A 111,224-nucleotide genomic window follows, 5' to 3' on the forward strand; every position below is an offset into this window, starting at 1 on the left:
TACCTGGAAGCTGGGTTTTTTCGACCAATGCCTCAGTGCTGGCCTTTACCAACGGCATGACCAAGACAAGAAAGTTGTTGCCTATGCCAGCAAGACACCGCTTCCACCAGAGTGTAAGTTCTCAGACTGTGAAAAAGCTCTGCTCTGCACTGTATGGGCCATTCAGCGATTCTCCAATTACATTGGGGCACAGAAAGTTATCATAGAGACTTGCCACCAGCCAGTAATGTTCCTCAACAGCCAGCGAATCCGAGATGGCGTGGTCACCAACTCACGCATAGCCACATGGTTAATGGCTCTCCAAGGACGCAATGTTGAGGCACGGTATGCACAGAATCACAAGTCTGCACTGGGCAATGGCCTGGCCGCATCCCAAAACTGCTCTGATAACACATCTGCGGAAGACATGGGTGTACAAGAACCCCAACAGCAACAACCAACCTGTCACAGGTACTTTGAAGAGGATGCGCTTCAAGGCATGCTGACAGCCTACGTCGATGGATGCTCCTACAACCACGACGGCATCCTTAAGGCAGGTGCAGGAGTGCTGTGGGTCAACGACCAGCCATGGCCCCCACAACACTTCAAATTAGGTCCCCAGTCATCACAATATGCAGAGATAGCAGCCATTCTCATAACTCTGCAGATCGCAGCAGCCCATGACATCAGAGAAATCCTCCTCTGTACAGACTCTAACTATGCCAGACTCAGTTTTGTGTGCCACCTTCCAGGCTGGAAACAGAATGGTTTCAAAACGGCAAACAACAAGCCAGTCAAACACCAACACCTGTTCCAGGAATGTGATAACATCACAAAAATGCACAATATGACAGTGTACTGGAAGAAGGTAAAAGGACACTCGAAGCTACCAGGGCTGGACAAAGACTTAAATGATCAAACCGACGCCCTCGCCAAAACAGGCGCACTACATGGGGAGGTGTGGTCACCCCCAGAACCCACACCCAGCCTCGATGTTGCAGTGTTAACCCGCAGCAAACGACCTTCACCTGTGGCAGTGCCCGCCTCACAGCCGCTATCGCTTACTCCGCAGATTTCCAACAATGACATTGCGGATATGCAAGCCTCTGACACTGCCATAAAGGAAATTCTTAACCACCTCTCTGACCCCTCCAACCACCCTATCACTGAGGTTGAGCTCAATGATGACTCGTGCATCCGACACCTATATAACACCAGACACATGTTGCGTGTCCAAGACGACATTCTGTGGTTTGCACCTGATGACAACACATCGCCACGGCTCGTGGTGCCACGATGCCAAAAGGGGGTAATGCTAATGTACGCCCACGACACACCATGTGCTGGACACCACGGTGCCAGAGCCACGTATGACACACTGAGACAGGTGGCATTTTGGCCCGGCATGCAGCAAGAGGTGGCAGAGTATGTCAGAGAATGTCTGGTGTGCTGCCAGTTCACACCAGCGAACCCAAACCACAGAGCCCCACTGCAACACAGAGGGATCACGTTCCCGTGGTCAGACCTCCAAATAGACTGGGTAGGACCCCTGCCCAGGTCAACAAGAGGCAACAAGTACTTTCTCACGGTGATGTGCCAGTTTACCAAGTGGGTAGAGTGTCCGCCAGCACCCAATGACACTGCTCAAACCACGGCATACCTCCTGATGAACCCTATCTTCTCCCGGTTCGGATTGCCACTGAGAGTCAACTCAGACAGAGGTACCCACTTCACGGCCGAGATCATGCAACAGATCTGGAAATGCCTAGGGGTACAAGCCAAACTACACATCAGCCACCATCCAATCGCGTCTGGCCAGGTAGAGAGATCGAACAGAGCTGTGGTCGCCATGCTGAAAAAGTATGTGTCTGCTAACCAGAAAGACTGGGATGTGAAACTACCCCTTGGGCTGATGGCCATCAGAGCCACCCCACAAGAATCAACACGGGTGTCCTCTTTTGAACTCATGACTGGGCGGCAGATGACCCTGCCACTACACTTGCTGTATCAACCAGGAGACTCCAACCTTGTCACAGCTTACACCACATTCCAGTATCTTGACGAGCTCCATAGACACTTGAAAACAACTTTTGCTTTTGCCCAGCAACACCTGCAAAAAAGCACCAGAAAGCATACTACGACCGGAAAGCGTCACACCAGGAACTGAATGTGGGCGGCAGGGTCTTGTATTACAGCTTCGCCCCGCCACCTCAGACAGGCCCCCAGCGGCTGTCAAAGAAATTCCTGCCACACTGGACGGGACCTCATGAGATTATGAACAAACTCTCCCCAGTTGCGTACCAAATCCAGCTAAGCCGGGGATCGAGAGAACCAGTTCTCAAATGGTTCCACCGTAACCAGATTAAGAGACATGTGGCCACTAGCAGAGAAAGACAGGGAGGGGCCAATGCAAGCTAAACTCAACCGCCGCCATCGAAGCAAAAAGACTGTCCCATCCAACCCGGGACAAACCTCACTGACCTGTTCCATCGCTCTCTTTTCTTCTCTATCTCTCTCTCTCTGGCCTGTAACAGGATGCTGCTGTGGATTGTCATCCTGTGCCTCCAGTCAACCAGAGGCCAGCCGGCATCAGACATCATCACACCGGGTCCGGCCTCGGGCATTGTATTGAGAGAACAACCAGGACTCCTGATCACGCATTGTCGGACGTACACCCAGAAAGTATACGTTCGTCTCGACCCCCGTAACGTCTACAGAGCATACTACCCCCGAGCAGTAGCCCAGTACAGCTGGGCCGGTGCCCGTTGGACAGAGGACTCCCTCCAGCACGCCAAGGCCGAATGTCAAGCACATGCTCAACCAACTTGAGAAGATGACTGTTACCCAGGCGGAATTAGGTGGACACAACCGCCGCTCCAAACGTTTCCTGGGAGCGTTGCTCGGAGCCACCGCTGCTGTAGGAACTCTGTTCAACATTGGTATGTCCAGTGTCAATGCAGTAAACATTGCCACTGTGAGACGGCATGTGGCTGAAATTCAGACTGAACTTCCACAGCTAAAAGAGCAACTCACTACACAGAGTGCATCCTTGCAAACCATTGGAAAGACTGTGAAAGGAACGGTGGTCATTCTCAACACTCACAGTGTGCTGTTGAACCAGACCGTGAACTCCATGAAACAGCTGTTCACTGTCTTCCAAAATGACTTTGCCCAAACGCAGCTGGTCACAGCATTAATGACTGACATGTTACGAGAAGTGAGTTCCTCCATCGACAGTCTAGCCATGGGAAGAATTCCACCATACCTGATACCCTTAAGCCTGGTGCAAAATGTGCTGGCTTCCGCCATCACCACACCCACTGATCCTATGCAAATCCACCTTGCCTACTCTCTGGGTAGCGCTATTCCCCTGTACGTGGATCCTGAGCAGAAGGAGATGAGTTTCCTACTGAACTTACCCATCATAGAGTCGAGCCGAATCTACAGACTCAAAGACATTGTTAATGTGGGGTTCTGGAAGGATAACACTCATATCAAGATACGTACCCCTAAGGTGGTGGCGTACCATGACAGCAACACCCAGCTGTACTTAGCCCCAAACCTGCACATGTGCACCCTGACTAAAGATATCCACTACCTCTGCGCCAGCAAACCGTTTCTCAGAGACAATACTGATGGAATCTGTGGGTTGCAACCCATGATCAGCAACACGCGTTGCCCTGCCGACGCCTAGCCTCGCAGCCAAGTCACAGAGACACAAGCTGAGATTGTAGGTGATAGATGGCTCGTTAACACCCCAGTACGTACCGCTACACTGACCTACGACCAGCATGACACAGCCACCCGTGTCAACCTGCTTGACCAGAGCATGTGGATTCAAGTCCCACGAGGGGCCATCCTCCACCTTGACGATCTTGCCTTATACCATCTTCCGAGTGAAGAGTACCAGTCAGAACTAGAAATCCCATCCTTCTTCAAGAACTACAACTTCACCCTAGGTCTAGAGTTAGAACTGTGGATTGAAAAAGGGGGGCCTCAGCTCATTGACATTGCTCCCGTCAACGCAGCCCTCCAAGCCTTGTCTCGATTGCCCATCCTGAACACCTCACCTGTTGTCCTAGCCTGGACTGCAGTTGACACAGCACTGTTTATCTCCATGGTCGTCGGCCACACCCTGACCCTTGGCGTGGCCTTAGTCCTATACAGGAAACTCAACGAGGTGTGAATCTCTGCAGCCAAACTCAAGACAGCCAGGATTGGAAGTCTCCAATGGAAACCTCGGAGGGAAGGTACCACACCAGAGACGGATAGGGACCTCATCGAGCTGAGTCCTCAGCCCTAACAAACACCTGCTATCTGACTGTCATGATTCACCTGCCATCCGGCCATTGTGATGGGTGTTGTCCGATAATGACCACAAGGCATTATCCAACAACAAAGGGGGAATGTAACCCCAATGAGCGGATGGTATTCAACCATCTGGTCCATATGAATGAATCCTGACTCTCTAACACATTCTGCACTCAAAGACCAGAATGCGAGTTAAAGAAAATACAACGGACTTTCGTTTTACGACATCTTCCAACATAACTCACCACCCGGGCGCCACCATGACGGCAACATCCTGGCGTGGATGAGAATTATAACGCCTCTGAGACTATCCAGAAGATACAAGATCGAACTTCGAAGGAAAGACAAACACCCGCCCTTTTCACTCACGGCGCGACCACACAGTCCACAGAACGGACACACACACATTCAGTAACAGGCACGAGCATTTTGGCCAGCCATGGGCCTGTTTCCATAAAACTACCTCTAAATGTATTTTTAATGTCTCCCTTTTTGTGCTCAAATGTATGTATGTGGCATAGTGGAATATATAAATGTTACTGTGTGTTTAATCAAACTTTATATGCATGTAGTTAGGAAAAACTCTGTATCTCTGTATACGTGATTTGCAAAATCATAGTTTTTGGTGTCTGGATAATCGTAAAAACATGACTGTAACGAATCTTGACAGCAAATTACAAAAAGATGCATTGTTTCAGAGGAACAATCTTGCTTAGGAAAAATTTTTAATTTTGTCATCGCCATAAATTAGACCAGTGGGCGGAAATCAGCAAACAAAGAAGATTTTTCCCGCCTCAGTTTCTTACACTTCATTGGTTTAGACGGAAAAATAGGTGTAAACCTACTTTTACATAAAAACAAAGGGAAGCCGGTGTTCTTGGCATTCCGCCAGAGAAAGAGGGGGTTCTCAGCTTCGCAACCGGACTTCAAGAAGTTTCTCCGTTTGTTCTTCTTTACTTTTCGTTTCATTTTAGTTTTCTTCGTTGTCTTCTGATATTTGACTTTGTTCAATTGTCTTCACGAGCCAAACGAACTAAAGTCTAATCATCTTTTGGCAAAGTTTACCTTCGTGTGAGCTCACGCATCATCTGCTCTGGAAAGAACGACGCTGAAGCCGCACCGACTGACAATTTGAACTCAGCTACACACAAGAGCCAGATCAAAGCAAGTACTTTCTTATATCGCAACTTCAAATTGCTGTTTAAGGTTGTCCAGGCTATTCCATGTTTGTGAAATTATTCAATGACTTGGGGTCTCTTGAAAAGTTAACTGTTTGAATAGTGTCACGCTGAGATTTCACTCTCTCTCTCTCTCCACTTTCTCTCTCTCATTTCTCATTACTATTCCTGTTCGTTTATCTTGTTTAAATTGTACTGTTTGTTTTGCTATATACTCATATTTACTCCGTGTGAAGTGTAGTTATTGACTCTTTAGTCTGTTTTTATTAAATACCATAATTTGCTTGAATTGAACTGTTTTATTGCTCATCGAGATTGAAGTCCCTGAATCGTGTGATCTAAGCTACAAGCTTTGTTTTCTATAGATTGATTTTAGTAATCTAAATAGTACAGACACAGAAAATATTGTTTTTCCTGATCAGAAGATTAATATTTCTTGGAGTTTGTAAGAAGGGTATTTTTATTGAATTTTGATAAGGAAGTCCAGCTTCCAGTTCGCGGGACGAACAGATTGTCTAGATTAACTTAAATTAATTCTAGTAAAGGTTACCTTCAAATGATTAAATATTATCTCTTTGGGTAATGTAATATTTGTAAGCAATAAGCACATATTCATAGACTCATGAATATTCACTTCATTTGAGTTAATTATTCCCCAGAAAGTGATTGTTGCTACACGTGTATGCATGTGTTTCATATTCAAAGGTCCAGTCTCTCAGGAGCCTTAGACAGCCTCCCTGACCTAGTCACCGTCATATCACCTGATGCTGGAGGCACTGGAACTTCCCTGAGGTGTGAACGGTTGAGTCGCAGCCGTCCTCCCTCCGGGTTCTCCACCTCGTATGAGCATGGTGTCTGTGCCTGACTAACAACAGTCCCTTTTGTGTGTGTGGGTTTGATCCACACATGCTGTCCAAGCTGGAGAGGTGGTAAGGTTTGAGTACAGTGTCTCCGATTGAACGTTTGTTGCTGTTGCAATTTCAACACTGTGTCCTTTTCTCTGAACCTCTCAAGATCAGGCCACCTTGGTTGTAACTGCTCCGATGATATGGGGACTGGTGTTTTAATTCTCCTCCCCATAAGCAGTTGTGCTGGGGAGCTCCCATGTGCCAATGGAGTGGCCCTGTAGGCCAGCAGAGCTTTGTGGAAATCTCCTTCTTTCACTAAGAGAGATTTCACTGTTCTAACGGCCCGTTCAGCCTCCCCATTGCTGCGGGGGTGACGGGGACTGCTTGTCACATGGGCAAAGTCATAATCCTGTGCAAACTGAGCGAAATCGTGGCAGGAGAATTGCGGACCATTGTCCGTGACAAGCACTTCTGGGCATCCATATCTGGCAAACACAGCTTTAAGTCTAGCAATAGTCTGTTTTGCTGATGTGCTGCCAGGTAGGGAACAAACTTGGATATAGCGAGAGAAGTAGTCTATCACAACTAAATAGTTCCCATTCTGCCATTGGAACAGATCAGCAGCAACCCTCTGCCATGGTCTGGGAGGTCATCTAGTCATACAGACACTGTCTGTTTTTGTGTCAGGACCCCTCCGAGTCCATATGACGAAGCATCTGCTGATACCATAGTTTCATGATTTGGGCTGTACTGGGCTAACACAGTCTCTGATCCCAATCATCTGCCACATCTTTTGGCTCTGGCATCTCCAGGATTGCCTTTATTTTTCCTGGATCCATTTATGACATGACCCAGGAAACGGATCTCTGTCAGGGCAAACTGGCATTTCTCATTTAGAGTAAGCCCAGCCTCTCTGAATTTCTGTAGCACCCTGTGCAGTCTGTCATCGTGCTCTGCCCGGTCTTTTCCTATGACCAGGACATCATCAGCGCTCTCATTCAGACGGGTTAAATCCACGCAAATACGAATTTTCCCAGACGTTTTCACTATGTGGACAATGCCCGCACACCATTCAGTCGGTTCTTCTACCCGAGCTATGACCCCCATCTTCTCCATACGGTCTAGTTCCTCTTTGACTTTGGCCCGGAGAGGAATGGCCATGCGTCGCGGGGCCGAGAGGGCATAGGGTGCCGCGTTGTCTCTCAGCTTAATTTTATACTCCCCTTTAAGGTTACCCAGCCCTTTAAATACCTCGGGGTAAGTGGAGCGAAAGTGCTTTTCTGCACCGTCAATGCTATTGAGCTGAGGGATCATCTGTAGTCTGCAGATAGCTGGGAGGCCCAATAAGGGAATAGTCAGGTCCTTGACGATGAACACCTCCTCCTCAATCTTTCTGTCCCCTCTCTGAATGACCGCATGCACTTGCCCTTTTACGTCCAGAGGTTGGTTGGCGGGGCCCAGCAGGGGTCTGCACGGCGCTGAGTGTCTGCCATATCTATCCTGTTTGAATTCTGTTTCTGGGATAGCCGTCGCAGACGCACCTGTGTCTACTTTAAAGCGCAACGGGTGCCATTTATGGTGAGTTTTTCAGTCCATGTGGATGACTGTGGATAGTCAACCGCACCCAGATAAGCCGCCTCATCCAGTTCAATTGAATCCATCTTTTGAGCTGATCTGCACACTTCCGCAAAGTGTCCCCTCTTGTGACATTTTCTACACTCAACGACTTCCCACACTGTTTTGGCTTTGATGAGGTAGGCTGAGGCTGAGAATAGCTTCCGCGTTGGAAATATTGTTTCTATGAGCCAGACTTTTACTGTTATGAGACAGTGCATCCATTTGTCCTGGTGAATCAGCTGACCACAGAACAGCTTGTTGCTTTTTCACTTCCTCGTGCTGCCTCACTTGAACTATAGCTGTAGCTAAATCCAACTTTGGGTTGAGCTGAAGTTTTTCAGACAATTTAGCATCACGTATGCCGACAACAATTCTATCTCGAATCATTTCCTCACGTAAGACGCCATATCTACAATGTTCAGCTAACTTGTGCACTGCGGTGATAAAGTTTTCTGCAGATTCGCCGACGTCTTGACATTGTTTATTGAACTTGGCTCGTTCATAAATTACTTTATGTACTCCTACAAAATGTTCATCAAAGGCTTTTTTTACCTCGTCAAAGTCCTTTTCTTTCTCATCCGTCAACTGCAGCGAGCTCAGAATATCATCAGCCTTATCCCCCATTGTATAGTAGATGAGAGAATTCACCTGGTATGCGCCGTCTTTTTCTTTCAGTCCAGACGCCATTCTGAAGCGTTCAAACCTTTTGATCCATGCGGGCCACGAGCTTGGCTCAAAGTCGAATGATCCCGGTGGTGTGATATGTGAATATGTGGTCCATCCTGTGTGTTTTTAGCTTGCCGCTAGCTGTTATTGCTCTCGCCGACTCGCTCTTTCTCTTACTCTACAGGTCCCGCGTTTTCACTCTACACACCATTAAAGCTGCTCCGACTTCTTGTCTGTACCACTAGACTCTGTGTGTCGTGGGTTATCCCACTTCTGACACCATGTATTGTTCCTCTATAACTTTGTATTCAAGGACACAACTATCAGGATGTAAGCAGATAACTTTTATTCTTCTTCCCCGTCATAATCACTCTACACTTCAAACATCTTCAGTGCCCCACTGTGGCCATAACATGCCATTACACTGAGGACTGGGGCAAAGTCATATTCTCCGATGAAGCCCCTTTCCGATTGTTAAGGGCATCTGGAAAAAGGCTTGTCCGCAGAAGAAAATGTGAGTGCTACCATCAGTCCGGTGTCATGCCAACAGTAAATCATCCTGACACCATTCATGTGTGGGGTTGCTTCTCATCCAAGGGAGTGGGCTCACTCACAATTCTGCCCAAAAACACAGCCATGAATAAAGATTGGTACCAAAACACCCTCCAACAGCAACTTCTTCCAACAATCCAACAACAGTTTGGTAAAGAACAATGCATTTTCCAGCACGATGGAGCACCGTGCCATAAGGCAAAAGTGATAACTAAGTGGCTCAGGGACCAGAATGTTGAAATTTTGGGTCCATGGCCTGGAAACTCCCCAGATCTTAATCCCATTGAGAACTTGTGGTCAATCCTCAAGAGGCGGGTGGACAAACAAAAACGCACTAATTCTGACAAACTCCAAGAAGTTATTATGAAAGAATGGGTTGCTATCAGTCAGGATTTGGCCCAGAAGTTGATTGAGAGCATGCCCAGTCGAATTGCAGAGGTCCTGAAAAAGAAGGGCCAACAATGCAAATACTGACTCTTTGCATAAATGTCATGTAATTGTCGATAAAAGCCTTTGAAACGTATGAAGTGCTTGTAATTATATTTCAGTACATCACAGAAACAACTGAAACAAAGATCTAAAAGCAGTTTAGCAGCAAACTTTTTGAAAACTAATATTTACGTAATTCTCAAAACTTTTGGCCACGACTGTATTTACAGCACTGTTCCAGAACAGTTCAACCCAAATATTTAGTGTGCAGCACATTTTATGGAGGACTTTTTTCCGATCCTGGGAGAGAAGACTACAATGCTGGCTGTTCTGACTCACAGTCTGTAAGTACGTTTACATATGTACAGGATTCGCCACTAACAAATTAAACGCTAGTTTTGAGCAGTGTAGAGCAGCGGTTCTCAACTTCAGTCCTTGCGCCCCCCTGATGGTCTTGGCACTTGCTGCACACTCTGGGATGTCCTGAAGAACCTCTCTCCTTTAAGTTTTTGATGATCTGGTAAATGGTTCTTTCAGATGCTATATTCTTTGTAGCAGTTTCCTTGCATGTGAGGCCATTTTGATGCAAAACGATGATGGCTGTGCATGTTTCTTTGCAGGTAACCATTGCTAACAACGATTGGAAGCGCTTCTTCCCTCCTTTTATAACAATCAGTCTGCTCTTACAATATAATTAGTATGATAGTGATTAACCTGACTAGTGCTTATTCACACTTTCACATGTGTTGTTGATATGATTAATCAATTAATGTTAGCTGGTCATTTTGTGTCAGGATCAAAAAACAGTGAAATTTGTATTTATTATTATTTTATTTTTATTTTTAAAGTTTTTTTGGGGGGAGGGGGGGTTGTCCAATGAAGCTTTTAGCAATTATTTAAAATGCATCTGATCACTCTACACAATAATCTAGAAAAAATGTAAATGAACACCCCTACAGTTTAAGCAGCAAACTTTGTAAAAAAACACAAAATTTAGGTCACTGCCAAAAACTTTCGTGTCAGAAAATCACCACATGTCAGGGAGGGTTTCAAGAAAAAAATATCTCTGCTCATCCAAAAACAAACTCCAGCATATTCAGTTGTCAGACACGACTGGAACTTCTATGGTCACATAAAACAAAAAAAAAGAGCTTTTTGGCAGCAAACCCACCAGATGGTTTACAAACAGAGATAAAAGGGTAACCCATGTACCCCAGGTTAAATACAGGTGCTGGTCATATAATTAGAATATCATCAAAAAGTTGATTTATTTCAATAATTCCATTCAAAAAGTGAAACCTGTATATTATATTCATTCATTACATACAGACTGATATATTTCAAATGTTTATTTCTTTTAATTTTGATGATTATAACTGACAACTAAGGGAAATCCCAAATTCAGTATCTCAAAAAATATATATTGTGAAAAGGTTCAAAATTGAAGACACCTGGTGCCACACTCTAATCAGCTAATTAACTCTAAACACATGCAAAGGCTTTTAAATGGTCTCTCAATCTAGTCCTGTAGGCTACACAATCATGGGAAGACTGCTGACTTGACAGTTGTCCAAAAGATGACCATTGACACCTTGCTCAATGAGGGCAAGACACAAAAGGTCATTGCAAAAGAGGCTGGCTGTTCACAGAGCTCTTTGTCCAAGCACATTAATAGAGAGGCGAAGGGGAAGGAAATGATGTGGTAGAAAAAAAGTGTACAAGCAATAGGGATAACCACACCCTGGAGAGGATCGTGAAACAAAACCCATTCAAAAATGTGGAGATTCACAAAGAGTGGACTCCAGGTGGAGTTAGTGCTTCTAGAACCACTACGCACAGACTTATGCAAGACATGGGTTTCAGCTGTCGCATTCCTTGTGTCAAGCCACTCTTGAATAACAGACAGCATCAGAAGTGTCTAAAGACAAAAATGACTGGACTGGTAATGAGTGGTCCAAAGTTATGTTCTCTGATGAAAGTAAATTTAGCAATTCCTTTGAAAATCAGGGTCCCAGAGTCTGGAGGAAGAGAGAAGAGGCAAAATGTAAAGTTTCCACAGTCAGTGATGGTTTGGGGTGCCATGTCATCTGCTGGTTGTTGGTCCAGTGTGTTTTCTGAGGTCCAAGGTCAATGCAGCCGTATACCAGGAAGTTTTAGAGCACTTCATGCTTCCTGCTGCTGACCAACTTTATTGAGATGTAGATTTCATTTTCCAACAGGACTTGGCACCTGCACACAGTGCCAAAGCTACCAGTACCTGGTTTAAGGACCATGGTATCCCTGTTCTTAATTGGCCAGCAAAGTCGCCTGACCTTAGAAAATCTATGGGGTATTGTGAAGAGGAAGATGCGATATACCAGACCCAAGAATGCAGAAGAGCTGAAGGCCACTTTCACACCAACCTGGGCTCTCAAAACATCTGAGCAGTGCCACAGACTGATCGACTCCATGCCACGCCGTATTGCTGCAGTAATTCAGGCAAAAGGAGCCCCAACTAAGTATTGAGTGCTGTACATGCTTATACTTTTCATGGTTATACTTTTAAATTGGCCAAGATTTCTAAAAATCCTTTCTTTGTGTTGGTCTTAAGTAATATTCTAATTTTCTGAGATACTGAATTTGGGATTTTCCTTCGTTGTCAGCTATAATCATAAAAATTAAAATAAATAAACATTTGAAAGTCTGTGTGTAATGAATAAATATAATATAAAAGTTTCACTTTTTGAATGGAATTAGTGAAATAATTATATGACCAGCATTTGTATACGGCTGGATCTTTAATGTTGTGGACCTGTTTTTCTGCTGGAGGTCCTGGGTTTCTTGTTCAGATGCATGGCATCATGGATTGTATCAAATACCAACAGATAAAAACTCTAAACCTGACTGCCTCTGTTAGAAATCTTATAATGAGCTGGATCTTCCATCAAGACAATAATTTAAAACAAACATCAAAATAAACACATAAAATGGGTCACTGAACACAAAATGAAGCTTCTGCCATGGCCGTCCCAGTCCTCTGGCCTGAACCCTAGAAAAATGTGTGAAGTGAACTGAAGAGGAGACGCACCAACATGGAGCTGGTATTCTGAAGGATCTGGAGAGATTCTGGATGAAGGAAGGTGTCTCTGATCTCTAATCAGGTGTTCTCCAAACTCGTCAGGCATTATAGGAGAAAACTCCAAGCTGTTATCTTGGGGAAAGGACATAATTGGGTGCCAATAATTATGGCCAACATGAACTAGAGAAAGCATTTTTTTCACAATGAGATTTTCCCCCAACTTTCATTTGGTTGACTTAAATGATAGTGTAGCCGCACTGGGTTGTACATAATAATTAACTCAAATGATATATAGGGAATTTGAATAATTAATCAGGAATATGATTAATATATATATCTCATATGACAGTTACATTAAAATTATTGAAGATGAAAAATAGCTCAATTGCATATATCAATAACTCATTACAAGGCACTGTAATTTACTCATTAATATATCAATATTCCATTCTTCATATCAATTATAGTGATATCTCTTACTGTAAATTACCGCAAATCAAACAGTGGTTTGTCCAGCAAACGGCCGTAAGATTAACTTATCAATTTTCAATAAAGTTATCACTTCTTATAATTCAAGGAAAAATATTCTCTGGCCATGAAAACATTATCCTATCATTATGAAATGTAGGTTATTAAAAAGTAAAGAGTTGTAGCTAAAGATCAGACATTTCATTGACTCGTGAAGTGAGCGTTTCAGTCGGAGGCAATCATGAATATATATTGGTTTTTAATAATTGAACTAATAATACATCAAACTACAAATCACACAGGGTAAATACGCGTATGACAATAAAGACAGTAAACTTTGTACAAGACATAACAGAATCCAAATGAGGGAGAGGGAGAGAGAGAGAGAGAGAGAGAATGAGTGAGAGAGGCTGAATGAGAGAATAGGCGTGATCACAGAATCACGCGCTCAGTTATGCAAACTCACAGACAGTAACCCTTGAAAGACAACAACGAATCAAATCACCTTGAAAAGGTAATAGACAAACTTTAAGCAGCATTTAAATCTCCATAGAGAATGATACTTGCATGTGTCTCTTTGTGACTTGCCAGACAAGCGTGCGTGTAAGCTGGTCCTTTGTAGCTAGGCTTGTTCTCTCATGTCTTCCAGTGCTGCTGTGTCTCTTTGTCAACTGCCAGACCAGCGTGCGTGTGAGCAGCGTGAGCGTGGTCCTGTAGCTAGGCGTGTTCTTTCGTGTCTTCCAGTGCTGCTGCGGAATCGTGCGGTATATTTGAAAGGTTCAACAAAGCAATGTTTCAGTCTTTCTCGTGTGGAGAGGCGAATAGTTGAATAAACTTAGTAATGAAAAGAAACGAAAACAACGAGATGAAAACTCCCGAAGGAGCCATGAGAGTAAGAGCCAAGTAAGAGAGAGTAAGAGAGGGAAGAACTTCCTGGGTCAGTCCTTATAGCTCGACTGGTTCACGCCTCTGTTCGCGTGAACAACCAATGAACGTCCGCGAACTGAAGCAGGAAAAAGTTCCTTTGTCTCTGGGGAAACACCCACTCTAATAAGTTCTGGCTAATCAGATTTCAGCAGTGATATTCTAGCAAGTTCGTAATTCCAGATTAATACATTTTTGATAAATTTCCTTTATATAAGTGAGTCCATCAAAGCATGACGATTAAACTGATACCAAAAATAACATATATAACTGATAGAAACACGACGTTACATTCATGTGCAGAATTGCACACATTTAAAGTTTGATTAACACATGATAAATTTGCAGATACTACAATTTATATGGGGAATCCTGCACAATCATCTACTGCACAAAAAGGCAATACTCAATACATTTAGGATACATTGAGAAAACAAAAGGGTACTCTTCTCTTTTCTAAGAGTTAGCTTTCCTGTCCTGTTTGTTAGGTCATAAAGTTTTACGACCTGCTCAGGGGGTAGGGTTACAACTCATGATTCTATTTGAGAACATTAAAATTAGGAGAAACATTTCCAATTTATAAGTCAGCAATTTATAATCATCGCATAACAAGGATTAACCATTTTATGCAACACACAAACCGGTTCAAAATACATATTATTAAGGACTTACATAAAGAGCGTAAAGAAAAGTTCATTTGTGTGTGTGTGCTTAGGAATGTGGGTGTTTTGTTTCTTCTTTGAGGCTCGCATGGGTATCCCTGGACAGTCTCAATAGGTGTAATAACTTTCACCCACGCCAGGATGTTGCCCAAATGGTGAATTATGTTGGAAGATGTTGTAAAACGAAGGTCCTTGTTTACCCACATTCTGGTCTTTGAGTGCAGAATGTGTTAGAGAGTCAGAATACATTAATATGGAACAGATGGCTACAATACCATCAGCTCATTACGGTTACAATAGGTTACAATTTTGTTAATTTTTTAAAAGAAAGATCAGATAAGGATAAACAATGCAGACTTATTTTCACAGTTGCCTTTGCTCGTATTTACCAAGGGTGCCAATATTACTGAAGGGCACTGTATTATATGCCATGTATATTACATAAGCGTATGGTTATATTTATTTACAAATATATTTTATTAAACCAGAAGGATCAAAGAATCCTTAAATGCAAACTGTGTTTTGCTTCATGAGTGCAACCATACATTTGTGTTGTGTTTTACTTTCTTTCATTTATTCTTCATTAATTTATCTATAATAATTTATAATTAATTTTGTTATTCCATTAAAATAATCATGTATAATAATCATTAGAGCCATTTAAATGGAAATGCAAGGTTTATGGGAAGTTGTTGTGAAGCAGTTTGGTATAACACTACTAGATTTGTATTCATCAGAAACTTTAAAATCCAAATATGTGCAACCTAACTTTGCAGGTTCTTACAAATTAATGGTTTTTGTCAAGTAAAGTGAACATCAGTGAAAGAAAGTGAAAAGTGAAAGTCGTGACATTTGCCAAGTATGGTAATCCATACTCGAAATTGGTGCTCTGCATTTAACCAATCCAAGTGCACACACACACACACACACACCCTTGAGAAGTGAACACACACCCGGAGTAGTGGGCAGCTATATATTCAGTGCCCAGGGAGCAACTGGGGGTTCAGTGCCTTGTTCAAGGGCACTTCATTCATGGGTACTGAGGGTGGGAGAGAGCACTGTTCATTAACTCCCTCCCATCTACAACTCCTGCCGGCACCGAGACTCGAACCTGCAACCTTCGGGTTACAAGTCCAACTTTCTAACCATTAGGTTGCTCTAACCAAAGGGACCCTGTAGGGACTCAGAATGCAGCACTACTGTTTTTGTTGCTCTTGATGTTCAGAGATGTCTCAGATACAGAGTTTTAAATTATGTAGATTCTTAGTATGCAGGTATCTTGCTAAAGATATTTCAGATGGTTTGTGGTGTAAATGTGATGTGAATCAAATGAGTGAGTTATCACTTACTGTAAGTGCTTAATCAAATAAAAATTTGTCACTCCTGTAAATAACTGACCTCTGTAAATAGAACATGATGAAACATTCAGAGGAGTTTTTCTCATAGACTGAATATACTACAGTATATTTCAAAAACTATGAACAACTGTTGGCCAATGTAGGAGTGTTTCTCAAACACAGATATTTACCTCCCAAAATCTTTTTTCAGAACCAGAACCCAAATTTACATCTTGCAGCATTAGCTGTTTAAGGTCAGGTGCACATTACAAGACTGAAGTAACTTGCCCTTTCACTAACCCCTTTACACCCCTAAACGTGTGCTGAAATTTGTGTAAGAATGGATCTTCAGGTGAAGGGAGGAGAATAATGTTGTAACTAACACACAGATTAGTTAGTTAGTGTGCACACCAGCATAATAGAAAACGAAAAAGTGTGAACCTTTAAATGTGAGCAATGTAGTAGACTTTGACTTAAATTCTTGACCTGCTCAATTTACATTAGCAAGGTTTTTTTTTCTTCTTCTTTTTCTTTTTTTTAACAGTTCAATATTTCCAACATGTTGGGTAACTTGAGTGCACAGTCTGAGTGAAAAGACATTTTGAAATCTGAATTTGAAAATTAAAAGAAGAACTAGGAGATAAAAGGACAGTTTTTTATTTATTTTATTTATTTATTTTGCATTATTGACACACTGTTTTCCCAATTAATGTTGTTCAGTTGCTTTCGCACTGTATTTTGTTTAAATCACTATATAAATAAAGGTGACATGAATTGATGACTTATAATGAAAAAGATGCATTGGGATCAGCATTTATAGACATTCTGAACTCTATTGGGATTAGACAACACGTTTCAGGACTTACTCATTGTCGAAATCATACTCTAGATTTAATACTGTCACATGGAATTGATGGTGTTGAAATTATGCAGCCAAGTGATAATATCTCAGATCATTATTTAGTTTTGTGCAAATTTCATATAGCCAAAATTGTAAATTCTACTTCTTGTTACAAGTATGATAGAACCATCACTTCTACCACAAAAGACACTCTTTTCTAGCATTTTAAATACAGTTGCTCCTTTACGCTTAAGGAAGGTTAAGGAAACCAGTCTGACACCATGGTATAATGAGCATACTCGCACCATAAAGAGAGCAGCCCGAAAAATGGAGTGCAGCAAGAGGAAAACAAAACTAGAGGTATTTCGTATTGCTTGGCGGGAAAGTAACCTATCCTATAGAAAAGCATTAAAAACTGCTAGATCCAATTATTTCTCTTTCAGAAGAAAACAAACATAACCCCAGGTATTTATTCAATACAGTGGCTAAATTAATGAAAAATAAAGCCTCAACAAGTGTTGACATTTCCCAATACTATTAGAGATAAAATTGTAACCATTAAGCCGTCAGCTATAGTATCGCATCAGACCGTGCACTATAGACCCCCTGAGGAAGAATTGTCTAAACTTGTTAAATCATCTAAACCAATCAACATGTATGTTAGACCCTATACCATCTAAGCTCTTAAAAGAGGTGCTTTCAGAAGTCATAGATCCTCTTCTGACTATTATTAATTCCTCACTGTCATTAAGATATGTCCCCTAAACATTCAAACTGGCTGTTATTAAGCCTCTCATTAAAATAACACAACTTGACCCCAAAGAACTAGTTAATTATAGACACATCTCGAATCTCCCTTTTCTGTCCAAGATACTAGAAAATGTAGTATCCTCACAATTATGTTCCTTCTTAGAGAAAAATGATATCTGTGAGGATTTCCAGTCAGGATTTAGACCGTATCATAGTACTGAGACTGCTCTCCTTAGAGTTACAAATGACCTGCTCTTATCATCTGATCGTGGTTGTATCTCTCTATTAGTTCTATTGGATCTTAGTGCTGCGTTTGACAGTATTGACTACAACATTCTTTTGCATTGACTTGAACACTTTGTTGACATTAATGGAAGTGCATTAGCATGGTTTTTAAATCATACTTATATGATCGCCATCAATTCATAGCAGTGAATGAAGAGGTATCATATCGATCACAAGTGCAGTATGGAGTACCTCAAGACTCAGTACTAGGGCCGCTACTCTTCACGCTTTACATGTTACTCTTGGAAGATATCATCAGGAAACATGGTGTTAGCTTTCACTGTTATGCTGATGATACTCAGCTCTATATTTCTTCATGCCCCGGTGAAACACACCAATTTGAAAAACTAATGGAATGCATAGTCAATGTAAAAAACTGGATGACGAGTAATTTCTTACTGCTAAATTCTGAAAAAACAGAGGTGTTAATTATAGGACCTAAAAACTCATGCATGCATTAACATAGAACACTGTCTTAGACTTGATGGCTGCTCTGTCAATTCTTCGTCATCAGTTAGGAACCTAGGTGTGCTATTTGATAGCAATCTTTCCTTAGAAAGCCACATTTCTAGCATTTGTAAAACTGCATTTTCCATCTCAAAAATATATCTAAATTACGGCCTATGCTCTCAATGTCAAATGCAGAAATGTTAATCCATGCATTTATGACCTCAAGTTTAGATTATTGTAATGCTTTATTGGGTGGTTGTTCTGCACACTTAGTAAACAAGCTACAGCAAGTCCAAAATGCAGCAGCAAGAGTTCTTACTAGAACCAGGAGTATGACCATATTAGCCCGGTCCTGTCAACACTGCACTGGCTCCCTATCAAATATTGTATAGATTTTAAAATATTGCTTATTACTTATAAACCCTGAATGGTTTAGCACCTCAGTATTTACATGACCTCCTGTTACATTATAATCCTCCACGTCCGCTGCGTTCTCAAAACTCAGGCAATTTGATAATACCTAGAATATCAAAATCAACTGTGGGCGGCAGATCCTTTTCCTATTTGGCGCCTAAACTCTGGAATAACCATTGTTCGGGAGGCAGACACACTCTTGCAGTTTAAATCTAGATTAAAGACCTATCTCTTTAACCTGGCTTACACATAACATACTAATATGCTTCTACAACCCGAATTCCGGAAAAGTTGGGACGTTTTTTAAATTTTAATAAAATGAAAACTATAAGACTTTCAAATCACATGAGCCAATATTTTATTCACAATAGAACATAGATAACATAGCAAATGTTTAAACTGAGAAAGTTTACAATTTTATGCACAAAATGAGCTCATTTCAATTTTGATTTCTGCTACAGGTCTCAAAATAGTTGGGACGGGGCATGTTTACCATGGTGTAGCATCTCCCTTTCTTTTCAAAACAGTTTGAAGACGTCTGGGCATTGAGGCTATGAGTTGCTGGAGTTTTGCTGTTGGAATTTGGTCCCATTCTTGCCTTATATAGATTTCCAGCTGCTGAAGAGTTCGTGGTCGTCTTTGACGTATTTTTCGTTTAATGATGCACCAAATGTTCTCTATAGGTAAAAGATCTGGACTGCAGGCAGGCCAGGTTAGCACCCGGACTCTTCTACGACGAAGCCATGCTGTTGTTATAGCTGCAGTATGTGGTTTTGCATTGTCCTGCTGAAATAAACAAGGCCTTCCCTGAAATAGACATTGTTTGGAGGGAAGCATATGTTGCTCTAAAACCTTTATATACCTTTCAGCATTCACAGAGCCTTCCAAAACATGCAAGCTGCCCATACCGTATGCACTTATGCACCCCCATACCATCAGAGATGCTGGCTTTTGAACTGAACGCTGATAACATGCTGGAAGCTCTCCCTCCTCTTTAGCCCGGAGGACACGGCGTCCGGGATTTCCAACAAGAATGTCAAATTTGGAATCGTCTGACCATAAAACACTATTCCACTTTGAAATAGTCCATTTTAAATGAGCCTTGGCCCACAGGACATGACGGCGCTTCTGGACCATGTTCACATATGGCTTCCTTTTTGCATGATAGAGCTTTAGTTGGCATCTGCTGATGGCACGGCGGATTGTGTTTACCGACAGTGGTTTCAGAAAGTATTCCTGGGCCCATTTAGTAATGTCATTGACACAATCATGCCGATGAGTGATGCAGTGTCGTCTGAGAGCCCGAAGACCACAGGCATCCAATAAAGGTCTCCGGCCTTGTCCCTTACGCACAGAGATTTCTCCAGTTTCTCTGAATCTTTTGATGATGTTATGCATATGTAGATGATGAGATTTGTAAAGCCTTTGCAATTTGACCTTGAGGAACATTGTTTTTAAAGTTTTCCACAATTTTTTTACGCAGTCTTTCACAGATTGGAGAGCCTCTTCCCATCTTTACTTCTGAGAGACTCTGCCTCTCTAAGACAAAGCTTTTATAGCTAATCATGTTACAGACCTGATATCAATTAACTTAATTAATCACTAGATGTTCTCCCAGCTGAATCTTTTCAAAACTGCTTGCTTTTTTAGCCATTTGTTGCCCCCGTGCCAACTTTTTTGAGACCTGTAGCAGGCATTAAATTTTAAATGAGCTAATTAAGTGGATAAAAGTGTAAAATTTATCAGTTTAAACATTTGCTACATTATCTATGTTCTATTGTGAATAAAATATTGGCTCATGTGATTTGAAATTCCTTTAGTTTTCATTTTATTAAAATTTAAAAAACGTCCCAACTTTTCCGGAATTCGGGTTGTAATATCCAAATCCGTTAAAAGATTTTTAATCTGCATTACTTAGGTAAACCGGAACCGGGAACACTACAGGACCTCTACAGCCCTGAAAGACAGCGGAGACCAGGACAACTAGAGCCCCAGATACAGATCCCCTGTAAAGACCTTGTCTCAGACGACCACCAGGATAATACCACAGGAAACAGATGATTCTTCTGCAAAATCTGATTTCGCTGCAGCCTGGAATTGAACTACTGGTTTCGTCTGGTCAGAGGAGAACTGGCCCCCCAACTGAGCCTGGTTTCTCCCAAGGTTTCTTTCTCCATTCTGTCACCGATGGAGTTTTGGTTCCTTGCCGCTGTCACCTCTGGCTTGCTTAGTTGGGGTCACTTCATCTACAGCAATATCATTGACTTGATTGCAAATGAATGCACAGAGGCTACTAAAACCGAACAGAGATGACATAACTGAATTCAATGATGAACTGCCTTTAACTGTCATTTTGCATTATTGACACACTGTTATCTTAATGAATGTTGTTCAGTTGCTTTGACGCAATGTATTTTGTTTAAAGTGCTATATAAATAAAGGTGACTTGACTTGACTTGACTTGACATGTTCACATCACATTTGCATTAGCATTGCCTTACTGTTACTTATCCTCTTAATTCCTATGTTAACAGTACAGGTGTCTTAACTTTGTTACACTTGGCTTTACCATTTTAGCTTTATTTTTTTATCATAAACAATGATATGGTGCAATATGTCACATGGTGTTGTTCATTTGAGGTTTTATTTCCCAAATTCCTGTAATATTTTTATTTGTATGGTCATACTAGTTTTTGAGATTCATTAACTACCCTTTATGCACATTCACTGACAACTATATTTCCGGCTGCCCACGAATCCTCCTTACCTTCATGGAAGAGGAACCAGGTTGGAGCCATGAGCAAAGGCCTAAATTCACTGTGAGTGTGTGGATTGTAGTGTTTATGGTGGAGATTTACACGTGTGAAATTCTTGAAGTATCTTGCTGAATATATGAGTGTGGGGAGTGCAGAGTCCCGCCGTAGTTCGTGACTTCCACCCGATCTGCAGCCCATCCTGGGGGGGGGGGGCAACAGGTTTTACTAACCAGTGTTTGATTGTACTACACAGAGCTGTGAGCTATGCACCCCCTGCTTTCCTGACTGCCTGGAAGAGGAGTTATACCCGTATACTCACCATTATCTCGCCTGGAGCCAATTGTTGGAAATGTGAAGTTATCCCTCCTTTGCTGTTCTGGTCTGCCTGGAAAAGGAACCATACCCGCATACCATCACCTTGTCCAGCCTGGAGCTGCCCTGAGTTATTTTTCCCTTGTTTTTCTGACTTGTTTGGAAGAGAAGCCATACCTTTATACTTACCATTGTCTGGCCTGGAGCCGATCGTTGAAAACATGACACTGTCCTCCTTCGCTGTCGTGTCTGTCTGGAAAAGGAACCGTACTTGCATACTCATTATCCGGCCTGGAGTTGCCCTGTTAATGACTTAACTGTTGAACACGAGGAGTCATCCCTCCTTCGCTGCTCTGGTCTGCCTGGAAGAGGAACCATACCCGCATACGCACTTGTCCGGCCTGGAGATGTCTTGTCAATGACATGAGTTATTTCTCCCTTGTTTGTCTGACCTGTTTGGAAGAGAAGCTGTACTTGCATGCATACCATTATCTGGCCTGGAGCCAATTGTTGGAAATGTGAAGTCGTCCCTCCTTTGCTGTTCTGGTCTGCCTGGAAGAGGAGCCATACCCACATACTCGCCTTGTCCGGCCCGGAGCTGCCCTGTTAATGACATGAGTTATCTCTCCCTGGCTTTCCCTGAACTGTCTGGAAGAGGAACAATTATCTGTATACTCAACATTATCTGGCCTGGAGGCGATCTGTTGAAGTTGAGAGACACCTCCCCCACCCCTCTGTTCCTTGGCCTGCTGGAAGAAGAGCCACCCCCTGCCTTCCTAACATAGTCCGGTTGGGAGCTGATCCATTATCAAAGTGAGTTATTACCTCCTTGTTTACTTAGCCTTACTTGAAGAAGAGTATATATGTGTATCATCGGCTTAGAGCCGATTTAATAATAAAGTGAGCTGTTTGTTCCTTGTTCTGAACTTTTTTAAGGAGGACTTGTATTCATGTGTTTACCATTGTACAGTCTAAAAAGGGGATCTTACAGTTATCTACTTACCCCATGGTACATACCTCACCTGGAGAAGAGGAGCACCAGGATTCTGAGGAGAAGAAGAGGTTGACGAGTGATGTTTTATTTAGGAAATTACTTTTAATTAAATAAAGACAAACTTTGTACCTTCTTTGGACTTGTCTTGTCTCTGGTATACTTTAAATGGGTCATATGATGCTATTTCAAGTTTTCCTTTCACTTTGGAATGTTACACGCTCTTGGTGCATAAAGAAGATCTGTAAAGTTGCTAAGACTAAAGTCTCAAACCCAGGGAGATATTCTTTATAAAAGTTAGGAGTTAACCACACACCCCTAAAACAGCACGTTCTAATATTCCCCCACATGTCTAGGTCACGATATGGGAAGATTTGCATAACACCGCCCAATTTTTCAGGCAAAGAAAGAAGGCATAACTATGACTTTTAATTAATTGAGACATTAATTTAAATTGTACGTATTTACAGAGGTATATGATGTCACACTTGTCCTTGTGCGAAGACTCTGCGCAGTGCAAATCTGTGAATGAATGTTCCATAGTTAGGTAAACTTCAACAGATTTCCCCTGCTCAGGGAGTAGGGAGCAATGAACACTGTGTAGGGACCATGTTAATGGGAACACAGTTCATGTACGGATCTCAAAAAATTACTATAGTTATAATAATATAATAGGAGAAATAATAATGTACAGTATGTGGAAAATAATGTGTTTTTTGAACCTTAAACTGCATAAACACATTTAATTACACCAAATAAACAAAATAATGTTATTTTTAGCAACATCATATGACCCCTTTAATCCATAAAGCATTTGATCCATATCACTGCAAAATCAGTTAATTACAGCATCCCACACACTTATATTTTTTGACATACTTTTTTATATCATGAATAAGTCTACCTAAGACACCCTCATAATGGCGTAAGCTACACCTAACCATTTTATTTATATTTCATTATTTACACATTTATGAGCATGTAACCCTACCCCTGCCCCTTAACCTACCATTTGTCATGGAGCAGGATAATTTCAGCGTTTAAAACCTTATATTTTGCTCTCTTCTTTGCGTAAAGAAGATGGAGATGGGGTCAAGAAAAGTATTCATTACACTGTCATAAAACAATTTGACAGAGTATTAAAGGTCCCGTTTTTCGCGCTTTTTTGAAGCTTTGATTGTGTTTACAGTGTGCAATATAACATGTGTTCATGTTTCGCGTGTAAAAAAACTGTATTTTTCACACAATTCACCTATCTGTATACAGCTGTTTTCACTGTCATAAAAATGGGCTGATGACTTCCTTGTTCTACAAAGTCCCTCCTACAGAAATAGGTAACGAGTTCTGATTGGGCCAGTGGTTCATGTGTTGTGATTCGACACCAGCTGAGCACAGGCTGCCCTCCTGGAAACGCAATTGGAGAACGCAATTGGGCTAGTTTTGAGAAGCAAGTGGGCAGGAGCATGTGCTGGAGATGTACTTATAATCACAGGAGCGTTTTACTGACGAGATGCACATGAAAATCACATTTGATTTTTTTGTACTGCCCTAACATCTAGTTAACAAAGCTAAACAGCGTTGCCCTTTGTGTAATAAGTTACAGAAACTGTTAAACGCACCAACTTATAATAAAATACACTTACCGGTTGTGGTCCATAAACAACGCCTTCTTCTTCTTCTTAATTTTTTATTTAATTTAATTTAATATAATTTTTCTCCAGACAAAGAGGGAACTGCTCCATCTTTCAAGAATAATCTTTGTACGAATGCGGCATTAAACTGATTGAGATTGAGGAAGTTGTCCTTAGCAAGCTGTCCTCAGCAAAATGTGCTGCACATAGTTTTACATGTGGATTATAGTTTTCGGGAACCGAGTTAAACATAAATTGTAACCATTAATCTCCAAGTACAGCGTCCCTGGGAAGGCCAAACAAAGGTGATTGGACTCCGAGATGAAAATAACAGCGTTTCGACAACAAGCCGACAAACACAAACGCAGCTCTTCCTCTTCTCCGTCTGAGCGCAACAAGACCACGCCCCCCTTTTTGGTGTATTGATGTGGGCGGAGGTTAGTCAAAAAACTGTTTTAGTGACGTCATTACTGCAGGAACTAGAGGGATGTAGTCCAAATGGGTTGTTTTTTGAAGGCGAATTCTGTTCAATAAAATATCTCGCTTGGCATTGAACTTTGAGCTTTAGAATTTTACTGATATTATTTATACTCTAACAACAACATTACACACTAACTAAAGTTTAAAACATGGGATCTCGAAGTACGCTTTAACACTTAATGCCATTTTAATGACAAATTTGATTTGTATCACTGTAGTTGAGGTCAAGAAAATTATTCACGACACTGTTATAAAATTATTTGAAAAATAATGACAAATTCAATTTGTTTCACTGAATAAAAGTGGTCAGAAAAATATTCATGACTCAATTATAACAGCCTTATGACAGCCAATGTCAAAACCAACCACATGACAATTTAATGTAATGTTAACCCATAAAGCTAAGTAATTTCCTAAGTTTGATAATTAATTAGCTGTGTCATGTTCTTGATAGCCTTATGTAAGGGAAACAGGTACATTTTGCTCAAAGGGAATCATTTAAGATTTTAAAGGGAATTTGAACAGAATCACTGTTTCACGGCTGATCACTGAGACGGCCAGCGATTCTTTGAACAAGCAATATAACATCAACTCTGTAAAAGTATAGTGAAAACACTATTAATTAGCACAATAAAAAGATCGGCAGTGTAAGACATTGAATTGTAAGCACAAAACACAAGATACTTCTCTTTTCAATATGAATAAGGCTTTATTAGATACATCTAAGACATATAAACTAATCTAACACATAAGCACACGCACTCACACAAGTTGCAGGAAGATAGAAAGTTAGGAAAGGATGAGTGGAAATGTGGAATCCCAAGTTTACAGCAATACGTAAAATTGCATAGACATGAACAGCCATCAATCACTTAATTAACCCTCGTATTGAGTTCCTCAATGAGGTTAAAATGATATTAGACACACCAGTGCATCTCAGAGTCTGGAGGTTACTTGTGTTGCCTGTGTAAATGGGGTTCCCTGAGGTTGCTGATTGGCTGGAAGTTCAGTAGTCGTTGAAGTGACGTCTTGGGAAGCCCGTGGTTGGGCCTCGTCTGAGAATTGCGTAGTTGTGGGCTGGTTGAAGTTGAAAAGGCACTTGAGGTCAGACTCGGAGACAAAGCGTTACCAAACTTAACTCAGAACACAAAACTCTCAAGGGAAAAGAAAAGAAACTAAAGTAAAAGAACAGAAGTAAAGTTTGACGAGACTAGGTGATGTTTCTTCTCATTGTGGCTAAGTAGCAGCAGGCGTGCAGGCCGAAGCACGCTGGAACCGCGCTCAAAGAACGCTAAAAGTGATGACTAAAAGCATGACTAAAGGCAAAAGCTAGGAGCAAAAGCTAAAAAGTTAAAAGTAAGGCACGACTAATAGCAAAAGATAAGAAGCAAAAACTAAAAGCTAAATTTGATGGTGTCTTGAGTATTTAAACTGGCCCTTTGGCCACACCTCAAATGTTGTCTTTACTAATTAGATATTGTCTTTGCTCAGGGTATCATAAATCATATGTTATCTTATCAAGCACGTGGTCCGAATTTTCCTGCTCTTGCAGGGTATAATTTTGAAAATGATTCCTATAACAAGAATATGATACATCTAACAAATAACTGATAGTCAGAAACGTTTCAACCAAGCAGGTTCAAACACATACATACTAAACATGAATATGAATCATTAAGCTATTCAATAGTTATTAAAAAGATTTACACAATAAGTGATTAGAAACATTATAGTCAAATGTGTGGGTTACATATAAATGAATATGGAGTTAAGCAATGGACTGATATTCATTTATAAGTCTTTTTGAGTTCATTTTGGTGCATCTACATCTATAAAAGTTTCTGTGCCATTCTCTGACATAAGGACGTTCTGAGGAGACCAGAGGTTAAAGGTCCCCTTAGGAATTTCAGTCTACCAGGTGGGGGAAGTCCATCCACAGATCTTGTGATCATGATTGATATCATGGGTTTACATGTGATGGTCAGGCTGTGCACCTCTTTGACCATCAATCTGGATTACTTCCCCAAATTTGACAATCTCTTCTCCAAATTGAAATTGTCCATAATTGTTCAAATGGTGTTAATGTTGAAAGTTGTTCTGTAAAATAGTTGGTTGGTTATGTTGCTTCCGACTTGCGGCACTAGGAATTGATTTACAACATCCTGTTGCCTTTCTGAAGAATTCAGCTCCTCATGTTTCAACCATGGTCCTGATCGAATCTTTAATTTGTCTGGTTTGTAATGTCAAAAAGACACTGACAGGTTATGATATATTGGTTTATTTCAAGTTGTCATAACTGTCACGGATGAACCAACCACAGCCACAGAACCAGTCACTCAACCAAGCCCTCAATCACTGGAGTATTGTGCACCTGCATCTGCACTTAGTTACCTGAGCACTATAAGAGCACACTCACCACTCTAGTTCATCAGCTGGTCTCGAGGTTACTCCTTCAGTGTTACCCTCTTCAGCTCTGTGGACATACTGACACTTATACCTGTGCTTTACCTTCCTTGTGGGATTTATTAGACTGTAGACTGGAACCTTGCCCACAGAGAAGACTGGTCTCTTGCCTTCTCTGTATTACCCTTCTCAGTTGCATTTACAGAAATACCTCCGTTGTTATGAGTTTGTGTTAACATTATTAAAGAGAAGTTTACTTTACCTGCATCTTCCTTGTCCTCATCCTTGATATACTGTGACAGAAGATTACATACAGCCCAGAACATTATGGAGACCAGAAAACCTCCTGAACCAGATCCGTTCACCGAACGCGTTACTTCACATGCCTCTCTGCTGTTTGGAAAAGCTTGTCAATGGGCAGAATTGCTATGGAACTCTAAAGTCCGGTAATTCAAACCCTTGACACTTTTGTAACACAATTTAAAGGGGTGTTTGGCACTGGTGCCTCCTCTCTCTCTGTGCATGATGAACTTTTTAGGCTACGGCAAGCTGAATGGACCATACACAAGAACACCATTCTCTTCCGCATGCAAGTAGCATCCAGCGACTGGAATGAGATTGCACTCTTCTCCGAATACTGACGTGGGTTGAACCCCAAACTCCGTCAGCAGATGCCGATTTTTGAAGACTCCGTGGGACTGTAAAGTTTCATGCTTAAGGCACAACATGTCACACAACATTTATTTGCGGTCTCCACCGAGGAAAGTGCTTCTGACACTTCACCCTCCAATGATTCTCCAGCACCAGAAGCCATGCAAATGGATCAGTATCATTTATCCACCACTGAACACCAACATTGTTTACAACAGAAGCTGTTCTTATACTGTGGCGTAGATGATCATCTCCTTCAAACCTGTCCAGTCCATCCTCCATGTCCAGCAGTAAGTACTATTCATATAAATTATGTGGTTTATAACCCACAATATCATAATGCTCTGTTAATTTATGCCAATTGGTCTTTCACAGTAAAAATCCTATTAGATTCTGGTTCTTTGAGAAATTTTATAAATTCACGCCTACTACCTAACTTCAAGATTCCACGTCAACGAAATCCCACATGCTATTAGATCAATAGTATTCAGGGAAAACCGCTGGACAACATACTGGTGCAATGGAAAACTCATTAGCAGCATTAACCCTTCGCATTGGCTGTCTTCATGAAGAAACTCTCTCGTTGCTACTTACGGAATCTGCCGTTGACGTTGTCCTGGGATGCCCATGGATGGCTAAACACCATCCTAATATTAATTGAGACTCAGGAGGAATCAACCAGTGGAATAATATTTGCATCCAACACTGCCTCTAATCTCTTCCTGTTCCTTTACCAAGAACTGCCTTCCTGAGAACAACAACCATTGAGAGCCAGGAAACCACTGCCAAAATCAACCTCCCAGAGGACTCTTTAGCAAAGCCACTGCCACGAAAGTTCTCCCACACTGCCCATGAGACTGTGCAATAGACTTCCTGTCTGGCGCCAAACTACTGAAAGGTAAAATCTACTACCTATCGATCCCGGAGTGCAAGGCCATGGATGAGTACATCAAGAGAGCATAACAACAAGGCTTCATGCAACCATCCACCTCTCTGGCAGCTTCTATTATATTCTTCGGGTCAAGAAGGATGGCGGCCTTCGACCATGTATTGACTATACCAGTCTAAACTGACAGAGGGTAAAGTTTGCTTACACCATTAACAGTGTCCCTCAAGGAACTGCCTGGAGCTCACATTCTCTAAGCTAGACCTACGCAGTGGCTATAATCTCATCCACATCCATCAGGGAGATGAGTGGAAGACCGCATTCATTACTCCATCTGGGCATTATGAATATTGGGTCATGCCGTATGGACTCTCCAACTCCCCTTCAATCTTTCAGACCTTCATGAACGAAATCGTCCGGGACATGCTCCACAAATTTGTTATTGCCTACATAGATGACATCCTCATTTACTCATCCAATCTTTCTGACTATATCAACCATGTACAACAAGTACTCAGCCGGCACCGTCAATATCATTACTATCTGAAACTAGAGAAAATATGAGTTCCACCAACCTACCATCCAGTTCCTCCACTACGTCATCACGCAGGAATGTATCCAGATGGATCATACCAAAGTAGAAGTGGTGAAGAATTCACCTCTTGACATCATGGATCTTCAATGCTTCTTGGGGTTTGCAAACTTCTTCCGTCAATTCATCTGTGGTTACAGTGATCTCTGTTGAGACCTTTCTTTTCCTGTGGGTATCACTGTTGGACAGTGTTATTCCTGCTTCCTGTCTGTCATGCTGCTGTTTGTGATTGTAGCTCCGTGTAGCTTCACTTTTCTGTAGAATCTCTATCTCACTATCACTCTCTGTTGTTTAAAGTGATAAAATATAACTTAATTCCCACCATATTTTTGATATTATCTATCAACCTAGTCTGATTAATTTGATTGTTTGCTTTTATTATAAAAAAACGTGTGCAGCGCATGTGCAGCGTGTTAGCATTTGTTAATCAGTCAGCATTTCCATTTGCGCCGTTTTTTTTGTCTCTCGCTCTGTTTTTTCATGAGTTCATCAAACAACTGTGTTAAGTAAGAATCATTCATCAATCATATGATGAGTAATAGCTTCTTCTCCTGCTATTGTTGTTTGCACCACTTGCCACATGTATTGTTTATCTCTCTCTGTCAGGGACGAGGTATTCACATGTGATAAATGCAGGGAAAAAGTTAGGCTGACAGAGAAGATTTCAGAATTAGAAACACACATCCAAATTTTAATTGTAGACAGAATGTGAGGGCTCTGGATACGGCTTTGGATATGACTAACTCAGGGAGTCTGGTAAATTTTTTTGTTCCGGTTACAATACCTCTAAAGCAGGGTCACTGGGTGACTGTAATGCGAAATAGTCGCAGGTCAAAACACCACTCTTCAGTTCCAATCAAAACATTAAACAGGTTCTCCCCACTCAGTGACACACCCACTGAGAAACCTGATCAAAGTGCTTTAGTTATTGGCAATTCTATTGTACTGATTGTGAAAATAGAGACACCACCCACCATAGTTCAATGTTTACCGAGAGTCAGAGCGCATGACTTCTTGAACTGAATGAATGAGTCCTGACTCTCTCTTTAAATGTGAGCAATGAAGTAAGTTTAGACTTAAATTCTTGACGTGCTTAATTTACATTAGCAAGAGTTTTTTCTTCTTCTTCTTCTTCTTCTTTTACTCAACAGATTTTGCAACATGTTCAATAACTCCCAACTTGTTGGGTAACTGGAGTGCACAACTTATCTGAGAGAAAAGACATTTTAAAAATCTGTATTTGAAAATTAAAACAAGAACTAGGAGTTTAAAGGACATTTTCTTTCCTAGAACCATAAACATCATGAACTCCAGTATGCACTGATCTCATTACTTAGTGTATTACAAGTGTATTACCAGTGTTGGGGGGTAACTAGTTACATGTAACGGCGTTACGTAATTTAATTACAAAATTATTGTAACTGTAATTAGTTACAGTTACTAAGAAAAAATGAGTAATTAAATTACAGTTACTTATGAAATTTTTTACGATTACAAAGGGGATTACATTTGAATATTTACACACATCCATATACAGATATAACTGATTTATTTCCCAAATTGCACTGACTATTCTGAGACATACCGCCCTAATAATTCCCGGGATGCGGAAACACAGTCTGGTTCGTAGAATCCAGTGATAAAAACGAAATGCCTAACGCGGACGGAATATGCCTAAATCAAAAGTAGGTCAGTAAACTTGAATCAAAACATGACATCGACTAGTGTCTGTGAATATAAAGCCCCCAAAATGCAATATATGACTTGCACATTCTGCGTGTCTGTGGAAATCAGGCGCGGACTGGACACCGGGAGAACCGGGACAATTCCCGATGGCCTGGCAGCCGATGGCCTGGCAGCCGATTTGGCCCGCTATTTAATATCATTATTGTATAATTGCCTGCCGAGTGTACTAAAGCGATCATTTGCGAATCCGCCATTTGATAATTAAATCTCTAATAAGTCATGAAGTGTTAGTCATGACTCGTGCGCTCTCCGCGCCTCCGCCAAACGGTTTGGATCAGACTCCGAGTAATCCGAGTAATCAATGAGAGAGAGAGAGAGAGAGAGAGAGAGAGAGAGAGAGAGAGAGAGAGAGAGAGAGAGAGAGAGAGAGAGAGAGAATAGACTGCTGGAGCAGAGAAGTACAACTACTGTTCAGGGTTTCAGGTCAGATTCATCTGTAAAGATGCTTTTTTTGTCTTTGTTTTTTTATTTATTTAATCAAGCAGCAGCACGTTGCTCACCAGTCATCACTCAAAATACTATATAAAGGACATCATTATTATCAGTTGTAATGTTACAGTAGGAATTTAGCTGAAAAAAAATCCGATTTTTTTTTTATAGATTTAGGGGGAGCTACGACAGACAACAACACAACCCTTACGAAAATTAACATTTTAATATTTAACTACAAATCCAGAGAAAATGGTTACTATTGTTTAACTGTGATAACCAAAAATGTTAAATTATTTTACAAATGTATTTATTTAAAAATAAATACAAAGCCATTTGCAAAAAAAAAAAAAAAACAAGGTTATTTTACTTTTATATAGGCTAATAAAAGCATGGTAATTTTTTGTAAGGGAAAAACATGACTCGTGTACAGTATTAGGATTTTTCTATAAAGATATTGTAGTATTGTAGAGTATTGTATTGTAAAGTATAGTTTTGTTCAATCTTGAGCATTAAAGTCATGAGAGAGATGGATAACAGGGCAAAATAAAGAGACTGAAGAGAAAAATGGAAGTGAAGGTGCTAAGGAGAAAACTTTTAATTATTTTGCATGTCCCCAAATTAAAGATTTAAACCTTTTTTATGTCAGGTCCATACAAAAAAATAGTTTTGTCCATGAATTTGTTTGTATGAGTTTGAATTTTCCAGTCTGAATTTTTTTCCCAGTCCACCCCTCCTGTAAATTAATGGCAAAGACATGGTTTCATTTACTACACATAGGCCTACTGAAGCTCGCAGTGTTTTCAACCTCTGCCGCCTCAATATAGGAGTACACGAGCACATAAACATAATTTCTAGAACTGCTCTGTGTCACTTCATGTGCATTTTACTTATTTTGAGAAAACTATCATCATATACAAAGAGACAGCAGTTTCAAAAAAACACCAATGTTTCAGGAGTTTATTACACAGAATACAACACATGCTTATTAGATAACTGTATTTAAGTTGATGTATATACTTTTATTTATTATTCTTTAATTTTCACAAATTTAGAAAAGTAATCAAAAAGTACTCAAAAGTAATTAGTTACATTACTTTAATAAAGTAATTGAAAAAGTTACACTACTATTACATTTTAAACAGGGTAACTTGTAATCTGTAACCTATTACATTTCCAAAGTAACCTTCCCAACACTGTGTATTACTTAGTGTAATACACTCGCATTTTCTACTCTGAATGCACATATCAGTGCCATTCAACTCTTTATTGTGCAATACAACTTTTTTTCTTGTTTTTCTTTGTCCTTTTTTCTTTTTTTTGGCAAGAATACACAGTTACATTTGTAAATCACGTGTACTATGTGATATACAGTCGTGTGAAAAAAAAGTCCCTTTTGAATTCCATGGTTTTCTGTATCAGGACATAATAAAAAAAATTATATGGTCCTTGGCAGGTCTTAAAATTTGAACAGATAAACAACATCACATGATATGTTCATGTCACATTTGATTAGCATTGCTTGACTGTTACTTAACCTCTTAATTAATGTTAACATTAAGGGTGTCCTTACCTTTTCACACATGGTTTTCCATTTTGGCTTTTATTTTGTTAAACAAATAATGACACAGTGCAATATGTCACGTGTTGTTGTTCATCTGAGGTTTTGTTTTACAAAATCCTATTAAGTGTGTATGTTTGTATGGTCATAGTTTTTGAGCTTCAATGACTTCCATTTATCAAGGATGGGAAGACATTTAAGCATTTGCTTATGAAAGTTCAAGTGTAGTGAAAAAGAATTTAGATATGTCCACATCAAGAATGACTACAAAGTACTCAGAGTACAAAGATAACTATAATCATTGGTCGCCATGATTTTGCCAAGTAAGTCATGTTCCTGGATCTTTTGTTGATCCTGGAGCAACATATCTGCCCAAAAATATAGACTTAACTCAATCCATACCCCTAAACCTAACCCTAACCATAACCATAATTTATTATTAAAATCAATGGGTAAAGATAACTGATTAACAAGGCTATAGAAGCACCTAATCCTGATTGAAAGCCTAAGAGATATTTCCTGAGAAGTTATCCCTCAATTATGTTTGCTATATAGGAATGTTGTTCCAGGATCAACAAGGATGATCAACAAGGATGTTGAAATCACGTTCACCATAATCATTACATCCACCAGCTGGCGTGCCAATTATATCCACCAGAGGACAATCCTCCAGATTAATTTGCTTTCCCTTCATGAACTGCATTTCCCATAAACCATTGCCTGTGCTCATGGTGTGATTGCATTTAGTTATTGCCTTGTTAATGCTTGCCTATATAAGCTCGGTTTGTTCACTCTCACTTTGTTAAGTCTTGTGTTCCAGTTGCATTACTGAGCGCTTAATTTGGTTTCTTGTGTTACTGTCTCTGAATTTCCTGCCTGCTTTTTCATGGCTGCAGAGGCTGCTCTTGAACTCATTGCTTGCCATGTAATGACCATGGAGCTCATCCCTGAACTCACTGCCTGTTCTGTCATGGCCACAGTGGCCATTTTAACCTCTCTGTGCTCTTTTACAGTTCTGCCCAAACCACTTTGTTTTCCTAACTAAAGCAAACACTGATCTCGATAATAGTAATTTCAAACAAAGCACAATAAAACGTCAACATCTAAACCACTGTTAATTCTCAATAAGAGCTTGTCTGACAAAAAATAATTTTGTCTTGCTAGTAACGCGGGATGTTGGTAATGCAGTTTGTGGAGTTGTTTTAATAAAATGGCTTTAAAGGGTTACTCCACCGCAAAATGAAAATTTTGTCATTAATCACTTACCCCTGTGTCGTTCCAAACCCATAAAAGCTTTGTTCGTCTTCGGTACACAATTTAAGATATTTTGTATGAAAATTCGGAGGCTAGAGACTGTCCCATAGACTGCCAAATAAATAACAGTGTCAAATATAAAAAGCATTTGTAAAAATGGCGCTATGCTGATTTGGAGAGACACAGAGAAGAGGAATTGTTGAATAAAGTCATTATTTTTGTTTTCTTCGTGTAAAAAGAGTATTCTTGTCACTTCACAATGTTACAGTTGATTCACTGATGGCAGATGGACTATTTTGACGATGCTTTTCATACTTTCCTGGACCTTGACACTGTTATTTATTTGGCAGTCTATGGGACAGTCTCAAGCCTCCCTGTTTTCATCCAAAATATCTTAAATTGTGTTCCGAAGATGAACAAAGCTTTTACGGGATTGGAATGACATGGGGATAAGTTAATAATGACAACATTTTTATTTTGAGATGGAGTATCCCTTTAAGTCAGTTGTTGGTTTGCACTGAGAGTGCAAGCACGAAGTTGAATCAAAATCACATTGTTACATTGATTTAATGCCATTACCGTAGATTTTTTTATGAAATGTGCAAATTTTTTCAACATTAATTGCGGGTGCAAAAGTGATGTTGATTCAATGGCACTGATTTAACATTGTTTAAGTGAATGTTTCAGTGGTGGTCTTCAGCTCTGCTCGCTCCGCTGTGGTGGACTTAAACTCTCCATCTGCTCAACCATGGGGATCCTCAGTCCCTGTCTGCTCTGCTGTGGTGGTCATCTGCTCCACCCTGGTGGTCTTCAGGTCAACCCTGGCCTCCTGCTCTGCCAGCTCCACCCCGGTATCATGCTCCACCCTATGTAGTTATAGTATTACGATTATCTTTTTGAGGAAACATTTTAAGAAAAAAATGAACAAATTATAAAACAAAACAATATAACATGGTTATATTTGTGTTTCAAGGATTTGTGTTTCAGTTCTACAGAACATTGGACTTTAAAGTTTAAGGCCAGCACTGCATAATCAAGCACAACACTTCACACAAATGTGTTATAAAGGCCTTGCATATAATATAAATAAATTATAAAAAATAAAAAGAGTGTCATGTTCTGTGTAGGTTCCTTGTGTTTGTCTTTGTATTTGGACTTTTATGTTGAAGTGTTTCACCGTAGCCACCAGATCCAGTCTGTATCCAGATCAGAGGGTCACTGCAGTCACCCGGATCCAGTACGTATCCAGACCAGATGGTGGATCAGCAACTAGAAAGGACTTCTACTGCCCTGAAAGACAGCGGAGACCAGGACAACTAGAGCCCCAGATACAGATCCCCTGTAAAGACCTTGTCTCAGACGACCTCTAGGACAAGACCACTGGAAACGGATGATCCTTCTGCACAATCTGACTTTGCTGCAGCCTGGAATTGAACTACTGGTTTCGTCTGGTCAGAGGAGAACTGCCCCCCAACTGAGCCTGGTTTCTCCCAAGGTTTTTTTCTCCATTCTGTCACCGATGGAGTTTCGGTTCCTTGCCGCTGTCGCCTCTGGCTTGCTTAGTTGGGGTCACTTCATCTACAGCGATATTGTTGACTTGATTGCAAATAAATGCACAGACACTATTTAACTGAACAGAGATGACATCACTGAATTCAATGATGAACTGCCTTTAACTATCATTTTGCATTATTGACACACATTGTTTTCCTAATGAATGTTGTTCAGTTGCTTTGACGCAATGTATTTTGTTTAAAGCGCTATATAAATAAAGGTGACTTGACTTGACTGTGCCACATTTGTAGTCAGTTTGTAGTCTTTCAAAATGGTTTGTAGTCTTTTGCGGTCTTTCCAGCAAGAGGAAAGTTCTTCCATAGACTCAAGAAGAAGAAGAAGAAGAAGAAGAAAACTAACAGATGAAATAGATAGCTATGCACAGTGTCTATGCACCATTTTTGACTGGCTCCCTCAAAATAAGAAAACCCAGGTTCAGGCTGCAGGCAAATAAGATTTATTTTCAGGCAGATTGTCCACACTATTAATTAGAAGCAATCATATCAGACGTGTGTGTCCATACATAACCAACCTATCTGCATGGGTTGCCTTGGTTATGATGCAGGAATATCCACATATGTGACAAGGCTTTCAAAACAGATGCAGGAAAAATAGAGGTACATCATCTTGATCTCCAAATTAGTGCTCGTCACGTTGTGGTGTAGAACTCTCCTGTCGCTCAAGAAAATCCAACTGATGAAGGAGACTGTTATATATTGTGATGTTCTGTGCTGTAGTCACATCTGGATTCAGAGTCTTGGATACTGAATATGTCTGGCATTTTGGTCACTGGTTTTGACATTATTATTGTTGTTTGTCATGTTAAAAGTGACACAAAATACAATCTGAAATCTGATTTGAGCAGCCAGAGCATCTAGACTGAGACACATCTATATAGATCTTATTGGAATGGCATTTTGAACTACTTCCATATGTTTGAATCAAATTTGAAAAAAAAATTATTTAAAAGACTTGATGAAATTATTTAAAATATTTATTTGAACTTCATTCAGGCACAGGCACAAGGCAGTCAATCCATACAATTGTATATAAAAACAGATGCTTATTTATGGTGAGTATTTCTATTTAATTATCTATTGTCATTTATGTATTCAGCTAATAATATCTAGGCTATGTATGTAACCCTCGTTCCCTGAAGGAGGGAACCGAGACATAATGTCAGAACAGACTGACAAATGGGGTCATGCCCGAGAGCCCAATCACCTGGTAACAAAACAAGCCAATGGTACGTTGGGTACCTTGGTCTGCGGAATTTGCATCGCGAGCTCCGCCCTGCTGTATGGGTATATAAGGAGCAGTGTGAGCAACTCGCATTCAAATCTTAACTGAGGAGCCGAGCCATGAACAGCAGAACAGCAATTGTAGCAAAGGGACGTAATGTCTCTGTTCCCTCCTTCAGGGACATTCATAACCTAGACATTCCGTTTCAGTCAGTCTGACATGTTATGTCAGAACAGATTGACGAATGGGGTCCCTTTCCGAAACGCCACAATGGCTGTCTTCAAGTGGCCTGCATAAGTTATATCACCCTGTCTTAAGGCCAGCACAAGTGAAGGGCTATACCTAAAACAGAATGCACTGGCTAGCATATTCCAGGTGTAAGTATGCTATCAGGCGGCCTGCACGTAGAAGGCCTTACAAAGCACATATCAACCAGCGTAGCAGTGACACATATGAATCTCTGAGGTACCCACCCCGCAGGGTGGAATGTTTCAATGTCAGAGATGGCAAGGGAAAGACATATGCTGCCGAGAGACTGTGGAAATACACACATGGAGGCACCTAGTCTAACACAGGGGCTGACCAACAGGGCATGCACGCAAGTGCTCGACACAACAGTGCTGGAGGAACCCAAGGTTCTGAACCGTGGAACTCACCTGAGAAGAATAGCGCATGCATCCAGTCCACGGAATGCAAGCGAACTGACACTGAGCAGGTCCTGTTAACTGGCCCAAAGGGGCAAGTATACGGGAGGACACAGGCTTAACACAGAGATTATAGAATCTCGCAAATGTGTTAGGTGTTGCCCTGCCCGCAGCTCCAGAGCTGGATTATCCATAAGGGCACTTGGGCCAGTGCCCAGGGGCACCAACCATTCACAACAACTAGGGGGGCACCACATGACACAAGCTTTAAAAATATTTTTCGTAAATTGTTTTATTATTAACTTGAAATTCTCGAAAGACCATAAATAACTTGTTTATGAGCACTAACTTAACAATAATAATAATAATAATAATAAATTATAAATAAATAAAGATTACATGACCACTATCAGTCCCCCACTTCCGTCTCCAATCTGTCAGAGTTGAGTTGATCCACAACAAGTACGCGCAAATGTGCCATTTTTTTAACGGCTACAGAAAATGAATCAAAATGGACAGACGTCAATTGAGTGTTTTTGCAAAAAGAAAGTTAAAGAAAGACAAGGACGCTAGATGTTTAGCTACAATTCAAAATGTTCCAGGGATCGAAAGTTTTTTTTAAACGAGTGAAGAATGAGCTCAGGACGACAATGACACATAAGTGATAAACTGCACTCTCCCTGTTTACCATTGAATCGGACTTGGTCAAAGAAATGAACTTTGGGGATGTAGTTGACACATTTGTTTGCGCAAAATCAAGGAAGAATATAAGTTGCACTTTTTATCATGGTTTGGCTGGTCCTGCGACTTATAATCAGGTGCAACTTATTTATCAAAATTAATTTGACATGAACTAAGAGAAATGAACCAAGTTAAAACATTACTGTCTGCAGCCACGAGAGGGCGCTCTATGCTGCTCAGTGCTCCTGTAGTCTACACTGAAAACATAGAGCGCCCTCTCGCGGCTGTAGATGCTATTGTTTTAACTTGGTTCTAAATAAATGCGATAAATTATTGTCCAGTGTGACTTATATATGCGACTTATACCTAGGTGTGACTTATAGGTCCGAAAAATACCGACAAGTTAATGAATTACATTTGAGAAATCACCTTAATTATGTCTGATGGGGGGGGGGGGGGGGATTTTGAGGTATAGTGCCCAGGGGCACCACACTGTCTTAATACAGCCCTGCGCAGCTCTACAGATGTCTATTAGCGAGGCACCATGTGCCAGTGCCCAGGGGAAAGACACACTCCTAGATGAGTGAGCTCTCACCCCTAGAGGGCATGGCAGGTCCTGAGCCTGATAAGCCAAGACAATAGCATCTACTATCCAGTGGGAAAGCCTCTGCTTGGAGACAGCCTTTGCCTTCTGCTGACAGACAAAGAGCTGGTCTGAGGTTTACATAAGTGCGGAAAGCTCATACTGGACAGAGCAGCGCCAGGGCTGGGTCTGCCTTCTCTGGGGGCAGCGCTTGCAAGTTCACCACCTGATATCTGAAAGGAGTGGTGGGAAACTTGGGCAAGTATACACGCCAAGGTCTCTAGATAAGGTGAGAATTATCTGGCCCATATTTCAGGCACACTTCGTCAGCTGAAAATACCTGCAAGTCCCCGACCCTCTTAACCGAAGGCAAAGCCATCAGGAGAGCAGTTTTTAATTATAATAATTTTAGTACCACTGAAAGCAAAAGGAACTCTCTGCAGTGCAGATAAAACAACTGTGAGGTCCCAAGAGGAAACTTGTTGAGGGCGAGGCAGATTGAGCTTCTTGGCCCCCCTCAGGAACCTGATGATCAGGTCATGTTTCCCAAGAGACTTACCGCCCACAGGATCATGGTGAGCCACAAAGGCAGCCACATAGCAAGCCCTGTGGCCAGTTGAGTTGTGACAGGAGCGTAGACCGCCCTGACGGTTGCTATGGTCACAGTCTTGTCAGTATAGACCAGAACGTGTTTGTCCTTCAGCAGGGCCTTGAAGCGGTGCAGAGCAAGCTGTACTGCTATCAGGAAGCATAGCGTCCCTTAGCAAGGGCGGAATACAAGGACTCATCTGATTCCAAGACATGGTAAAGGGGGCATGACAAGGAAATGCATTCTCGAGCCGGCTCTACTTGGAAACTGGCAAAGGAAGAGGGAGATGAGAGCAGCATGGAATAACGTCAGCTACTGTTATCCCCGTACTCTTGGGACGGAGATGTAGAGGAAACAGCTCTTTTAATGAAGGTTTGGGTTCCACTGGCTGTGGGGCCACTAACAGAACAAAAAGAAAAGGAAAACGGAAAAAAGGGATTCTCCCCTGGCCCTCCTCCAGGGAAAAGAGTGGTCCTGCTACCATCTCCTGAAGATCTGACTTCCCCATCTCCAGGTCACCCATCTCAGGAACACCGCTTGGCCTGATACCACCCTTCTGTAGCCATCTCCTCGCTGCAGCCAGGGAGGAGGCTGCTGCTGTGGTCGAGTGCGAGTCGAGGAGGGTACAGGAGGGCACCCTTGGTGACGAGCAGGCTGAGTTTGCTGGCTGTGAAGGCAGCAGCGGGCCGCTGGGGCAGAATATGTGTCATGGCTTCAGACTGCTTCTGGACGGTAGAGAATTGCTGGGCAAAACTCTCAATGACATCACCGAAGAGGCCAGCCTGAGAGTCCAGTGAGTTGAGGAGTTCAGTCCGATCAGACTCCCTCATGTCTGCCATGCTCCTGGACCACAAAAATGGACATCACCTGACCCAAGGAGCAACAGACTACTCCACTGAGGGTATCCCTGCATACCCTTTGGCTGCCCTGCCATGGAGGGCAGTGAAGCAGAGGTAGTACCAACACGGTTTCAGGCAGTTAAGGGTGCCTTCCATGAACTGGTAACTTCCTAATGCATCTCCGGGAAGAAAGAAACTGGAGGGGGACACTAGACACGTGACACAGCGATCGTGGTCGTCATCTTATATCTCTTATATCTCACGTTATATCTTTTAGATAAAATAAGTTCTTTCAGAGGTGCTGAAGCATCCTAAGCAGGAAGCTCTTCAACAAACTGCTGAATCTCGCTGTCACACCAACACCACTGAAGACTCGTTGCTTCAAAACACAGGTGATACAAGCAGAGAGATGTGCTTGGCTCTGAAGTGAAAGCTTGAATGCGAGTTGCTCGCACTGCTCCTTATATACCAATACAGCAGAGCAGAGCTCGCAATGCAAATTCTTCAGACCAAGGTACCAAGCGTTCCATTGGCTCGTTTTGTTAGCACTCGAAGGTGACTGAGCTCTCTGGCAAGACCCCATTCGTCAGTCTGCTCTGACGTAACATTGAACATGCCTTACTGAAAAGGAACTGTTGTTAGTGCCATTCACTATATAGCAAAAATTAGTCCTGGCTCTCTGAGGTTATTAAAAGTCAAAGGGTGTTTCTGGAAACAATTTAGTGGATAAGTGGTCTCTATCCATCATGACTTCCGAATCAGAATGAAAGAAAGTCCTGACATATGTGAATGTCAGAGATTGTAGACTTCTTTATAAAATACCTAATAAGCTTACTCAAGACTTTTCAATTTTGCAATTAAAAATGTAATTAATTGTTTTAATTTATGTCAAATCAAAAAATATTAATGAGACCTTCAGTGAATATTCACTTTCACAACAAGCCAAATGTTTTTCGAGTTTTACCTACCTGACTACTGTTACCACTTTCAAGCAACAGATGCAAACTTATGAAACTGCATGCAAGTTAAATTGCATGTGACTGATCTACGTATACAGTGGCATGCAAAAGTTTGGGAAACCCTTGCAGAATCTGTGAAAGTGTGAATAATTTTAACAAAATAAGAGAGCTCATACTAAATGCATGTTATTTTTTATTTAGTACTGTCCTGAGTAATATATTGTACATAAAAGATGTTTACATTTAGTCCACAACACACACAAAATTGCTGAAATTATGAAAATAACCCCATTCAAAAGTTTGGGAACCCTTGGTTCTTAATACTGTGTGCTGTTACCTGGATGATCCACAACTGTCTTTCTGTTAAGTGATGGTTGTGCATGAGTCCCTTGTTTGATCTGAACAGTTAAAATGAGAACTGTTCTTCAGAAAAACCCTTCAGGTCCTGCAGATTCTTTAGGTGTCCAGCTTCTTTTGCATATTTGAACCCTTTCCAGCAGTGACTGTATGACTTTGAGATACATCTTTTCACACTGAGGACAACTGAGGCACTCAAACACAACATTCACTGATGCTCCAGAAGGAAACAAGATGCATTAAGAGTTGGGGGGTGAAAACTTTTGAACATGATGAAGATGTCCAAATTGTTCTTATTTTGTTGAAATATAATCTTTTTCCATTTAGTTCTGCCCTTCGTAAGCAACAGAAAATACTTGTATGTTTCCTGGAACACAAATTAAGTACAATTTACCTTGATCTTCAAATTCCAAAAGTTTTCACCCCCAGCTCTTGTTTCCTTCTGGAGCATCAGTGAATGTTTGAACCTTTTTTAATAGTTGTGTTTGAGTCCCTTAATTGTCCTCAGAGTAAAAATGGATCTCAAAACCATACAGTCACTGCTGGAAAGGGTTCAAATATGCAAAGATGCTAGAAACCTGAAGAATCTGCAGGACCTTGAAGAGTTTTCTGAAGAACAGTTCTCAGTTTAACTGTTCAGAACAAACAAGGGGACTCATGCACAACCAACACAAAACAGAACGTTTTTTTCTTGTGGACTATATGCAAACATCTTTTATGTAAAATATCTTACTCAGGACAGTACTAAATAAAAAAATAACATGCATTTAGTATGATCTCTCTTATTTTTTAAAGATTATTCACATTTTCACAGATTCTGCAAGGTTTTCCTAAACTTCCACATGCCACTGCTATGTGAATATTTTAATTTCTCACAGTGTAACAGTGGCAACGATTATGCAAATAGTCAGAATAAATTCAAAATAATTAATCTAAATGTGTTTAATATCTAAGAAATCTGGATTAGGCTCTTCAACTCCAGTGCTGGAAGGTCAGTGTCCTGGAGACTTTGTCTGTAATTTGCAAGTATTAACTCAAATAATTATCTTGTTAGAATGTGTTTGGTAAGGGTTAGTGATAAACTCAGCTCGATAATGGCCCTCCAATTTCCTTTGTAGGGAATTGCCAGTTTCCCATTGTAGGAAATGCAAAAGGAAATCAAAACTTCATTATTTATATTAACAAATATTGGTGCATAACCTTCAGAACTGTGGCTGTTTAATGTTACATTTGACATGTGGTCCATTAAATGAGTACTTTAATTTAAGTAAATGGTTCATAATTTTTTCCATTATCACCACTTCAATGTTACTATTAAGAATAATGCACCCTGAAGAACAACTGTGATACTCATTTAATTGGATTTAAAATGGGATTGATGGCAATTTCTACAGTGATTTTGCAACAGTATGCCACAGTTTTTTTAGCCATTGTTTTATTTATAGTCCAGAAAGAAAAATTATTACTGATAAAGAATAAATCTGTTGTTTATGGTTTAATTTTATACTGCTAATTGGACAAAATGTCAAGGTAAGAAGAAAATGACATTCTCCATGTCATAAATTCCAAAGCAAAAACATACAAAAATCTTCAGAAAAAAAAGAAAAACATGAAATACAATACAATATCACACCACTCTATTATATAAACAAAATATTTTTGTTCTTACTTAAAATGCAGTCTTCAAGGTCCACATCTGAAATCACTTCAGTCAGAGGGACAAATGTGTTTTAGTGCTGAGTTTACCTCTGGTTATAAGTGCAACAAATCTCCAAACCCTTCAATTGCCATAAATGCAAATCTTTCTTCACTTTACCACCGCAATCCCAAACAATAGCTTTTTAATTCTTTAAAATAACCTATAAAATCATATTTGTAGCCCTGTGTATTATTTACACACACAATAAAACATTATTTCCTTTGCATCTGAGGTCCCTCTGAAAGCTTTCATACTTACACAATACATCTCACATATGATTGTCTAACTCATTAGATGCTGCTTAAGGAAAAATAAACAATATTAAAGGCACTAGAAACATCTGATCAAAACTGAGATTAATTCTCAAACCATAAATCATGTCCATGTGGATAAGTGATCCATGATCTGCATTTAACATATGTGACCGTGGACTACAAAACCAGATTTGAGTAGCACAGATATATTTATAGCAATAGCTAAAAATACATTGTATGGGTCAAAAATATCGTTTTTTTCTTTTATCCCAAAAATCATTAGGATATTGAGTAAAGATCATGTTCCATGAAGACATTTTGTAAATATCCTACCGTGAATATATTTCCAAACTTCATTTTTGATTAGTAATAGGCATTGCTAAGGACTTCATTTAGACAGCTTTTCAAAGGCAATTTTCTCAATATAAATTTTTTTGCACCCTCAGATTCCAGATTTTCAAATTGTTCAATATTGTCCTATCCTAACAAACCATTCAATGGAAAGCAAATTTATTCAGCTTTCAGAGGATGATTTAATCTCAATTTAGAAAAATTTACCCTTAAGACTGTTTTTGCGGTCCAAGGTCATATACACTACCGGTCAAAAGCTGACCTCATACGTCATCCGCCCAAAACGGCTTCCGTGTACAACAGTGAGTGCAAGCTAGATTAAAGTGATTATTACGTCATAAATATGGTTATTTTTCTTACAATAACGCATCGATTCGCTACAGGAGGCCTTCGTTTACCCCTCGGAGCCGTGTGAGACACTTTTTTGATAGATTGGCACTTTTCTTTTGGACTGAAGCACTGCAACAACCAGTGAGTGCCATTAAACAGCTTGAAAGATCAAAGACCACTTTTAAAATATCTCAGACTGGATTCGTCTGAAAGAGGAAAGTCATATACACATAGGATGACTTGAGGGTGAGTAATTTATGGGCTAATTTTCATTTTTGGGTGAACTAACCCTTTAAGGATCATGTGACACTTTTTATTGGAGTAATTGCTGATGGAAATTCAGCTTTGCATCACAGAAATAAATTATATTTTAAAGGATATTAAAATGGAAACCAATAGCTTATATTGTAACAACATTTTGCAAGATTACAATTTCTTTCTGAATTTTTGATCAAATAAATTTAGCCTTGATGAGCATAAGAGACTTCTTTAAAAAACATTACAAGTCTTACTGATCCCAAACTTCTGACCGTTAATGTATGAGGTGATAGAGATATGGACAAGAGCTTAATGCTACATAAATCAAAGCTACACACACAGTCTTAAATACAAGTTTAGTCCAGATATTAAACCACAGCTACCAAGGTTTTTACTGAATAATTTGATAGAAAATGTTTTAGTCCCTTCATGGTCTGTAGGTTTTTATGACATCCTTTATAGGTCTCCGACAGATCGGACAACATGCATTGATCTGTCTCTTGAGCCTCTGTCCACAGTCATTACACAAACACATGTGTCCACATGTATAGATGACGGTGTCCACCTCCTGATCGAAACACACTGTGCACTCACTGCTCTTGCTGCTCAGGCCTGTGTCAGATGCAGAAAGAGATGGCGAAACCGGTGGACTGAGAGGAGAACTGGGAGCCGTCACTGAAAGATAACACGTGAAATGGAATCATAAACCTGCTTCAGTGGGGGGGCAAATTCATATATATTACAGTATAGTTCTTCTGAATGTTAAAACAATATAAGATGCCACATTTTGGACTATTCAGATCTTATTATTGATAATGGTTTTATATTATTTTTAGACTTTTGCAAAGCATTTGATTCTGTAGAACATCAATTAATCCTCGATACTCTAAAGAATTTTGATTTTGGTAATTTTTTTACAGCAATTAAAACCCTTTACAAAAATGGAAACTGCTCTATAAAGTTATTTAATGGTACTTCCCTTAGATTTTATATTTCTAAAGGTATTGGCAGGGGTGCCCAATATCTCCACACCTCTTCTTGTTAGTAAGCCCAATGAGAGTAGTTACTATTGTTGATATTGAGATAAAAATTACACAATTAGCTGATGACACTACACTCTTTATTCAAAATGAGAATCAGATATCTGTGGCAATTGACTTAATTAGCAAATTTTCAAGAGCATCTGCTAAATGTGGGTAAATGTGAGCTTATGGCCATAAACGAATGTCTCGAAACTAACTATTATGGTATTCCCTTAATAAATGAGGTTTAATATCTTGGAATATTGATAACCAAAGACCAGAAAAGAAGGTGCTTGTTAATTTCAATTCTATTATTGAAAAAAACTAAAAAGAAGGGGTAGAGTTTTGATTAGAAAGGTAGAGGGTATTTTGAGACTTATTTATGCAGTAATGGCTTTACAACTTGATAAAAAAAATGAAGAAATTGACAAAATACTGATTTACTTTATTTGGAAAAATAAAATACATTACATAAAGATGACAGTTATTATGAATTCGTATGAAAATGGTGGCCTAAATGTTTTAGACTTTAAAATTAAACAATGCATGTAAGGTTAACTAGCTTAAAGAAATCCTAATCCATTTGGTGTTCTATTTCCTCCCATATTCTCTCAAAATTGGGTGGTATACATTTTTTTTCTTAGCTGCAATTATAATATTGATAAAATACCAGCAAAACTAGCTGAATTTCACCGTCAGGCCTTTTTATCATGATCGTTGATTCACAAACACAATTTTTCACCTCGGGTATATATGGAACAACAAGGATATATTCTTTAAACAAATTGCTTTTTCTGAAGCATTGGTTTGATAATGGTATCGTATCAGTGGATCAGTTATTTCATTTAAATAGTTTTATTTTTACTTATGGTGTTTTTGGCACATTATAAGATTCCTGTAACACCAGGGGACTATGGCTATTTCTCCTGAAGTTTGTATGTTATTTAAAATCTCTGCCTACTATAATAAGTTCTTATGTTGGTAACATCTGTTTTTCTCTTCAATCACACAACAGTTCTGTAAGAGCTTTATTTCTATGAGACATAGTGTTTTTGCATTATGTTTATTCATATTGGAATCGCCTGACAGACAATATTGTTTGGGAAAGGGTTTGAATAATAACTAATCAATATTAAATTACAAACAAGGTAAAGGAAGTATCATTTAAAATTATGCACAGGATTTACCCAGCCAAATGTTATTTGGTAAAAATTTAATCTGATATTGATTTTAGATTCTCCTTGTGTTTTAGTGGTATATTTGCTTTAGCAATGCACTTTTGTGATTTTTTTTTTTTTTTGGCACAATGTCTGTGATTTTATTGTACAAAATATTGACTGACGTTTTGTTTTGTTTAGGAAATATGTGTTATTTGGTATCTTGGAGAACAATTTAATATTTTTATATACATCTGTATTAGTATACAACCCCTCTAGTGTATAATTGTTTACATCATATATAATGTTTGTTATATATAGGTAACTCGTTGTTGTTAATAAAAATAAAATAAAATAAAAAAAGCACTAGCAAGCCCAGTTTTGGCCCAACAGTGGAAACGCAGCTAATGAGAACAGGAACATGCATTTAGAAGCAGGGTGAATTTAAATGTTTTAGGCTGACTAACAGTAAATCAGTCATTTCATGATATAAGCATTTTGTTTCTTCCAGCAGTTCAGAAATGAATGTAAGCTGATGAATGAGCTTGTTGAGACTCACCTAGAGAGGATTCAGATGCTGATGAGGATCTGTTGACAGTGAAAGCCAGATCAGAGTCACTATCATCAGGCGTTGAAGCCTGAGACACTAATGGGGAGGTGGGAGGGCTGGCCTGAACAGTTCCTTAAGGACAAAAAGAACATCATTTACCATAATGAACGTGCCTTTATTACAACAATTACTGACAGTCACCTTCAGCTGACAATGATTTTCGACAAAATATGTAGATAAACTACATTATACATATGGTATGCTGCATTTTATCATTTTGGATCCTGAACGCTGATTGGTCAAAATAGCATTCCTGTTGTGCTAAAAAGCACAGTATAACATCATCTATGACATGATCAAGGTTTTTTTTTTTATTGTTGTTGTTTTTTTGCCACTCATACTCATAAATGTAACATAGCATGGCCTTGTGACTTAAATAAATGTTGTCATCATTCTGTTTTTGATACAGAGATATTAAGATGTGGAAATCTTAGCAACTGTCCAATGTTTTAATTTTCACACATGTAATGCTAGGAGTTCATCTTATATAATAATTTGAATTAAAATAAGAGGAACAGTAAAATGTGTTTCACTACATTTTTCAATTTGCCACGCTGCTCTGAATAATTGGACTCAAGGGGAATTATTTTGGAACACATGGTAAAAAAAAAAAAAGCATAATTTTGAAATAAAGTTAACTGTAGGATCTGTCAGAATGTATTGGTTATGGGCCGAGGAACCCTGGGGAAGTGATAATGAAGCTACATTACATACTAAATTGAACTCACTGTTGCTAACATGCACAAAAAGGTCAAATAACACTTTATTTTAAGGTGTCTTTGTTACACGTGTTACATTTACTTACTATTATAACAATAAATTATGCATAATTATATCAAACCCTAATCCTATTCCTAACCCTCGCCATATAGTAAGTTCATGTAGTTAATTAATATTACTCAGTACTTAAATGTATAATTACCCTGTAACAAGTACACCTTAAAATAAAGTGTAACCCAAGGTCATTTTAAAGTTCCACTAAAAATAGCAAAACAAACAATTAAATGTAATATGTAAATGACCTTCCTAACAGTAAATTAAAATGATCAGATAGAACCAGACAAACATTTGGACACTGAATTAGTTTTTTCTGGATAACGTGTACAGTGTGAGCAAAGCTGAAATCTAGCTTCTTTGTCTTGCTGAAGTAGCTGAAACATAGGCTGCATTTTGTTTGAATGATTTAGGTTACTATATAATTTTCATACTTCCCTTTGTGTTCATTCATATTTTTGATGATTTAGGTTAACAAAAATGAATAGATGTTTCTAAACTGTAAAGAACATCTACACACATCATGCAATAACAATTTGTTCAATTCACATATCATTGTTTATCATCACTTTTTATTAAATCCTACCTAATATTCTGAGCCGGTTCACGGCTCCATGCAGTGTGAAGAAGGCCCACAGAACCTGAGAGGAGTCGACACACAGGAGACGACCGCGTGTCCCTCCATTGACTCCATGATGCACCTCCCCATTGGCCAGAAAGGTAAAGCTGAGCACATCGCCTGCTGCTGGTACAGGAAAACCCCTGTAGACCACCCAATACTCCTTGCGGTCCAGAAGCACCTCTGGGTCAGCTGGCAGCTCTCCAGCACTGAGAGTGCCTGGATCACAGGAGGTCATACCAAAGAGAAGAGCCCCAAAATAAGGCAAGCCCAGATGGCCCACCTCCACATACAGCGTCTCGCCCAGCCGGATGGGCCGGTCACTGAACATCAACGTCCTGCTGCTGTCCAGGAAGTGTGTACATGCAACCGTGCGATCGTTCGAGAGAACCACGTCAGGGCCTCGCACTGGGTGAAAATGCAGGTCAGCATCAAGGGGCATGGGGAGCCCGCGGGCGGCCCTTTGTACATTGAAGGAGGTGGATGAAGAGGGAGTTGTGGACGTGGAGCAGCAGGGGATGATCTGGTTGTAGTTGCTGAGCTGTAGCGTAGCAAATTTTGCTGCCGCGGCCTGGTTGCTCTCTAGCTGGTTGTTGCTGTAGTTGGCCGAGTCGTGGTTGCTTTGGGGAAGATAGGCACTGAGTCGAGCGCTACTCAGACAGCTCGTGCCCACGCTCTCAGCAAATGTGCTCTCTGTGAGAGGGAAGGAAGACCAGTGAGTCATTTTAAATAATTATCACTTTAATTTTTTCTGCTCTGATTACGATGCCTTTTTTTTACTCTTTTTGACCTCTGGATCTGCAATTTGCCCCCTAACAGGAGCTGTAATACACTCTTAATTTGTTTATAAACCTGCCTAAAACAACCTGCCTTGTTTGTTCTTGCCTTCAGCAAAAGAATTTACCCCTCATATATTGACCTTGGTGTGACAAATGTATGATGAATGAATAGCTCCCAGTAGGACAAATGACCACCTTTACTTTTAGAGGGAACATCTTATATGTAAGGCGTCAAGCTAGTGTTCTGATTAGACTTCAGAAGCAGCATAAAGGATGAATGATTTACAACAAAACCTAAGCCTAGTGCCAATATGTAATTACTACAATACTAATTACTCACTAGAAATGACAACAAAAGTAAAAAAAATTAAAAAGTTGAAATTGAAATGTATCAACATATATGAAGCTCAGATAAGATTCACAGAGATTCTGAACTCAACATAGCCCTCTTGTGGCTCTTGAAAATGAACATTTTCCGTTCTATAGTCTGTTCTTTGTTATAATCAGTGCAGTCTTATCTGGCCCACTTTCATCTAATACATAAGTAAATGTGTCACCAGATTTGAATGTCAACTGGAATTCATGTGGTTTGTACATCAATGTAACTTGACATTCAATTAAATTGGGCACTTGATTTACCCATATATTTAACATACGGTATTACACAGAAGAATAGTATATGAAAGTATATTTGTTGATTTATAGTGAGATTCAAATAATATTTTAACATAAACATTTCAATTCAAAGTTTAAAAAAATATATATATATTAATTTGAAATTTTTATTTGTAGGCTGCACTTCTTTTGCTTTAATCAAGCTGCAGTATGGGTCACATTTAAAAGTTTGTGAACAACCACTGCAAAACTGATTTGAGCATAAAATCATTGGGAAATTAGGATAATAATGTTAAAATGGCATGCCAAAAATCGATCTGTGATTCTCAAACTGTAGTGCAAAACATTGGTGGTCCATGAAGTGGTTTGCAGGTTGACTGAAAAAAAAAACAAATACATTGATTTCATTAGAATTATTATAAACAAAACACCAAATATCAAATCATTTGACTGAATAGTCTATTAATAACAATACATTTTCTGATTGTATTAACATTAAGTGTATGCTCCAACTTAAAAACCAGTGTCATTATGGTTCATTAACTATATGTAATTTAATTTTTACAGTGAAACTATCAAAATTATTGACTGGATGTTCTAGGTTATAGGTCATAAACTGAATATAATTTTAAAACTTTGGTTGATTTTTTTTTTTTTTTTTTTTTTTAGGTAGCATGCCATTTCCCCCAGATTTGGGGTGCTGTTGGGCCATGATTTTTTTCTAATGTTAAGGTTGTCTGTCACTTGAAAAAGACTGAGAACCACTGGTCAAGATTGTTTAATATGGTTCATAGACAAACGTAATGTTTAATTAAATGATTTCCCATCACAGATCAAAAAATCTTTCTACCTATAAATCTTTATTTGTAAGCCAAAAAAACTAAAAACACAGGCAAAACATTTCTTTAGATCTGGGTTTGGTGAGCTTTTCAGGTAGGCAGGGATCCTTTCTCCAGGAACATGCAGCAGCCCTGACCAAACATGGTCAATGATCTTGCCAGACAGAAAGTAAACAAAGCCCTTCAGCAATGGAGAACTGGAGCGCGAAACAAAGATAGAACAAGAAGCAGGTTCAGTTTACTGAATCCCATTCTCAGTTTTAGGATGTTCAGTGTTAGTGTTTAGTTATAAAATCTGTGATCTCATCAGGAATTATGCATAAAGTGTACTTCTAGCACACATACATTATTTTGTAACAAAGAACAGACAGTGATGTCCAGTATACTGAACATGTGGATTGTATTTAGTCCTCTAATTGTGAGGCTGCTGAGGCTCACTTGACTGGCACATTTCAGAGCTGTCAGACTGTGTGGGAAGTGAATTACAGCACCTCAGTTGAGACATTCTTCTTAAATTCAGCCCTTCTAGAAGTCTCCTAGAAGTAGTTCCAGCAAAGCTTTAATGCTGCAATCTTATCATGTTAAAATGAGCTCTTGAAATGGCAGTTATCTAACTGTCTAATGCTAGTTCTAAAGCCAGGGTTGACACTACTATTGTTCGGTTGTAAAAAGAGTTTTTTATATTTGCACCCAGTGCTTTCATAAACTGTGCCTTTAGTACTTTTCACGAAACAATTTATATACAATGGCATAAATAATATTAAAATATTCATAATGAATTTACTTATTTTACTTTTGTAGTATGAGAATAAAATAAGTAGTATATAGTATATTTTATTATTAGACATGGCCATCTATAAATATCAGGGAAGAAATCTACATTTAGCTTAATTTGAAGTAAAGCTTTAAGTGTGACAGCCAGAGTGACATGTCCCAGATGACCCTTCTCTGACCCACTTAGAGCTGCAAAAGTTTTATGAAAACCAGTGGCATAAAGCAAATCTGTGAGGCCTTCCCCCAGCAATGATTTCATACGAACGCTTTAATAGTGGTGCTGATGGATGCAGTGTAATTTTGGGCATTATAACCTTCGCTTTTAAACTTTTTTTGTATGTATTTGGAACTTTAATCCCTTTCATAATTTTGCAGATTGTTGGGTCTACGTAGTTCATGTTTTTTTTTTTACTTTTTGGTACTACGTAGAGAACCACTAGTGTGGTAACAAACCCACTGAGAGCAAAAATTCTCCTATACCAGCCGATGTTTCCAGCAACATTATTGATGAAAGACTGAATTTTCAGAGGTGAATTATATTATCTAAACACCTACCCAGTAAAGTAACTTCTTGAGTGATTCCATAGATGTCTATGATGGCCCAGAGCGGGCAGCCAACACTAAGACCGCAGTGGAAGAGGATAGGCTCGCCATCATTGATGCTGTAGAAGACCCGGCCGTGTCGGTCAGCCCAGAAGGCCACAACATTGTCCCGCATGGCCAGCCTCTCAGGCAGGGCTTTGGCCCAATATCCTGGCCGCGTCACCAGGTCAGGGCAAGCATATTTGGGGATGTCAGCTATGGCAAGCTCACTAGGGTCTAAGCTGGTGAAACCAAAACGTAGAGCTCCGCTCCAACCTGTGTGAACACCTGAGAGGTGCAACCGCACCTTCTCATACAGACGCACAGGACGCTGGCTAAAGGTGATGCCATTGCAGAAGCTGTTCTTCCGGGTGGCCCGGCGCAGTTGTGCATCCAGTCGGATATTTTTGCCTTTGGCCCGGGGGTGAAAACGAGGAGACTCAATACTGATTGGAGGGGCAGAGGTGCGACGCTGAACTCCACTGTTGGAAACAGTGCAGTACTGCCGACTGGCCACTGGGCGATGCTGCAGGCTGGTGTCTGTTTAAATGAAAGCATAAGAGCACATTAGATACAAGTAAAATGTCACAACATACATGTAATGTAATACACATAAATGGCAAATATAAATAGATGTATACATTTATTTATTAGACACCTAACACATAAAATAATATTTTATCATTAAATTATTAAATAAATACTTTAAAAGACTAGTTTTTTTTAAACATAGGAATAAATGATAGGATTCTGAAAAATCACTTAGAATCTCCATAATTCTAATTCCTTTTTTAAATGAAACTTTTACACAAAATGAATTTGCTTTGAAAACACAATGTAATAATAAATAAGATCATTTGTAATAGTTGTATGAAACTTTTCGATCCCATTGTATAACCTTTATTCTATGGTTGTTAAGTCTATGTAGTGAAATGTAGAAGTGCACTGGTTTTACTTTTCACTATAGGGATCTCTCAAGGGCACCATTCCAGGAAACTATGGCATATAATCAGCAGCACTAAAGAGTATAATGATGACTGCACATACTTTTGAATCAAAGCAGAACAAAAACTGGATATGTCTTTCATAGCACTTTAAAAGTGCAAACTCAAATACTTAATCTAAGTTAAATCTGTGCCTAATAATGACATTTGATGAATCTTTTAAATAAATGTGTGGGTTAGCCTATATTTTAGACTAAAATCAGAAGAATGGGAAGTTTTACATAAAGAAAATAAGCATAAAGCATAAAGATTTTTTTGCACGATGACAATATATTTTCATTTTCATAGTTTCCTTTACGCATAGAATGTGTGTATGTGTGTGTGTGACCCTGGACCACAAAACCAATCATAAGGGTCAATTTGTTAAAATGTTTTAAACTCTACTGTTTAGATTAGCTCTAATCTACAGTATGTACAAACAGTGAAATGTACCAAGTTAAGCATTATATCTAAATGCATTTAACACATAATACTGCCATGTAACTAACCAGTGAAATATTTGTAGCATCTGCTGTTGTATTTTGTGAGGGTGTGTCACAGTTATCGTAATTCTTCATGAAAATTGAGGATGTACGCAGCACACTGTCATTATGATTATGATTTTCATTGTCTTTCAGTAAAATATACGCACTGCATTTAACAAAGATGTCCACAAAAAAAAGACATTACATGCCTCATGTTTCTTGATGGAAAAAACACAACTTTGTGGGTGTGACATAGAATAGACATAAAAATATAGAAGTATATAACTACTCTCCATTTAGTCTCACCTTCCACTTTACATTCCTTTGCGATAAACTGCATTAAACTGCAGTTTGTGGATTGGTTAAAATGGCAGGTTTGAAGTGTTTTTCATCAACAGATCTAAGGCAGAGTCATAAAATACAACAGTCACCTTCTCACAGGCTGTGATTAAAAGAGCTCTCCACTGATTTGTGTATAGGCTTAGGATAGATGAGAGCCATAAACGCCACTTGTGAATCAAAGCGTGGTTTTCATGGCTTCCAAATATAGGCCTACACCATCCAATCCGAGCTGTGGCTAATGACAACGCTACTGTCCAGTAACTTGACTCCTATCTCCTAGCTGACACACACACACACACACACACACACACACACACACACACACACACACACACACACACACACACAGTCTATAGCTCTGTCTTTGCTATAAGTGTTACAAACAAACAGTATATCACAGGCTTTCATCCATCCAGTGGAAATGACAAAAGATTTGAAGACAGAGATAAAGATTAATTTTAAATGAAAAAAGGAGTGAAACACTTTCATAATGATTTGAATTTCATAAAATTACCCCAAATTAATAAATCTCACATTGCCAATTCTTTTTCCTCATTCAGTGTAAAAACATGCCTGTACTTACGTTTCCTAAAATTATATAGTTTTGTTTTTTGTTCTTGCACATTTCATAACACTTTCACAAGTGAAATATCTGTGAGTGCTAAAACCATATTCAGTTTTATCCTTGACAAATGAATGTGAATCTTACAACATTTTATTATGTTGGTTGCTATATTTATCATGTAAATGAAATGTCCAGCGAATGACGCTAAAAGGTAAATGCTTTATCATGTTTGAAAATAATGTACTACCTACACTGAGTCCTAATACTAAACCCAACCTGTTAACAAAAGCAAATGTAAGACAAAAACTCAAGTAAACGTGCCATTTTAGCTGTCTTTTAAGAGTTGTTGTGCTCAAAGGATTGTTACTAGTGTTTTAAGCTCTGCGTTACAAGTGTAATGCTATATCATGCATTATATGCTATATATACAGAGCAAGCTTGCTACATCAGAAAAGCCCTACATTTGAAGCAGGTTTTGTGTTACATATATTAGGAGGGCTGTCGATTTAAAGGGTTAGTTCACCCAAAAATGAAAATTATGTCATTAATCGTGAACGAGTCAGTCTTTTGTTCGTTATCTGGCTCGGCTCGGTGTTCATCTTCAGTTCTCTCTTCACAGCAGTTCAGTCAGTGTACTGTTTGAGTGAATGAATTACTCCGGGATATTGGTTTGTTTTAACTCAGAGGGAGTGTCAAACATGTTATAAAGTTAACAGCTTAAGTCATTTGTGGATTAATGCGTATTGGAGACGCATTAATTGTTTGAATCTGAATTGTTTCAAACAATTCAGTTTGATTTGGTGAACTGGTTCAAAAAGATCCGGTTACATCGAATGATTCGTTCGCGAACCGGACATCACTACACTGCAGTGTTGTGAACGCACTCACAACAGACACGGAAGAGAAGACAATGATGAATAAAGTCGTAGCTTTTGTTTTTTTTGGACCAAAATGTATTTACGATGCTTCAAAAATTCTAACTGACCCTCTGATGTCACATGGACTACTTTGATGATGTTTTTCTTACCTTTCTGGACATGGACAGTATACCGTACACACAGCTTCAATGGAGGGACTGAGAGCTCTCGGACTGAATCTAAAATATCTTAAACTGTGTTCTGAAGATGAACGGAGGTCTCACGGGTTTGGAACGACATGAGGGTGAGTTATTAATGACATAATTTTCATTTTTGGGTGAACTAACCCTTTAAGCATTTGCTTATGAAAGTTCAAGTGTAGTGAAACAGAATTGGTAACAATTTACTTGACGGGGTGTGCATAAGACTGACATGACACCTTAATCATGACACATGTCATAAAAATGTCATTAGGTGTTAATACTCTGTCAAATTGTTTCATTAAAGCATCATGAATACTTTTCTTGAATTGAAATTGAATTTGCCATTAAAGATTTAAATCCAATAGCATCAATGTTTTACAATAATAAGTGATACATTGATCATAATGAATTAATTTATCAGGATTGAAAATTAGTCACACAGAAATAAAGCGGTTTCAACATAGCCTACCTACTTATTCAGTCGAGTCTTTTTCTGTTTATTTGTAGTTACAGCATATACATCAAATTTAGAAAGAATTTATATATATATATATATATTTTTACAAAAGCTCTTGAACAAAAAACATTATTATATTTTTATGACATACGCGGAGCTAATCTCTCGAGATGAGACTTAAGACAGATAAAATATGTTACTAAATAAATACACAATTGTAATAGAGCTGACATCTGATTTCTTCAAGTGGTCGTATTTACTATGTTTACTATGGTAACATTAATGGCTAGCGTGCATTGTTTTTCCCATCACTTATAAATATTTCTCCCTTGTATGGTGACCATAATCCACATTGGATCAAGTTATTTCACTCGCTGCTGTCTGAAAGTGATTTTTGAACTAAAATTATTTTAAAAGTATTTAATGCTGATATTATAGCTTTTAACTTTATGAAATGATCTGTGGCACTGGTGCTCTCCAGACACAAAGAACTCTGCCTTTGTTCATAACCATTCCTCTAGCCCCAGCTGGCCTGCTTTGGCCCAAGGTTTTTGTCGGGCCAAAAAGCTTTTTGTCAGGAAGCACTGACGAGGCACAATCAAGCCTTGGAAGTGACAGTCAACACATAACTGGCCCGCTTTTGACCCGACAGTGGAAACACGACTAATGTTTTTAGATTTGACATTTAACCTTTCCAATTATTTCAGACATCTTTGCTTTCATTAAAACATAGTTTAACTTTGTGAAATCATCACATTTGCATTCATAGTGTTGATATTATGACGTATATTCGAAGAAAATAAGGACAATTAAATCTGTAAATATTCTTATGCTTGTATATAAGTCATCGAATAATTTTACCTTTCAGATCTTTCGGAATATTTCTGCTTTGTCATTGGTTATTCAATTATTCAACAAAATCATCTAAATAAATGTTTATTTTATTTACATGAATGCCCCTTTAAAAATATATAAATGTTACTTCAATCATGACAACTTTCTGAAAATTGTTGCATGGTGATGAATATAACGCTGTTAATGTATTTGGTCTTTGAAGAATAGATCTGCTACAGTACGTTGCTGCTGAATTGCTACTGCTGTTGATAGTTGCTGTAGTTGTAGATTATTGCTGCTGCTGCAAGCATATACGGGAACTTGCTGCTGCCAATGCATATGGCGATACGGTGTGAGTACTTAATACATACTGCTGCTGCACAAATAGCATATAAGATAACCAGTAGCAGATATATACAGGTGGAGCTGGGGAAGGTGGAAGGTTTCAGAGAAACCCTGAAAGCATGCTGCAGGAATCTCAAGTCAATGCTAGCCAGCCTATAAATGCAAGGCAGTAAGCTCGTTGGCTGCATATGCAGCATGAACCAATAAGCTTGTGCCAAGTCATTTAACTCTCTGAATATCATCAGATACATTAACAAACCATCAGCCTGCGCCATCTAGAGTTTCATGACTGAGCTATATATTTTATATTATTTTACATTTTGTTTTTATTAAACAACTATATTAGCAAATGTTTCCATTTATTTCCTAAACATACACCTAAGATGATTTATCATTATCAGTGTTAATCTTTTATTTAAATAGGTTACAATTTGAAAGTATCTCCACCACTGATCTATAATATAGAACTGGATTGCTCATGACGTCATTAAAGTGAAGCCGCAGCGCCGCCATATTGGTAATCCCTAGTGTGCGAAAACATTCCATTGAGTTAATAGGAATTTGTATGATTTTAATGAGAAACATCACCTAACAAGTCAGCGTTTATAAATATGAAGTATCTCTGTACATTATTACAATGCAAACACCCTAGGCATGTAAAAGTATTTTTTTAAATGTCGGGAATTTCCCCTACTTATTAAAAAGCTACGTTCGTTACAGAAGTGAGCATCATAAACATGATAAACATCAGACGGACATGACCTTAACATATAAAACAAACGACAAAATGCTCGATTTGAATCTGAATTTATTCAGAGAAATAACTGACTATATACAGTATGGATTTACATACATAAAGCTTTATTTCCCAGATAGTAAGTTAAGTGTTCATGTTTAATAATTCCTGAATAATTATGTTCATAAAGAAATAAACTATATTTTGTGTTGGATCGTTACCTGTCTCATCAGTGCGCAGCAGACACACCCACATGAACGATTTAAATATATCGCTTATCTTGCCCCCAAAAGACCGTAAACACTGCAGATAACATCTGAAGTAAAGATGAATTTACATACACATAACATAAAAACGAGTCCCGTTTGACTGATTTGCTTCAAATCGAGTTATTTTAGGACAGGGGTTTGAATGCGACTCAATGGTGCTCTCTGCTGGTAGGGATTATTAAGATGGTATGAGGGGCCGTGCAAGACTTAATTCATTCTGGCACTCTTACACGCTTACATTCTCCTTTCAGATACATATATTTTTTCTTTCACACACTTTCATTCTTCTTACACATGCATAAATTTCTACTCCTACACACACTTACATTCTCCTTTCATATGCATATATTTTTGCTTTCACGCACACATACATTCTCCTTACAAATACATATATTTTTGCTTTCAAACTCATACATTCTCCTTATACATATATTTCTACTCTCACACACATACATTCTCCTTTCACATACATATACACACATACATATATATGTGTATGTAAGAGAAGAATGTATGTATGTGCGAGAGAGAGTATAGTGGAAACGGAAGGCGTTTAGTTGAAACGGAAGGCAGGTTAGGCGCGATCAGGCTCACCGTGACAGGTCTTGATCAGCATGGCTGAGGTAGATGAGGAAGCCGCAGATGTATTTCAGCAAGCTATCTGGGTTTTAAAAAATAAATACATATTATTATTGTGAAAAGGTTACATGGCCTCGTCCTTTGAGCGAGTTGTGATTGAGGACGCGAGCTCAGCCTCAGTCGTGTTGCCAGAAAGATGTATTATAAGCGTTCCTTTTTTTTTTTTTTTTTTCATTTAATTTAGGAAGTGAATAAAGTGGGAGGTTGCACGTTAGGGACAGCGATATCTTTATATTATTTAAATAACTCAAGACTCATTGCGGTTTACTTATTTTTAGATTTTCATTTACTTATTTAATTATTTTTTTTCAATTGCAGCTCTGCGTGCAGCAATAACTCAGTGCTAGATTAGTGATCTATAAGCGCCACCTGTTGTCAGAGATTGAATTAGCATTTTCATCAGAATCAGAAAGAGCTTTATTGCCAAGTGTTTACACACAGAAGAGATTTCGTCAGGAGCTTCCAGTACAGAAATTACAAACATAGTGCAGACACACATATAATTAAGGAAATAAAACTAATAATAATAATGAAAAATTAATTCAGCCAATCTGATGTTTTTGTTTTGTGCACTTGCTTCATGTTGCATATATTTTTTGTTTGTTTGTTTGTTTGCTCAAGGTTAGTTTGGCCAGTAACAGAGCAAAATAAACATTTAATAAATGTAAAAAATAAATAAATAAATAAGAACTAAATAAATTGGCAACGAGAATGGGAATCGGCTCATTTGATTGTAAAATAAATAAAATCCTGATCAGTGCATCCTTAACTGGAATCGTTAGGCCTACCTGAAAGACCTGAAAAAGCATGGTTTATTTCAGTTTTATCTTTGAACTATTGTACCTATTTGTGCAAAGTGGTTATTATTTATTACAATACAATGTTACAGTCAACAATGAAAACAATTTCAGTCCTGTAAAAATTTTGCCAGGGCAAGTAAAGAAAAAATTAAACCACTGGCTGAACTGGACCAGTAGAAAATGTCTTTAGCGTTAAGCCCTGTTAATACGATCAAAATCAGTGTCTTAGAACTTGTACACAGATCTGTAGAACACGTAGGTTACATAATGATTTGTTAAAAATAAAAACATAAAATATGTACTTGAAAAGAAAACAGGATGACTTTAAAAGAAAATAGCATAACTGTAAAATTGTGAGGAAGAGCTGAGCAGGTATTGCTCATGTATTGCCTGGTCTAAGAGTGACTTCCTGCTTATACAGGAAGTAATGGATACCAAAAAAGGTAGAAATATATATATATGTAAAAGGAGAATGCATGTGTGTGAAAGCAAAAAAAAATATATGTATGTGTAAGTAGAATTTATGTGTGTAAAGCAAGAATATATGTATTTGAAAGGAGAATGTAAGTGTGTGAGAATAGAAATGTATGTATGTGTAAGGAGAATATATGTTTGTGAGAGTAGAAATGTATGTATGTGAAAGGAGAATATATGTGTGTGAGAGTAGAAATGTATGTATGTGAATGGAGAATGTATGTGTGTGAGAGTGCCAGAATGAATTATGGCTTGTATGGCCCCCCATAAGATGGCGGATTGGACACTTCCGGTGGCTTCACTGCCTGTTGGCAGTTTAGAACGCAATGAGAGATCCAGTCATATATATAGATCAGTGATCTCCACCCATTCCATCATATTTAAATGCCACTTTAGATGCCACTTCAAAAAAACTATGTCATGGCCAGACTGTAGCCTTAAATGTTTATGTGTGAGTTCTATGCCGAAACAAAATACTTATTTTTAAAACTACCTTTCGTATTCTTTTCTCATTTAACACAATTATGACTTTAAATTATCTTTTGGGGAGTAATTTCTCAGCCCAAATTGATGTGTGATTAGTTTGCAATGAATCAACATCATATATTATATTAAAATTAGATTAAAAAAAATGTAATGGTTTGACAGAACTAATTAGTAAATATCAGGGGCATGCATTACCCAAGCCATGTGGCTAAACTGACTTGCTTAATAATAATATTACTATTAATTTCCTTATCATCTGAGGAGCAACATAAAGCTTACATAATAAAATGTTGCAAATGCATATGTAACTCTCGTTAAATTCTTTTTTCCCAAACAACTGTAATATTCTGCAAATATGTACTAGTTATGTAGGAGTTGGAGTGAGTGGATTTAGAGCAGCTTGGGCATCTACACTCTATTTGCTGTGAATCGTCTTTCTTGTTCTGTGTTCTCACTGGTTTGCTAGCGTGTGATTTCATGTGCAAGAAAAACTGTCTGAGAACTGCTGAGAACCGCCTCATAATCTTTCATGTTTTTCCACTGAAAACATATGTTCTTAAAATTTTTGCCACAGACAAATTCACTACCACCTAATGGCTAGTGTCATTTCAGCTGGAGACTGCTGTAAATTGTATGTATAGGTTAAAAAAAATGTAGGTGGAGACATGTTTTTCCATTGAGCAAGTATTTCATGTTGCAGTTTGTCAATGCATCCAAAGAGATCCGTTAGGTCAATGAATCAGCCATATATTTATATATATTGCTACAAATTAGTATGACAGAACAGCATATGGGCTTTTTTGTGTATGTACAATATACATGTACTATTTTCAAGCCAAATAGTGCAACTTTACATTAGTTCGATCACAACTGCACCATCTCATAAATCTTATGTGAGATAAATATACAAAATTTTTTTGACTGAAATGCTGAAAATTTACTCTGGATTTAAGTTTTAAATATTATATATGCTAACTCTGGTACAGTCAAATCAGGTCTCAGATTTTACAGATGAGTGATCCATGCTGAAAGTTAAATCTTGAATTTTCTGTCTTTCATTTCCTAATATATGTGCACGAATACCAATATGATTCAGGCAGTCAGACAACAGCATCTAATATTGCCAAAATTGCCAAAATGTGAAAAAAAGTGATGAAACCACCAAGATGAATGCATTCATGTGTTTCCAAACTGTTCTAAAAATGTACTATGACCTGATCCAGCATTGTGTTCCACACACCCAATCATGCTGAGTTTCAGAGTTAAACTGGAAATCAGATTTGTACGGCATGCCAAGCCATACATTCATCATATTTAAAGACACAAGTTCACATTTGACTATAAGTAAATCATTCATCAATAGATGTACCAATTTTATAGTCAACATACAGTTCATTGTTGTGTAGGGGTTCAAAAGTTCTTCAGCATTCCAGTATCAGAGTTCAGAGAGCTCTGAGCAGAACTTACAAGAGGGTGGGGACTGAGCACACAATGAGAAATAATGGATACCAGATAGAGCTTTATTTGTGAATATGGAAACTAAATTGGGGTCAATGAGCAGCAGAAATCCAGCAGTGCCACTGAAAGACACAGTGAATCATCCCTAACCTTTTGATATACATGAACACTGTGAGCTTTTATGCGCTGGTCATGTGCCATATGATTAACTTTATTGATAGTGAAGAATCGGTCAATAACATATATAATTAAACCTATTTATGGTCAGGTCAGTGTCAAAATTACCTACCAGCAGGGTCCAAAATTCTGAGACCATTCATGATTTTTTTTTTATTAATTTACTACAACATTTTAATTACAAATTATATTATCTGCACAAGATAATGGAAACTGTGTGTTCATAAGGTATGCTTTAGGCACACTCAATGTACATGCAATATACAGTAGGTGATGGAGGACAGTGTAGAACATATTAGAATACAGCAGAATGAAACCGAGTGTTTCTCATGGATGGGGGAATTCTCATCTTCAGCACAACAACTCTTGTGGTCTCTTTAATAAGGCTCTTTAATACAGAATAATAAATAATCCATCTGTTACTATAGAGAAAATAATCATATTTGTTTAACATTTAAATACAGACAAATAAGAAATATCTAAACAAAAAGGAAACACTAATTTTTCCTTTTCAAATATTCAGTTTTGTATGAAACGCCATGCGACATCAAGAGGGGGAAAAACTTGAAACATAAAGGCTGATGTTATGCTAAATGAATTAGAGAGCGTCTTTGAATAACTTGAACATCACCCATCATCTTCTCACTCCTACGCAGCGCGCACTGTCATCCCAATATAGATCAGAAGCTATGCATGCCTTATATTTGCACAAGAAATCAAGACATTATACATCTCTATCCACATTAAAGCATACAAAAAATGCTTCTGATTTCTGTCACAAGACATATCAACCAATAGCCAACCAAGCCATCTCCTACCTATTAGTGGTTTGGGTGTTGTATTCCCCATTATTTCCAATAATTGCTCTCCCTTGGTGACAAGTGGATCGCGAATGCTTCTGCTCCTGGTCTGTCCATTTATTATTAGATATACGGATTATTTTCGTAATCGCAGCTCTGTTAAATCGCTACATGTCTGAGACTTGCAGCGTCTTCATACTATCATGCACAATGAAGTGGCTTTTCAAGCCATTGGCGTCTATTGGCGCATTGGCCAGCCAAACCCTCCCCACGCCTGATCATCCTACAAGCCATATACACTGGACGCGACGCAACCAACTACAACGCTGTCGTTATAATAACAAAACTGGATGCACTGTAAGCGCGCACGTCGATTCGAAGCCTTGTGTTTAAAAAGCTCGTGACAAAATGTAACAGTTAACGAGGGGAGCACAAGAAGCGTTTTAAAAGCTAAACTATTTTTAACTTGACACTTACACACTTGACATCTTAAAACGCAACGCTGGTGGTGCATAACCCTGATAAAACAGCTAGACGCAACTCAACGGCGCATGTGTAAATATCACAGATGCGTCCTCTATGAACGACGCGACGTTTCAAACGCGACGTCGATCCTTCTAGCTTTTAGAGGCCATTCACACGACGCGCTTTTTTTTTCAAGAACAGCTGGTCACGCGAGTCTTTTTAAAAATGGAATTATTTTGAACTTCATACGCTTTCTTAAAAGGCAACGCACATAGCGCGAGACGCGACATCTTTGTAACGCGTTGATCTTATTGACTCGTCACAACGCAACAAAATAATGCTAAATACCTTGATACTGATATATTCCAGGAAAGTCAAGCAACATGGTACTACCTTTGATTGGACATGTCCAAAAATCATAGTAGCCTACTGTCATGGTATAAGTGTGGTGTATCTAACTCAACTAATTGTGGGTAAAGCTAATTTCATTATTATTATATTAGATAAATAAGCATTAAAAAGGTTAAAAGTGAAATATTACTAAACATCAGTTATTTTTTAGCTTATTTTATATAAATTACCTCGCTCTCAGTTACATTTTTTTTTATCATTCCCCTTTCTCCAGAAATGGATATTCAAATGCAACACAAACTTTGCATTTTTCAACATACAATAGCAAACAGGCCAGCAGATATTAAAGCACTTAAAATACTTAAAATTATATGAAAATCAGATTAGTACCTAAATGTTTCATGACTGCAGCATAGTTGTGGGTATTTTTGAAAATGACACAAACCCCTTACGAGGAAATCCCCTCTCTGCCCCAACCCCCTTCCTATCTCCTCACAACCTTGACCGCTGGGATCCATGCAAGCTGCTTCCTGTCTTGTGAGCTGTAGCTGTCTCTGAGGAGCCTTGTCCAAACAGACCTAGCCCATGATTGCTGGCCATGGGCCAAAAGCTATTAAATCTGCCCAAGATCTTCTCAAGGGAGGTTGTATGTCACCCAGTGTGACCATTCAGACAGTAACAAGGTCCATGGTCACTCCTTATTTATGCATATAATATAATTTCAGGATACCCAGAAAGTTTTACCTACAGTTGATAGGGAGAGAATGTCAGCAGATTAGTAGCAGATTCTTGGTTAAGTGCATTTTAATATATTTATATCAATTTATTCCTCTGTTCTAGACAGAAATGGTGACACTCCTGTTATGCATAATATATAAACTAAGGCAGGACCAATGCACAGTTAAATTCTTCTAAACTGTTTGTAATGGCTGTAGAAGGAAAGGTGGCAATAACTGTGGTTAACACAGGAAGAATGTTTGAGGCGGAGACTATTTGCACTGTAAACAAACATCACATGAATAAAAGGTCTTTGTTTAGGACATAATGATATCTTGCAATGGGATGCATACCATCAGCTCCTGTTGCAAATATAAAACAAATGACATTACATAATTATAAATATATAAAATATTTTTTTTTAGGAAGATTCAAATGAAAAAGAATAAATTAAGGTTATTGTCAGGATATTTATCATTTCTTTCATTGTGTTGCCTACCCAATTTTTTAATTCTTATTATTCACATTGTTGAGAATAACTGTTTTTCCCCAAACAAAATACTGTTACATCTGTTTTGGGTTCTGTTAAGGTCTTTACATTTTGAAGTTCACCTCATGTGATCTTGTGGTTCCTTTTATTTATATGTCATGAATTCTTTGGTTTTCTTTGGCTTGTTATCTTGTTTAGTAGTTTTGTTTTGTCATTGGTTGTTTTTGTCATGTGATTACCCTAATCTGGTATTTAAAGGTGCATTCATGCCATATTGTGTTTACTGATATTACGCGATACAAATTTGTAAAAAGCATTCATGTCCTTGTAAAACTTGTAATTACAACTTGTGAATTGGAAATTTTCTGAGAGCTACAACTTGTAACACCTGACCACTTCAAATTAGTTTGAGGTGTTATGTTTAGGCATTGATAGTGCGATAGATATCTCCAGTATTTCCACAACTCAAGTGGCACTTAAACCAATCGTCTTTTCATATTTACTTAAAACATGAAATGAACATGAATGAACATCAGAACATATTTTATTTCAACCATGGAAAGATGTCAATACAACATTTTTAAAGTTTAATTCCACCGAAGTTAATCTACTCTCCTGTCTGATTTGTTTGTCGGGCAAAATGGCAGATCTGGCGTTATGATTGGTCAGATTGCCTGTCAATCAGACTCTTTGTGAATGGTCAATTGAACTTGTTTCTTTGTTCTTAAAACTCCACATGCTGGTAACACTTGCTTGTTCAGAGATGCAGCAAAAACAGATACCAAAAGTCATAACATTTTAGCTTTTACAAACTTATTGCAAATGTTTTAATTAAAGTAGAATCTATAAATTGCAATTAACTAATCTTCTGTTCTAATATTATTAAATATTAAGTGTCTGTGTCTGTATGTGGTCTTATCAATCAGAGCTTATTTGTTTGTTCTATGGATGGCTGAGCTAAAAAGGCCAATTAGAGACTATTAACTACTATTGTACCTTTAAATTATACAAATGCCTCAATAAAATATCTACAAATTTATAAAAACAAACATCAGATAAAAAAAAAAAAATGAATAAACATATCAGGTAAAAACTATTGACCCAAGCTGACCAATGGGGGGTGAACCTGCATGATTCACAGGTTTGGCGGAGAGCTATTGAAATTTTGAAACATTTCAAAACAGTTTAATGACATAATGACATAATGAAGCTTCATTTACTGAAATCACATGACTTTGGCAGTTTTATATGCACTCCAAAACACTGCTTAAAAAATGATTTGCAAAGATCTTGAAGCAGTAATTTGAAACACTCATCACTAGTTTGGTTTAGGATTTTCTCTTTGTAATAAATTGCACTCGGGTTTGATACACCATCGTCCTGTGTAAGGCTGGGGTAGGCCTTACTATGGGTAAGAATTCAACAGGAGCTTGGGACAAAATACCGCTGCACAGTTAAACAAAATCCATTAGGGCTGTCTCTAGGGGTGGCCGACATGACCAAAATCTTGTATGAGTAACTTTATATTACAATATAGTTATTTTTTTCTTTTAATCAGGTTTTTGTGATATTAAAATCTTTGATACCGTAAAACTGTCATAATACTTGTCACCAATGTCAATATCAAACTAATACAAGAATATATATATATATATATATATATCCATATTAGCATTATCATTAATTATTTGCATTATCATTATTTATTTATTTTCTTCTTATTCGAGTACAAAAGTGATTTAGTCAAGATCAGTGAGAGATTTTCTCTCTGTTTTGTTTGATTAACATGAATAGCACACATGAAGGATATTGGACAGCTTCCCCTTTAAAGGGATCATATGATGCTTTTTTAAAGATCATTATTTTGTGAATTTGGTGTAACAGAATATGTTGACATGCTTTAATGTTCAAAAAACACATTATTTTTCAAATTCTGTAAATTATTGTAGGTCCTCTATGCCTCGCCTTGCCTCTCTCAAACATGTCACTTTCTTTAAAGTTCCTCCTTCATACAAACGCAGTCTGCTCTGATTGGCCAACTGACCCAGTGCATTGCTATTTGCCAAACACTGCAAGCACTCATCGGAAATGTAACGCACCTTTCCATAATTGTGAGCTTCATCTTTCAAAATAAATGTAAAGACACTTAATAATGTCCTTAGTTTTACCATCAGTTCAAACCCAGAAGGGGTTGTGGTGTGGTGTGGCAGACACAGAGATGAAGCTCCGATGTGTTTGCAGTAGGGATGCATCAATCCGATACTCGGGATCGGTATTGGCTCCGATCCAGGCATTTTCTGCAGATCGGCTATCGGACAGACGAGACCGATCCAAATCCGATACTGTGTATATACTATTCTGTGTTATTGTTGAGCCACACGGAAGGCATAAAAACATTATAAAGCGCCAAAACATTTTCGAGAACATACCTGTATTTCAAGTGTTCTGAAGTTGTTCCAAAGTTCAATGTGAGGTACAGATTAATATTGAAGTCATTAAATTCAAGTTTACATAAACTCTTCTCTCCACTGCGGCTGTCTGTCCTCATCCATTCAGTAATCAAACTGTGTGTCTACGGTTACTGCAGTCAAAACCATGAAACTCTCTTCAAGATCACACACTAACTGAGGTTTAAAACTGTTCAAAGAAAAGGCTCATTAAACTAACGCACATATTTAATACACTGTGTATCAATATCTCTTCCCTTTGTACTAGTGATGTCCGGTTCACGAACAAATTGTTCGGTTTAACCAGTTCTTCTTAGTGAACCGGTTCACCAATTTGGACTGAATCATTTGAACCGGTTCGGCTGCACAGCTGCACACTGTGACTCTGTGTTGTTTCAAGTTCATCATTCTTAGCACAGGATGTGCATAAGCGCTCTGGCGCCTTTAGTATTATAATAGGGCTTGGACGCATTGCATTCTGGGACGTGGTGGCCATGTTGATGGCCTCGCGAATGTAAACATTCAGCAAGTCGAACGAGCAGAAGCAGAGTTGGGAGAAAGAAAAAAGATGTTAAAATCGCGAAAAGGTTGTGCGATTTGCAGGGATACACCAAATAGGGATTCCAGATACCGGTATACGGACAAAATCTGCACTATTAACGGTTTGGATCCATATCAAAAATTCCAAACAAAGAGTGGAGTACCAACAACGACTTGTTGCCGCACTTTTGCATTACAGATATCATTGGCTACGTTATCTTGTTTGTTTTGTGAGTGCCTACACTTCAGAACAGTTCCGAAACTACAAGTCATTGGAGTCTCATGTGCATTTCACAAATGGATGGGTTCAGGAGCTGCAGATCATAAAGCCGACAGACAGTATACAGTAATCCGGACAATGGTAAGCTGCGCTCCACCTAGCTGCTAGTTAAGTAAGTGCTTACAACCACTCACAAATGTACTTTTAACTATGTGTTTCAAAAGTGTAGTTAGTAACTGTCAACCCTCCCGTTTTTTCCGGGGTTCTCACGTATTTGAGCTCTTTTCCCGCTGTCTTCCTGTTTTAGTATTTTCCTGTAAAATATCCCATTAGCCCTTCCATCAGACCTGTCGATCTCTGTACCGTTGTCCTGTTGTTACACCATTGCCCTTCCAGCGAAAAAGATGTTTTCAAAGACTCGTTTTGCTTCCTTGAAAGGAACCTTAGCGTGATGTTGGCTTTTTAAATATAAGAGCATGGTTGTTACGAGAGCACGAATTCACGTCAATCTGTAAGCAAAGTCATGTTAGACCTAGCTTCACAACTCGCTTAGTTAATGCGGCAGTTTTATTTTTGCTGTCAGCAGAGGGATAGCAACAGAAAGATGAATGTTGAAATTTTCCTGTATTTTAGATGATTAACCCGGGAAATTCCCTTATTTGCAATGTTCACTGTTGAGAGGGAGTACTTCTAAGAGGGAGTACTTCCAAACACTGCGCAGTAGTCCGAGTAGAGGTAAAGGAGGCCATCAACATGGTGCCACGCCAAGTAATGACGTCACGACGCCCAAGCCCTATACTTTTCTACTCAGTCAAAGAGTATTAATAGTCTTTCTTGTTCTGTGCTATATATCATATGTTGCTGCCTTTATTACTTTGCTATACATTTAAAAGAAACGTCTTTTATATTTCTATATAAATGTGTATACTTGTTTTTTCATGAATGTATTTTACAATAATACTAAGAACAATGTGTAACATTTTACCAGATTTTAGACTTATTCCCTTTAATTTTGTAAATAAAATATTTCTGTAGATTTTATGATTGTGCACCCGTGATTTTTCTAGAATCTAGAATAAATTTTTTCTGCTGAAATTATCCACTAACCTAGTTTATAATAGTATTTTATTAATGTTTTCATTTGTCACTTTTCATTAAAATGAAGTTGTGTATATGCAGTAGATTGTGTTTAACACAAAAAATAGTGATGATCAGGTCAACACAGAGAAGTATAGAAATTCTATATTGAATAAAAAAAACTGTGCTGGTATCAGATTGGATCTGTATTGGCAGATACTCAGAGTTTTGGGGATCGGATCGGTTCTGAAAAAGGTATCGTTGCATCCCTAGTTTTCAGTACACAAGCCATGGACGGTTAAGACAGCTGAATCCACTGTGTGACTCTCTCTCTTTCTCTCTCTTTCTCTCTCTCTCACACACACACACACTCGCATTGCATTTGAACATGCAATAGCAAATACTTAAACTAATAACAAAACATACTTAGCTGATTCAGAAGCGGCAGATTGTCTTAGCAAAGTCAGAATTACCTCCTATCCTAAATTCACAAAACTGTCATCCATAAAATGCATTGCTGTTCTGTTGTAATCTTAAAGATTACTAAATGCATCTACTATCAGAAGGCCAAATAAAGTGCTTTTGCTTTCGCCTAGATACATACAGCATCTCCCTGACATAGCTGCTTCAACACTAACTGCGGTTACTCAAACCACGCCCTCTTTCTTCGCATGAACATTTGGGCGCCATTATGCAAATATTTCCATATAGTGATGTAGACACGTGGGGGCGTGTTTGAATGAGCTATTTTAGGGGAGCATGGCAGAGTCCATGTCTTCATATACACCGGTAAACTTCTGCGTAAAAAAAGAAAAAAAAATACGCTGTCCACATGAAAACACAGACGCGTGCCACAAAACACTATCAAAACCATGCCAAACCAACAGGTGGTGATATAATCTCAACCGTAAAGCCATGTTGGCCAATCAGAAGCCAGAAAAAGTTTCCAGTCGGCAGAGATAACAGCGCAGGCTCCTAAGTCACAAGCCAAAAACACAGATTTCGCGGTCTACACAATAACACTGCAACCGGAATTTTGGAAAATCCTCACCCTGGCAGGCGTTTTAAAAAATGTTTCAGTAACTTGGTGCTGCGTTTGTGTGTGGACGAACGGCCAAACAGAGTAGAAAAAGCTGCAGTTTTAAAAAATAACTGCGTTCATGTGGACAGGGCTTTAATTTTGATAAAGAATATTTCTTTGAATTTGAGACTTTAGTCTTTGCAACTTTACAGATCTTCTACAAGCACCAAGAGCTTGTAACACTCCAAAAAGAAAGGAAAAATTGATATCGCACCATAAGACCCCTTTATGACCAAAGTCTGGACTTAATATACTTTTACAAATGCACTTTCTCTCACAACTGTTTACGTTCCCTTAAGACCTAAATGACTGTTTATGAGGATACTTGCCGGGCATTTAGAAGCATATAAGTGTTTATGCAATCGTTTAAAGCCAATAAAGCGGCAAAAATGCTCATGACCACTATTAGCATCTGATGCACGGCTGAAGCACTCCTCTCACACAGAAACAGAGACAGCGCATGCATAAATCAGTTGTTTTAAACGGCAATGCTTAAAGGAGTCATAAGACATTGCTAAAAAGAACAGTATGTTGTGTATTTTGGTGTAATGCAATGTGTCTTTGATGCCCTGTGTCCCGGCGCGACAAGACAAAAAAGTATTGCTGTAAACGTATGTAGCCTATTTAAAAATGTATTTTGGGGCACCACAAAATAAACAATAGAGCATAATATGAAACGATAGACTTTTAATTTTGTCCATCTGATATGTATCGTCATATTGCCCAGCCCTAGTTGTCACAAAATAAAAATGAAATAAAAATTGTTGATTGCAGCATTAAATTTAGATCTCCTCATGCTGAATCATATTTCTTTTCATGCATTTTTACAGCACTGCACACTATAACCAATCGCACACCATTTTTTTAAGTTTATACATGATGCTTTCAATCATACGCATTCAGAAGTCATCGCTGAAAAGCCAGAGTTTGATCAGTGCAAGCACTTGCTGACTGACTTCTGCACTTGCAAAATCTCACATCATAAATAACAAAGTGCAAATGTATGTATGATGTAAGTATAAGTAAGAGATTTATTCATCAAACATTGTATAGACAGCTTCACTAATTATAGGAGTGTTTTTTTGTGTGTGTGCTTAAACTGGCACTAGACTGTGCAGTTATACAGTTCTTTGATAATGTGAATGATTTTACTTGCTTTCTCTGTATTATTTAATTGCTGTTTGAATAACCATGAAAGAGAAAACACATTTTTGCTCCACTATGACCTCCTGACTCTGCCTGAGTGGTCTTTTGCTCTGGTGAGGTGGTAATCTCTATCACTGGCTTCATCCTGGTGGTCTCCATTTCTGCTGGCTCCACCATAGCCACCAAATCCTCCATGATCTCATCCACTGCTTCATGGTCCAAGCCCATCTCTACCCCACAGTCCATGGTCTTGTCCACTACTCCAAGGTTCAGATCCACCACCATGCCATCATGCAGGCCTGCTTCCACTTCACAGGCCTGACCCTCCATCCCTCCCCCATGTTCTCGTCCACTACAGCACTCTCCTGGAGTTGTTTTATTTGGGTGTTTGAAGCTGCCCTTTGAGGGGATATGTCATGTCTGTTTTAGGTTTTTATTTTGAAGTTCCTGTCATTAAATTCCTAATTTCTTTCATGTGATATTGCCATGTTCATTGGTTCTTTGTATTATCTTCTTTTTACTATTATCTTGTCATTGTTTCCCAATCATTTTTATCATGTTTAGTAATTGTTTTGTCAGTAGGTGTGTTCAACTTCATGCGTTGCTGCACAGATTGTTCGGCAGCTGACTTGAAGCATTGCATGCCATTTGAAATTTTGTCCAACTTGAGACAGTGCCGACACCACGTCACTGTGATGTATGGCATTAAAGTACCTCAAGAGCATTTAGAGAGCTGCCAGCTGACTAAGCTAGCTGACTCAGTTTCACCAGTGTGACTTACTAGGTTAATCATATGAAAAAAAACAAAAAAAAAAAACCAATGACAAAACATATTTTATTTCAATTAAAATGCTGTTCATTGCTTAGTGTCTCAGGTCATTATTTTGTTAAGTTCATGCTATGGTCATGTTTTATTTCATGTTTTTGGTCTTAATTCATAGTTTGGTTTTGGAATAAACTGCAGTTGGGTTGATACACCATTTTCTTCATTTGCTTCATGTTTCAGCACTTTTACAATCATAATGATAAAAAAAAATCAGCATACATATTTTGCAGAAGAAAAACACCTTAGTGTATAAATACAGTTTAAGTATAATACCAAATTGTTTCCACATTTTGGTGATGAGATTGAGGTTTTGGTAATGGTAATGAGAATGTAGGAAAATGTGTTAACATTTTATGTAAATAAAGATAAGTGCAAAATAGCCTCCTAAAAATAAGCTTAATTTCCTTTAAGCAAAATACAATTTCTTTCAACATGGTCTTGACAGGTTTACTGAGATTCACTTTCAGTCAAATCCATGCCCTCATTAATGAATTAATTTCAGTAAGTACAAAATCCCCCAACAGATTAGAGGAGAAAAAAGGAATGAAGGACCAATGTGATCACATCGGTCTTAACAGCACCTCAATCTACAAATCTTTTTCTGAATATTATTTTCAGTTTCCCCTGTCCTCTGGGAACAGCCAACACAAATCTGTCAGTCTGATTTCATGTAACGCTGGCAGCCATCGGCATGGTCAGGGATGGCAATCAGGGCAATGTGACTCGACAAAAAGGATATGCATTAGGAAAAGACTAAATTTGTACCAGCATTAGGCATACGTTTAAATGTGCAGTAAAACTTCCTACCACCAGTTTTTCATCAGTGTAGAAGCATTATGTTCTTTGAGAGAGGATGATGTCACACTGTGTGGTAAGACTTGGACTATATTATCAAAATCACTACCATGCGGTAGAGTGACTAGTCCTTAGACTGCGAAGTGTTACATTAGCAGTATTCTAATTCCCGTCAAGTTTCAAAGACACTGAAATGCTAAGCAGATGGCCAACTGGGAGGACTGCATGTGGTTGTCTGAGCAGCAGGGGAATTTTGTCCAAAGCCAAACTCACAGATCTAATGACAAAATGAGTCATAACCACTGTCTAAGTGGGCCTAATGCTTTCATTGAATCCATGTACAAAATACAATAGCCATAAATTGAAAAAAATCATGTGATTTCTTCTCTTCTTCTTGGCTGTGCTATAATGATATGCATTTTCTGCCAGAGCATACATACTATTATTATAAACTAATTTTTTTAAATTTTTTACAAGGCTTGACAAGTATTTCTCTTTCCAATGTTTCCAATGTCATATTTCATATTTAAACAAAAATGGGGATAGACATATCAAAGGACATATCATCTGCTTCTTAAAAATCCAATAGCCTTCAGTTTGCTTTATTTGTGATTTTCTACTTGCTATTGCTAGCTAGATGCAGGTTTTATTAAGGCTGATTTATACTCGACGTGTTATGGTAATTGTATTAAATAGAAGCAGTTTGATGTGAAGTTCAAACTCCATCAGGTGCCTTTGACACTTTAATGGAAAATAATGTATAGTTTTTTTGGGATTTTTTGCATAGATTGTCCAAAGCTTTTAAATTTAAGTAGGTTTTATTTTTATTGTATAAAAACTAGGGATGCACGATCATGATTTTTCATGGCCGATTCCGATACCGATTTTTTACAAGCAAACTGGTCAATTCCGATACAGATTTCCGTTTTTTTATTTTTTTTTATGCAACAAACAAGAAAGAAGGAAAGTATGCATAAACAAGATGTTTATTTGGTATTTAATAGGCCAAACTGGCATTTGGCTATTGAAAACAATAACGGTAAGCATCTGAAATTAACGGCAGTAACTGCACAGTAAGTAGCCTACATTCAATACAAACATAGATGGTACAGACATCAGCATTTACCTTTGTATTTGAATTGTGTTGAAACTACAGAAAACTGGCCTTAAATTAAAAGATTAACTGTAGCCATGTGAAATTAAAGGCAACAACTGCATAGTTCTACAATCCAAACAACACAATCAACACACATTCAATAAGATGTTTCTTAATCAGCATTCAGTATTTGTTTTAGTTTTTAAATTTGGTTTAAAAAAAAAAAAAGCTTTACCAGTGAGAATAAAAAAAGTATGCTATATAAATAAATTCCAAAATGTTAAAATCAAATAATGTTGGTGCAAATAAAACAAAAATGCAAAGTTTTTCATTTGTCCAATTAAAAAAAAAATAGGGTAATGATTCACATCTATTTTTTTACTTGAGCCAATGAAAAATAAATAACTATTTGCTCAAGTTAAAAAAATATAGATGTGAATGAATCATTACCCTAAAATTTCTTCATTGCAAGAATGAAACACTATTTTTCAGTGTGCTACAGCAGGTGATTTTTAAATCAAATTAAGTCAGTTTACTTTTAAGGTAAAAGAAAAATAATAATCTTATACAGAACTGACGTTTACTTCTGGCTTTTCAAACGTTTTTGCAAATTATACTTAAAAAAAAAAAAAACATTTCAGTTTTGTCACAGTTTAGTCGTTTCGTTTCTCATCCAACACGCGAGAAGTTGAGCTGAACATCCCTTCACGGTCTCCGCTTGTGTAGGGTGCGAACAGGTACAGTACGCTCGTGCAGGGAAAGCCTCTTATTTGTGCGCCAGTTTACCAGCTGCTGTTTGCTTCCCGCAATCTGTGCCTCAGACATGAAGCTCTGCACTTCCATTGCTGAACGTCTGCCCGTGTCCTGCACACAGATTTCGAAATACTTCCACACAAATGACATAGCGAATGATTACAATGTAGTCTATGCACAGACAAACATAGATGTCTGTACCATCTATGTTTGTATTGAATGTGCAGTTACTGCCGTTAATTTCAGATGCTTACCGTTATTGTTTTCAATAGCCAAATGCCAGTTTGGCCTATTAAATACCAAATAAACATCTTGTTTATGCATACTTTCCTTCTTTCTTGTTTGTTGCATAAAAAAAATAAAAAAAATGGAAATCTGTATCGGAATTGACCAGTTTGCTTGTAAAAAATCGGTATCGGAATCGGCCATGAAAAATCATGATCGTGCATCCCTAGTTTGGGGTGGTGTTGGCGCAGTGGATAAGACACACGTCTTTGGTGTGAGAGACCCGGGTTCGAATCCACTGTGAGACACCAATGTGTCCCTGAGCAAGACACTTAACCCCTAGTTGCTCCAGAGGCATGCGACCTCTGACATATATAGCAATTGTAAGTCGCTTTGGATAAAAGCGTCAGCTAAATGGATAAATGTAAATGTAAATGTATGCACACGGGCGCACTACTGAAAAAATTGGCCGAAAAAAAAGCCCAAAAACCAGTTACGATTTATGGCCGTTCAACCGGTGCATCCCTAATAAAAACAGAAATAGAATTAATTTAGATACTATTTATACACTATTTGTTAAAAGTTGACTTGTGTTTGATGCGAAATAAACCCAAAACCTTAAGATTATTTTAATCAGTTTGTACAGAAATTATTTAATCACGTGAGAAGTCTTGTACCGGCGAATGACTTCTTCTAACTGGTGATTCCCAATGGTTTTAGAGAACAATTACTCCTCGTCGTCCCCGGTCATTTCAAAGAATAGTACAACAGCGAACGCGAAAAGTATAAAAGCCTCACACCGTGCACAGTTAGTGGAGGCTTGTGCTGCAGGAAAAGGCGAAAGTATAAATCCCACTTTAGAGGGAAGGACTGTCTTAAGGAGCATTTTATTGAACAGTCTCTGCAAGCATTGTGGAGGATGCAGAGCATGACGAGGCACTGAAGATGTCCTGGTCATCCACCGCACCTAGGTACATCTCTAGTTATCTTGCCATCCAGATGGGAATTGGGAAGAGCGAGTGTGGGTGACACTGCCCTGCTCTCCCTCACTTAAAGAGGTCATGAAATGAAGAATCAAAATATTCTCAATGTTTACTTTATTATTACTTTAAGTAAGGAATAATTGATGACGGGCCATTGAATTATTAGAAAAATAATGCACACCCGAGGTGGTGATTCGGCCACGACGCGAAACCGCGTCAGGGAAGTGCTGACAACACTTTTTTTGTGCAAACTGCATGAACGTTATTACAGTTAACTATGCGAAGTGATATGGAACTGTAATGCGGTCAAGAGAGCTGCCTGGAACTGGAACTGGAAAATAATTGCACACCTCAGGACGTTCGTCAGCCAATCAGATTCAAGCATTCAATTGCTCCGTAGTATATGTAACATTCAATATTTTATCAATGAAACATACTGCAAGTTACGCATTTAAAATATGAATTATTCTTTTCTACTGTCTGAAATGGGAGAAACAAGATGTCATCAACAATTTACAGTACAATATTACTTCTCTGTAACATTGTGTGGAGGTTGAGAACAGTGTCTCTGGACTGGACAACTGGAGTGGTGGTCCCCATTTTTAAGAAGGGGGACCGGTGGGTATGTTACAACTATAGGGGGATCACACTCCTCTGCCTCCCTGGTCTATGCCAGTGTAGTGGAGGAGAATCTGGCTGATAGTAGAACCTTGGATTCAGGAGCAACTTTGTTTCCGGTACATGCTGGACTCCGGCAGGGCTGCCCTTTGTCACCAGCTCTGTTAATTATTTTTATAGACAGAATTTCTAGGCACAGCCTGGACCCAGAGGGGGTTTGGTTCAGGGACCACAGGATTTTATCTCTGCTATTTGCCTTGACCTTCAGCGTACACTAGGATGGTTTGCAGTCGAGTGTGACTCGGCGGGTATGAGAATCAGCACCTCCAAGGATTAGTGCAGTGGCAGCAGTAATGCGGCCAATGTACTGGTCTGTTGTGGTGGAGAGGGAGCTGAGCCAAAAGACGAAGCTCTCGATTTACCGATCAACCTACGTTCCTACTCTTGCCTATGGTCATGAGCTTTGGGCCATGACTGAAAGGACAAGATCTTGGATACAAGTGGCTGAAATTAGCTTCCTTTGCAGGGTGCCAGGGCACACCCTTAAAGATATGGTGAGGAGCTCTGTCACATGGGAAGAGCTTGTGGTTACAGCCACTGCTCCTAAACATTGAGAGGAGCCAATTGAGGTGGCTAGGACATCTGTTTCAGATGCCTACTGAACAACTACTGTACCTGGGGAGGTGTTCCTTACTTGTCCCAGTGGGAGGAGGCACCGATGAAGACCCAGGACATGCTGGATGGGACTATGTCAATGAATGTATGCATGTATGTATGGTGCAGATCAATATTATCAGACTTGCGCATACCTCACTACTTCTGTCACTTTACATTAAATATAATCATTGTTATCAAAACTACTGGCATGACATTGGCTTGCTTCAACAGATATCTTGTATTAATTCGAGCTTGCATTCATATGCACATGCATTGGTTGGTTGTTTTGAGCCGTCGTTTAACCTGTATTTCACACAGTTTGATGAGAAATGGCTTGGGCTGCTCCAAAACAATCACAGACTGAAATACACACATACTCTCTGAAATTAATGATTAAGTCATTTTCCTGTTTCAGTGCCATGTGCAGGCCCGGCCTGGCCACTTCAGTCCCTGTGCCCCCTTACCTTGGTTGCACCCCACTCCAAGCACTGGCATTTAATTGATAATGTCACTGTTAAAGGTCCTATGACATGAAAATTTCACTTTCTGAGGTTTTTTAACATTATAATGAATTCCCCTAGCCTGTATATGGTCCCCAAGTTTCTAGAAATTCTAATCGGTGTAAATCGAGATTTTGCTATCTTTCTCTGCCTTTGAGAAAATGGAAGCTCAAACGGGCTGATCTTGAATCTCCTCCTGGTGACATTATAAGGAGAAATGTTACCTCCCCTTTCTCTGCTTTGCCCGCCCAAATATTTACATATAATTCAGTCGCAATGTCAGCACAGGCGTTACAAAGAGACTTTTATGATATGGATTCGAAAGCACCGCCACAAACAGTGAGTAACCATGTTCATTAATGCCTGATCTGTGATCAGTGATTTCTGATGTGTAGCTAATCATTCAAGTTCACACAGACTTACTTTCTAAATCGTTTAATACTGTTAATGCATCAGTGAATCAAGCCAGTGACTAAACGATCAACTTCACGTTGTTTCTCTTAGTAGCATGAAAGAAATCTGTTATTTAAATTGTGATTTAACTACAGAGAGCGATCAAAGAACGCTCCCTTTTTTTCGGAGCTGTCACACATTGCGAGTATATCTACACTCTTGCCTAAACTGCCGTTACAATGAATGACGCTGTTATGCTGCACAACAAAGCTCTTACTGTATTCATGTGGTGTATTCATGTGTTTGCTGTTAGTTGTGGTGAAAGCATTTTGTGAGAGAAAACGTGTTGCAATAATGACGAGATCACTGCATTCACGCGATAAACAGACTCTGTCTACGCAATGCTCATCACTGCCGCCTTTTATGTGATGGGACAAGATCGAAAAAATAATTATATAATCAACACTTCCACGATTCGTTAATCTCGACAGCTGTAATAGTAATATATATATATATATATATATATATATATATATATATATATATATATATATTTGACAGGGGTTCCACATGTAATACGCATTTCGAATGCAAAGATGTCAGCCAATCACAACAGTTGTCGTTTACTCGGAGTCTCACAGCAGACACGCCCCTTCAAACAGAGCATTCAAGCCAGAGGGCTAATATCAGGATATAAAAATGCTTTTTATTTCAAAATTTTAATGTAAAAATCATACTAACAATATAAGTACACCTAAGGAAACATTAAAAAGCATTTAAAGAAAAGGAAATAATCCATGTCATGGGACCTTTAAGAGAAAAGATTGCTGAACAGATCACAGTCTTGTTGTCTTCAAAATGAATCTTTACTTCAGAATGAAGAGGCAACCACATGGTAGCAAGCCTATGAAAAGTGAAAGTAGTGACATTTGCCAAGTATGGTAACCCATACTCAGAATTGGTGCTCTGAATTTAACCCATCCAAGTGCACAAACAGCAGTGAGTAGGGAACACACACCCGGAGCAGTGGGCAGCTATTTGCTCCAGCGCCCGGGGAGCAATTGGGGGTTCAGTGCCTTGCTCAAGGGCACTTCAGCCATGGGTATTGAGGGTGGAAGAGCACTGTTCATTCAATCCCCCCACCTTCAACTCCTGTCAACAAAGAGACTCGAACCTGCGACCTTTGGGTTACAAGTCCAGATTATCTAACCATTAGGCCACAGCTGCCCTAATAGATACCCTAATAGAACCCATGAGCCAGTCTAAAAACATTAAGCATGACTTAACTTGACTCTCTGACTTAAACTCTGCAGACAGCGATGACTGGGCATACTTCCAAAATACTATTCATTCATCTGCATCAAAGCTGATAGGGCTCTCTATGCATAAGCAGCCAGATTGGTTTCTGCACTGCGGCCATCAGAACAATCCATCACTGCAAATAATGCCTTTGGCAGTGTTGACAGGATGGCCCAAAACAATTACAAAGTATTTAAAATTCAGAGTGCCAAGGCAGCTAAAATTCAGGGACATTCTGACAAATGATCTAAAACAATTTTATGCTGCCCTTAACATTTCACAGACCTCAGTCTTTTGGGAGCTTCTCCTTCCTAAGTACAGATTGTAAAACTCTGATCACATAGTAGGCTCACATGAAAACAAGGATAAATGCTTGGTATGTCCGCTAACAGTGGAACAAGACTTTGCCATGTGAAACTGTTTGTGTGCTTATAAATAGTCTTCTAGACAGGAAACAAGGTAGGGGGTATACAATTAGTTTCTAGGCATGGGGTGCTATGGGAAAAGGAGTCCCTAAAACAATGGCAAAGGTCTATGATGGAGTTCCCTCTAGAGGAGCTTGTGATCACTCCAGCTGGACATTGTGACATAGACAATTAAGGAGAGGCTTCCAGACACTCCACAACAAGTCATTGCAGTCCAGGAGGGAGGTAGATACGGAACAGAGGAAAAGATGGAGGGCCAGGTACACGTGGCAGACCATGGAGCGGTGGAGGACCTGGGCCAGTGAGCAGTGGCAGACCATGTATCAGTCAAGGACCTGGACCATGGAGCAGTGGCAGAGAGCACAGAGAGATTATCAACATCCTCTGAGGCCATAACAGGGCAAGCAGCAAGTTCATGGACATCTTCATTGGCCATAACAGGACAGGAACTGAGTTCATGGATTGCCTTCTTAACGGTAACAGGACAGGCAGAGAGTTCATGTGGATGGCTTCCTTGGCCGTTACAGGCCAGATTGTAAGTTGAGGTGCCACCACCCTGAGAGGAGCTGAAGCAGACGCCACTGCCTCTGGAGGTTCGGCAATGGAAAGCTGCCACCTCGAGAAGTTCTGCAGCAAAAGCAGACACCTCAGGATGTACTGGAGCAGACTCATGAACAAGAGACGCCTCTGGAACAGACTCAGGGACAGGAGAGGCCTCTGGAGCGCAGTGTGTAGCACACACACTCAAAATGGCAACTGCCATCACGGGCAGATGATAGGGTGGGTCAAATACCAGCAAACAACTATATCCAGGGCAAGGCAAAATAGAAATCTAAGACACAGGCAATGGTCAAGGCAGGCAGCAAACAATCATAAAACAAGAAAAGAGTCCAAGGTACAATAACAAGGCAAGGCAAAAACAAGGCAAGATTAACATGAAAACAAGAATAAATGCTCAGATATGTCCGCTAACAGTGGAACAAGACTTCACTATGCGATAGGCTACTGTTTATGTGCAGCTTAAATTGTCATCCAGACAGGCAACAAGGGTGTATGCAATTAGTTCCTAGTTTTATTGGAAATCAAGTCCAAGAAACGGCAAATGTCTGGAATGTAGTGCCCTCTAGAAGAGCTCATGGACACTCCAACTGGACATCGTGACAATCAGAGTATGTGAGCAGACTGGAGTGGCAACAATTTCCATCTTTGCTCCACGGCTAAATTATTTCATTATGTTTGAAATTGTATGTTCATAACATAGCCTATATTAGTTTCAAAGTAGCTAAGGCTATTGTTTGCAAACCTTTTTCCTACCACATGCCAAACTAATAACATGTTTGTCAGCATTAAGAGGTATAATTGCAGCTTTCTGCTGTGCACATTTCTGTGATAAAAATAACAGTAGATTTTCATTAGTTATTTTATCTACAGATCAATAAATTTCTTACAGATTTCTGCTCATTCAAAATCAGATGTAGTAGCACTGTAAGATTACATTTGTTTGAATGCATTATTGTGAAAGCGATTGCATGTGAATGTGCGGTTTAAAATCATGCTTTAACCCAAAAATATTCAGTAAAGGGAACAAACAAATTCCTTGAGAACTAGCCTAGAACTGCTCGGCTATTGACATCATTATAACCTTCTGATTTGAGTGATAAAGCTGTATCAAGCAATAAAATATGTTTAACATGTGAATACTTGCTAAATATGCAGTTTTATTACGGGCAGTTGGCATGAATTGTACTTGTGATGGAGCGGTAGTGGAGTGCTCTTGAAGCGAGTGAAAACGTACTCGGTTACTAAACCTAACCTCGGTTCTCTCTAGAAGAGCGAACGAGTACTGCGTCTTAGCTAAGACGCTACGGGAAAAGTCTCTTTTCACGAAATACTGAAGCAAAAAATTATCCTTAATTTTGTATATTTGTAAAGCGCATTTGCAGCAGTACACAGCCATAGGCGAGGCGGCTCGTTCGCTCATTGGCTTGTTCTGCGGCAACTGCACAGCCTATCGAGCGCAGGCTGATGCAACATCAGACCAATAAGGGCGCTTCGCGCCCTTCTTGCCACTTCCCGCCGAAACGGGTGTGGCCCAACCTATAAAAGGAGCTCGAAAAGGCTGACTCACCTGATTTATTTCATCGCCGAAGCGAACCAGAGTGAATCGTACGCACGGCAGAGAACGCAGTACTCATTCGCTCTTCTAGAGAGAAACGAGGTTACGTTTAGTAACCGAGTACGTTCTCTTACGAGAGCTCTCTCGTACTGCGTCTTAGCTAAGACGCTACGGGAACCCAATGTAAAACTCCGTGCGCGCAGGGATCACACACCAATAAACCTGAAGCAACGCCCAGGATTTACAGTGCACAGTCACCTGAGGGACTCACAGAGAGTCCAGGACAGAAAGGGGGAAAGCCCTCCGTCCCATATCTAGCAGCATCCAAGTAGATGCGGCAAGATGACATCACACAGCCGAGGCAAGGCCTGACCAATGTGGCAATGCGGGTCTTACGCAATACTGCCCATATAACAGTCGGCAGCGCATAGCGCTCGTGGACTCAGAATTCCCCTCAGGGCCCTGATTCGTCTATACCGACAGCAGCCTTGCTTGCAAGGCGGGAACCTCCAGGTTATAGAACCTGATAAATGTAGACGGCGAGGCCCAACCTGCCGCCATAAATATATCCTGCAAGGAGATCCCAGTAGACCACGCCCACAACAAGGCGACGCCTCTTGTGGAGTGTGCTCTGACGCCCAACGGGCACTGAAGACCCCTGGAAGCGTAAGCTAACGCTATGGCGTTAACTATCCATCTGGATAGAGTCTGTCTCGAAACAGCCATTCCCTTGGAACATCCACCGAACGAGACAAATAGCTGCTCCGTCTGCCGAAAGGCAGCAGAGCGAGACACATAAGCTCTTAAAACCCTGACAGGGCAAAGAAGACTCGAGTCTCCATCCTCCCCTGACACCGGCAGGGCAGACAGGGCAATAACCTGAGCCCGAAACGGCGTGTTGAGGGATTTCGGCACATAACCGTGCCTAGGTTTGAGTATGACTCTTGAGTCATTGGGCCCAAACTCCAAGCACGACTGGCTCACCGAGAGCGCGTGCAAATCACCCACACGCTTCACAGAAGCGAGAGCCAACAAGAATACTGTCTTGAACGACAGATTGGATAGGCTCGAAAGGGGGACCCTTCAAGGCCTCCAAAACCGCCGCGAGGTCCCACATAGGGACTGACGGAGGTCTGGGAGGATTCAGCCTCCTAGCTCCTCTGAGGAACCGGATGACTAAATCATTCCTTCCTATTGACTGACCGGGCGCCGTTTCAGAAAACGCCGCGATGGCAGCCACATAAACTTTGAGCGTGGATGGGGCTCTGCCCTTATTTAACAGCTCCTGAAGGAAGGAGAGGACCTCTGTCACCTCACAACTAAGGGGTGAATAACCTCGAGCTGTGCACCAGCTGGAGAACACCGACCACTTCGAGGCATACAGACGTCGTGTCGACGGAGCTCTAGCCTGAGTGATGGTATTTAGCACTCCCACTGTGAGATCAGCGGGTAACCGTTGAGTGCCCATACATGGGGGGACCACAACTCCGGTTGCATCAAATCTGGCAACCATGGTTGGTTCTTCCAAAGAGGTGCTACAAGCAGTATTGAACATCTCGTTTCTCTCACCCGTTCTATCACCTGCGGAAGGAGGGAGACGGGAGGGAACGCATAAAGCGGGCAGCACGGCCATCTCCATGACAGCGCGCTTTCGTTCTTGGAAAAGAACGCGGGGCAGTGAGCGTTTTCGTGGGACGCAAAGAGGTCCACCTCCGCCATGCCAAATCTCTCCCACAACAGCCGGACTGTTTGCGGGTGTAGAGACCATTCGCCCGTAGGAACATTGCCTCTGGACAGCCTGTCTGGACCCAGATTCTGCAGTCCAGGCACATGCACTGCTCTCAGCGAGCGCACGTTGCGCTGAGCCCAAATCAGGAGGCGTTCCGTCAGCCTGCACAGGTTTCGGGACCCGAGACCGCCCTGGCGATTTATGTAGGACACTACAGACATGTTGTCCGAACGGACTACGACGTGGTGATCCTTGATATGGGGACAAAAGAGCGTCAGCGCGTTCTCCACTGCCAGCATTTCCAGGCAGTTGATATGATGGAGCTTTTCCCGTTCTGACCATAGGCCAAAGGACGGTCTGCCTTCGAGCAGCGCTCCCCATCCCGAAGTGGAGGCGTCCGTCGACACCATTTTCACACTCGGGGAAGTCCCCAGGCTTACACCTGATCGGTACCAGCCGTTCGCTGTCCAAGGTGCTAGAGCCGCAACACAGCTCTGATCGACCTTGAAATGCAGCCGGCCAGATGCCCACGCTCTGCGCGGCACCCGAGCCTTCAGCCAGAACTGCAGGGGGCGCATGCGGAGCAGGCCCAGCCGCAGAACCGGAGATGCTGAGGCCATGAGACCCAGCATCTTTTGACAGTGTTTGAGCGACACGGTCGCGCCACAGCGGAAAGAACTTGCTGCGCGCTGAATGCCCATCGCGCGCTGTGGTGACAGCCGCGCCGTCATGGAACACGAGTTCAGAACTATACCCAGAAACAGGATCGTCTGACTGGGGTTCAGCGAACTCTTCACCCAATTGACACTGAGGCCGAGCTTCTCGAGGTGATCGAGTAAAACGGCCCTGTGGTCCACGAGCTCCGCTCGCGATCGGGCCAGAACCAGCCAGTCGTCCAAATAATTCAGCACTCGTATGCCTCTGAGTCTGAGAGGAGCGAGCGCTGCATCCATGCACCTCGTAAACGTACGAGGAGCTACGGACAAGCCGAATGGCAGGACTGCAAACTGGTATGCCTGGCCCTCGAAGGCGAATCTCAAATATAGCCTGTGGTTTTACGCTATCTGTATTTGAAAATACGCGTCCTTCAGATCTATTGACATGAACCAGTCCCCTCTGCGAATCCGCGCGAGGAGCTTCCTGGTCGTGAGCATTTTGAAACTGCGTTTCATCAATGCCTTGTTCAGCTGTCTTAGATCCAGTATGGGCCTGAGACCCCCGTCTCTCTTGGGCACCAGAAAGTATCTGCTGTACAGCCCCCCCTCGCTTTGAGCTTGAGACACAGGCTCTACAGCCCCTTTGCTCAACAGTTTTGATATTTCGGCCCGAAGTATGTGTGCTACTTCTGTTTTGACCGTAGTTTCGACGCACGCTGAAAAGCGCGGTGGGCGTAGAGAAAACTGTATCGAGTTGCCTCTCTTTATAATGCCTAGCACCCAATCCGAAACCCCTGGAAGCGCTGACCATGCATCTGCATGAATGGCTAAGGGCTGGATGCGAAACGCGCTCTGTTGACTGGGCAACGGCGGCGCTCGAGTGCGCTGAGCATCTGAGGCAGGGAGCGCGCTGATCACAGCGGGCAGATCGCTCTTTCTCGACCCCGTTCCGGCGCTTAATCGACTGGAGGGAGGCTGAGCGGGTCCCGTGGGACTCGATATATCTGCGAGTAACCGTGGGCTGCATGTGTGCACTTTCACCACTTTCAACTCGCTGTCTGCCTGTGCAGAATGTACGTGCACGGGCCTCGTTTTTACAGAAGCCTTGCGCCGTATGTGACATAGTGTATGTGGGCACTGGGAAGTGGGCACGTTTACTATGCGGCGCGCTCGACTGATCCGTGTCGATCTTATGTGCGCTAGCCCTGTGTGCAGGGCTGTGCTTACATGTGGAGATGGGCACTGGGTAGTGGGCATCGTCACTGCATTTATAGCACCATGGGCCGTGGCCGGACGAACGTGCACGGGTTTCGTTTTTACAGACACAACATGACGCGTGTGACATAGTAATTGTGGGCACTGAGGGGTGGGCACGTTTACTATGCAGTGTGCGCGACCGACTTGAGTCGACATTATGGGCGCAGGCCCTGTGTGCAGGGCTGTGCTTACATGTGGAGATGGGCACTGAGGAGTGGGCATCGTCACAACATTTATAGCACCATCGGCCGTGGCCGGAACACCAGAAAAAACACTCTTTTTGTGAAACATCTGGGTAGCCGTGATAACGGCTTTTGTGTGCAGGCAAGCGGGCACTCGTGCAGGCTTGCGCATTGCAGAAGACACTGAGGCAGTCACAACTCTTGGAACTGCAACAGCGGCGCGCTTGGGTGAGAGCTCGGCCGCAGCGGAACTCGAACACCGGCGCTTTCCCAGCAGTGCTAGGATGCTTTCGGGGCTTCTGGCTTCACCGCAATCCTCTGCCGCGGCTCCCGCGGCGCGGGGCGACGGCTTGAAGAGCGAGAACGGGGTCCCGAGCTGCGTTGCTGATGCTGTCGCGATGACGCAGCAGGAGGCGGTGGCCGCGACTGAGAGCTCTGTGGGGCCGGTCTATTAGCGGAAGCCATAACCCGTCCCATGGCCTGTGCAGCGGACTTAGTAGCGCAGAGGGAGAGATCCGAAGCACTCCTCAGATCCGCGAGACAGATCGCATCAGGTCCCATCTCATCCAGCTTGCGGAGAAGATCGCCCAGGAAGATCTGTAGCGTAGCCATAGTGTGTAACACAGACGCTGCCTGCCCAGCAGCAGAGAATATCCGTGCGAGCAGCGATGACGTCATGCGGCAGGCTTTGGATGGTAACGCCGCCTTAGTCCGCCGTCCAGCAGAGGGCGGGCAAAGGTGCGCTGCTATAGCCTGTTCCACCGGCGGAAGTGACAGGTAGCCTCTGTTCTTAGAACCGTCCAGTGTGGAGAATGCTGGCGAAACAGATGAGCGGATTCTCGCCGAGAATGGAGCGTCCCAAGCCTTCGCCACTTCTTCGTGAAGCTCAGGAAGAAAAGGGGCGTGCTTTGAGCTTGAGGAAGAGCGCTCATCCGGAAGATAGCTACCATCCAGCCGGGAACGTGAAGGGAGCGCTGGTGCAGACCACTCGAGGCCGAGGCTCGCCGCGCACGCATCAGCTCCTTATCGATATCCCCCCGTCTGCTGGGCCTCTGAGCAGCGGGCGCGAGATCCACGGAGCTCGCCCAACCCTCACTGCCCGAAGCAAGCAGAGAGCACGTGTCTTCTTCCTCCGACGCGGGCCTGAGATCCACTTCCTCAGATGACGCGTCGGCAAGCAGCGGACGCTGAGCATCGGGAAGCGATGCAGGGGAGACCCGCGAAGCGGAGGGAACTGGCGAGCTCGGCCGAGCTGGAGGCGGTTCTGGTAGTCGCTGCGAGCGGCGCTTCTTACGGCGCTGCGGCGCAGCGGATGATGCAGGCTTCGAGAAGGATGCCAGGCGAGTCCTCAGAGTCACCATAGGCATCAACTCGCAATGAGGGCATCCGCCGTCAGCGAGCGCGAGCGCTGCATGGTCCTCACCCAGACAGGAGACGCAGATGACGTGATGATCTCCTTCGCTGAGCGGGGCTCTGCACGAGCCGCATGAGGGCATCTTTAAAAAGACGCAGCTCTTTTGTGAATGTGCGTCGCAGGGCGAACACACACACAGGATATAACAGAACAAGGATGTAAAGGATATGGGCGCCGGATAGCGCAGCAGGAACGGCAGTGGAAGGCGGCGATGCCAGCGGCTTCAGGATGGCTCGTCCTGCTGATATGCTCTTCCAGACGGCACTTGCTTCCTCGTGATCCAGCGATGCGTGAGCTTCGCTGAAGAGATGAAAAATCAGGTGAGTCAGCCTTTTCGAGCTCCTTTTATAGGTTGGGCCACACCCGTTTCGGCGGGTTATTAGTCTGATGTTGCATCAGCCTGCACTCGATAGGCTGTGCAGTTGCCGCAGAACAAGCCAATGAGCGAACGAGCCGTCTCGCCTATGGCTGTGTACTGCTGCAAATGCGCTTTACAAAAATACAAAATTAAGGATAATTTTTTGCTTCAGTATTTCGTGAAAAGAGACCCCAGGAATACTAAAACCCTAAGGCGATGTACCAATGCTGACTACGCCACCCCTTTAAAGTGAGGGGAACTAACAAATTAATAGATTTTTAGACACAGGTTAGTTACAAGGTAGGGCAGAGACTAGGAGGTATTAATGTACATGTTTATTAGGTTTACAATAATCAGAACACTTAAGACTAAAAATATAGCTCAATAGAGCTTAACAACTACGACTCAATACAAACAAAACAAAATGACTAAAACTTAGCCGTGGCCAGGTAGGCTAGCTGTAAAGTGATTTATTCTTACCAACACACACAAACACACACGTGAGGCAAGTGATCACAAGGGGCAATCCAGTCTCAGTGCTCCAAACACCACCAAGGCTCTAGTACAGCCAGCCTCCTGACACAGGGCCTAACACACAGAACAACAGTTATATAAAACATGCACATTGCTTAAAAGCAACAAACAGTTGTCACATAATAGCAAGCAAAACAAAGCAATAAAACAGCAACGCCGTCTTAAATGTTGCTCCATATAGGAAAGGATCGTCTCAACCACCATAAGATGGAACACTACCAACAGACATTGTTCGTCTTGCTAGAAACAAACTATTAAAAAAAAAAACTTACTTAAAATCGAATCACTTATTTGGAAAATAAATGAATCATACATACCGACAATTGGTCAGCAAGACAAGTTAAATGGTTGATCACAGAATGAATCTTAGCAGTTTACTCAATGACTTGAAAATCATATTCAGGTGAATAAACCAGGTGGAGACTTATGACAGTCTACACACCTTCGCGAAGTTGCGAACAAGATCCAAATCCAACTACAATAAGTAAATAACATCATTTGATATGCACAAGTTCACGTCACATTTACCAAACAGCTAAAAACATACCTTTTAGGCGGAAGCCCACACGCCCCAAGGGGCGGAGCTAGCAGTAACACATCCCAGGTGGCCTACTCCCAGCCCTTATATTACACATACCTGGTTCTGATTGGCTGTCATTTTAAATGCAGAGGAGGGAACTTAACCAATCTGCCACACATGACGGTCCGACTTTTAAAAAATCTGCTCCTCGCTCCAGTCAAAATCACACCCCTCCACTCCACACTCAACTCCCACTCCGCTCCACTCACATACTCTGGTGACTAGTGTTTAATACCAAGTCGGTATTAAAAAAATGTAAATGTTACGATACCAGATTTTTTACAGTACCGGTGGTACCAAGTAACCGGTCAACCCGGTTCTTGATGGGCTACCCGAAAAGTGTGCAGATGTGCTCTCTTCATAAATGCACTGAGACATGGCAACATCAAAACGAGGAAACAACAAACTAACAAAACACATTAAAAGACAAACACACAGATCAAATGAAAGAGTTTGTAAGTTTCATTGTGCTTCCCATACATCGATTTATTTGTGGCGGTCTCAAAACTGAAAAAAATTGATTTTCCAAAAGGCTTTGACTTCATTGAATAAACAACTGAAATTTCTACCTCAGAATCCATGATGCAACGGATTGCAAATCCAGTGGATATCCATTGGTAAATCACCCTGCATATTCAGTCTGGTAAAAACTGCCCCAAATATGTCCAAAATGTTGTCTTTGAGGTCTTAAATTTCAGGTTACAGGCTTCTAGAGTATCAGAGGTTCATTTGACAAACAGTAGGAGGTTGCTGGGTTTCATGTTCTCTAAAGTGGCATAACACATAAACAGACACAAGACGACAACAGAGGTTGACCTGCCTGACAAACCCCTGAGGTCAACAGGGGTCAAATACTGAAATAATATTTTAATGACTGCCCTAAAGTAGCCTTTTTTCATCTAGGGGAACATATAACTGACCCTATCTTGGTAGAACAAGTGTGGAAGACCAGCTGGTGATGGTAAAGTTATTACATAACTAACGTAAACTAGGAAAATCATAAATTGACTATTTCAGGCACTGAAATCTGACTGGATAAGCCACATTTAAAGCTGTTGCTAAATAGCCAATACACACACACACTTGGGATGGCACATCACTGCAATTTTGCATTTTCGTAGAATTTCTGAATTGCCTGACATCCGTAAACAGTCATTCAGTTAAACTAATGAACTATAATAATGAACAAAAGGATTTATTACTGTTCTTATTAATAAATATATCTAGGTCGTATGCTACAGGGATTTTACAATGAGCATGGGGTATTTGTGGTACAAATCACAGTAATTCATGGTCTCTGTATTGTTTTAATGGGGTCTACATGAGAGAGCTGTCAGTGACTACAAAATGTTGTGAGTACAAGCGATCAGCATGTGGTAGTTAGTATGCGCATATGGATCCCAGACACAAATGTTTCACTGCAGTGAAAAAAAAAGAAAAGAAAAAAAAACCCTGTGTGGACCAAATTCCTACAAAGCAAAAATGTTAGATACACTGTTGACATGAAGAAATCAGTTCCGCAGCATGTCTATGTCCTTGGATGTTTCCATTAGACTTGAAGAGACATGAACATCAACAAAAACAAGTCCAAACTGTGGCATCTGATATCTTGAGGTCAACGGGTGGTTAAACGTGGGAACCAGCATGTGTTCCTCTGTAGAAAGCTGCTCCCACACCTTACAAAATCGGAAATTCCATATTTACAAAGTTGTACTACATAGTTTTTTACTTATGTAAAGTGTTACAAGCGAATGTCTAGCCATGACAAAGAACTTGGGGTAATTCCCCGTTCTACTGATATGGCTCAAGGCTGTTATTCCAGAGAATTAAATTTCTGAAAACCAATGGAATGTAGCCATGTGTTCTAAATAGGGCTTACACATCGTAAGATTTAATTGAAGCCATGTGAATTTGAGATTTATGAGAGGTAAATTTGATCTTTTAGTAATACTGCTGGTTTAAGGGAATCCTCATTACCATATCAGCAACAATACACATTACCAAAAATATTTGAAAATATTAAATTGAACAAGATTTTTTCTGAAGAAAAAGTAAGTGATTCTTCTCCATTGAGAAGTCATTGTCACGGGGTTGCCAGGTGATTCTATGATGCTACATTTTACTTTAGTGGTTCAAGTCTGTAGGGTTTTGTGCCAAACTTTAATACCCATGGGTTTTTATACATCTCTAACCTTTGATATGATTAATACTAGTAGTGATGAATGGTCTCTGCATGGGTTTAAAAGTTTCAATGTGAGTCACTATTACCATTACCATTCTCCACAAAATCTGGCATGACAGGTCTACCTCTGACACTGGAAATGTTCCTGTTCATATGAGGCACTGGTCTTCAAGTGCCTACACATTAAAGATAAAAATGTATGCAGGACAAATTTAGTAAAATAGGAACTGATAATTGACCATGTTCAATTTAGCTTTTGCTTATATACCTCCTGAGGGTGATTGCGACATTGGATGATGTTGCATCAGGCCTAAGGTTTTGCCTTGTAAATGGTGCTTCCTCCATCAACACCAAATCTTATTCCTGCAAACAGAAAAGAAAAATGTGATGTTGCACTAATAGAATTCTATGCTGTTTGGAGTAGTCACCCCTCAGTAAAAACACCCCTCAGAAGTCAGGGGCATATTGAAATGTGGAAGTTAGTTCATTAAAAGGTCTTCAAAGCAAAGTCTTTGCAAGGCTACAGTGGCACTGGCTGACAAGTCCTGAATATCAGTCCTTACTATTGAAGTAATACGTTTTGCAATTGTCACTGCACAGGTCTTAAAGATACAAACAAACCTGTTATTAAAATGCACAATACACAGTTCTGTAGACTACGGTGAGGTCAGAATTTACAGACATCGGTCCCAAATCATTGTTTTTAGAAAACTGAATGCCAAATGAGCTAGTTATTTGATGTCCATTACTCACCTTACTTCACTTAAGCTATAACAATCTATAATCTCTGAAAATATTGTCCTCCGCTTTACTATTGGGGGCTCTGGCAGCTAGCTATACTGTTGTCTTATCAAATCTAGAATGGGCTTAGCTAACGTTACGTATTTAGATGGGAGAGCATGAGAGAACATAATAATTAAGTTCACTTGTCACTGAGTTTAAGATGTTAAGTTAGTTATCTTACCCGGTACACAACCTGTTGTTTGTCATGATACAACCTCACTCACTCTTCTGTCAGACTGCAGCGCCAGTGTTGGGGTTTCCGGGGGAAACAGAGTGGGCGTGGTCAACCTGTGACTTCAATCGAGAGTGACCAAAAGAAAAAGGCCTTTCATCCTGGTGGGTAGAGACTGCCCACTGAGAGACGGCTTAAGTCGCAAGCAAAACTTTTCAACTTGCAAACAAAAGTTTTAGACCCTCAAAAAAAGACAGCAGAAAAGAGAGCAACATTTGTGGTTTCACTATAAAATGTATTAACCTCTTAGCCAGCACCCTTATGCCCTCGTCCTGAACGCCCCTCACCTTGCACGTGTCAGTGTTTATGAATAGATTAAATGAAACGGGACAAATTTAATCTTGACAAACTATGTATCTAAGCCTCAAGCATCGACGACAGATCGCTGTTTTTCAATGGAAAGCTTATAAAGACTGTATTTGCTACATTTGTGTAAGCAGTACACATAAAAACATGAGCAATGGAAACGCTGTACATACCAGATCCGTCGTAATAATGAGTCATAAACACATCCACAGTAGGGCTGGGATAAACGATTATTTTTTTTAAACGATTAATCTAGCGATTATTTTTTCGATGCATCGATTAACCTAACGATTAATTTTTCCCGGGCCGATTCAATTTCGATTATCTCCCCATTAATTGACTACTAACAATTTATACATGTTGATTTACATATCTGAATGAAAAAAACATGAATTCCTTAACATTGCAATATATGTTTATTGCTCTTAAAATTACAAAATAAAAGACTGACTAAGAATGCATTACTTTGCAATTGTATAGAGCATAGCATTCAATAAAACCTTGAAGCCTTGAAAACACATAGCTTACTGAAACAAGCTTACTGAACACATAGGGCCTAGCTTACTGAAAAAAAGTTCTTCTTTCAGATGAAAATAACAACAACTTGATGTCTAGCATTCAATAAAAAAGTTCACCCAAATACTTGTTTAGAGCAATTGAAAGAATACAGTAACCAATGTAAACTTTAGGGCTTTAAGCTAATACAGAGAGTGCTTTTCCAAAATAAAAATAAAAAATTTAACAGTGGGAGCCAGCAGCCGGTCATGGAGAAAAAAAAATCTGAAACTTTGGCGTTCCGCCCTTTTTCTATCGTGTCGAATGATTTTGGTTAATATTCACGAGGGGTGGGGGAAGAGAGAGAGAGAGCGCTCGTGTAGTTTGAAGACTGTGAGTGAAACTGCGCGTGAAACTTTGGTGTTTCGCCCTTTTTCTATCATGTTTAATGATTTTGATTTTGCACAAGGGAGAGAGAGAGCAAGAAGCGCTTGTGTTGTTTGAAGACTGTGAGTGCGCGCGCAGCCGGGGCTCTCTCTCGTACACGCTCTGTCACTGTCACTCACCGATCAAATAAGGCTTTGACACCCGCCAAAAAAAAAGATCAATGCAGAAAAACCCCTGGATTGGTTATATAACGTTGGACAGAATGTTGATCCGGCCATCGCGTATATTCAGCGCACATAAGGTAAACGTTTTGCAAACGTTTTTTAGAGAAATAAAAAACAGGTCAACGAATCGATGAGCATATTTTGAGTCGACGTATTTTTTGCGTCGATGTCATCGATGACCTCGACGCGTTGTCCCAGCCCTAATCCACAGCTGTAAATCCCGGTTTAGTTAGAAAGGTAAGGGTCCACTGAACGACATCTCATGAAGCACGTTTAGTCCAACGAAGCAATAACGTTGTAATATGGATAATAATTCCTTTGTTTACGTTTCAGTTCTTCAGCGACAGAACTGTTTGCGTCCGTTATGGAATAACTCACGGTCGGAAACTGCGTCTTTGTAGTAAAAAACGGCATGGTTTTGCAGCGTACAGTGTCACAAACAGAATGAGACAATCCACCGAAAAAAAGAATGAATGAAAGATAGGCGAAAGATAGTATATTTGAATTTTGGCACTCCCTCGTGACGCGCTCTGACGCACCTGTCAGCTGATGGAGGCGGAACTTATAGCGATCGCCTTTTTCTTTGTTAATTTTATTTTTCAACATATTTTATATATGTGATTATTATTCCATAATAGTAGAACAGCTATCAAGGATACAAACATCTAATGTTGTCTAAACAAAGCCATCTACATCACAGTGATTGCATTAGTTATAGATGCACAGTATTTAATTCAGTAGCCCTAAGTAAAGACAGCTGTCCTGTCCTTTGAATGCTATTTTAATACCCTTTAAAGCAAATCCAAACTGGCCTGTAGGGCTACATGTCACCTCTTCTGCACAAGGTTAACAACACTCTGAGAGCTGTCACCAGAGCATTGGGGCCCTTAAGAGAGGTGGGCCATACCAATCTCCATGGAAAAGAGACATTGCAGGGTATTTTTGGGCTAAAGCACCCATTTGAATGTTGTTTGTTGACCTTGGATCTCAGGCATGAGGGATGTATAACTGGTCTTGCTATCTTGTGTTAATGCATTAGTGTTGTGAAAAATCTAATTTTAGGTGACTCAGTTCATATAACATTCATTGAAGCAGAGTGTGAGACATAACACCATTTACTGGCAATTAATGTCTCAGATTTGTCTTTGTTTCTTTATAGCCAAGTTTATCTTTGTACAGGTGATGTGTGTCTAGTGTTTTTAATGTTAAAATGACTTGTGGGTATTAAAAGTGCACACCCCTGTTAAAATGTATGCTTTTAGAGATGTAAAACGTGAATTAAAATCATTTCAGATCTTTTCTACCTGTATATATAAATGCAGTCCATTTATTTCTACCTGTAATTTAATTTTAAAACAATAAAAGTCATATAAGAAATGAATAGGTAATTTTTATCTTTCATCTTTCAGTACAATACTAACTTCAAACACAAATCTAAATCAATAAAGGAATGGCTTCAGAAGAAGAAGAGTTTTTGAAAGTCCCAGTCTGAGGCCAGACCTTAATTCAATAAATAAATTAAAAAAAAACTTTTTAAAATACTTGAACAGGCTGTAAACGAGAGATATCCCAGCAATATGATCAATCTTGAGCTCTTTCGCATCATTTAATGTAGAATAAGAGCCATCACAAGTGAAAGCTGACTTCATGTTAAACCAATTAGTCAGGATTGTAAAGACCAAATGCTATGCACAGTCTATTTAAGACTTATTAATAATTTCTATGACTGACAACAAATGCTCAAACTCAAATAGAACTTTATCTTTTATATATACATAGAGAGAGAGAGAGAGTTTATTGAGTAAAGAAAATATTGCACATCAAACAACCATTTCTTTATTTACCATTGTATAGCAAAAAAGCAGAGACAGACCAAAATGTGTGCAGCACTTAATTCAATATAGAGTGATGTTTAGTTGCAAGGTCTTTTTAATACTTTTCATTGGTTAAATATTTGCAAAGCCCACAGAAAGCACTTTTACCAGGGGTGTGTAGACTAGCTTGATTTCCTACCTGTTTTTCCTAGCAATGACACATAGATTAAAACTATTCACTTTAGCTGCACTCTGGCAACCTCCCACAATGTCCATTTTTTCAATGAGCCTGAGTTGGTCAAATAAGTCAGAAATCTTTGCCATTGATTATAATGTTTAATCTGATCATTATTATGCAGATATATTTTTATAGACTGCATTTTAGTTAACATTTACAGTACTACTTGATTTGAAACAACTACAATACAAATATAAGACCTATTAGTAAAACAAGCCTCCTGGAGAGGGGAACGCAATAGCTGTAGTGACCAACAATAGGATCGTGCATGTCAGCTTTACTGTTTAGGCGGTTTCTAAGGCACATCACCATCACATGACTTGCTGAAACTGCTGCAGCATGTGCAGCAAGTGGAAGTCTGAAGATGGCTTGCTTGTTTTCTTGTGATTAAATCTGCTTATTTTGGCACCCTCTTGAAGTGTTCCTCCCTAACACAAAAGTATTGTGAAGGGGACCTTTTCAAACACAAAAAAAGCAGAGGAAGGATCTATTCAGATACAGCACTCTGTTTTACCCATTTCAGAACCTTGCTTCCAAGTCATGCTAGTCACGTAGATATTGCTCTGTTCAGGACCTTTCAACACCTACTCTCTTTGGCAAAAATCATATATATATATATATATATATATATATATATATATACACACACACACACACACACAGTTGCATCTCAGTAAATTACAATGTCGTTTAAAAGTTCTTTTTTTCAGTAATTTAACTCAAATTGTGAAACTCCTCTATTAAATAAATTCAGTGCACACAGACTGAAGTAGTTTAAGTCTTTGGTTCTTTTAATTGTGATGATTTTGGCTCACAGATAACAAAAACCCACTAAGTTACTATCTCAACTAATTAGAATACTTCATAAGACCAATAAAAAATTTTTTTGCTGAATTTTTGTCCTTCTGGAAAGTATGTTCACTTACTGTACACGTACTCAATACTTGGTAGGGCCTCCTTTTGCTTTAATTACTGCCTCAATCCGGTGTGGCATGGAGGTGATCAGTTTGTGGCACTGCTGAGGTGGTACTGAACCCCAGGTTTCTTTGACAGTGGCCTACAGCTCATCTGCATTTGGTCTCTTGTTTCTCATTTTCCTCTGGACATTAGCCCACAGATTCTCTATGGGGTTCAGGTCTGGTGAGTTGGCTGGCCAGTCATATAACCAACTTTTGGTGCTTTTGGCAGTGTGGGCAGGTGCCAAATTCTGCTGGAAAATGAAATCAGCATCTTCTAAAAGCTGGTCAGCAGAAGGAAGCATGAAGTGCTCCAAAAAAAGTCTTGGTAAACGGGTGTTGTGACTTTTCAAAAAAACACAATGGACCAACACCAGCAGGTGACATTGCACCCCAAATCATCACAGACTGTGAAAACTTCTGTGGACTTCAAGCAGCTTGGGGCTATGAGCTTCTCCACCCTTCCTCCAGACTCTAGGACCTTGGTTTCCAAATTAAATAGAAAACTTTCATCTGAAAAGAGGACTTTGGACCATTGGCAACAGACCTGTTCTTCTTCTCCTTAGCCCAGGTAAGATGCCTCTGATGTTGTCTGTGGTTCAGCAAATTCCTTGACACATCTGTGTGTGATGGCTCTTGATGCCTTGACTCCAGCCTCAGTCCATTCCTTGTGAAGTTCACTTAAAATTCTTGAATCGATTTTGCGTGACAATCCTCATAAGCCTGCGGTTCTCTCGGTTGGCTGTGCATATTTTTCTTCCACACTTTTTCCTTCCACTCAACCTTCTGTTAAAATGCTTGGATACAGCACTCCGTGAACAGCCAGCATCTTTGTCAATTAATGTTTGTGGCCTTGTGAAGGGTGTCAATGATTGTCTTCTGGACAACTGTCAGATCAGGAGTCTTCCCCATGATTGTGTAGCCTAGTGAACCAAACTGAGAGATCATTTTGAAGGCTCAGGAAAACTTTGCAGGTGTTTTGAGTTGATTAGCTGATTGGCATGTCACCATATTCTAATTTGTTGAGTGAATTGGTGGGGTTTTGTTACATGTGAGCCAAAATCATCACAATTAAAAGAACCAAAGAATTAAACTACTTCAGTTTGTGTGCATTGAATTTATTTAATACATGAGTTTCACAATTTGAGTTGAATTACTGAAATAAATTAACTTTTCCCACAACATTTAAATTTATTGAGATGCACCTATGTGTTTATATATATATATATATATATATATATATATATATATATATATATATATATATATATATATATATATATATATATATATATTGTAATGATTTAAACCTTCATATTCATCCGGAAGAAGGAGGTGGGAACCGGCGGACAATCAAACAACATTTAATAATTCAAAAATAAACACAAAACAGCGCACCAGCCCCTCACGGACGACTGATGCGCACAAAATAAAACCAAAACACAACTAAAAGCCCAGGCCTGGTCCTCTCTCGTCCGTCACTGTCGTCGCTCCAGTTTTATATCCTTCCATCTCCTCCGTGGGCCTCGAGACCGGCGGGTCGAACAGGTGTAGTTCATCTCCAATCACTCCCCCGGCCTCGCTCCCATGTCCCTCGGCCCCGCCCCACTCGTCACATATATATATATATATATATATACACGCATAAACACACACACACACACTACCCTCCGTAAGAATTGGGAGAGTAATGACAAAATTGCTCTGTTTGCTGTTTAGTCAAGACATGAATATGAAAGTGACGTGACATTCAGCCAAGTATGGTGACCCATACTCGGAATTCATACTCTGCATTAAACCCATCCACAGTGCACACACTCAGCAGTGAACACACACCCAGAGCAGTGGGCAGCCATTTATACTGCGACGCCCGGGAAACAGTTGGGGGTTCAGTGCCTTGCTCAAGGGCACCCGGTATTCCCATAAAAATGACTTCCCATAAATATGTTATATATACACACACATACATACATAGAGACATATAATAGGAGACAAAGCTACAGAATGTCATATAGTATTACTAGTGGTTTCAACACATACATATTTTACCAAATAAAAAGGACAGCACTTTTACAATTCATCCCACTATTTGAAGTGAGCATAAGATTATTTACTATTATTTAGTTGCAGATCCCTTGCGTGCAATCACGGCAGTGAGTCTGCAGCCCATAGACATCATCAGACTATTGATCTTATCCTTTGAAATGCTTTTCCCAGCATTTAATGCAGCCAGTTCCAACTGTTACTTGTTTTGGGGAGTTTCTGCCACTACCAGTCTCCTCCGACACTACCTCCACCATGCTTTACAGATGAGATTGTATGCTTAGGATCATTTACACTTTTGCTTTCCCATCACTTAGATAAAGGTTCATCTTTGTCTCATCTGTCCATATAACTCAGTTCCAAATCTCTACTGGCTCACCTTTGTGCTTTTTAGCAAACTAATCTTGCCTTTCTATTTTTAGTGCTGATCAGAGGTTTGTATCTTGCAGTGTAGCCTCTGTAATTCTGTGTAAAAGTCTCAGTAGATTGTTAGAGCATCACCCCAGCTTTCTGAAAGTTGTTGGTGGTTTAACAGACATGTATTTTAGCATTCATTTTCACAGCTTTTAAGATCTGTCTGTCATCAACTGCCAAGCCTAAGGCACACCTCTGCAATATTCATGCTGTCTAATCAGCATCTTGATATGCCACACCTGTGAGGTGGGTGGACTATCTCAGCAAAGGAGAAGTCCTCACTAACACAGATTCAGACAGATTTGTGAACAATATTTGAGAGAAATAGGACTTTTGTGAACATAGAAAAAGTTTTAGATCTCTGAGTTCAGCTCTGAAAAATGTATACGTTAATCTCTGTATTTTGTTGCTCACACATGTAAATAACAATAACATAAATCAGTCCAGTTGCAGTAAAATGGAATAGCAGCATTTCTACTAGGTGATAAATTTCTACTATCATACTGCCAAGCCCAATGTTTTAAAGGTAAAGGTAAAGGATTTTTATTGTCATTCCAAAGCATGTACATGAGCTGGAACGAAATTAGGTACTGAGGTCCGGTTAAAACCATTACAGCACATGTAAGTGAAATATAGAAAATAAAAAAGAGACTAACATAGGGAGACTACATCAACAGGTATGAATGCAAGTCTACTGAAAAAAAAGTAGCACAATTTTCCCCAACAAAACTGCAAAGATGAATGGCTGACAAGGTGTTGTTAATAGCAGGTCACAAATTCTTTACTGAATTTGAATTTAATTGAATTTGAATTTAGCATTATGTTATAGTTTTCCAGCAGACTGCTATAATTATGAAGGGAAATGAGCCTTTGGTTTTATAGTTTCTGGTCACCTTTTGCTCCTCTACCCAGGCCCAACATCCATACATATAAGCCCTTTTTCTCTTCTTCCCTTCAGCCTTTCACTGCAAACCATGACATCAGTTTCATCCATGTGTGGGAAAAAACCTGGGCCCCTCGCTTCTGAAAGGGACACTGATACACGCCAAGTGTTGTGTACAGGGTCTATTTTAAGAAGCTGTAAATATGGGAACTTCCTCTGTGTAAGGGTATCTCATATCTCAAATGATCTTTTTACATTATTAACAACAAGCTCCAAGCACAGTAAGCTGTGCTGCCATATGTTTGACTTTGTACTCACTAACTGGGACAAACCAGTTGCCCTGAATGATTTTAAACTAAACATATAGGCCTAATTATGTTAATGCCATGACTTGTTTCTTGCTACGTTTTAGATGAGGATAGTGAGGACAGTTAAAAGTCAAATGTCAACATAAATCTGACCCCATTTACTTTCTTAAAGTTTGAGACAGGCACCCCAAGAATGTGCATAGTCCCAAGCTCTTCACTGGAAACTATCTGAGCTGTGTGTGTGTATATATATATATATATATATATATATATATATATATATATATATATATATATACACACACACACACACACACACACACACACTAAGTGGATTTCAAAAGGCCAAACACTGACCGACTGAAATCATGTTAATGTAATATAGGTTGCAATAATAGCAATTGACAACAGAGCTACTACTGAATAGATTCAGGTGGTGTTGAGGGTCAACTTAATGAAGCCTGAACATCCTAGTCCAGGTCAATTTGGCCTAATTAACAGAAATTATACCAACATTTAGGTCTGTCTTTATTCTGGTAAAGATCACCCACTTATTCTACCAAAAATCCAATCAATTCCACATGGATACAATTCCACCCATCACATCACAGAATTAAAACAGGCAGCATATGTCATTTCATGTTCATTTTAAAAACACGTTTAAATGCAACAATCTTTAACATATAATCGACATTAAAAGGGAGGGAGGCACTTTACTTTTTAGTCTACAAATATAGATTATTATATGCTGCTAGCTGTCACTGCATTGTTTCCTCTTTATGCACATGTTTGTGGTGTCTACCACCAGTGTCTGGTCTTTATCACTCACTGTATGACACTTTCATGAACTCTGCTCTAAGATGTGTTAATCCTCACTAAATTTTGTGACTGTTTGCCTGACTATCAAAAAATAGCTGCTACAAACCAGGGCCAATAAAGGATAGCTGGCCTATGTCTTGGAGGATTTGTTTGATTTGTTTATTTCAAGAATTAAAATATATATCCTCCCTTAAGGTATATCCTCTCCCTTTAAGGTATACAATAAATCTGAAACTCTTTAAACATTTTTATTTTACAACACACTTTTGCATTTGGCTGACTGGCCTGTGACTCAGTGGATGATGGAATGCAGACAAACTACTCATCTGACTTGAAGCCAAGTGCCTTAAGCAATGCATGTATGTTCAAAGAGTTGTTACTCAGTTAAACAAATGAAAAATGCATGTTTGGGCCCTGCATCTGTGGTTGTCAGCAGGAAAACACTTTAAATGATGACTACTTGGAGAAAACAAAGTAAACATGAAAGTATTTAATAAAGGCTAAAATAGAGCTGCATTAGTTGTCGCTCACTCAAAATGAAGATCACTAAAAAGATATAAGTATAAAGAAAAGGTTTCCAAATGAACCAAATAACACCATTTGTCTACTTTTATTTTAAACTGTTAATTGTTGGTATTAGTTAAATAAATAACATTCTGTTATTATTGTCCTCATTACAGTATATCCAACAAATAATAAATGAAATAAATAGTTAATTACTCAGTTAGATATTAGCTGCCATCTGCTGGTAAGATTTTGCCATTAAGTGCAAACTGCCCTCTAAAGGTTGTGTATAATAAATAGTATGCTAAAAGATTCACCAGGTCACCATTAACTTCAAACTTCAAACTCTGAAGAAAATGTGTACTGAATTTCTAAGACTTTTCATTAAAAGACTTAATTGATTCAGATTTAATTTAAACTTTTATATAATGTTAGTTAGTCAGACCAAATGTTTCTCAGAGTCCTCATTTCTGTATGAGAAATAATTGTTCCCTCTCTACTGTTTTCATCAAGGTCCTGGGAAAGCCATAACCTTACCAACTCTGCATAGTTCAGAAGCTCTCTCATCGTGGGAGTTACATTTCCTGTTTAACTCTGAAAATTACTGGAACAGTGTCCTTTCTCATGCTATTTTCCAAAAATGTGGGCCTAATAAATGACAACCCAACAACATTATGAAACATTATAACAGAATGACAGTATTATATTCTACAAATTAATAGAATTTGAAAGAGGTTATAGATTAATAAAAAGGTCACAATTCTGCAGTAGAAACAAAGACCGCTTTTGAATTCCTTAATGTTGTTAAAAAAAAAGAATTAAATAATTTCATAACTGAGTAATATCACATATGCAGTATGCACAATTGCAAATGTGACGTTTTTTACACATCTAGAAGTCCTGAATAAATACATCTTTCCAAAATGATTTCCCCACAACAAAAATTCAAATCAACAAAAATGTTCCCTTAGCAATGCACAAAGCATGCTTCTGTAAATCTGTTACAAATTCAATTAACATAGTTTGAGTGATTAATTCCATTACTTAAGACAATCACTTATCGCCAAGTACTGGTGGGACACAGCTGGAATAATGCACTGACTAATCAGCAGCCATGACTCCAACTATGTTTTGTTTTGTTTTTTAGATTTTAAATGATAAAAGCATTGCGCATTAGCATAACATGAGTTAGGCAATCAGAATACTTTTTTCAATTAACCAGTAAAGTAACGCATTACTTTTAAATTTACCAAAAAGAGGAAGAAAAAATAAAGTTAATTTTTTCAAATAAGTAAGTTAATTTGTTTTCCCATTTATTAACGGACACCTTTCTTTTCCCTGGGTTGAGAGAAATTGGGAGTGAGGTGCAGAGGCACTTCACACCCTGAGGCTTATTCATTTCACTTTTGGTGTGAAAGGGCCAGAGGGCCTTTGGTGTTTACAGTTGCCAAAAATATAACTATTGTGTTTTGTGTTATAAAAAAATAAATAAACAAGCCCAGCTCAGGTGACAAAAAGTCAAGAGTAACTTTCCCCAATACTGCGAAGTGATGTAGACTGTGTCTCAAATCTCAAACCCTCTTAGTAGACAATTCAATTGATTAAGTATTTCACGACCATTAAAAATTATGTTCTATATAGTATGAATTATAAGTGCAATATGAATATAATCCAGACATACAACATTCGCCATGTTGTCACTATCACATGGTCAACAATCAGTTCAAATAGTAAACTAGGTCATCCAGGTAGCCTATTTTTATGAATACTGTGAATTTGGACATACTACTCACTTTCACTAGGCTATACTAGGGAAGAATCACACATGTTCATATGCAGCCCATAGTGTTTCAATTTGTGACAATTTGTGGAACCGAAACGTTGGTGGATCATGTTCACAGGTAATGTGATAATTAATGAGTTACTCTTTTTTTTTTTTTTATTGAACACAGAACAAATTTAATGAGTTACTCTTCTAGGATACCTGGGAGGGGAACTGACGTCACACATCCACTAAAACTCACCTTGGCACTAACCATGGCATAAACGGCTCAGAAAAAGTTATTTCCGAGAGAAGCTTTTGTGTGTAATGCTGTTACATTTTTAACTGTTAAAATACTTTACCATATATTAAACAAGCGAGGCACCTACCTTGCAGACTGCTGCTTTGCCACTGAACTCTTGTCTTGTGAATTGTCCCTCGAGCGGAAAACTCCGCGGAAGATCCGTTATTCCCCATCAGAACACTTTGAAGTTTAACAGGTTACGAACCTAATGCAAGTGAATCATTCGAAAAAGCCGTCACATAGCTGTCTGATCTCGAGACGGGGTGCAGTGGACACTGCAGAGGAAAACCGAAAAACCCGCCTAAATTCAGTTTGAAAGCTAAAAACACCTCACACGTGCATGTGTGTATGTGTCGCGCGCTGTCCAATCGCCGTGCCCGACTCCTCGTGTGAACGCCCTAACGGTCCGCGCCGGGGAATGTGTACAAATGCTCCATGTATTCGATTCATTCGTGAACGTTTTTAAGATGAATCACTTGTTGCAATCCTCATTTGTAAGTCCATTTCGATAAAAGCGTCTAAATGAATTATGTATTTGAATTGTAGTGGTACTGTCCAATAGTTTGCATCTCATTTTAAACCGCATAGACATAAGATCTTATTTAAAAAAACAATAGCGGGGCAATTTATTAAACACTTTTAAAAGTCTGTATTGCCAATGTATGAGAGGGCTGTCGAGGGATTTCTGCAGCATCTTGGAGTCTCCTGAGATGACTTTGATGAAATGACCTGCCCTGGTTAGAACAGGCTTGATAAATATGACTGTATGTAGTGGTTTAAAAGCGACATTCTAAAAGCACCTAAAAGCTCAATTTGGCTGTGTTTAATGGTTTGATATTATATTTGTAACATTAGCTTAGAACAAGAAGATGCATCTGTAAGACCTAAATTATAGTTATAAATTATAGTTTTGTAGTATTATTATAATTATAGTTGCCACCAAACTCCATGATCCTGATCATCAAGGAGAAGGTACTGGATGAATATTCTGACAGGACTTGATGTTTTTTCCTTTTCTAACCAGTGGAGCAACTGAGCTCAAGTGTCTCTGAAACTGAACTTAGACCTTGTGTTCACCAATCTTTCCTCTGAGGGCCTGAGAGATTTTGTTAGATCTGGCCATGATTCACATTGATTTTGGTTCCATGTTGTTTGGGAGTGCCATAGGCTACGAATTCCCTCTTGATTCCACTTTTAAGAATAAATTGTAATTATGAAGGTAGGAGGTGTTCCACATTGTTGATTTCTGTGGAGTGTAAGATTACATTTTGGTGCTATGTACTTAATATTAAATTTCCTTTTCTGCATTAAGCATTGGTGAAATAAACAAATTACTGTGATCAGTATATGTAGCATGTAAATAAAATGTATCTATTTAGCAGATTTAAAAGGTAATTTTGAAGTAGTGCTACACTTTTCACATTGGTAAAATTATACATCAGCAAACTCACACGCTCTAGTTATATACTCATTGTGGTTTGAAACTTTGTTCACGTTGCCATTAAATCATACTGTGTTTTTAAGGATGAGTTCTAAACAAAATTCTGCAACTTTAAATAAGATACTGTACATTTGTCAACAATAGTATGTAAAAAAACAACAATAACATTTGATGTCTTAAGGGGAATGTATATGGAAAAATAGATTATAAGTTATATGTTAAATACTGAAATATATATATATATATATATATATATATATATATATATATATATATATATATATATATATATATACAGTACAGACCAAGAGTTTGGACACACCTTCTCATTCAAAGAGTTTTCTTTATTTTCATGACTATGAAAATTGTAGAGTCACACTGAAGGCATCAAGGGCTATTTGACCAAGAAGGAGAGTGATGGGGTGCTGCGCCAGATGACCTGGCCTCCACAGTCACCGGACCTGAACCCAATCGAGATGGTTTAGGGGTGAGCTGGACCGCAGACAGAAGGCAAAAGGGCCAACAAGTGCTAAGCATCTCTCGGGGAACTCCTTCAAGACTGTTGGAAGACCATTTCAGGTGACTACCTCTTGAAGCTCATCAAGAGAATGCCAAGAGTGTGCAAAGCAGTAATCAAAGCAAAAGGTGGCTACTTTGAAGAACCTACAATATGACATATTTTCAGTTGTTTCACACTTTTTTGTTATGTATATAATTCCACATGTGTTAATTCATAGTTTTGATGCCTTCAGTGTGAATCTACAATTTTCATAGTCATGAAAATAAAGAAAACTCTTTGAATGAGAAGGTGTGTTATTAGTTTATATTATTAGTTTAATTATTATTATTATTATAAGTTTATAGCGTTTAAGTCAGTCTAATTCAAAACTACGGATAAAGCAAGATAAATTGTACTTAATAACGCCAGAGGGCACTCTTTAATCGCCTTTGGATCTTTAGGGTGCATTTATACACCAGTATACCTGTTTTATTTTTATCTTAAAGTGCCATCATTAACAGTAATGCGCTGTCTGGATTTTCACGAAAAGTGTAGACCTTAGCCAAAACTGTGTCCTACAGATTTTTCATATTGATCAGTTCAAGAGAAATTAAAAACTTGTTAATAAAATAATTTTATATATTAAAGCAATATGTTTGTAAATCATTAAGAAAATATGCAACGCAAGACCCCTACATTCTTTGAGAATATAGTACACAAGTGTCAGACTGTAAGCTGGCCTCTTCCAGCACACATTTCTTTACTCTTCTGTGTCTTCTTACAAAGACAGAAGCTATAACCAAGTGAGCAGTTTCCAAGGGCTATAAATTCTGACCTTTTGTAGCTATAGTTATGTTGTTATATGTACGATTAAAATCTAAATATCATATATTGTTTTCAAGCTTAAAAATCTTTTTCATAGAATACGTTTTAAGATCATGCTCACTCTATGCTCATTTTAGACTGATTATTACCATACCAAAATTAATTCTCACATCTCTTGTGAGCCATGATATGACATCAGAGCACATCCTCAAGCTACTTTATTATGACATACACAGACAGATTAACAGCAGCATTAGTGAGAGCTGGATAAAGATCACCTACAAACTAAATGAAAACAACACGTCATTTAAACCATCTGTGATTTATACTCATCCTTTAAAGAACAGATTCAAAACATTTAGCAATAAGTGACCTTTGCTCAGTTCCACTCAGTGTTTGACACCCACTGTGACAATAAACCCCTCTCTTTGTCACTGTGCTTGTTTATGGAAATAATACTCATTTTTACAAAGACAGATACTACTTAATTATGTGAGTTTATTTATATTCAGACTTTCATCTCAAAATAACTTGCAAATAAAACAAGTTTATTTATTATTATTATTTATTTTTTATTTATTTATTATTTATTTACTTTTTTTAAATGTGAAGTATACCAAACTGCTAGGGTGGATGCCAGGTAATGCTTAGTGGTTTCTAGGACATCTAGTATCGTTGCCATAGGGTGTTTTGGTTAGTTGTTTACTGGCCCAAGTCAAAAGAGCCTACTCTCAAGTCTCTCTGATATTTTGATCCCTAGATATTGCTTTGCTCCCCTCCTTTCATGTAACGATGTGGTTTTGATTGTATATTTATTTATTTATTTGCTTGTTTAATTAACTGTCCGATTGCTAGAAAAATAATAACACATCTTTCCTCAACCTAATGAGCAATTCAAAGAAAAACTGTACAGGATGAGTTACACTATAAAGTTTAAGGGTTAAATAATTGTTCATATCACTAACATAAGTATAACCATGAGCAAGAGTAATTAGCAAACAGAAGATGTTTTCTTTTTGTTGGTTTGTTTGTGTTTATGCTGATGAGAGGAGATCTATTTTGACCTCTTGTCAGTGATGGGTGGTTGGATGTGGCTTTCTCTTCCCCTTCCCCCAAAGGCTCATGAACAACAACAAGCAGGCCTTCCTTTCTTCACAGACACAAAAGATCTGTCTGGGCACTGAAGAGAGCATATGCCACTAAAATCAACCGGATTTCATTGGTAAACAACATTTAACCACAGTCCTCTACATGACCAAATCATTAGTTTTTTAGCATCTTAATGCTGCATGTATTTGTATCCCAAACATTTTTTTAACTGTTTTGACAGACAATTGGTCACCTAAAAGCTAAATCTGGCTGTGTGTAATGGTTTAATATTCTATTTATAGCATTTATATATTTAGCTCAGAACACGAAAATGCCTAAATATCATAGTTTTGTAGTATAATTATAGTTGTGTTGTTTCAGCCCCACCAAACACTGGTAAGATGTGTCCTGGTCATCAAGGAGAAGGTTCTAGAATATTCTGAATAATACCAGAATGCAATGTCTTGTGATGCAGCCTGGAATTAAACCACACCATGCTGGTTCATCTGGCCGATCCCCAGACTGAGCCTGGGTTCTCCCAAGGTTTTTATTCCCTTTCTGTCACCGATTGAGTTTGGGTTCCTTGCCAATGACACCTTTTGGCTTGCTTAGTTTCGGACACTTAATATTTGGCAATGTTATTGACATGATTGCACACACACTGTTGGATAAGAACTGAGCTGGATGATGACATCAATGATTCAATGATAAACTGACTTATAAACTGGAATGTTTAGTATTGTCCTCTTTTTAGAGCTGCTTTATTTAATTTTGTTTGCCTCACTGAAACTTTATGTTCCTGTTTAACTCTGTAAAGCTGATTTGACACAGTCTGTATTGTATAAAGCTCTATAAAAAATAAAGGTGATTAGACTTTCATTTTGTTGTTTACATGACATGACAAGTATTCCATGCAGTGTGCTGCAGTGCAGGATTAGTATCATTAGCCAAAACATTTTCATATATACAAAATTAAATAAACATTAACTGAAATAAAATAAAACAAAAATATGTAAAACTTTTTTTTATTTCAGCTAGTTGCCAAGGCCACATTTCTCATTTTCGTTTAAGTTCTAGATGCTATGTGGCCTGGCCAAGTTCCCTTCATTGGCTCTTATCAATTATGGCCTCCTAATAATCTCCATCTCCACAATCTCCATAATCTCTTTCTCCGGATGCCCCACAATTGTTGGTGAGTGAGACCTCCTGATATGAGAAAAGCACTATATAAATGCTTAATTCGTTCATACATTCAGGTACCAAAATAACTAAATCTAAATGAACTAGAACTTAAGAAAGACTATGAATAAAAATGACAAAAACTTAAAAAAAAAAAAAAAAATTAAATCTCACTCTGTCAAAGTATAATAACTTGAATATATTGTTGTATATCATACATCATATCAGTTTTATGGCCTTATATTAATTAGGACACTATACATAATTACTTTACTTTTTTGAGCTATGTTTTATTCATTATCAGTTATAATTTTTTTTTTAATTCAACAAAATAACAAAAAAAAAAAGTTAACTATAACATTTGTTCATAAAATGCATGCTAATATATATATATATATATATATATATATATATATATATATATATACAGTGCTGTGATAAAGTTTTTGCCCCTTTCTGTTTTTAGTTTTGCATATTTGTCACACTTGAATGATTCAGATCAAACTAATTTTAATATTACACAAAGATATTACACTTTTTTGAAATAATGATGACATTCATGAAGGGAAAAAGCGGTCCATACCTACCTATTTAAGTGAGCTCCTGATTCAACAGGTCTTGATCAGGTCTGGGTGTGGCTAGTGAAATTTATTTTTTTCCCCTTAATAAATGAAATCATCATCTAAAAACTGCATTTTGTATTTACTTGCATTATCTTTGAGTAATATTAAAATTTGTTTGATGATCTGAATCTTTTATGAATATGAATTTAAAAACAGGAGGGGGGGAAACATTTTCATGAGCACTGTGTATGTGTGTGTATATATATATATATATATATATATATATATATATATATATATATATATATATATATATATATAGACACACACAGACACACACACACACAATTTATTAGGTACACCTGTTCAATTGCTTGGTAATACAAATTGCTTATCAGGCAAGTACATGGCAGCAACTCAGTGCATTAGGCATAGATGTGGTGAAGACGACTCGCTGAAGTTCAAATCGAGCATCAGAATGGGGGAAGAAAGGGGAAATGGTTGTTGGTGCCAGATGGGCTGGTCTGAGTATTTCAAAAACTGCTGATCTACTGGGATTTTCACACACAAACTTCTCTAGGGTTTACAGAGAATGGTCAGAAAAAGATAAATTATCCATTGATTGGCAGTTGTGTGGATGAAAATGCCTTGTTGATGTCAGAAGTCAGAGGAGAATGGGCAGACTGGTTAGAGATGATAGAATGACAACAGTAACTCAAATAACCACTCGTTACAACCAAGGTATGCAGAATATCATCTCTGAATGCACAATACGATGAACCCTGAAGCAGATGGGCTACAGCAGCAGAAGAACACACTGGGTGCTGCTCCTGTCAGAACAGGAAACAGAGGCTATAATTCACACAGGCTCACCAAAATTGGACAATAGGAGATTGGAAAAACATTGCCTGGTCTGATGAGTCTCGATTTCTGCTGTGACATTCAGATGGTAGGGTCAGAATTTGGTGTAAAGAACATGAAAGCATGGATCCATCCTGCCTTGTCTCAATGGTTTAGGCTGCTGGTGGTGTAATGGTGTGGGGGATATTTTCTTGGCACAGTTTGGGCTCCTTAGTACCAACTGAACATCGTTTAAATGCCACGGCCTACCTGAGTATTGTTGCTGACCATGTCCATCCCTTTATGACTACAGTGTACCCATCTTCTGATGGCTACTTCCAGCAAGATAATGCACCATGTCACAAACCTCAGATAATCTCAGACTGGTTTCATGAACATGATAATGAGTTCACTTTACTCAAATGGCCTCCACAGTCACCAGATCTCAATCCAACAGAGCAGCTTTGGGATGTGGAGGAACGGAAGATTTGCATCATGGATATGCAGCCTACAAATCTGCAGCAACTGCGTGATGCTCTCATGTCAATATGGACCAGAATCTCTGATGAATGTTTGCAACACCTTGTTGAATCTATGCCACAAATAATTAAGGCAGTTCTGAAGGCAAGAGGGGGTAGATAGATAGATAGATAGATAGATAGATAGATAGATAGATAGATAGATAGATAGATAGATAGATAGATAGATAGATAGATAGATAG

At 39.4% G+C, this 111,224-nt stretch overlaps 1 protein-coding gene across 5 annotated transcripts; it reads right to left on the minus strand.

The window, feature by feature from the left end:
* Positions 1-44,303: 44,303 nt before the first annotated feature.
* Positions 44,304-104,384, minus strand: neurl1b (neuralized E3 ubiquitin protein ligase 1B). 5 transcript variants are annotated; one of them, XM_059516474.1, is made up of 7 exons: positions 104,152-104,293; positions 91,863-91,957; positions 91,681-91,770; positions 52,546-53,112; positions 48,951-49,676; positions 47,540-47,662; positions 44,304-45,476 (listed from the first exon to the last, which is right to left on the minus strand). In XM_059516474.1, the coding sequence occupies exons 3-7, from the start codon at positions 91,745-91,747 to the stop codon at positions 45,229-45,231; spliced, it is 1,731 nt and encodes a 576-aa protein (XP_059372457.1). In that variant the 5' UTR covers positions 91,748-91,770; positions 91,863-91,957; positions 104,152-104,293; the 3' UTR covers positions 44,304-45,228. The 5 variants fall into 5 exon arrangements, with proteins under 5 accessions (XP_059372457.1, XP_059372456.1, XP_059372455.1 ...); XM_059516473.1 differs by lacking the exon at positions 104,152-104,293 and adding an exon at positions 92,559-92,840; XM_059516472.1 differs by lacking the exons at positions 91,681-91,770; positions 91,863-91,957 and having other exon boundaries at positions 104,152-104,384.
* Between the last annotated feature and the right edge of the window lie 6,840 nt (positions 104,385-111,224).

The sequence above is a fragment of the Carassius carassius genome, chromosome 29 (assembly GCF_963082965.1).
Source record: "Carassius carassius chromosome 29, fCarCar2.1, whole genome shotgun sequence".
NCBI classification, from domain to species: Eukaryota; Metazoa; Chordata; class Actinopteri; order Cypriniformes; family Cyprinidae; genus Carassius; species Carassius carassius.

Bases quoted from the DNA above. Each gene is read 5' to 3' on its own strand.
- neurl1b (XM_059516472.1), bottom strand. From the start codon at position 104,239: ATGGGGAATAACGGATCTTCCGCGGAGTTTTCCGCTCGAGGGACAATT. The intron at 53,113-104,151 runs GTAGGTGCCTCG...TCATTTAAACAG, and splicing joins GCAAAGCAGCAGTCTGCAAG to ACACCAGCCTGCAGCATCGC. The intron at 47,663-48,950 runs GTAGGATTTAAT...TTTGTCCTTAAG, and splicing joins GAACCGGCTCAGAATATTAG to GAACTGTTCAGGCCAGCCCT.